The sequence below is a fragment of the Eucalyptus grandis genome, chromosome 7 (assembly GCF_016545825.1).
Source record: "Eucalyptus grandis isolate ANBG69807.140 chromosome 7, ASM1654582v1, whole genome shotgun sequence".
Taxonomy (NCBI): domain Eukaryota; kingdom Viridiplantae; phylum Streptophyta; class Magnoliopsida; order Myrtales; family Myrtaceae; genus Eucalyptus; species Eucalyptus grandis.
In genome coordinates, this window is record NC_052618.1 from 14,460,468 (window position 1) to 14,604,646 (window position 144,179).

The 144,179-nt window shown below is 38.3% G+C and overlaps 4 protein-coding genes, 1 long non-coding RNA gene and 1 pseudogene across 22 annotated transcripts in view; 5 read left to right on the forward strand and 1 right to left on the reverse strand.

Moving 5' to 3' along the window:
• The window catches only part of LOC120295880 (disease resistance protein At4g27190-like), a 2,938-nt gene extending 2,435 nt beyond the window's left edge, over positions 1-503 (forward strand). The window contains exons 2-3 of the mRNA XM_039317490.1: positions 1-342; positions 444-503. The exon at positions 1-342 is cut by the window's left edge and continues 1,311 nt beyond it. Of these exons, the coding sequence (XP_039173424.1) occupies positions 1-342; positions 444-503 (402 nt within the window). The remainder of the gene's footprint in view (positions 343-443) is intronic.
• A 3,646-nt stretch (positions 504-4,149) lies between these two features.
• On the forward strand, positions 4,150-19,034 carry LOC120296284. Of its 9 annotated transcripts, XM_039318068.1 has the most exons (12): positions 4,150-4,925; positions 5,593-6,290; positions 6,397-7,110; positions 12,205-12,690; positions 13,616-14,483; positions 14,608-14,864; positions 14,964-15,154; positions 15,948-16,063; positions 16,732-17,205; positions 17,663-17,896; positions 17,984-18,108; positions 18,320-19,034. In XM_039318068.1, the coding sequence occupies exons 2-5, from the start codon at positions 5,640-5,642 to the stop codon at positions 14,462-14,464; spliced, it is 2,700 nt and encodes an 899-aa protein (XP_039174002.1). In that variant the 5' UTR covers positions 4,150-4,925; positions 5,593-5,639; the 3' UTR covers positions 14,465-14,483; positions 14,608-14,864; positions 14,964-15,154; positions 15,948-16,063; positions 16,732-17,205; positions 17,663-17,896; positions 17,984-18,108; positions 18,320-19,034. The 9 variants fall into 9 exon arrangements, with proteins under 9 accessions (XP_039174002.1, XP_039174000.1, XP_039173999.1 ...); XM_039318066.1 differs by lacking the exon at positions 17,663-17,896 and having other exon boundaries at positions 14,601-14,864; positions 17,993-18,108; XM_039318065.1 differs by lacking the exon at positions 17,663-17,896 and having other exon boundaries at positions 17,993-18,108.
• A 15,152-nt stretch (positions 19,035-34,186) lies between these two features.
• LOC108960832 lies at positions 34,187-110,370 on the forward strand (annotated as a pseudogene).
• Positions 51,432-54,115, reverse strand: LOC120296289. The gene is made up of 2 exons (XR_005553206.1): positions 52,550-54,115; positions 51,432-51,889 (listed from the first exon to the last, which is right to left on the reverse strand). It is a non-coding gene; the product is annotated as an uncharacterized LOC120296289 (long non-coding RNA).
• LOC120296283 (probable disease resistance protein At4g27220) lies at positions 81,453-86,273 on the forward strand. The gene is made up of 2 exons (XM_039318064.1): positions 81,453-84,514; positions 85,862-86,273. Exons 1-2 carry the CDS (start codon positions 81,692-81,694, stop codon positions 86,156-86,158), a joined length of 3,120 nt encoding a protein of 1,039 aa, XP_039173998.1. The 5' UTR covers positions 81,453-81,691; the 3' UTR covers positions 86,159-86,273.
• On the forward strand, positions 88,313-102,805 carry LOC120296285. Of its 10 annotated transcripts, none has more exons than XM_039318079.1 (11): positions 88,313-88,734; positions 88,847-89,563; positions 93,884-94,369; positions 95,281-96,136; positions 96,238-96,537; positions 98,175-98,224; positions 99,916-100,039; positions 100,142-100,239; positions 100,733-101,207; positions 102,012-102,122; positions 102,253-102,805. In XM_039318079.1, the coding sequence occupies exons 1-4, from the start codon at positions 88,372-88,374 to the stop codon at positions 96,115-96,117; spliced, it is 2,403 nt and encodes an 800-aa protein (XP_039174013.1). In that variant the 5' UTR covers positions 88,313-88,371; the 3' UTR covers positions 96,118-96,136; positions 96,238-96,537; positions 98,175-98,224; positions 99,916-100,039; positions 100,142-100,239; positions 100,733-101,207; positions 102,012-102,122; positions 102,253-102,805. The 10 variants fall into 10 exon arrangements, 8 of the variants coding, with proteins under 8 accessions (XP_039174013.1, XP_039174015.1, XP_039174009.1 ...); XM_039318081.1 differs by having other exon boundaries at positions 100,142-100,211; XM_039318075.1 differs by having other exon boundaries at positions 99,916-100,239.
• Positions 110,371-144,179: the final 33,809 nt, after the last annotated feature.

Below are 144,179 nucleotides of genomic sequence, written 5' to 3' on the forward strand. Positions count from 1 at the left end.
ATCAACTTGGAGAAATTATGCAACAGCCATATCTCCTCCAAGTCCTTTAGTACATTGAAAGTGATACAAGTCAAAAGGTGTGACAAGATGGAAGTATTGTTTCCTCTTTCGATGGTGAGAGGACTTCCACAGCTTGAAGAGATTAAAGTTGTTGGTTGCAAGCGAATGCGGGGTATCGTAGATCCTGATGATGGTAGCAAAGTTGAGTTGCATAATTTGCGTGGATTGGAATTGTGTGACTTGCCAGATATTAAGAGCTTTTTCGCTATAGGGACGGCTCCTTTGAGTAGCACATTGCACGACCAAGTTGGCACTCAAATTGCATTCTTCAATGAGCAACAAGTAACTTTCCATCCAAATAATATAATACTTATTACTATTTCCTCCCTTTGCTTATTAGATGTAACACAAATTATGATGCTTATTTATTTTGTTATTTTCAGTTTATTATCTTCCTATTACCTTATCCGTTCATGTCTAAAGTAATCTTCCGTTTCACTTAACTGTGTAGAAATCCAACTAATCGTATGTAATCCATGTAAATTTAGTTTGTGATAGGTTTTGAATTATTTTCAACTAACATGTGCAAGTAATATCTATATTTGCAGGGTTTCATAAAGCAAAATTGAAGAGAATTTCAGCACTAAAGCATTCCATGAGTACACAATTTTTAGTCTTTGAAATGAATTCCACTGAATTTAGTTATCAAACTTTGTTATTATCCACGAAATGTATAAAATAGGTGACTTTCTTGAAAACCAGTATGAAGAATGGGAAGGAGGACTGGTTTTTTAAATAAAAGCAACTATACTAATCTAATTGATGCACGTCTTTTGTGTATCATGTTTAAATAAGCATTTAGTCATTGCATAGGCCTCGAAATTATAAGAGTACAGACTTTTGTTCTTAGTTTTTTTTAATAGTGAAAGTAGTCCTTGGCAATTGTATGGCTTTTTGTGCATAGTTTTTTTTTTTTTTTATTACTTTAACAGATTTTTGTGCATAGTTTTTTAATAAAGAAAGTAGGCCTTGGCAATTGTATGATTTTTATTATGCCACACGAAAGTCGTCATTGCAAATATGAAATTCTTGCTATTGGATTTCCAAAGTGATCTTTACATTTCTCTACTCCATACGGCGGAATCAAGGCGAAGTTGTTACAATATCAAATGATGGAACTTGATGACTTGATGGAAAATACATTGTCTGAAAGTCCAAGTAATTTTATAGAGACGTACTTCAACGGTTTTGACTGGCCAAGCATTTTAATTTGGCTACTTGGTATGTTTTAGTTTAATTTCCAAAGCTTCAAGTGCTCCATAATTTAATCTTCAAGAAATATGTGGCGAAATTTGAGTTTTCTTTTTGTTGAGTCCATCCAATTTAGATTGTGAATTTTATGTAGCTTTGATATCTTATCAAGAAAAACCGGTGGTTGCCCAGTCTGGTGGGACCATATGTGGTCATTGCAATTTCTTTCCATGGCAATTTACAAATCTAAATACCAAATGCTTTAACTAAATGTCTTCACATTTGGCCTTTAAAGTATGTATGGATACATTTGTACACAAATCCACAGTTTGCGTTTAATATCCTGTTAATTGGTTATTGATAGCAATTTATTAACATTAAAAGAAGTTAAGTGAACTAAGGATAAATAACTGTCCAATTAAGGAAAGCGCACGACTATTTTATATGGGAAGTAGTTACTGCCGGTGGAGCCTTTTGGCTCATTGTATAAGATTTCCCTTTAATTGTGGTGCGATTATAGCTGAAGTTGATGGTGGGGCCCAAGACTAATGCCATTTATTAGTTTCCCCGTCAATAAAGAGTTGTGGAGATTTAAGTTGATGGTGGGTCCCTTAAGGTAGCGTATCTAAGTATCTCCACTTCAACCTCGACTTTTCTACTTCGCATGCAAGAGAGGAATTAGATTGGGAGGGTTTGCAAAGAGGCTTTGGGGCATTTAACTTTCAAGGGTTCTAAATCTTTGTTAAAGAATTTTACTCTTGCCTTGATGCCTTCTCATTTTGGGTGTAGAAACTAGGGCTGCATAAATCTATGGGATTATAATGAAACATTTCTAATAACTGTAATAAATCTCTTCAAACGTTGTAAAGAGGTGGAGTTAACGAAAGTAGCAGTGGAAGGTTGGATTGTCGGGGATGACAATAGTCAAACAAAGAAACACACAGAAGTTAAACTTGTTGTAATAGGTGGGAGCAACGGGTGATGGCAAGGTAGATGGGAGATTTCGAGTAATGTTGTGGAAGAAAGGATTTTCTCAAGTTGAAGCGGTGAACTTTTGAAGAAGACTAGTTACTCTTTGCCAAAAATAAAAAAGAGAAAAGAAAATAAGGCTTTTCATTGTAAGTTATTCTTCAGAAGGAATAAAACTCGCTCACTAATCAAATTAATGTCCGCAATCATTTTCCAAGTAAAGATCGGGGAAAGATTCGTTATATTGTTTAGCAACGACACTAGTATGGAAATTTTCTTACTCCTTTTTATTTATTTATTCTTTTTTCCCCTTTTGTGCAACTTAATAATGCCCCTCTCTTCTTGGCACATGTATATATTAAGATTTTGGAAGTTCCTGAATTCGTGATTTAACTGAAGCACTAATTCCATGAGTGAACATTGCAGGTTGCGTTTTCGAAATTGGAGACATTAAAAGTCAATGACTTGGATAACGTCGAGTTTTTGTTTTCCCCATCCATGATTAAATCTCTCTCACAACTGAGAGATCTACGAGTATCTTATTGCAAGAAGATGGAGGCGATCATTATGGAGGAAGAAGGGTTGGGATTGGAAATATCAGAAACTCTGGCATTCCCAATGTTAACTAGCTTAAACTTAAAATATTTGGAAAGTTTGATGTGCTTCTCTCGCAAAAAGTGTAAGATTGATTTTTTGTTTTATCACTTTATTGTAGATATATTCATCCTTGCAATACAAATGATGATATTCTTTTCATCCATTGAAAAACTGATGACAGTTCACGAGAAGCTCGGAATCGGGACCACATCAAATCATATTGCACTACACTCTTCAGTCGAGAGGTACATGATTAATGTTATGTCAATATTATATATAACAAAAATATTAAATATGCAAAAGACAAAGCATAGCCAACATAAGAACTAACTAAATAAGTTACAAAGTGTACTTTGGTTAAAATATTTTAAAGAAAATGAGTCGCATACAAACATAAGTATTGAAAGTTGCCGACACGTATGAGTTGCAATTTTTTAATTTTAATTTCTCCGAAATAGTTTCCATAAAGATGGTTGAATATCTCTTATGTTACCTACACAAAGCATGAATGAGTAATACAACTGCCGAATAGGATCTCTAAGCTTGTTGATGTTCCTAGGAAACTTAAGGCTCTCAGCAACCTCGCATGTACGGCATTGACATTGCACGCATGCACATTGAAAGCAATTTAAAAAACAATGGAGAGGAAAGTGAGCAGTAAGTTCGAGAGGTTGTAGATGAAAGGCCTTTAAGATACTCACTTGACTTCAATTGCTTTTAAAAGATCTCTTCTTTTTTTGTCCCTAATCGAAGGAAGCTTTACTCTCCCTTAATTGCACCAACAAAAGGTATTTGAGCCCTCTCTGTTGCTAAACTGAGCAAGATCTCCAGGGTCTAGGGCTTCGGAAATCACCCCTTTAGTTTTAACATGAATTGCAAGACCAAAGTGATCGATTTAGTGACTTCTCTAAGTGCGCTGCAATTTCATTGAATAATTTCATCCATACTATAACTTAAATAACCATCTTTAAGTGATTTAACGAAAGCTACGTACACTAGCTATTTCATTCTTTGGCTAGCAAAAAAGCACAAAGTGTAATTTGATTATTCTTGGAAATTGACTAAATTCAAGAGAGGCAGTGATTTTATTTAATTTTGGGATTATAAGGAACTAATGTGACTATATGATAGTTAAGGAGCCTATCCAAATTGCCATTTTGCCAATTTCAACAGAATTCGGTCAGAATTTCTGTAATTCCAATAGCCTTCTAGTCCTAGAGTCATCAACATTAGTATGGGCATTTTTTACTTACTTTTTTTGCTTTATTCTTTTTTTTTCTTTTTCCTTTTGCGCAACTTAAGACAAGATCGCCAATTTCATGAATTCGAAATTTACATCTTGACACTCATCTATCTTGGAAGTTCATGATTAACTCAATCACCAATTCCGTGAGCGAATATCGCAGGTTGCATTTCCTAAATTGGAGGCATTAGATATCACTAGCTTGGATAATATTGAGATGATATGGGACAATAAAGTTGCTGCGGATTCTTTCCCCAAGCTAAAAACACTTTGTGTGGTTGACTGCAATAAGCTTGTGAGCATAGTTCATTCTTTCATTCTAAGACGTCTCTTGAGCCTGGAAAGCTTGGATGCAAGAGGATGTGGTATACTTGAGGTTGTTTTTGAACTTCACCCACTAAATCATCTAGATGGACATCCTATTGCTCTTCCATTAAAAGAACTAACGGTATCAAGTTTACCAAAGCTAAAGTGCATATGGGATAAGGAACTTCACCACCAAATTAAATTCCAATGTCTACGTTATATTAGCATTTCAAGATGTGAGAGCCTCACCTCTTTATTTCCAAGCTCAGTAGCCAGAGATCCAATCCAACTTGAAAAGTTGAAAATCGATGAATGTGGCATTGTAGAAATCATCGAGAATGAAGAAGGACTAGTTCCCAAGTTTTTATTCCCAATGTTAACCTCCCTTGAGCTTAAGTATCTAAGAGAGTTGAAGTGCCTCTACACCGGAACACATACTTCCCATTGGCCGGCATTGAAGACCTTGAAAGTGCGTGGCTGTGACAAAGTGGAGGTACTTGCATCACACTCTAAGAATGAGATGCCACTTGATAAACCACCTTTCTTCTTGATAGAAAAGGTACAACCGAAGATTACTTCTTTTGCTTTGATGGTGAATATTTGAAGTGATGATTAAGGTCACAATCAAGCATCTTATACAAGTAGCTCTACATAGAAAGATGTAAATTGTACGACTCACCTTCAATCCATATAAATATTTCTACATTGAAACATCACATGTTCATCAATTGTTGATTGAATATTCTTGTCAGATGTATCAAATGCATTCTCAATGATCCCCTTTTAATAACGGTTTAGGCTAATTCCAATGGTTTAGCTCTCTCCTAAGTGCCACAAAGATGAATACACATGGCGTGTGTTGTGATCTTAGCATGGAACCAGTGTCTTGTCTAATTTAAATCCTATAAAGATTACTGATGTTTTACTAAAAACGAAAAGATGTCCATGTGTGACTATAATTGATGCATAAATTATTTTCACAAGGAATTTATCTTTAGAACTGTGAATGTAAGGAGTTACTTAAGTTCAAATGTGGCTACAAGTCAGAATATAAAGATAAGTGATAATGTTTATTTGATGTAGGCACATTTCCTTTCGTTGAATCACATGAGACTCCACATTTTACAAATGTAGTTATTGTGCGCAATATGCAAGACTTATATCATAATACATTAATGCTCTTTTAACTAAGCTGGCTTTAAGTACTGATTTGACTATGTTCTCAGGACGCATTCCCTAATCTCCAAGAGTTAAAATTGGACTTATCGAACGGATGGAGATATGGCATGGGCATTTTCCTGATGGAGAATTCTTCAACAAGCTTAGATTTCTTAAGCTTCGTCATCTCTCCCAGGAGTCTTCAATATCAACATGTCGTTTCGTTGAGAGTTTAACTAGTTTGGATGAGCTAATTGTATGTGAATCTTACCTAGAAGACCTAAACAACAATGAGGAAGCCATAGAAGGCACAAGTCATGAGCTAAAAGTAATATTACCCTTTCCAAGATATATTCGACATCTACAAACTCTAGATGTGTCGCATTGTGATGGGTTATCAAAACTGTTCACACCAACAATTGCTGAAAATTTGGTGGCACTCACAAAATTGAGGATAAGTAATTGTAGAATATTGACAGAAGTCATTAATAATGAGAAAGGTGGGGAGGGGCATGTGGTGGCTTTCAATCAATTGAAGTATATGGAGCTTGATAGGTTGATAGGGTTGAGAAGTTTCAACTCAGGTGGATACACTTTGATATTCCCGCTCTTGGAAGATATCATTGTGACTAGGTGTCCCAACATGAAGTTTTTCTCTCAAGGACCGATAGAGGTATCAAAGTTAAAGAAAGTTCAAGTATCAAAAGAAGTGTGGTTTTGGGCAGGAAACCTCAACATCACCATCCAAAATATGTTTGAAGAAATGGTATGCACTAGTTACCAAATTCCATGTATTTGGATGGTTTTTGACCACTAATTGAATAATCACTTTTTGTTAGAAGTTTACGCTTAATGATGCATTTTTTTGATAGGGTACGTTTGTTGGAGTAAAGAAAATGTTGCTATCTGAGTTCCCTGGGCTGATTGGAAAATGGCATAACAAACTTCATCCCATCAAGTCACATTGGCAATTAGAATCATTGGTGGTAGATAAATGTCCATTTATTAATGCTATTCCATCCGGATTGATACTTGTCCTAGACAATTTGAGCTTTTTGCAAGTGCGCGATTGCAAGTTGCTTGAAGAAATATTTGATTTGGAAGGGTTGGAGGTTGTAGAAAGCACTCAGGTGCTACCTCAGCTGTGCGAATTGAACTTGGCCAATCTACCAAAATTGAGGCGACTGTGGAACAAAGATCTTCAAGAATCAATACACTTTGATTCTCTACGTTTTCTTATCCTTTATAATTGTAGCAACTTGGGACATGCTTTTGCTTCATCCATGGCTCAGTGCCTTGCCAATCTTGAAAAAATGGAAATAAAGGAGTGTGGTCAGATGGAAGGAGTGATCATAGAGGAAGAAGGGCAGGGAAGCGCAATGGAGAAGATTACATTCCCGAAGCTCCGGCAGATGAAACTAGAATGCTTGCCCAATTTGACTTGTCTCCTCTTGGGAAAGAATCATACATTGGAATGCCCCAAATTAACAGTGCTGAGCATTACCCATTGCCCCAAAATGAGAAGTTTGACTAGGCAATCTTGGATGGAGAATGTCCACAACAACCCTTCACTTTTCACTCCCCAGGTCAGCCTTTTAAACAAATGCATTTTTGGCATTTTATTTGGAGCATATTCTCGTAATATTGGATGATGCACGGTATAATACAAATTTTGTGCTTTGTGCGGGTTTATATACATAATCCTTTAGTATTTAATAGGAAGATTAAAAATATTCTAATAATAAATATAACTTCTCCGTATCCTTTTAGAAGTGTTAAGTTGGTGTCAGTTCATGAAATCATTTCATGCATATTACTTTGGAACTAATTAGCAAGGTTTTTAAAAAGGTTATCACAATAACCATATAAAAACATTTACTGTTTGCAATTTCAACAATAAAGAGCTAAACAGTAAACATAGAATAGCATCTAAAAATGGCAATAAAATGTAGTATCGCCACTTCATATTTTCTTGTAGACATCGTTCTATTAAACATGAAGAAAAGGGGAAAAGAAACTTCATAATGTAAAAGCCCAGTTCACAAATTGCTTAGCAATTACAGCTCAATTACAGCTCATTGTAACATATACTGTCTTCCCAATCAATGGCATTGGAGGAATTAGAGAGAGCGACTCTGTTAATTAGAGTGTTATAAACTTTGATAATGATCTATGCAATCAAGTCTTTTATTTCTTAATACTCACCAATGCTTGAGTTGGGTCTTCATGATAAAATAAATATAAATAAAAAGGTCAATCTGCATGAAGCGATTCATCTTCTTTGTTCGTAGATCATACTTGAATCATTATTATATTGAGTGATAATTAGTGTGATACTTCGCACGATCATGTTTGGTGGCAAGATAAAAGGCAGAGTGCTATTTCTAGACCAGAAATGGCGAAAAAAATAAAATAAATAAAAGAGAGAAGAGGACAGCTGGATGATTTTTTTTTTTTTTTTTTGAAGACAGCTGGATGATTAATAGTAGCGATTCCATGGGAATGTTCAGTCAATGCCTTTGCTAAATAAAAATTTAAAAAATCGAAATAAACTATCCAATCAGGTGCATTGAAAACACCACGTAGAATTCGCATGGAACCATCCCCAATTCGACACGAGGCAAATCCGGGCCTACTTGTTTGTGGAACCATCAAAATTTCTGCTCCCCTCTATCTTCATTAACGCCCCGTTAGTGGAAGCTCTGCCGTACTCTGCACCTTGTGGCTCTGCTCCTCTTTCCTCTGTGAACCGCACCGCTGCCTCGGCCTCCGTTGGTTGCGGTGCGCTCACTGGACAAAGGAAAAAGAAGAAGAAGAAGAAGTTAGACAAAGTCTATTTGGTGTTTTAGCTTTTATTTTTTAATATTTTTATTTTATTTTTTCTCCCCCTTAAAAACTCTCGCTTTCAGTCATTTCGTTTCCCCTTGATCCTCATCTTCGCGATGAGGTGAAAATAAAAAAATATTTCTAAGTTTTGTTTGAAATAAGAAACAACTTTTGTTGTTTCTTATTTCTTTTTTTTGAACAAAAGAACAAAAAAAAAAAGTTCCCGGAAAAAAAACAGAAAAAGTGTTTAAAAACAAAAAAGAAACACAACCAAATCTACAGAGAGTCAAGTAACAATAACTTTTCTTTCTCCCCCTCCCCCTCATCCTCTTACGTTCTGTTTTTTTGGGGGCGATTGATTGGGTGGTCTGTCCAATGGTTGAATCGAAAGCTTCAGAATCGCTTTTCTGAAGCTCGCCTCCTCTCTGTGCGCGTGCTTCCATGGGTTCCGAGTGATTACGCGAACCGGAGCTTGTTGGTTATGCTGGGTCGAAGTGGATCTCCGATGCGAAGCGATTTCGGCGTCGATTCGATCAGGGCATTGATTCCGGCGAAGAAAAATTAAAAAAAAAAAAAATCTCTTCAGCCCTTTCTTCCTCCTCCTTCGTCCACAGCCGCCCGATCTCCGCCCCTCCTCCACTGTCGCCAACGGCGGAGTCACCGACGCCTTGATTAGGCTGACCCCCGCTATGTCCAAGCCGAGCATGGCCAGCTTCCCTCTGTTTTGTCCGTCTCATAGTTCTACAGATCTCGAAATCTGGCCGTCCATAGCGACGGAGTTGCAGATCTGGAAATCAACCACCGTCGCTCGCAGCCATGGACGAGCCGCTGTTGCTAGAGGCATGGTTGCAGATCCGGAAGTTCCGTTGCGAGTAACAACGGCTTATGGACTGCCATTGTCCCCTCCGTCGTCTCCCGCGATTGGCTCGTGGTCGGCCCCGTCCATGGCCGAGCCACCCCTCCATCGTCACAGCTGCTCGTGGTCGTTGCCCGTCCAGATCTGGACTGGAGTCGCGCCTCCAGATCTGGAATCGTCCATGGATGCAAGCCTAGCTCGTCCATGGCTCGCGAGGAGGCTCCTCCACAGATCTGGCGACCGCTGCTTGTCCATGGCCATGAACCTTGACGGCGAGTTTGAGATCCCGACGGCCATGGACTGCGAGGTCAAACAGCGAAAGAAAAAACAAAGGAATCGATGTCGGGGAAGAGTGGCCATGGACGAGACGGCCGGAGCTGAACGCGGCCATGGACGAGACGTGTCATGAAGGGGTAAACCACAAAGACGACGGAGAGGGTTGGACGCTCGGCTATGGTCGCCTTGGACGCGACGCCGGCAAATCTGCCGGTGGCGACGGCGGAGGGAGGCGGGAAGGTTGGGCTCAATGTGGCTGGAGATGGAGGAGAAAGCGTAGATGGAGGAGGAAAGTGAGGTGGATTGAGATTTTTTATATTTAGACATCAGAAAAAAAAAAGAAAAAAAAAAGCCCAATGTTTAGTCAATTTCATAGCTACATAAAAAATTAAAAATAATATGAAATAATCATCCAGTCAACACTTCCATCACGTCTCATGAAATTCTCCTCACGTAAAGACTCAACGCAGTAAATGACGACCTCCTCCGGCGATTCTTTTTTTGGGTCGAAACTGAGGCACTTGAAAATGCGCGATATCATTTTTTATTACAAATTCTATACAACTTTTGTTTTTTTGTTTTTTTACTGACGGACGAAATGCTTTTTTTTTTTCCTTATTCTAATACTTTTACGCAATTCTTCCTATTGTTTTATGCAAGTAGAATGTTTAATTATAACAAGTATCTACACATTTTTTTACTTTTTAATTGTTAGAGTTATCACTAATTATTTATCTATAATGTCGTTTGCATGTATAAGTTGTTATATAATGCCGAGCCCTAAATTCTAAGAATATTTCAAAAAGTCATTATAACACTCAACAGCAATACTAATAAATTTGGGGAAGTATGAAAATAGTCATATGATCTTTTGATAGTGACAAGTTGTGATAGCGTTAATTTCATTTTAGTATCAAATATAAGCTGTCATATAATAATTGATTTCTCCCACATTATTAGATAATTTCAAAAACTCATCAAAATCCTCAATTAAGAATATTAATAGATTTAAGGAAGTGTGGAAAGTCATTATGTTTTTTTTTCCTTTATGTGACAAGTCGTAATTGCATTAATTATATTATAACCAAATGAAAAATATCAATACTTGCTTTTCAATGGACAATTCCTTGGAGGTCATGATGTAGTAAAAAAAAAAAAAACACTCTTGAATTTCTCCATACAAACAAAATGCGATTAGTGCCACACACACTTTTTGCCAAGGGGTGGATCACTTGTACACCGCAAGATTCTATTTTTATTTTTCCACAACAAATCTGAATAAATGTTTTTTCAAGGATGTTATTAATGATCCAATGTAAAACTAGTAAATTAACCTAACCTGCTTTTGCTAAGATCATAACATTATGTTATTTTTTCAAGTCGTTATGTTGCCCATGCCTATTAAGAAATTATTTTCTTTCAATGCAAAAATTCTCCATACATAAAAAAGAAAAAGGTTGTGAAAAATTGAAGTTGCTATATATTTTTTTATATCCAGTTTGCCATATAAATTTCATGACTCTTCTCTTTAGTGAACTGTATTAATTAGAAGATTCATAAGTACTGTTTGCAATTTAGTATGAATAAGTAGCAGTGCTCATAGTAAATAGAGGAAATAATGTTGAGCCAAGCATTAGTTTCATCCATTCCTTCTTCAATACATATATTGCTTAAGTTCTTCGGACTCGCTATTCATATCCTTAGTTGGCTGGCTCATCATCACCATGCCCTTACTTTTTCTCTAATTGTTATGCATGTTCACCTTGAAGCAAACAAATCTAAAACATAATCGATCTTTGCCGACAAAACTAACATAACAGAAATTTTCAGTCTGTATCAATGAATCTAAATGTTGCTCTTTTCAATAGTTCTATCGGACTACCTAGTAAGCTCCCTAAACTTTTTGCCAGTCTTCGTGCTTATTCATTACAAAAATACAACTTGTCACTCCTCCATGGCATCAACATTGTTTTGCGGGATTCATATTCTATTCTTCTTCATCTGTCCTCATTTAATTGCATAGAGAAACAGCTGAGTAACCTGTCATTGATGTCTAGTTAATGGCTCCATTCATGCATCAGCATAAACAGGAGGGCTCTCATTTCTCTCTATTTCACTTTTGCATTGTAGGTTTTCTTATACTTTAGATGCTCTTGCATCCAATTGGAAATAGCCCCTCTCTCTCTCTCTCTCTCTCTCTCTCTCTCTCATTGTGACGCAAGAGCTACTATCAAAAGAATGAGGACTCGAGGGGGGATTAGGATGAAGTTGAAAGGTATAGAATCGGAATTCGGGAGACCTGCTTAGCAACCATTTGAACGAGCCCAAGTTCCACGTGCATAGGGCCCATTTGCCTAATTCCTAGACTTCTAAGTTATCGCTATGATTTGCCGAGTAATCAAGAAAAGTCAACATTGTCTCGTCACTTCAAAATCTATGGACCCTTAATCGTCAATTAAGCCACTCAAAAAGTCAATGCTAAACGTACTATCGATTTATAAAAGCATTTATGATTTCATGCTTGTTGCAATGCAATACCCTTGGCCTTAGTCATCAATCAACTTGTATAAAAGCATCAATCAACCCCTCCCTATTTATGTCACTAACAAGATCTTGACTTCTCATGATTTGTGAGAACAAGGGAAGTCTGGAAATTCCTTCTTTAAGGTCATAATTCAATGCAATCACATCCATTGTGTTATTTTTTTTCTCAATATGTCAGGTACAATTTCCTCGACTTACGCAGATGCATCTCTCCCATATGGACAATTTAAGCAAAATATGGATTGATGGTCCTCAAGAAACTTTGACTTTTGATTGTTTAAGGGAAGTGGAGGTTCAGAACTGTAAGAGCCTTGAAAATTTGTTTCCGTATTGGGTGGCTACAAGTTTAAACCAACTTAAAAAAATTCAAGTGGACTCTTGTGAGATCGAGGAAATAGTTGCTAGCAGGGATGACACTCCACGCTCCAATACTACTCAAGATCTTTTCCCAAAACTAACCTCTTTGGTGTTACATGATATGCCACGACTCAAGAGCTTCTGTCCTAACTTGCCCACTTTGAATTGGCCATTACTAGAGGAATTACGAGTGACTCACTGTGACAAACTTAACATGTTATCCTTTGCGGCATCCATGAACAATTGGGCTCAAAGAGATGATCAACAAGACCTTTCAGATCAAGAAGCACATTCTTCATTTGAGAGGGTATGATATAGCTACTCTCCCTTAGTTTCTACTTTGTTCTTGAAAGCAGTCACTAATATCATATCCATTGCATATCATGTTGCGTTATAATGTTATAGAAAACATGATCTCCCTTTCCTATTAGTATGTCAACAACATTAAGATATTTCTAATATCTTACCTACACTTTCATTGTGGACATGCATAAAATATTCCATTACCTCGAGTTACAAAAATATTAACGGTATTCTATTGACAACAGAATAAATTCCTAATCTAACCTAATGGTGCTCCTTGGCGACATCAATAAGTATTTGACAAAAGGTCCTCTCAATTATTGACACGTGTCACACATTTGAACTTTTCTTCTATATTTCATCTTCTACAAACTCTAAAAAAAATCAATTCGAACTTTTTTTTTTAAAACAAAAATAACATTAGTACCTTAGTGCACTATTTTCTACTGTATTTTTTAATACACTGGTGCACTGCATAGTCGTCGTGTTGTCTTGTTATAATACTATAGAAAACTAGAACCCCTTTCCTATAAGTTTGTGGACAATGTAAGGTATTTTGATATCTTAAGCACACTTCTAAATTTGTGGACCCCATATGTTTTAGTAACATCATGAGTGCATCCCGCTACATAACATTCCAAAGATGATAAATTTTTGTTGACAAGATAAGAAATTCCTAATAAAAGATGAATTTAGTGAGTGCAAGGATCTTGAATTTAGATTCACTCTATGCACTTGACCAAACCAACCTCTACTTGAGACTTTTAAAAGCTTGAGTCTTGAAAAAAAAGGTTCTTGAGATATAATGAACTTTAAGAAGATGGCCACCTTCTGTGCAAATCATCTAAATAGGTTTACTTTTTACAACACATGATTTATTGCAAAACTTTGTAGAATTTACTTCTCTTATTGTATTGGTTGTTTGACAGGACTTTCCCAACTTTAAGAGACTTTTATTAGTCAATAACAATATTCAGATGATACAAGATGGAAATTTTCCCGATGACATCTTTAGCAAACCAAAAGCACTAACACTGGCATGCTTTCATGATGAAAATGCCATCTTTCCTTCTATATTTCTCTTAGAGAGATTTCACAATCTACAAAGCCTTGAGGTATTCTGTAGCTCCTTTGAAGATATATTCCTGGACGAAGGGCTCGTTGAAGAGGGGAAACATCCGGTGCTTGAAAATTTAAGAGAAATTAAGTTAAACAAGTTACACTACTTGAAGCGTGTGTGGAGAGAAGACTCTTTAGTGTCGAAAATTATTCAGAGCATCGAAACATTTGAGATTTGGGATTGTCCCTGTTTGATGACAATATTTCCAACTGTGGCATCCTTCCAAAATCTGACGAAGTTAGTGGTGAAGAATTCCTCTGGATTGGTACATCTAGTAACAGTTTCAACGGTCACAAATTTGATGCATCTCAATAACATGACTATAATAGGATGTGAAAAAATGAAAGAAATAGTGGCCAATGATGAAATTGGAGAAGGAAAAGTGATTTTTTTTGGAAATCTACACTATTTGACACTCCAAGATCTGCCAAGCCTAGAATGCTTCTCCTCCATCTCGAGTTGCACCTTCAGGTTCCCATGCTTATGGACTATTAAAGTGGAAGAGTGTCCGAAAATGAAGAGCTTTTCTAAGGGTACGCTAAGCACACCACAACTATGTTGGCCGCTTGGTTCGGTGAGCTTGTTCAGATACAAGTGGAAAAGGAATTGGGGGGAGGGTGATGATCTCAATACAACCATACAAAAGTTATCAGCATAAACAAATGCACATAGAATTGGTAAAGATTCAATTGATGTCATTCTCTCATCCATTCGTTTTTTCTTCTTATTTTTTGGTAGCACGGTAAGTTTTTAAATTTTTCTTTTTGTAACTTTTCTATTATTGATACCGTCAGATCAAAGCATCATCAACCCTTATCTATCGGTCGATCTCGCCTCCTCCTTCCCTGAACAGCAGGAAGCCAAACAGGGCTCTCCTCGTCCTTCCTGACGCCAGAGGCTCTCTCTGCTGCATTCACGGAGGAGGGAGCGAAAAGGGAGCGTCGGGAATTGCCAGGACTGAGAGAAGATGGCACTGCTGAGTCTGGACAGTTAGTCCTCCACTCACTTCATCCAAGAAGAAGATCATTCTCTCTCTCCGCATCTGTATCCGACGAATCGTAAGTTCACGCTTCTGCACACATCATTTCTCCTGTCTGCCAGAATTTCTTCTCAACTTTCGTGTCTTGTTGCTCGTAATTTTCTTCCGGTTTTCGTAGAGACCTTTCCTCAATCGTCGTCGTCTTCTTCAGCTAGGGCTCTGCTTTTTAAATTCGTTCCGTGTAAATTTCTCAGTCCGCTACTTCAGATCATGGACCAATAGAGGTCCTCCACTGACATCATCAAAGAAGAAGATCACTCTCTCTCTCTCGTTCTCTCGCTCTCTCTCGCACTTGAACCCGGCAAACTCGTAAGTTCACGTTTCTTCCGATTTTGGTGTCTTATTGCGCATTAATTAGGTTGAACTCGGAAGCTGGTTTCGTAGAGATCTTCCTCAATCCTCATCTTCTTCTTCAGCAAAGGGCTCTGTTCTTCAAAATTCGTTCAACATTAGAGTCTAAAAGCATAAGTTCCTCAAACTCACAATTTTATCTTAACAATGGAGTAATTGAAATAGGGAAAAGAATGAAAGGACTATTATTGGGACATGAGCTGGTGGTTGGATGTTCGGAAAGATAACAATCGTCTCCTTTTTTCGTGGATAGATAAGTTGCAAAAGCAATTCCTAAGGCGTCTTAGAATTAGAATCCAAGTCCTCTTATATGGAGAAATTTGATGATGTGATTCAATGTCGGAGAAGTAGAATATATATGTTAATTGCACAAAGAGACTATGTTCATGTGGACAAGCAAATTGCAAAGAATGTTGCTGCCTCCTTAACTAAAGAGAAAGGCCTAATTGATAAGGGGCTAGCTTTTTGTGATTATGAAATTTCACTGTAGATCTAATGACTGATAATTTTGTTTTCAAATAGGATATGCTGTTGTATTTTGTTATATTAATTAGATTTGGGGAAAAAAGAGATTTTACTTTGTCAACTTGAACCAATAGTTTGATAAAACCTTAGTTGAGCTGCGCTTAAAAGAATCAAACAGCTTAAGTTTAAATTTTCAATTCAATCAATGTTCCAGTCATCAACGTATTTGCTTTTTCCCTTGTGATTGTTTGTGTGGCTGAAATTGATATGTTTTAAATATATGCAGGACCTGGAAGGCTTCTTCTGACTGTGTGCCCTATTGCATTCTGGGAGCATAGATTGGACCTTGACTTTGGATTAATGGCTTTCGTCATTTGGTTTATTGTCTCCTGAAACTAACAAGTAATGCCTTAAACTCACTCTGTTTACAATTTAATTCTCTCATTAGGGTATGCTTATGTCTTGGTCTTTTCTTCACAATATGTTGGTTTTTCAACCATGTACATGCGCACTCGGCTCCTGTTCAATTCATCTTGCAACATATTTAGGAAATTTAGCAAATTGTGACTCTCAGGTATTCGAACAGGTCATGGATGGTGAAGCTAAGGAGTTGTGGATGAGATCTTTTTTTTTTTTTTTGGGGGTATGTTCTTTTCCACTGGTTGGCCCAAATTTGCAAGAGAAGGTCATCTGCATGTAGAAACTCATTGATAGGGATGATTTTCTGTTCAGAATCCACATATTCAGTAGTGCTGGTTAGGACTTGATTTACATTGATCTAGATGAACTCTGGAAGTGTCACTTTCACTGGTCCAGAATGAATTTAGTATTCCAAATAATAACTCCTTTATATAGTCTTGAGGAATCAATGAAGTGTACTTCTATGCCGATTGGGTTTTATGAGGTTGATCATAATCCAGATGCACACTCATTAATGCCACATTCCAAATCTGAATGAACTGAAAAGTATGTGCTTCAAGACGTCCTTTTTGGTTTATGCGTTCTTCATTTTGAATTTAAAAACAAGTCTCATAGGCTTATTAAGATTATGGGTTTTATTTTTCCTACAGGAATATTAAAAATGTTCAAAAGGATGCTTTTGAGAGCATGGTGCAATTATTTGGCGTGTAGAATTGGAAAAATGTGATGAGATGGTTTGTTTAGTAAAGGGTTTGAATGAATATGCAGAGCATTACTCTATCTGTGAGGTTCAATTTTTGGTCTTCTAATATGAAGGGGACTCCATTTCCCGTGTCACCATAATTGATGAGAGGATGTCCGAGATAGAATATCTGCCAATCAGTGTTGATATGAGGAACCAAGCCTCAGCAATTATGGAATTGTCTTGCTGAAAGTGGAAAATGCCTTTGATTGCCATGACCTTTCAGTCAAGCTTAAAGTCTGGGGGGATGAATTGCATTCAGCCAAGTGTCCTCGGTTTTGTATGGAAATCGAATTTGATCAGGTTTGCAAAGTCCATGGCAGTTCCTATGTAGAGTTTGGGAGGGACAGAAGTTCCAATTGCTCATCACAAGATTTTCCAGGTGTGAATCTTAATATTAGCTAATTCTGCCCTTGATTGTGTTGTTTCTCGTGTTTGATTCAAATACTGTACAAGAACTGTTCATGTCGTTAGGCTAAGAGAAACTGTGTTAGAGCTAACTCATTCTCTTAGTGTTTCTCCATCTCTAGATCTCCTATGTATGCATATATATGTGTTGAGACTGAATGCGCCGGCAATTGCTGTGGTGTTTCGGTTGAGCTTGAAGTCTTGGGGGATGAATTGCATCCAGTCAAGTGTCCTCAGCTTTGTATGGCAATGGAATATGATTAGGTTTGCAAAGTTCATTGCAGTTCCCATGCACATTCATTAGCAAAAAGTTTGGGTAGGGACAAAGTTCGAACTGCTCATCACGAGATTTTTTGAGTGTGAATCTTAATATATTAGCAAATTCTCCCTTTGACTGTGTTGTTCTCGTGTTTGATTCAAATATCATGCAGGAACTCTCCACGTCGTTAGGCTAAGAGAAACTGTGTTGGAGCTAATTCATTCTTGTAATGTTTCTTTGTCTATAGCTCTCCCCCGTGTACATATGTATGTGTTGGGGAGTCTCATAAATAATGGAAACGAACCGAGCCAGTCATATCAGATTTCATTGTGGTGAGAATGGATTGGTGTGTATATAGGCCTCAGGAAGCTAGACCATTAGCAAGACTCAGATCTATAGATTTAAGGTTGCTATGTCAGTAGAAATGAGTTTTACATAACAAAAAATAGAATACGCCTAAAACGCTAAAGCCTTTTTCATGTTCTGTTTGCAGGTGCTGTAGGTAAGCTGAGAGAGTCAAGCTTGTGAAGAGCTCTTGAACTGGCCAGCAAATTTATACTCGATTATCCTTTCTTCCAAATTGTGGTGAGGTGAATATATCTGAAGAAAAGCAATATGGTAAGATCCTCATGACAATGACAACTCTTGGATTTAAATCACATAGAGCTGCTAGACTGTGTTAGATCTAGATATTAATCACGTGGCAATAATTTTTTTTTTTTTTTTGTCCTTTACATGCTTTGAAAAGGATATTCATACTGTCTTCCTCAGAAACATTGGTTGTTTTTTCCTTTCTGATGACAAAATTGCAAAATGTCTCCTTGAGCAGGGAGTTCCTGGTTCATTCCTAAAGATGCACTTTAAGAAAAGCCCGCAGACCATGGCTCTCATATTTCAAGACAAAGCATGGCATTGAAGCTCACCAGCCCTGAACATCATGGAAAGCTATTAGCCCGCAGGGCTGCATTCATGAGAGAAACTTCTCTGAAGGCAGAAGAGGCGTGTGTTTGAGCTCTACTGAAAAGGACAATTCGTGTTCGGACTATCCAACTTCAGAACCACTGATAAGACTTGGCTGAATGATAATACTATGCAATACAATATAGCAGAGGAAGTTTCGACTTAGCTCACTTTTGGTGAGAATGTGACTTTCAGAATGGCTCGGCTGAATTCTTCTTCCAAGTCGGCAAAATGGACAAAAGCATGAGCTTTGTTCCAATGAATGAAATGGTCCTGAATGTGTACGATGCCTTTCCTTGATCCTAGACTCAATAATCACCATGAGGGCACGAGTTGTGAGTCGGAGGAAGCTGATTACTACTTTTGATTCTGTAACTTCCATTTCAGGAGACAATCTCTAGAATCTAGGGCTTCTTCAAGGTTTCCAGTGGCTCAACCTGACCTTTAGAATTGTAGAGGGTAGTAACATCGGATACACTTCCCCTAAGCCATGTACCAAGTCTAAATTTCAAGGTGTAACCATGATTTTACAAGCTCCGATGAACTTAATCAGATTCTGTTCATTCTCTTTTTGATTTCTTCAAGATTTTGTGTCTTTTCGCATGTGAGAAATTTGTTAGTTTCTTCTCATATAGAAAGCATTCAGAATTTATTCTGTCAAATTAACTGAATCGTGATATGCATGACAAAGCAATTTCCAATCTATGCTGCATCTTTTCATGGTTAGTCAATTGAGGAAATTTTCACATCAATGTCTACTAAAATTCCTCATTGTTCAACTGTGGAAAAAGGGATTTCTAGTCACGCACCTTTCTACCCTGGGCCATGGCGCCAAATGAAATGATATCATAGGATATAGATGTAGAAGTCCCCCAGCGTGGAAGGAATGGCTTTACTGGGAAGCAGTTTACACTTTACATGTAGATTGAGCCATTTTGAGTTGGTTTTTCATGGTCCTATACTTCGTAGACCTCCCATTACACTCTTAAATTAGCTCGCAAATTCAATTTATAACCATCCTTTTTCAAAATGGTGATCCTGCATTTTATATGAATAGTCTCATATGATCTTGAACTTAATTCGTCACCTATACCTAGAGCTCAATTATGATTGTCAGCGCCTACAATATCATGACCGCTTTAGCAATTGATGTCCACTTGTTGGAGTTTTTTCCATTTATACAGTGTTTATAATTGAAGCCAATAGACACTAGAACAATATTCACTAATAACATGTACTAAAAAAAAGGATGTTAGCTAGCAATTTCTTTTCATCCTTTAGCACTTTTGGAAGGATAAATTAATCCTTAAATTTCCTTGACCTCAAATTATTATCTTCTTGTTCTTTGCCCTCCAATTTTATCCTTTGATTTCTCATTCCACTCAAATAATTGCATAGCTTGGTTGTTCAAACATGTAGATGTGTAGAGTATTCTGAGTGGATTCATTAAGCAACATATTCAGAAAAAAGCAAAGAGCAACTCTTAGGTATTTCAATTGAGAAGCCTGTCGGGGCCTACAGACTCGTAAGAGGGGCTTGATCTCTATATTTTTCTTCTGGTTGACTTGCATTTCCGAGAGAAACTCATGCGTGTAGGAGACGTTTGCATGTTTGAGCTAATTGATAGGGATGATAGTATTTGAAGACTCCATTTTGAGTCTGCATGTTTCAGCTAGTCAATAGGAATGATGGTGTTTGAAGACTTCATTGTATGAAATGAGTATTCCCATATTTAGTCGCGCTACATCACTGACAAGCAAACTTCCTTTTCTTTGTTAATTGAAAATAAACTCCAAAAAGATTTTTGAAGACTTGATGCGTCAATTTGTAACGCAACGATTAAGGTAGGAATTCTAGGTAGCTATATTTTCATAAATTTCCACTTCTTCATTAATGTTCAGAAGAGTTACTAGTTAAATAGAAGACAATAGCACTATCAAAATGGATGAGTCATTTATCCAGGTTAGAGTCAGGACAACTAAATTAAACTCTATCGTCAGATCCCCCATGAATGAATGGACCAAGATGATCGCCTAAAGGCCTGCATTCTTTGTAGCAACGGCTTCTCATTACTACGTGCTTATCACTACTGGCGACTCGGATACCTCTATATGATGATGTGTTTTTTCTTCTCCCCACGTGGTGTCATAGAATCCACAAAGAAACTTTTTCAGATCTCCATGATTTGTATTTCTAGAGAGTCTTTATGTTGATCCGCTATTACAGGATATGTGTATAATCAATGATGATGTTGCCTAGGAGTGAGCTTCAAGAGCTTACTAATTCTACTAACAACCACGAAGCAAAGCAGACCTAAATAAAATTTCATTCAACCCCTAGAACACTCGAGCACATAATTAACGAATCAAATTGGAAAAGATGTAATCATCGATTAATTTAAAGAGTAGCGGTTAAGCTATACAACAGCAGGTCACCCACCAAAGTATATGAGGGTAAGGAGTGTCATTCAATAGCAAAAGCAAATTACTACTTCGTAAAGAGATGAGCATGCCCGGAATCTGCCAATGGTTGCTTACCCTTTCGAACAAAAGAAGGCAGGAAAAGAGGAGGCGGGAGACGTGAAGCTTTCTCGATCCTTCTTCTTCTTCTTCTTCCTTGGGAGCGAAACTGGGGGAACCTCTGCAGCACTTCACGGAGGACAGAGCGAAAACGAAGCGTCGGGAATTGCGAGGACCGAGAGAAGCGAAGCCGCACTTAACGGAGCGGAGCGAAGTAGAACTGTAGAAGTGGGGGGGAGAGAGAGAGAGAGAGAGATTCATCCAGATGGAGTGTTACTGTCTTCGCCGCCGCCGCCGCCGCCGGAGAGAAGACGAAAGTGCGACGCCGGAGATGGCATAACCGAGTCTGGATGGACAGTCCCCCACTCACTTCATCAAAGAGGAAGATCATTCTCTCTCTCTGACGAATCGTAAGTTCACGCTTCTGCACCCTTCATTTCTCCCGTCTGTCAGAATTTCTTCCGATTTTCGTTTCTTATTGCGCGTAATTTTCTTCCGATTTGCGGAAAACCTTTCCTCAATCGTCGTCGTGTTCTTCAGCAAGGTCTCTGCTTTTAAAATTCGTTCCACAGTCGAGTCTTGTCCATGTAAATTTCTTAACCCACTGCTTCAGATCGTGGACCATTAGAGGTCCTCAATCGTCGTCGTCTACATCTCATGCGCTTCTCTCGTGAGTATATGCACGGTCTTTCTTTATCACACTGGCTGCTCTGAAAATGTGCATGGAGCATTTAGTTAGCTCATGGCTGGCGAAGATAAGGAGCTAGTTCGTCTCTGCCGGTACGCAAGCATTTGTGATAGAATCATGTCTGTGTAGGAGATTTCTTACGTGTGTGAGCTCATTGATGGAGGTGATATAAGGTGTCGCTTATACGCCTTGTTCTTAATAAACTCAGGAGTGCTTATCGTTATGAGAATTTGGAAGTGTGACTTGCGGTTTAACATGTCGAGTTTCTGCTTGTGTAACTCTCTTTCCGCCGTTCTTTTCAAATTCTAGAAAAGTTTCTAGGAAGCTCTTGTTTTAATCTTGATTGATTATGTCATGATTTGTACATAAACTATCACTAAAGTTGTCGTTTTTGAAGTACGGGGAGGACCAAACAGTTAGAAGATTTGAGGCATTCGGAGCTGGTTTTTTATGGTCCCACACACCCAAGGCCTAAGACTGGTCTTAAATTAGCCAAGAAATTTCAACGGAGAATCCCTTTTTCAAGGTGGTGATGAGGTGCACGGTAAGATCCCAAGCTTATTTACTCAAAGTGGCATGACTGGAAATCGAATATATCAATGCTGTTTATATCTTTGCCCATGCTCTAATGTAATTCCAAGTTTACCTCATTATGTAGTAAACCACGACATGTTCTTTTCCTTGAAGTGTTCATGAGTATATGTTTAAAACCAGGTCTACATCTTAACAATGGAGTAATTAAAGCAGGGAAAAGAATGAAAGGATAGTTATTGGGACATAAGCTGGTGGTTAGAGGTTTGGAAAGATAACAATCGTCTTCTTCTTTTTGTGGATAGATGTGTTAGAAAAGCAAATGCTGAGGCAAGTCTTTAAGAATTAGAATTTGAGTTATATGTTAATCGCACAAGGAGACTATGACATGAACAGGCAAATTGCAAAGAATGTTGCTGTCTCCATAAACTCCGGACTGTTCATCATCATGAGAATTTGGAGGGGTGACTTGCGGTTTAACATGTCTTGTTTCTGCTTGCATAACTCTCTTTCTCTCATTCTTTTCAAATTCTAGAAGAGGTTTTTTAAGAAGTTCCTGTTTTAATCTTGATTGATTACGTAATGATGTGGGGATAACTTCTGAGCCATGCTATATTTTTTCATGGCAAGTCCAATTAATGAAGTGTAAACAAACTGTCGCTAAAGTTGTTGCTTTCCAAGCACAGGAAGGACCAAAAAGTTAGCTGATTGAGGCATTATGAGCTGGTTTTTTTATGGTCCCCCACACCCAACGCTTGTCACTGCTTGTAAATCAGCCAACAAAATTTCAAATGAAGCATCCCTTTTTCAAGGTGGTGATGAGGCCATCTTATGTTAAGTATGGCTTGGTAAGATCCCAAGCTTATTTACTGAGACTGGCATGTCTGAAAATCAAATATATCCATGCTGTTTATATCTTTGCCTATACTCTAATGTATTTCCACGTTTACTTAATTGTTTAGTAAACCACACGATATGTTATATTCATTGAAGTGTCCATGGGTATATGTTTAAAATCAGGTATATATCATAACAATGAAGTAATTGAAGCAGGGAAAGGAATGAAAGGACAATTATTGGGACATAAGCTGGTGGTTGGAGGTTCGGAAAGATAGCAATCGTCTTCTTTTCTTGTGGATAGATGTGATTTAAAATCAATTGTTGAGGTGTCTTTAAGAATTAGAATCCAAGTTCTCTTATATGGAGAAATCAGGTGTATGTAAATCGCCAACGGAGACAATGTGGATATGGACAAGCAAATTGCAAATAATGTTGCTGCTTCCATAGCTAAAGAGAAAGACCTAATAAATAAGGGGGTGGCTTTTTATGTTTCTGAAAATTCGTTGAAGATCTAATGACTGATAATTTTGTTGTCACATAGGATATATTGTTGTATTTGTTATATTAATCAGATTTGGGGAAAAAGAGAAGATGATTTTACTTTGTCAAATTGAACCAATAGTTTGATAAAACCTTATTTGAGCTGCGCTTGGAAGAATCGAACAACTTAAGTTTAAATTTTCAATTCCATCCATATTCCAGTCAATGATGTATTTGCCTTTGCCTTGTGATTGTGGTTTGTGTGGCTGAAATTCATATGTTTTAAATATATATAGGAAATGGAAGGCTTCTTCTGAATGTGTTCCCTATTGCACTGTAGGAGCATAGATTTACATTGATCGAGATGAACTCTGGAAAGGTCACTTTGGCCGGTACAAAATGAATTCAGTATTCCAAATAATAACTGCTTTATATAGTCTTGATGGATCAAGGAAATGTACTTCTATGTCGATTGTGTTTATGAGGTTGATAATAATCCAAATGCACACACATTAATGCCACATTGCAATTCTGAATGAACTGAAAAGGATGTGCTTCAAGATGTCCCTTTTGGTTTATGCATTCTTGTTTTATCGTTCTTCATTCTGCATATGAAATCAAGTCTCATAGGCTTATGAAGATTACACATTTTAATTTTTTTTCCCACAGGGAATACCAAAGAGGTTCATGAGAATATGGTGAGAATCTTTCAAAAGGATGATTTCTGAGAGATTGGTTTGGCCTGTGGAATTGGAAAAATGTGATGAGATGGTTTGGCTATCAAAGGGTTGGAATGAATTTGCAAAGCATTGCGATGCTATATCAGTGAGGGCCAATTTTTTGTCTCAAATCTGAAGAGGACTCCATTTACCATGTAATCATATTTGATAAAAGCATGTCCGAGATAGAATAACCACCAGTCAATGCCAATATGAGGAGCCGAGCCTCAGCAATTGTGGAATTATCTTGCTAAAAGTGGAAGATGCCTGCAATTGCCATGATGTTGCAGTTGAGCTCGAAGTCTTAGGGGATGAAGCCAAGTGTCCTTGGCTTTGTATGACGATGGAATTTGATCAGGTTTGCGAAATTCATGGCAGTTCCAATGCATATTCATCAGCACAGAGTTTGGGGAGGGACAGAAGTTTGAACGGCTCATCATGAGATTTTCCAAGTATGAATCTTAATATATTAGCTAATTCTCCCCTTGATTGTGTTGTTCTCTCATTTGATTCAAATTCCATACTGGAACTCTCTAGAGCTAAATTCATCTCGTAGTATTTCTCTCTCTGGTTCTCCCATGTGTGCATATGTATGTGTTGGGGGATCTCGTAAATTCAAGCCAATGGAAACAAGCTGAACTGGTCATATCGGATTTGATTATGCTGAGAATTGTATTGGCATGCAAATAGGCCTCAGGAAGCTACACCATTAGTAAGACTAAGAACTATTGATGCTATATCGGTAGATATGAGTTTCGCATAACTAAGATAGACTATGCCTAGAAAGCAAAAGCTTTCTTCATGTTCTTTTGCGACTGCTGCAGATGTAAGCTGAGAGAGCTGGGCTTGTGCAGCACTCTTGAACCGGCCAACAAATTTAAACCTGAGTATCCTTTGTACGAAATTGCAGTGAGGCGAATACATCTGAAGAAAGATGATGTGGCAAGATACTCATGACAATGACAACTCTTGGGTTTAAATCAGAGTCACTAGACTATGTTAGCTCTAGGTTAATCGCGCATCATGTCAATAGTTTCTGTTGTTATCCTTCACATGCTTTGAAAAGATCCTCCCACTGTCTTCCTCAGAAATCATTGGTTGTTTTCTTGTTTCCGATGATAAAATTGGGAAATGTCTGTACTTGAGCAGAGAGTTCCTGGTTAATTCCCAAAGACGCATATTAAGGAAAGCTCATAAACCATTGGTTTCATATTTCAAGACAAATCATGGTCATTGAAGCTTATCAGCCACGAACATTATGGAAGCTTATCTGCTTGTTGGGCCGCATTCAAGAGAGAAATTCCTTTGCAGGCAGAAGATGTTTGTGCATTTGAGCTTTATCGAAAGGGACGATATCGTGTTTAGAGTATCCATCTTCAGAACCACTGATAAGACTTGCGTGAATAACAATACTATGCAATACGATGCAGCAGAGGAAGCATCGGTTTTAGCTCACTTTTGGTGAGAACTAAACAGACAGAATTGCCAAAAAAAAACACAGACAGAATTGCCAGGCTGAATTCTGCTTCTAGTTCGGCAAAATAGATAAAAGCATGAGTTTTGTTCCAATGAATGGAATGGTCCTAAACGTGTACGATACCTTTCCTTGATCCTAGACTTAATGATCACCAAGTAGGCGCCGGGCGGGAGTCGTGAGTCGGAGGGAGCTGATAACTAATGTCAGTTCTGTAACGTTCATTTCTGGAGACAATCTTTCAAACTTGGTGCTTCTTTAAGGTTTCCGGTGGCTCAGCATGATCTTTAGAATTGTAAACGGTAGTAACGTCGAAAACACTTCCCTTGAGCCATATACCAGGTCTGAATTTCAAGGTGCGACCATGATTTTACAAGCTTCGGTGGACTTACATCAGATTCTTTTCATCGTCTCTTTCTGATTTCTTGAAGATTTCGTGATCAGTCTTTCAGCACGTGGGCGCAAATTGAAGTTTGTTGAAGGGCTTTCGGAATTTATTTATTTATTTTTATTTTTTATTTTCATATTAGCTGAATGTTGATATGCATGGCAAAGCAAATATGCTGGGGTCTTTGCGTCGCTGCGGCACGACTCTTCCGCATACTCTCTCGACAGATACAGCATCCGAGCCTCCAGCAGTGGCTTTTCGTCTTAGAATCGGCGCTCTCAGAACTCGCTCTCGCTGGATAAAGCTCGCCGATTCTCTCTCTCTCTCTCTTCCTTGCAAGAACTCAGATACCTCCTCCAAAGCACAACTGACGGCAATGGAAATTCGGGAGACAGCAAGAGGATGGGAGAAAAAAAAAAGCAAAACATCGTGGAGATGGAACGTCTCGGCATTTGTGATTGTTGATCAAGGAAACTCCGTGGTCAAGTTTCGCCGTCTTGCATGCAAGGCGACTGGCATCTTCGAACCGCTAGCGACGCTGTTTGTGCTTCGGTCGGTGCTGGAAGCAACAATCGTCAGAGAACTCAATCTCGATGAATTGCTGGTGGGTGCTCCGTTCACGGTTGGACTCTCTTTCCCCAGATTTTCTCCGACTAGATATTCTTTTGCATCTTCTCTCTCTCTGGATTCCCCTGATCCATCTCCACCAATTCAGATCATGCCCACGGTGAAGCACACCATAAGATTCCATATTCGAGTCGTGGCCACTCTGATTCAAGTCGTCGCTTTTCCTGTCTTTACCCATGTCTATCGCCGGCCATCTCAGGCTCACGCGGCCATCACCGCCGAACCATCATCAGGGCCGTTTCATGTCCGATTCAACTTCCAAGTCAAATTCCGATTCACTCCATAATACGTTCTGTTCCGCTCCCACTTCCTCGCCATCTTTCAAATTCCATCGTTTCTCCCGTCTACCCCGCGCACAAAGTGGATGCAGGGTGGAGCTTTATCCGATTGCCAAGGCTGAGGTTGGATGGATCATCATTGTCTGGATACGATCCATGGATATGAAGGATGAGATTCTTCGGGATTCGCTCTCAGCACTCTCACCGGTCCAGCGTCGCTTCATCAACCGCAGCGGCCAAGGCCAATCTGAGTCTTCATCATCCTCCGAGACGATACTCCGAGCGTGAAGATTGGCAGCGGTGAGCACGAAACGAAAACAACGAAGAATAAAAAGGCGCGAAGTGAAGCGAAGCAGCGGATGGAGATGATTCGGATTTTGCGTGGGGATTGTGGGGAAAACGGGACAAACGAGGTGAAGCCGATGGTGGTTCTTTGGACGAGAAGGAAGTAAAGTGTAGAAAAAAATAATAATAAATAAAGAGTAAAAAAGGAAAAAAGAAGAAAAAAATAGACGAAAGGAAAATATAAAGAACCCACGAGAAATCGGTCAAAAGGATGACTTGCACAAAAGATGTAATTCGTGAGAAGAAATCGAAGATAGAACAAGATCTATATATGAAAGAGGTTTAGATCTTGAACAATCAATGAAAAATACCTCAGCTCAGATGTATTTCTTCTTCAGAACTTTGAGTTCATTCTTTACAGGACTTCACCATTCTCGGAATACAAAAGTAGGAGAGAAAGCTCAAGATGAATCAAGGAAAAACAGAGATTGAAGAAGAAGGTAAACTTCGCACACTCTTCTCTCATTTTCTTATCCTTTTATACTCAACACTAGTTCAACTTTTTCTGTTACAGAATTGTTACAACAGACTAACCAATATAGAAACACACGCATTTTCTTCTGGCTGTGCAGCTCCTTTAATTTGCTTGATCAACTTCGTGTTTCAGGCTTTGATGTCATGGATCGCCAGCTCATCAATTCAACCGATCGCCAGCTCACGATCTTCCTCTCTCGCTCCAGCTTTCCTCTATTCCAGCCTCCTCTGCCTCAGTCACTTCATTAAGTTTGGCTTTTTTACTATCACCGACTTCTGTGTTCAACTATTCTTTTAATATCTGTTTAATTCCTCTAACATCCCCCCTCAAATTGGGAATGGATAGAGTACAGATTCCCAATTTGGTTCGTATATAAGAATGTGCTCTTCTTGTCAGTGGTTTTGTGAAAACATCAGCTAATTGGTAAGAACTTAGAATGTATCTGACATGCAATGATCCTGAGGATACTTTTTCCTGAACGAAGTGAAAATCTACTTCAATATGTTTGGTTCGAGTGTGTAAGACAGGATTCAGAGTGAGAGAGATTGCTGACTTATTATCACAGTACAACTGAATAGGAGGAGTAAGAGAACAACTTATATCACGTAATACAAAACTGACCCAAGTAAGATCGGCAATGGTTGATGCAAGAGCACGGTATTCAGCTTCAGTGGAGGATCTGCTCACTGTGGGCTGTTTCTTTGCTGCCCAGGATATAAGATTGGATCCAAGATATATACAAAAACCAGTTGTTGATCTTCTGGTTTCTGCACACCCTGCCCAATCTACATCTGAGTAACCATAGAGATGCATGGTACTGTGAGAGTGAAGAAATAAGCCAAGCTTTATAGTACCCTTTATATATCGCAAGACCCTTTTTAATCTGTTGAAGTCTGCAATTGTGGGTTGCTGCATTCTTTGGCAAAGTATATTTGTGGCATAAGCAATGTCTGGTCTGGTTAATGTGAGGTATTGCAGACCTCCAACTAGGCTTCTGTACTCAGTAGGATTGTTCAAAGGTATAGAATCATTGATTAAAACAGGTGGTTTTAATGAAAGAGGAGTTTAAATTGGTTTGGAGTCTAGCATATGAGCTCGGGTGAGGAGGTCTAGAGCATATTTGGTTTGACACAGGAATAGGTAATCCGAGGTTCGTGTAGCTTTAGTGCCAAGGAAATAGTGCAAGGAACCTAGATCCTTCATATGAAAATGAATACTCAGAGAAGTAATAAGACTAGAAATTATTTGAGGAGAGCTTCCAGTGAGAATGATATCATCTACATACAATAATAAGAGAATAGTTGTTGTTTCAGTATGCAGGATGAATAGGGAAGGATCAGGAGAGCTGCAGAAAAATCCATATTCGAGCAGGAAGTTGCTAAACCTATCAAACCAGGCTCGAGGAGCTTGTCGAAGTCCATAAAGTGATCTTCGAAGGAGACAAACATGGTGAGGCTTTTGTGATTCTTTAAATCCTGGAGGCTGCTCCATATACACTGTTTCACTTAAGGTTCCATGTAAGAAGGCATTTTTGACATCTAATTGATGAATTTTCCATTGTTTCATCATAGCTACTGATAGGATTATTCAAATTGTTGCATGCTTCACTACAGGGCTGAAGGTTTCTGTGAAATCAAGACCTTCTTCTTGATGGAAGCCTTTAGCTACAAACCTAGCTTTGAGTCTATCCAAGCTCCCATCAGGTGTGAGTTTTGCCTTGAACACCCATTTGCACCCGATTACATTCATGTGATCATCTCTAGGAACTAATTCCCAAGTTTGATTCTGATATAAGGCATCCATTTCTTCTTTCATTGCTTGATACCATCCTCGGTCCGCTAAAGGCGGACTTTACCGATTTTGGTTCAACAGAATCGATATTCAACTAGACATGCATATTTAGGATTTGCTTTAACAATTCCAGATCGAAGTCTGGTTTGCATAGGATGAGTTGAAGAAGTACCTTGTATATTTGCAGTTTCAGAACTGATTTGTATTTGTCATGTATTAGCATTTGATGTTGAGACAGGCTCTTGATTTGTAGGTATTAGTTCCTCTATGCTTGGAGATGACTGATGCGATTCAATACCACCAGAGACATTATTGACATCACTCTGCATCTTAGTATCAGGTACCATCTGTATTTGTGATTGACCTGCAGGATTATCTGTACTGAGCTCATTGTCCTGCATTTCTGGAGTTGTTTGAGTGAATCTGGTATGTTGCAAATATCCCCTCGATATATTGTCTTGTGATTGAGCCTACTTAGTAGAGCTGGAAATAGAAGATAGTACTCCTTTTATCCACTGTTTGTATAAGTCGATCCTCGCGATATTCGCATTTAGTGTATGAGTAAAGGGAAAGACTTTCTCATCAAATATGACATGTCTGTTGATGTAGACTCTTCCATTTGTAGGCAAGAGACATTTGTTCCCTTTATGCTTCTCACTATATCCAAGAAAGATACATGTAAGAGATCTTGGATCAAATTTATGCTTTGTGTAGTGCCTGAGACATGGATAACAAAGATCCAAAACTCGAAGATAAGAATAGTCTCGTGTCTTATTATAGAGCTTATAATGGGGTGAATGCATATGTAGTTTTGTTGTGGGAAGAAGATTGATAACATAAACTGCTGTTTTGAATGCATCTACCCAGTATTTCATTGGTACTTTAGCATGATACATCATTGCTAGACCCAATTCAATCACATGTCGATGTTTTCTCTCCGAGACACCATTTTGCTCTGGTGTGTGAGGACAAGAAATATTATGCTTAATTCCACACTTTTGTAGATGAATTTGGAATTTATTACTAGTGAATTCACCTCCTTCATCACTCTGGAAGATTTTGATCTTGTGGTTAAGCTGATTTTCTATAAATCTTTGAAACATAATGAATATCTCATAGACTTTTGACTTTTGTCTCATTGGATATATCCAGCTATACCGAGAAAAATCATCCACAAAAATGACATAGTAGGAGAATTTCTGAACAGATTGAATTGGTGAAGGTCCCCATACATCACAATGTATTCCTTCTAATGGAACATTAGAGATATGGTCTGAGAAATGAAAAGATAAGGCTGAGCTTTTAGCAACTTGACAGCTGCTACATATATTCCGAGCCTTAGAACTAAACCGAATGAGATGTTGTTTCGTAGGATCTTCACTGTTTTAAGATTGGTGTGAGCAAGTCTTTGATGCCAGATATCTTCTCCTACTTCCTATTGAGTCTGTGTGAAGAAGACTTCTGCAACTTTAGGTTCCACCTGGTATAGCCCCTTGACTTTCCTTCCTAGCTTCACTGTTGTATGATTGTGATTGTCCTTCATATATACCCCATGTTTATCAAAACTAAAAGAGCAGGGATAATCATCTGTTAGTTTTGATATAGATAGAAGGTTCTTTTTGATTTTAGGGACTATTAATACATCATTCAGAGGTAATTTGCTATTTTCTATATTCAATATTCCATTACCAATGCATGAGATTGACAAATGAGATCCATCTCCTATCATGACAGTGTCATTACCATTATATGTACTGTAGTTTCGAATCATACTAGGTTCTGAGGTAATGTGTGATGTAGCCCCTGTATCTGGATACCATTCTGAACCATAGGGTTCTTCAATGTGAACTGCTGCCAATGCAGTTGGTATTTCATCTGCCTGGTACGAGTTATCAAACCTATACCAACATCTGAGTGCTGTATGACCTGATTTCTTACAGATCTGACATTGCAGAGGTCCATTACTTATAGGCTTTGTGATATGTGTTTGTCTATCACCATTTGAACTTTGTGGTGGATAAGACCTAACACTTTGATACCTCTGTGCAGGATTGGAATATGGTCTAAAACCTTGTCCATAGTTAGACTAGTTATCCTTGTTAACCTGACCTTGCTGAGTTGAATTCAGGTTATTCATTTTAGTTTGTTGATTCATTCCTGCTTTTGTAAAATTATTTCCATATTCCCTTCTAATGAAAGACTGACCTCTGCCATAGCTAACTTCTCCTCGAAAGTTTTCTCTTTGATTTATGGGATTGACTCTCTGCTGACTTGTTCCAGTTCTTCTTTGCCCATAATAGGCCAGGTTAGTATTATACTCATTCACGTAATATGTTTGTAATCGGGTTTCAAACCTTTCAAGTTGTGAGATAACCTCATCATATTCGTCGGGGCTTAAGACAATACATGGTTGTCCCGAAAGTTTCATATTCGAACCTAGCCCTTCAAGTATGCCAAACATTCTTGTTATATCATCAATGTGCTTACCAATTGCATTTAACGATCACAGATGGTTTTGAACTCTCGAAGGTATTCGCTTAGTGATCTGTTTCTTTTCTTGCAAGCTTGAAGTTTTCCTCTTAACTCAAACTCCTTTGCAACAGATTTCTGTGTAAACCTATTTATGAGGGCCTGCCATACTTCGAGTGAGGTTTCTAAACCAATTATCAGACTTAGAATATTCTCTGATACTGCACCACTTATCCAAGATGATATAAGCTGATCGGTTTTTATCCAATCCAGGTGATCAGGATTCATCATTTCTCCTGTCACAGTCTGTCTCATTTGATTTGGAGGTAGTGTTTCACCATTAATAAAACCAATCAAATCTTGACTTTTCAGAAATCTGTTGAATTGAGCTTGCCATAACAGAAAATTTTCTTCATTCAACTTGATGGTAACGAAGTTAGCTATATTCACATGGATAGGGAAAGGATACTTCTGCACTCTAGTTGCCATTCTTATATGTCCAAAGACTTTGAAGATTCGAAGAAACAATCCAGTAAACTTTCAAGGTATGCTACCTAAGAAACACCAGGATCTTTATACTATCTTGCAATAAGAACATATCAGATCTATTATTCCCAGGCTATGTGCTCTGATACCATGAGAAGAAATCGAAGATAGAACAAGATCTATATATGAAAGAGGTTTAGATCTTGAACAATCAATGAAAAATACCTCAGCTCGGATGTATTTCTTCTTCAGAACTTTGAGTTCATTATTTACGGACTTTACCATTCTCGGAATACGTAAGTAGGAGAGAAAGCTCAAGATGAATCAAGGAAAAACAGAGATTGAAGAAGAAGGTAAACTTCGCACACTCTTCTCTCATTTTCTTATCCTTTTATACTCAACACTAGTTCAACTTTTCTGTTACAGAATTGTTACAACGAATAACCAATATAGAAACACACGTGCATTTCTTCTGGCTGTGCAGCTCCTTTAATTTGCTTGATCAACTTCTGTGTTTCAGGCTTTGATGTCATGGATCGCCAGCTCATCAATTCAACTGGATCGCCAGCTCACGATCTTCCTCTGCTCCAGCTTCCTCTGTTCCAGCCTCCTCTGCCTCAGTCACTTCATTAGGTTTGGCTTTTCTACTATCACCGACTTCTGTGTTCAACTGTTCTTTTAATATCTGTTTAATTCCTCTAACAATTCGTAATCCCATCGAACACCTTCCTTGCAGACTCGATCCCTCCTCCACAGTGCAATTGATGGCAATGGGAGTTCGGAAGATGGTGAGAGAATTGGAGAAAAGCAAAACGAAACAGCTATTATCGAAATTAATTTTGGGGTCGAATGGGAGATGCAACAACCTGGTGGCAAGTACTATTATTGATTTGATAGATATCATCATTGTCCGAATGTCAGCGAGGATCCGGCTGTCCGCAAATATTTCTTATGGTGCGATCTTCTTTCCTCCGCTTTTTGTTACGGAATCGTCACACTCTCTGTTTCTCTTTTGCGCAATTCACCGAACGCCTTCTGCTCAGAGGAACGCAGCACATTCAACGACTAGGAAACTCCGTGGGTCAAGTTCTTCGCCATGCATCGTTTTCTCTATGTCCATCTTCATTTTTCACCGAGTCTTCCTCCATCGGGGTCGTTTCCTATCCGATCGAACTTCCGAGTCCAATTTCGATTCATTCCAGGATACGTTTCGTCGATTCTTGCTTCGTTCTGTTCTCCCCCACTTCATCGCTGCCTTTCGGATTCCAAACGCCGTCGTTCATGTCCTTCGTTTCGCCCGTCTACGCCACGCACAAAGGGGATGCCAAGCTGGTGTGTAGGATCCGCCGATTTCAAGGATGAGATTCTTTGGCTTCATTCTCGGCCCTCCCGCCGGTCCGCGAAGCCCGTCAAAAGGAAGACTTGCACAAAAGATGGAATTTCTTGAGACGAAGATTCATCCCATAACTCCGCCATCATTTTCTCTTTCTTTTCCTTGGAAAAAGCATCAAATACTCCAAACGACGCCATTGCCGCGCCTCTTCGCTTCACGTAACTTTATCGGATCTCTCCCTCCATCTCGACGCACTTCCCCGCTCAGAGAGTTCCGAGTCGCTCCACCATTAACCTCGCTGTCTACTGCTGCCTTGAAACCGAACTGCACTCGCCTCGTGATTGATTCCGTCCCTCGCCGTCTTTAGAAAATTCGGTGATCTTCTCTTTTCTTCTTTTTTTCTCCTTCTTCCGGTTTGAATCGCGTTTTCGTTTTGTGGATTCTTACGTGTTTTGACAGAGGTTTGAATCTAGTGGCCTCGAGTGATGTTTAATGCTCTTGTCGTTTTGCTCATCAATGGAGTTCATGTCAGATTTTTCTTTCCCTTGTTTTCAATCGTGAGTCCAAGGCCACTTGGAAACGAGCGAAGATCGAAGTGAAAACGTCGTGAGAAATGGCCGCAGCAAAAGAGAGTTGTACAGAGTTAAGCTCGGTCGAAAAGTGGTTCGGTTTTCCTGTTTTTTGGCATCCTATAGTCGCTTCTGGATTCGTTTGTGATGCGAGGGTGACTCGCTAGCCATTCCTGATCGGTTCTTCGGTTAACACTTTTTCTCTGTATAGATTTCCAAGTAGCTTTGGACTTGGAGATGGGAGCGGCACTGATGAGTTATGACATGGAAGAGGGGACTCCGGAGATCAGCATGGGTAAGCTTTCGGCCCTCTCCGCTTTCTGAATTTTTTTTCTGAGCTACGGACAATAGAAATCTACCGAGATGCTTGAATCTCGTAATTAAGCTTTGTCTGTATTGTGGGGAGTAGCTTCGTCTCCTTGTTTGTGGCTTATCATGTCTTTCGCCATCTAAATTTCACAGTGCGTGGAATCATAACTTTAATCATGGGATAATGTTGTCTTCGAGGGTTTCCATGTAGCTTTCTCGTTTCTGAAAAGTTTATGCTGCCCCTATTATGACAACGGTTAATACACTTATTACTTAGATCCACAAAATCTCTATCATTTCATATATATTGGTTGAGAGGTGAGGAATTATTTAGCTCTTGTCCAAGTCAAATTTTTAGCACGCCTTAGTCGCTGGGTCTTGTTATCGGTTGTTCAGACAATTGCTTCGCTACTTGCAGAGTATAGGACTGTCTCTGGCATTGCTAGGCCGTTGGTTATACTCAACAAAGTCCAGGTAAATTTCACTGGTTATAATTTTACGAGGTTGAGTGAACTCCTATATGGACATGTTGGATTAATTTTATTGTATATCAGGGACCAAAGTATCAAGAGATAGTAAATATCCGCTTGGAAGATGGAACGGCTAGACGTGGGCAAGTCCTTGAAGTTGATAGAGAGAGTTGCTGTGCAGGTTCAGTCTAAGTTGCCAGCCTCTTCTTTTTTCCTTTAGCTCTCTTGATGCTGCTTTTTTGTTGGTTAGACTGTATTACTTGGGTCACTTTTGCGTGCAATACTTTTCAGCTAATGACCTAGTGAATTCTCTCTCGTTCATTGCAAGCATTAGAAAAAGCACAACATGTGATGAAATGTGAGAACATCATATGGGATAATAATTCAAAAAATTGTGATCTGAGTTTCTTGAGGAGAACATTGTCAAGAGTCTAATTAGCATTCTGCGTAGGCAATTATAGATCCTCTCCACTCTCGAGTGATGGAAGTCCAATCACAGTGTGGGTTATTTTGGCTCTGAAAAAGGCTAATAATCTTTCCTCTATGTCTCTAATTGTTCTCAAACTTATGTAGAATCTGTTATTCACTAGTTTCTCTATCAATAAAATTTAGATATGAGTATTCTACTCATGCTTGTGTGATCTGTGGCTGTTCATCTTAGACTTCCAATATGTAAATCTTTCTGGTCATTCATGTTTCACTCTCTTGTCGCTAGGTTTTTGAAGGGACTTCTGGGTTTGACAACAAATACATCATTGTGCCATTCACTGGTGAGGTAATTATGCATGTTGATTGTTTTTGTTTTCCTAATAAAACAATGTTTCATCATCCTATAGAAATAAATAGTTAGATTTCTTTTTTCTGTGTTTGGGAACTAAATACTCCCACATGTTCACTTGTAGCATGAGAAATAATTTGGGATATGTCATGGCCTTGGCCTCATAAAGGATCTCAAAAGTGCATTCTTTTTCTGCTTTCACAAAACTTTTCAGCTGTGTCAACATTTACTCTCTTTAATCTTGGATAAATAAAAGAACCTTTAGAAATTTATTGTGGAGTTATCACATTTTTCTTTTGATGCAAGTTCTGAAAACACCTGCATCCTTGGATATGCTTGGTGCACATATTTAATGGTTTTGGGAAGCCCATTGATAATGGCCCTCCAATTCTGCCAGAGGCTTATCTAGATATTTCTGGTGAGTTGTGTCATTGTGACATTAATTTTGATTGGCCATAAAGCCATTTATATTCCATGGCACCTGTGGCTATCCCAAGAACTTTCTTGTGGTGTCTTATAGAATGGATAAACTTTCTCTTTCTTAGGAAGTTCTATAAATCCTAGTGAAAGAACCTACCTGGAAGAAATGATATACAAACAAGAATATCCACCATTGATGTAATTCCATAGCTCGTGGACAGGAGATCCCACTTTTCTCCGCTATTGGTCTTCCTCATAACGAAATAGTTGCTCAGATTTGCCACCAGGCTGGTCTTGTGAAGCAATTGGAGAAGGTTGATGGTATTACCAAGGTATATGTAGCATTTTTGCTGTATATCAATGTTATAATACCCTACTCTACGAGTTTTATTGCCTCAATAATTTAATGAACTACCATTAGTTTCACAATTTTTCCTACGATTTTGGAGTGAAGGTTTAGAATTCACTTAAATTGTATTTGATCCTTCGACTAACTAGCTCCACTATTATCTGCTAGACTTCTCAAATGCTAAATACATTCTTTGTGAAGATTTTTGATCTTATTTTATTTGTTGCATTTCCTTGAGAATTCAATGCTCTAAGTCTTCATCTTGCTCTACTATTCCAAACACTCTTTTCAATATCATTTATGAAGACGTGCTGCAAATTTATGTAGGATGATGAAGAGGACAACTTTGCTATAGTATTTGCAGCTCCGTGAACATGGAAATTGCGCAATTTTTCAAACACGACTTTGAGGAAAAATGGTCAATGGAGAGAGTGACCCTTTTCCTTAATCTAGTAATTTCTAATGAGCTGATAGTTAATTGTTTTGCAGATTTTTTCTTTCTGGCAATTTTTGCAATTTTGTAGATTGAGTTTGTGATATAGATATCCTTGCTCATTAAAGGGTTGTGTAGGTGCCTGCATTTCATTTTACGAAGTTTGCTCTTTTGTTTAGGCCAATGATCCAACTATTGAATGCATCATCACTCTATGAATTGCCCTTACACTGCTGGGTATCTGGCTTATGAATGTGACACATCTGTAGTGAATTTTTTTTCTTTGTGATGTCAGAATCTCAAAGTTATATCCACTATGACATAAATTTTTCTTGTGATATTAAGAACCCCAAATTTGTTTCTATGCTACACATTTATCCTTCGTCAAAATTCCTTCAGATGATTTTTCGGCCCAAATTATATCATTTTTATTTCACTTAAGTCACGTGGGGCGCCATATCAACATTCTTTGTCTTTTCGATCAACTATCTAGGTAGATTTTTAATCAGAAATACAGTCCATCTGCTTGTCGTCTACAGCTGTCATTGAGCCACCACCATGCTCCTGCTGCCCTACCCCCCCCATATGTCCTTGGTGTGGAGCCAGGTTTGAGGTAGTATTCCTAGTCCTCATAGGAGTAGTATTACTTCTATCGATGCACATGATTGGATGAGATAATTGCATTGTTGTGCCTTCCAACGTCACAATTAGCCATTTTCATGCTACTATTACACGTTGAGGCTTTGTTTGTTGAGTATCCTTCTCAAATCCGACTCGATCTCAAATCATTCATCTCTTATTGTTTTCGTTGCTCATGTTGATTAGTGTCAATTATGTTGGTTGTTCCTGTCCCTGGTTACTGTTGGGAAGGCACTTTTGTGTTGCTCATATCTTGAATTCATGGCTTGAAATCCACTTTATCAAATCACATGCGTTAGCTATCCGTGGTCTACTCTCGCTTGAATGAATAGTGTTTGATGTCATTTGTGAAAGGATTTATTTTATTTCTCACAACTTCAATTCCATAGAAACATTCAATTTTTCCTAGGCCTTTCAATTTGAGATTTCTATTTGAATTTTCTCTGATTGGAAAATTTAACCTGATGTCATTCCCGATTATTGAGGTGTCATCGACATAAATTAATATCGCGATCAATGAAATTCCTCCCTTAAGGTCAACAGGAATCAATCCACAATCGATTGCTTGAATCCTAATTTAGACAATGTCTCAGATGAACTTGCTTTATACCTTTGAGTACTTCCATCACTCTTTTGACTTTTATAATGGGGGATATATGGACTATCTGCCCCAACTAATCCTACGAATTATATTATATGTCTGTTGACATATGACGTGAGTGCTCACTGCTCGTGTGGCCCTTCTATGCTTTTGTTCACAGGAAGCACCTCATCGTTCTGAAAATAAATATTTCTTGTACCTAATTCTGTGAAGGAGTCATGAGAATATAGATTTCATGTCTCTGTGTTTCTTTGATTTATCGCTTGGAAGCACATCCGGCAATGTACATTCCGTAGGCTTTGAGCTTCGTGGATTTCTTAGCCAATCTCACATATGATGACGTTTTCTTAAAAATTTAATTTTTGTTTTGATTCTATTGAACAATATTATTTGTTTATTATTTTATTTTTACTCAAGGACTCCAAGAGACAAAAATCTTGACTTGAGGAAACCTTGTAACATAAGTTTTTGCATTTACTCAAATAACTTTAGTAGGTTGTCTCAATATTTTCCATGCTAAGCTAGCTTCGCATCCTATATGGACTCCATCTAGAATGTAATAATATCTCCTCCAACATGTGGGAATATCTTAGAGTTGCATAGTACCCGATGGTCAACGTGGTTGATGGTACAAAAGTACTAGGTATAAATAATCGGTCTACCAAATTGGTGTGCAAATGAAATTTTTCTGTAAGTCAGGTAAATTTCATATGTAGTCATTATGTACAATCAAGTTACTAAACTTTGATTTCAATCGCTGGATGCACCAACGTTATTTTATTTTCCCTTTTGCAATCAATGCATTATGAAAACTTTTCTAACAATTTTTCTATGCAATATTGACGTGGTAGTCTTACATATTCGATTGGAGAGGCTATAATGACGACACGACACACCATGTGAGTCTCAATTAAGAAAAGCCAAAAAAAAAAAAAATAATAAGTAAAAGAGAGGCTAGCAATTCGTTTGCCACAAGTAAGGTCAAAAACCTTTGTCTCCTTCAGAAGAGGGTTCCCTGTTTATTGAATTTTCTAAAAACCTATATGATTGAGTCTATAATGAATATTTTCATTTCAATTTGCCCTCGCAAATTAATGATGCTCAATAAGCGATTTTAGAATCATGAAAAATCTAGTTGCCATAAACGAACCAAATTGACACAATGGTAATTTTATCACATATTTTTACGCTCAAGAGCATTGGTTTATTAACTGAAATAATCATTATTTACTGAAGTTTGCTCCCACTAAGGAAAATTACTAGATACATCCATGAAGTGGCCATGATTTGATTGGGTTTCGGTCAGTTACAAATTCTGAAGTTCATTCGACAATTGAAAGCAAAATTCAATAATCGGATTGAAAAAATGCGCTATGTAATTAAGTCATCACAGTTGATTTATCTTATAGGTCTTATATTTTGAAAGTCAATCTTAGTAAGTCTTATATAATTCTTTAAGTAAATAAAAGTAACATTTGTGTTCTTTTGGATATACATCGCAAGGATATAAGTCCGCCGTCTTCTACGATGTTCTCATCTGTTGTTCTCTTTAACAAATTTGAATGCGTAGCCTCACCTGATCAAACTTTTACAAAATTCTCATCAATCCCTGTCCTTTTCCCCTTCAACCGAGCGGCCACTCGTAGCCGCGATCACCACCTTATCCCTATCTTCGTCGAATGAAGACCTGCTGAATGGCCGTTATGCGATCTTTTGAGGCCATTTTGGTTCGGTCTTTGAAGGTTGAGCTGAAAACTTTTGGGGATAAATATCTGAAATCATTTGATATAGGACCGCGTAGTCTGCTTCTGCTTCGGAATCATAGGTAATTGTCATTTTTGAATTTGTTTGTCAGAGAAATGAACTACTCATGCATCCGTCTTTAATTATCGTAGTTTCTGCGACAGGCAAAAGGAAGAGATTAGATTCTTTTTCTATGAAATCAAGAGTTGATCATGTGCAAGTGTTCTGCATGAGTTCGTCGTGTGTAATCTAGGCAAGCCAAACAACCTCAGTGCAAGCTGTAATTTCTCCTATTATTTGGGATGCTCTTGGTACAGGAGAAAATAGAAAAAATGACAACATAAAATGGTTTTTTTTTTTTTTTTGGCTGTTTCAAAAAATTACTTGGAAGAACTCTATCTTTTAACTGGGGTTGAAAAGTCTGTTATTTTAACTTGTGTGCAATCCCATATTTTTCACTCGTACCTGTCACGACCTCTTTGAACCCTCCTAGGCGCAAAGGTTTTAATGGTTTACCAAGTTTAAGCTTAGTCTGGACTCTCTCATGGGCTCTCTCAAGGTCTGAGCTTTTAAATTGCAAGTCATTTTAATTTAGAAATCACCACTAATAGGTTTGTGATTGTGTCAATTATAAATCCAATTAGAAATCCAAGTAAAATATTGAGAAAAGTACTTATTCTAGATCGATGACTTGATTTCACTAGTTAATCAATTAATGTCATTTCAATACCTAATCTTATTTGAAATTTTTGATTTTTTTTTTTTGAAGGATTTTTCATGTATTTTTTCTAAGAAAACTACTCAAAAAAATATTTTTTAGTTTTTTCCTTTTTTTTTTAGGAAAAATGAAACTTTTTTTGGGATTTTTCTGATTTTTCTTTATTAGTCTTTTTTAAAATTATATTAAAATAATAATATTATATTATATTTAAAAGTGGGTACGGTTGGATATCCGGATCCGGCCCAGGTCCATTGACCGGGTCGTAGCGCCCTCAGCCGGACCAGGCCTGGTTCGCGGGCCCAGTCCGGCTTAAAGAGAAAAAAAAAGGGGTCACGCCCTTTAAGAACTAAATGAACTAAGCCTGACCCAATAAAGCGAAATAAGCCCAATATGCCTAAATCAGCCCAGCCCAAATACCAAACCCTAAAGACCCAGCCCTCACACCCGACCCGGCTCCAAGCACAGCCGGCCCGGTTCCCCCTCGCGTCCCTTCTCCTCGCGCCGACGAGTATGGCCGCGACGAGGGACGCCACTCGTCTTGGCTTGGTCACACCCCCCTCGGCTAAACCACCAAACGAACGACGGCGACGGTGGAAACGTGGCGGACAGCCAAACGGGCGATGTCCGGGGTCGCCAAACATCAGGGAACGTCACAGTAGAACGGGACACGCACGGTCGTCTCGGTTTCGGCCAAGGACGAAGACACGAAAACTAGATCTTGTTGAGGTGTTTCATCGAACAGGCGGCGCGCGATAACGAACCGGGGGCTCCCGGCCCAGACGAGACTCATACCCGAGTCGGTACTCTCGACGAATGAACCAGGATATCCATAGCAACCGTACGCAGGGCGGATGGGGGCCGGAATTCGCATCGACTGGACGGCCGCGAGCTCCAGCCCGGCATGCCCCAAAACAGGGCAAAAACAGGGCCGAGGCTCACCGGAACTTTGGCGCGGAAAGGGGGCACGGCGATGGGTCTTTGGCTGCACGTCGGGTGCGGTGGCCGGCGGTCTTTCCCTCCAACTCCCTTTCCTTGCCCGAACTCCCACTCTCTCTCTCTCTCTCTCTCTCTCCCTTTCTTGGGACTCTCTGTCCCTATCCAAACCTTTCGCTCAGGATTTCCTTTTCCCCTCTCTCCACCCCCCTTGAACCGAGCTAACTGCCCGGCTATTTATAGGCGGGGAGCCCGGTCGACGGAGGTGGTCCGGCTGCCGGTTCTGGGCATGCCGAACAGGCCTCCCTCTTGGCCAAACCGGCGTCAAGTCGCCGTCCCTTCTGCAGCAGGTTTGGCCGTGCTCTGCTCCTCAGTTTGGCCGCATTGAAGTCCTGCTCTGCCATCCCCTCCATCGCCGGCCTACCCTGCTCTGCTCTGGTAGGTCGTCCTCGCGCGTGAGGTGCAGAGAAGGAGGAAAGAGGAAGGAGGAAGGAGGAAGGAAAGGGGAAAGGGAAAAGGGACCGGGCCGAGGGAAAAGAGTCGGGGACTCTTTTTATTTTCTCTTCTATTCGGCTGGATCGAAATGCCGTCTTCTACCGTGTTGATACAGCTGCAGCATCGCATGCTCCAATATTTTTGGACTTGCTGAACGGGAGTTCTTAAATTTTTAGTGCCGCAGTACTTCTTGCATTGTATCAAATTAGGTGCTTTGATTTGGTTTTTCATCTTTGGTTCTTCCCATGTGATTCCACCGTTCTCTAGATGTTCTGTTCGGTATTCCAAAATTTGGTCCTCATGGTGGTTATCTATTATTCATGCCTATCAATTTAGTAAATGTTAATTTTGTCGCAACATGCACTAAATATGCTAGGACTTCATTATCTCTTTCTCTGGTTCTTGCATGTGTAGGTGGCTGCTAGTATTGGTGCTTTTTTCTTTGCATAAACAAAAGTGATGCACGCTTACTTATTTCAATTAGTTCCCACTAGAAGTATCCTTCCACCTCTGCACTCCCACCCCATTCTTTGCTTGAGTTTCTTCCTATTCACATCAGTTTCTCAATCAAGAGTATTTGAAATTTAGCAAGAATAGACTTGTGAGCACGAGGAAAACCATGGCCCTTGGGGACTCTTGATGATGATATTCTATCTAATTTGCATCATATTTACAATGTTAGTACACTCAAGTACTTTGGAATGAAGCAAATCAAAAACCGCATATAAAAGAGACATCCTTATTAAAGAAGGCACCATAGGGGCACTTCAAGGCTAGCATCGTGAGTGCCTGCAAAGTAGAAGGAAGAGAACTATAGAAGATATCTAGGAAATGCTGCAAAATATTCAATGAGGTAAAACCAACATGGCTAAGAAGCTCATTCAGATTGCAAACCTAGAACATTTGAAAAGCCATGAATGATATGCAACCAAGCCTCTATAAAATGTAGCGTTTGGTTTGAAAGCCATGGCTACAAATGAGAGACTTTGCTCCAAGGATTGGAAGCACGTAGAAAACTGCTTTTATGAACATGCTTTGGATGGACAGCAAAGCTGAATGATTAGCTTAGCTGAGCAGAACATACCTCGCCTCCGTGATTTAGTTCCTATCAAACTGGTCAAAACACATTAATAACTTCCACAATGCCAAGTTAGGAGGGTAAAGAACCCATGCATGCACATGAGCTATATGCCCAATGCATACACTCAAGACATTTGGTGGACCGGTGAACCTCCCTGTTTGTCATGATTCCGATCTGACTACATCAGCAGTCAAATGCACATCAATAGATTAGTAAACAACATTATATGATACAACCTCTTGGTTGAAGTGATTCATGTAGGAACCAAAACATACCCTCCAAGTTCTCGGTTTGTTCCTATTTGTAATGCCTAGCATGGCAATCATGAAAATGTTGACTACATTCCCACCAAACGCCACAACTGTGGACACCGTTAAGGAGAAACCAATCCAAGAATAGTGAAACTGCCATACTATTCCACTTGAACCAGAAAAGACACATACCAAATTTGAAGGATATATATTACTAAAGCACTTGGACGATCTATTACCATCTTGCACTTGAAAAACCACAACCAGAGATGTTCAATCAAATCCACTAAAACAACAGATGCTCCATTAACTAACTAACATATGAAACTAATCACACATTAAGCATCAGATTACTTACTTCCACAGAGAATGGGGCATAGGGACGAGAGAGAAATGTGTAGAAGCTTGTTTAAGAGGAGTTCTCTAATCATTATTTTTCTCTACAGTTGTAGTGGAACTTAGCACTTGGGGACATATATTAAAACCAGTCAACGTGAAAGATAACTCAATGATCGCCAAGATGAACTAGAAATGGCTTAACCAAAATTTGAAAGGCAAAAGCATCACATGATTCATTCTAAATCTAGCTTCAAAAGTGATTGCATCGCTTAACATTTCTAAATATACTGAATTTATATATCAAGAATGATGATGAATATATGTAGTAGAAGCCTAGATCAAGACAATGAGACCCAACTTGGTCAAAAGCCAAAAGTGAAATTCCTATGAGATTTCATTTCCACTATGGATACGATACTTTCCTTGGTGGGTAGCAGAATAATTCAAAAGTTACGGATTCAGCATTGAATCGAATAAAATAATCCATCCCTAGACATAAGATCAGGAACCACTATGGTTCGTGTGTGAAGCCACTGGAATGAGCTACAAAACATTTCTCATTCAATTGCTCCGATTTGATACTTCAGTTTTGCAACAACCTTGATGTCAAATCCCATGGCAACATCATCACCATTTATGAAGATTTTTGTGCGTAATTTTCAAAGCCGGATAACATAAATTTCCCTTCAAAAAATTTAGGGCTTCTTCATTGTAATGTAACAATTTAGGCAAGAATTCTAGGGAGTTATGTATTTTCATAAATTTCCGCTTCTTCATCGATGTTCATAAGAGTTACTGCTCCAATAGAAAAAAATAACAATATACAAGCAGAATAACATCAAAATGGATGAGCCATTTATCCAAACTCTACCAAGATCCCCCATGAATGAATGGACAAAGATGCTCACCTAAAGGCTTGCATCCTTTGCAGCAACAGCTTGTGCTTATCACTACTCACGACTCGGATACCTCTACATAATTACGTGCTTTTTCTTCTCCCCATGTGGTGTCGAAGAATCCACAAAGAAACTTCCTCAAATCTTCATGATTTGTATTTCCAAGGAGTCTTTATGTTGATCTGCTGTCACAAGATACGTGTATAATCAATGACAACGTTGCCCAGGAGTGAGCTCACCAATTCTTTACATCGCATTGTAACAGAACAAAACAACACATAATATTGATACTAATGACCATGAAGCAAAGCAGACCCAAGTAAAATTTCATTCAACCCCTAGAACACCAGAGCACATAAATTAACAAATCAAATTCAACACGACTGAATCATCGACTAATTACCCTTGTTACCAAATGGAATAACAATTTAGAGAACAGCGGTTAAGCTTATGCACCAATAGGTCACTAATCAAAGTTTATGAGGGCAAAGAGAGTCATTGAATAGCAAAAGCAAATTACTACTTCAAAACAAGACGAGCATGTCCAGAATCTGCAAATGGTTGCTTACCCTTTCGAACAAAAGAAGGCAGGAAATGAGACGAAGGAGACGTGAAGCTTTCGAGACTAATACCAAACATTACAAGCTGATGAAATCAGCGTAATAACAATGGTCCCATCTTGCGCCTACCATATTATGTTGAGCATATGTGTCAATGCATTATCTCATTTTTTATGCGCTTATGTCTGAAAAGGAGACTTCGAGTAAACGCCAACGAAATTTGCGACCACGCAAACCATCCAGTCCTTGACAACAATCAATTTAAGAAATTAGCGACTGCAAATCTAAAAACTCGCTTCCCCCTCCACAGTGTAATAGATGGCAATGGGAATTTGGAAGACAGCGAGAGAGAATTGGAGAAGAAAATTGAAATGAAACACATATCAATAGACGAAGTCGGAACATATTGAAATCAATTCTAGAGTCTAATCGGAGATGGAAACGACTTGATAAGTAATCGACAGATATCTTCATCGCCCGAATGTCACGAGGAACTGTCTGTGTGTGGAGATTTCTTATGGCGCCGTCTTCCTTCCCCCGTCTGTTGTTTTGGAATCGTCTCACCAAGCACCTTCTGCTTAGAGGAACGTAGCATGTTCTATCTTTGGCCAAGCATCGTTTTCTCTCTGTTCATCTTCCATTTTTCACCAAGTCTTCCTCCATCGGGGTCATTTCGTATCTGATTCAACTTTCGAGTCCAATTTTGATTTGTTCCAAATACATTCTATCGATTGTTGCTTCGTTCTGTTCTCTCCCACTTCATCGACACCCTTCGGATTCCAATGCCGTCGCTCGCGTCCTTCGTTTCACCCTCCTATGCCGGCAAGAGGGGATGTTGGGGTGGTTGTTTGACAAGAGCTTTATCCGATTGCCGAGCTAAGGTCGACGGATCATCATCATCTGGATAGGATCCGCCTGATTCGAAGGATGAAATTTTTCGGTTCCACTCTCGGATTTCCCGTCAGTCCGTAAAGCCAGTCCAAAGGAAGACTCACCCAAATGATGGAATTTGTTGAGAGGAAGCTTCATCCAATACCTCGCCATCATTTACTTTTAATTTTTCCTTTTCTTTTGCTTAAAAAAACCATCAAAAACTCCATATTAGATTTATTGTGGCAAATTTATAGTAATTTTTTTTTTTTTTTTTGTGATGTGAAAATCTCATAATTAGATTTTTCTAAATTTGGATCCATACAACATATTTTATTCTTTGTCAGATGATTTTCTAGCAAAAAATTAGGCCGTTTTGATTTCACTTAAGCCACAAGAAGCGCTATAAAAGTCCATCTGCTTGCCGTCTATTGGTCGCCATCGAGCCACCATTGGGTTCCCATCTTCTTTTCCTTCCTTGATGTCCTAGGCATGTAGCCTGGCTTGAGGCAGCATTTTTAGTCCTTATAGGAGTAGGGTTACTTTTAATCGAAGCACATGATTGGATGAGATAATTCGTGCCTTCTAATGTCATGCTTAGCCATTCCCGAACACCTTCATGAAATTCTCTCACACTGAGCTCGTTCCAGTCACTGCGCTCTTCACTCGCCGAATCTCGCGATTCCGCCTCGGCTTACACGCGCGCCTCCAGTCTTCAGAAGAGGGCGGGGAAAAGAAGAAGCGAACAGCCTACTTGGTGGATAAAATGGGCTGGAGCCGATTTATATAATTAGTTCATTATTTATTTATTTTTTTTCGCCCTTCTTTTTTTTTTTTTTTTTTTTTTTTTTTGCTATTTTTTTTTTTGGGTACTTTTACAACCACATACGCTTGAATTGTTGACAAAAGTTCTGGTGTCGACAACATACATGATAACACTAAAGTTTGTGTTGTTGGAAGCTCAATACTTACGTAAATTGGTTGTTTGACAAGTGCATTTTGTATTGATTTACACATACCATGAAAATATTTTCCAAAAAAACAAAAAATGATGATGGGGGCGGAAAGAAAAAGCTCTTCCCCTTCTTAAATTAATCAAATTTTAGAGTCTAAAATTCCAATTTACATTCTATGTTGGCATTCAATCAAGTCCAAATGAAAGATTGGTAGAGCGGGGAAGACACTTTGACCTGTCAAAGTTTGGGACTTGGGGTTTTTTCCGTTGACAAAGCCCTAAATTCGAAATGTTCGAGCACTGCATTATTAATTTGGGTGGGAAATTTGAAGAGATTTGGCTTCCTGACTATTTTATGCATGTTGTTTCGATTGATTAAGTACAAATAGATTCTCCGTCTTTTTCTTTGAATAAAGAATTTTATCAATCTTCTCTTTGTGGTGGCAACCATTGAAGGTGTCAGTGACATTGGTTATCATCGGCTTTGTTTTATATGCATATTGTAAATCCTGCTATGAGATTGAGTAATTTGCTTTTGATGCCTGATTGTGTATTGCTTTGCTTCCAGCAAAGACCTACTGTGGAGATACTTAATGTTTTATAGGAAGATGATTGTTGATTTATTCGAACCCTATGATCTTGAAAGTCCGATTCATTGCAAAGAAGTTAGATTGATGTTGATGGCTCAAAAGGTGAAGTTGAAGGAGAAGGTTCGACTGATAGGTGATATTATGATGATGCACAATTGTACAAAAATGCAATCAAGCGCCGTATTCAGAGCTTATCTCACGCTCATCTCTTTCGCCGCAGTACCATAGATTTGTAACCGTGTCTCCGCAGCACGACTCTTCCGCAACCCCTCTCGACAGCACAGCATCCGAGCCTCCGGTAGTGGCTTTTCGTCTTAGAATCGACGACACCTTGCACTCTCGAACTCGAACTTGCTCTCGCCGCCAAATAAAGCTCACTGATTCTCTCTCTCTCGAACAGGGTATTCTTCGAAACAGAGCCCAGCTTCGTCATTCGACAGAACGCCTTCCTTGCTCGATCCCCTCCTCCACAGTGAAATCGACGTTTTTTAAATCTAGATAAATAGCTGGTGGGCGCTCCATTCGCGGTTGCAGCGAAGCATCAGCTACAGCGAAGCATCGCTGGAGTAAAGATTACATCAAGGAGAGAGAGAGAATCGAGAGTAGCGACCGGGAGAGGGAGAGGGAGACCGACGAAGGAGCTGAGAATTTTTATAATTTTCTTTTCTCTTCTCTCTTTTCTTTCATCTATATTTTTTGTTATTTATTTATTTATTGCCAGTGAAAATCCATGTGTCAACGACAATAAAACTCTAAAGCCCCTCCTTTACTTGCATAACGATAAATCCTTTGTGCTGTCTCATTCATTCATTAATTGTCAGCTTTTGTGAACTTAATGCATCGCGGCCTTTTCCCTTCTTTATTGAGCCAACGAAAGGGAGAAAAAACGCTTAAAGATCCTTATTATTAAAAATGGACTTGCAATCTTGTTTGAAATTTAAAGAATTCATTCATTATTTAGTGAATCCACATTGCTCTTATTTGATGCTACGGTCAAAAGGTTGAAGTCATGCTTCGACATTGGACGGGCATAACTCTTGAATTTGATCATAAGTGAAAATTCATGCCCATAATACATTTCGACTGCGCGAGCCCAACATCAAACTTTTAGCAACTAAAGCATTAAGTATTATCGTAAGAGCCATTAGCATAGTAGTCTTAACCCATAAGTCGTGTGTTGGACCTTATATTAGTCATTCCTAATCTTCCAATTCATGATACTAATCACCATTGCACACTTTATATATAAACATCGCATGTAGGTGTCGATAGCTAAATTTTGAGGCTCGTAAAAAATTAGAAATCGACTTAGCCCTACCCATTTTCATCAAGTAACGCGACACACGAGTATAAATATTATTTGCATCAATTAAGTTTTATTTCATTTTTATTTTCCTTTATTTTACTTCATTTCGGATAAATAGAAATTTTTTAAAAAAGAATTCTAAAAAATATTAAAATGAACGGAAGGGGCCCGGGGGCTGGGTTTTCGCCCCAGTCACTTTTCTTCTCTTCCCCCCCTCCGCGAGGGCCAGGGCCCATCTAACCAGCTCGCCCCGGCCCGGCCCGGCCCGGCCTCCTTTCCCCTCTTCTTCCTCCTCCCCATCCCGCAACCGAGGACGCCGCAGCAGAGGAGCGGAGCAGGTGGGCGACATGACCGGAGCTGCTGGCCGGACGTCCGGCCGGCGGCAGGCCCTCCTGCCCCGGGTATCGACGGACGGGTAAAGCGCGGTGAGAGTGAGCCGCGAGGGGGGGAGAATCGTGAGGGAGAGGGAGATCGAGGGAGAGAGAACTGAGAACGACTCCGGTGACAGCCGTGCCTGCGTCGCGGCCGAAATTCCAGGGTGTCGCCCCTCTCTCCGCGCCAAGCTTCGGTGGGGTTCCGGTTCGCCGGTTTTCATTTTTGTCCGATTTGGGGTCGGTTTCCCGAGGATCCCGGCGCGGAGACGCGCGAGGCGCACGGAAGTAGCCCGATCTATCAAGCTTGTCCGCCGTCCAACGCGGCCGAGCCGGGTAGGGAGCACCTCGACTCCTCTTTTTCCTTGCCTTCTTTGTCCCGTTCTGGGCTTGCCGAACTGAGATTGGTCGTGGTCCGGCTCACGCGATTTCGGTCCGGCCGGGTTTGTTCCCAAACACTTCAGCTCGACCATTTTTGGTTTTGGCTGATTGATTGTTGCAAACCCGAGTGCAAATTCAAGTCCCGAATGAGCAAGCCTTTCCCCCCTCCCCCATACGTTCGACGAAATGTCGAAGCTAAACGCACGTTCGTATTCTTCATTGATGACCGAAACTTGCTGGCGTTCGTGTTTATATTGAACATAAGATGAGTCTTGCCTATGCTGAAGTCGGGTTTTGCTGGTCCGTTGTTTGTTGATTTTGGCCCGAGTTCGCGTCAGGCAAGTCTAAAACCTCCTGTCAACCGGCGCCTTCCGCGTGTTTAAGCATTTTGCTTAGACATAACCGTGTTGGCATCCGAATTTCACACGTCCAGCGTGTGGAACCGTGATGAACATCACATCAGGTCCGATTTCACGTCCTCGCTCTTTCGCCCCTTGCCCGCCATTTGTATCCAGCAAACTCAGTAAGTTCACGGCTCCTCCGCCCATCGATTCTCCTCTCTGCCAGAATTTCTTCCGATTTTCATGTCTTGTTGCGCGCGAATAAGTTGAAGTAGGAAGCTGGTTTCGTAAAAACCTTCCTCCTCAATCGTCGTCGTCTTCTCTTTCAGCTAGGGCTCTGTTTTCAAATTCTTTCCACGTTAGAGTTATCTATGTTACATCTTTTCATTGGTTAGTAAATTAAGGAAATTTTTACATCAATGTCTACAAAATTGCTCATTGTTCAACTGTGGAAAGAAGCATTTCTAGTCACCCACGTTATTATCCTCAGCCATGCCGCCAAATGATATGATATCATAGGATATAGATAAAGAAAGTCCCCTAGCTTGGAAGGAGTAGCCTTATTATTTCTATTTATATAGAAATGGCAAGTAGTCCATATGCAGATTGAGCCATTATGAGTTGGTTTTTCATGGTCCTACACTTCCCAGACCTCTCATTACTCCTAAATTAGCCCGCAAATTTGATTTATAACTATCCTTTTTCAAAATGGTGATTTTGCGTCTTATATGAGTAGTCTGATAAGATCTTGAGCTTAATTCGTCACCGGTATACCTAGAGCTTAGTTATAATTGCTAGCACCAGTGATACCGCCACTGTTTTAGTAGTCGATGTCTACTTGTTGGAGATTTTTTTTTCCATTTATACAGTGTCTATAGTTGAAGCCAATAGAATCCTAGAACAATACTCATTAATAACATGTATTAAAAAAATGATGTTAGCTATTAATTTCTTTCATCTTCAAGCACTTTTAAACAGATAAATTTATCCTTTGATTTATTCGACTTCAAATCATTACCCGCTCTTTGCTCTCCGATTTATCTTTGGATTTCTCATTTCACTTATATAATTTCATAGCTCAGTCGTTCGAACATGTAAATGTGCAGAGTATTCTAGATGAATTCATTAAGCAACATATTCAAGAGAAGCAAAGAGCAACTCTTAGGTATTCCAACAATGAAGTTCATTGGGAGCCATAGACTCGTAAGAGGGGCTCTGTCTGTGTCCTTTTCTTCTGGTTGATGTGCATTTCAAAGAGAAACTCATTTGCGTGTAGTAAATGTTTGCATGAATGGATGAACAAAGATAATCACCCGAAGGCGTGCATTCTTTGCAGCAATAGCTTCTCGATACTATGTGCTTATCACTACCTGTGACTCGGTACCTCCACATAACTATGTGTTTTTTCTTCCCCACATTTTGTATCGAAAATCCACGAAGACACTACCTCAGATCTCCATGATTTGTATTTCCGAGTCTTTATGCTAATCTGCCGTCATAAGATACATGTATACAAAAACAAATGCAGCAAATGGCCTATCATCAATGCAGAAGTTGCCTAGGAGTGAGCTTTCGGGGCTCACCAATTTCATACCCTGCATTGTAACAGAATGAAACAACACATAATATTGACACTAATAACCATGAAGCAAAGCAGACCCAAAATAAATTAATTCAACCCCTAGAACAGCAAAGCAGGTAATTAACAAATAGAAATCGACGAGACCGAATCATCGACTACTTACCCTCGTTACCGGATGGAACAACAATTTAGAGAATATCAGTTAAGCCATGTAACAACAGGTCACCCATCAGAGGTTATGAGGGCAAAGAGACATCGAATGGCAAAAGCAATTATTGCTTGGGAACAGGACAAGCATGTCCAGAATTTGTGAATGATTGCTTACCCTTTCAAACAAAAGAAGGAGACATGAAACTTTCTGGCGCTAAAACCAAAAATTGCAAGCTGAGTTAAGTAGAGTAATTACAATGGTCCCATCTTGCGTCAACAATCTTATGATGGGCACGTGTGCCGTGTATTATCTCATTTTTCTGTGCTTATGTTGATCCCATCATAATATTAATATCAAGGAGACTTTGAGTAAACACTGATTAAATTTGCGACCACGCAAAATATTCACTCCTTGACAACAACGCATTCAAATAATGCAACTAAACACACTGCATTAATAAATTAGTGAGTGCCAATCTGAAAAAACCAGAGGATGAGGAAGCACTTTGTTGGAGGGACATACCGGAGATGCTACACCATTTATGAGCAACTCTCATTTCGCACACCATGAGCCATTCTCGGGTTTGATAGATCCTGAGGGTGACAAGTGATCTAATGAGGCCGGATCCAGCAAAGCTTCCTCCAGGTGGGATGGCGACGCCTTCACGAGGCTTGGGAGTGATGGGCACTGACTCCTGCTGCAGCTCCTCTTGAAACTATAGGGACTGATGTATTGCCAGCCGACATGAAGTTCATTCAGCAGAATTTAGAACGTAAGTCAATCGCCTGCATAGTGAAATTGAATTTCATAAACTCCACAACAGGCCCGAGACCCTAGAAAGCAGCACCGACTTCAACTCCAGCGAAACCAGCCTCTGTGATTGCAGTATCAACAACCCTCTCAGGTCCATGCTTCTGCCCAAAAAAAAAAAAAAAAAAAAACCTCGTTATTCTCCGACCACCTCACCCATTAGAAAGACTCTAGGATCTGCAGATATTTCGTCGTCAAATGCAGTATTCAAAGCCTCTCTCACAGTCATCTCTTTCGCCGTGGTGGCATAACTATGTAATGGCGTTTCTGCATCACAACTTTTCCGCAGCCTTTCTCTCAACATCACAGCATCCAAGCCTCTGGCAGTGGCTTTTCCTATTAGAATCAACAACATCATGCGCTCCCAAACTCGAACTTGCTCTCACCGCCAGATAAAGCTCGCTAATTCTCTCTCTCTCTCTCTCTCTCTCTCTCTCGAATGGGTATACTTGGAAACAGAGTCCAGCTTCGTCATTCCATCAAACACCTTCCTTGCAAACTAGACAAATTTTTCTCCGACCAGATTTTTTTCACATCTCTCTCTTCCTGTGGCTCTGGATTCCCCTGATTCATCTCCAGCAATTCAGATCATCCCCACAGTGAACAGCACCACCAGATTCCACACTCGAGTCACAGCCACTCTGATTCAAGTCATCGCTTTCCTGTCCTTATCCATGTCTGGATCAGATTTATCTGTGGCCGGGCCATCTCGGGCCCATGCCGCCATCGTTGCTGAACCATCGTCAGGCCCGTTTCATTTCCAAGACAAATTTCGATTCATTCCAGGATATGTGCTGTCGATTTTTGCTTCGTTCCGTTCGCTCCCACCTCACCGTCGTCTTTCGGATTCCATTATTTCGCCCATCCACGCCGCGCGCAAATGGGGATGCCCGGTGGTGTAACTGTTTACAAGAGCTTTATCCGATTGCCAAGGCTAAGATTGGATGGATCATCATCATCATCATCTGGACAGGATCCGCCGATTCGAAGGATGAGATTCTTCGGTTCCGCTCTCGGCACTCCCGCTGGTCCGGCGTCGCTTTGTCAACCGCGGCAGCGGAGGCCAATCTGAGTCTGTCATCATCATCCGAGACGATATGCCGAGTGTGAAGATTGGCGGCGGCGAGCATGAAGAGAAAAAACAAACGAGAATGAAAAAGGCGCGAAGCGGGGGATGGAGATGATTCGGATGTTGTGTGGGAAAACGGCGCAAACGGGAGAAGCCTGGGGTTGTTCTGGATGAGAAAGGAATTGAGTTTGAAAATAAAATATATATAAAAAAAAGGTAAAAAAAAGAACCCACCGTCGTTTTCGAAAAAAGCTGGTAAAAAACTCCAAATTATATTCATTTTTGTCGCACTTATTTTTCTTTCTGTTAAAATTATGTCCATGGCATATTTATCTTCAATATTTTCTTATGACATAAAAAATCCTAATTTTGTATCAATATGACATTCACCTTTTATTAAGATTTCGTTTGAACATTTTATATTTTATTCGATTGAAGTTGTTCTTATTTCATTTGACGTCAACATCGTTCATTTTCCGTCATCCATCTAAGTATATTTTTTCCAAATACTTATTGACACAGGGTGAATATGTTAAAAAAATTAAGGTAAATGTATCATAATAGACAAAATTTGGATTTTTTTTTATGATTTTTTCCCATTTTTTCTTAGCTTCATCAATAATCAGTCATAACTTATAATTGAGAACATGTTGATCTCTCTCATGGGAGCAAGTCCATTTGCTTGTCGCCTATTGGCCACCACCAAGCTCCCATCACCCTTTCCCTCCTAGATGCCCTTGGTGGTGATTATGTTAGTTGTTCTTGTCCCTTTTAGTAGTAGGATAGCACTTTCGTCTCTAGATTGCTCGAACATTGAATTCCCTGCTTGAAATTCACGTGCTTAAATCATGCAAATCTGTCACCCGTGACTCGTTCTTACCTAAATAAACAGTGTTTTGATGTCATTTGTGAAAGGAAAATTTCACTTTTATCTCTCCCAACTTCAATTCCGTAGCTCTGATACCATGAATGGACCTAGACCTAGAACCAGGGAAGGAGAGTAAATTTCTTGCAGGTATGCATCCCACAGTAGGTGAACAGCTCCTGTTCGAACCCTTCAAGGACTACCTTTTAGCAGAAAACCACTCAGCCATTTAATTTAGAGCCTAGAGACACCCAAAAATTCCAGGATGGAAACGTTTCTAACCTACCCAAGCTGCACTTCTTGGAGGATCCTACCAGGTTGGAGAAGAAGAGGAGTTTAGAAAGCCATAGAAAGAGTTTTCATAAAACACTCACTTTACTTCAAGGGACTCTGCCTAACACATTACACCCTCCATGCCTTATATAGACAATATGAGGACACAAAGCAACAAACAAGGACCAATCTCATGGGTCCAGAAACAAACAGAGGCACCGGAAATTTTCAGGAGGGAATTATTCACACACTATGAACAGTAACTGTACTGTGAACAATACTTTCCCTAGTCTAGTGCTACGGTAAAAGTGAACAATGCTTTTGCTATAGTGAAATTGTACGGACTCAGCGGTCTCGTCCGTCACGAGCATTGTAACTACAAACTGAGTCATCTGAGCTATCTTGTAGTAGATGTGCTTCATATTTCTGTTCAAGAGCTTCAAGATCTTCAGGTGAGAGGATTTGGTTCAACTGTCTTGATGAGGATGCTTCTACATGAGCCCAGTGGGATGCTTCTTCTCAAGCCCAGTCTGTATTGTCACGTACTGTAGTGTCGGGAGGAATGCTTGGCTGGGGCTAGTTGGATGGCTCTACATAGAAAGATGTGTCCATATTATGGGATAAGGACGAAGGTCCTAGATCATAGGGGTCTTGAGAAAGAGTACCTCCCCATTGTGCATAAAGGTCCTGTGTGGATTGGACAATGTCATATGTATTTGTCATTTCATTGTCTTGGGATGACGCGGCTTGTCTGTTTTGCCTGAGTGCTTCCCTAGCTTCTGGTGCTAGGTCATAATGATCCCATGCAGTGGGTTCATTATAATTCCATGCTTCTTGAGGAATAGTTTTATTTTCTTGGCACAAAATTCTCTGGAGTTCTCGGTACTAGTGTTCACAAGATCTAACAGATCTTGGATAAGATTTGTGAATTCGAGCTTCTCTATCTAGGTGGGGTTTGTAGGATGTGGTTCCTATTTCCTGAGGGGCATTAATGATGTGGCCACTGTTTGTGAAAAAATACCATGGTCACCGGAAGAACAGAATGGTATGAACTTCAGGATTTGGTGTTGTGGTTCTCAATTCTTTTTCCATGAGGTATTTTCAATGAGTAGGGGGATAGAACCAATTGAGAAAGTCTAAAAGATTTTGATCACTTTCTCTTCCAACATTTCTTCCAAGTAAGAATATCCTAGTGAGTTTGGCAATGAATCTTCTGGTTGGAATCTCAATGGCTATTAAGTACTTATTGGTTAAGTACCATAATAACGTTTTGAGCTGATTAGGGAAATCATCTTCCTTCCATAACGTTTTGGCTATTAAGTACTTATTCGTTTTTAAGATTATCCATTCCATGCGCTTGATAGGTGAATCCAGTGCTGAGAAGATCTCTTCACATCATGTCTACAGAACAAGAAATCCTCGAAGCACCTGTTTCTCTTGCTCTTTCTCCTTCATCCTCAAACCCCCTAGAGTTTCGTGTTTCCAATGCCTCTAAGATAGATTATCTTTATGAAGTCTCTCTTAGCAATGAAACCAAGATTTCTAAAATCCAACTTCCCCTCATGAACCCTTATTCTGCTTTTGCTAAACCCAACTCATCATTTTCACCTATCCGCTCCATCCGCCACTTATTCACCAAACCCCAAAGCAAGTAAAGGAGTACGTCCGGTCCTCCAAATTCGACCAGCATCCTATTCCTCTCTTGAAAAGAGTACTTTGTTACTCTCCATCCCTCCTGAATTTTCCAGACAATGGGCTCAACAAGGATACACTCATGTCCATTATGGACCTGTTCGTCTTGCTCTTACCTATCATGGTTGTAAATGTTTGCCAGTTGTGGCAAGAATTGCTTTGTTGGATACCGGGTTTTTACAATACCAGCATGCTTGCATTGGTACTTGTTCAAACTACTCTAAACACCGGACCAGTCTTTGTGACTTTGTATCCAAACTTCAACATTGCTCTTTCAAACCCCCAGCTACTTTCCTTCTTAAAGGTCAAAGTATAGCTCACTGGAGCTCCTCAAACTGCTGACTCTGTAGCTGCAACCTTACATTACAAAATGGTTTATCAAGTGCAGAATCATGCTCTTGATCTCAACTTCAACAATGGTAATGAAGATGCTTTGTTTATCTCTATGCAGAATGATCAGGCATCATGCATTCATGTTCCTAGACAGATCCCGAAGGATACGTTGGCCAAGCTCCTCCCAGAGACTTGGATTACCAACTACGAAAAGCTACATCAGCATAACAAGCCTTTTCGGTTTACGGACTGAAGTTCGTCCGAGAAAAAGATGGAATCATTTCCATCAAATTTGGCAAGGAAAGGAAGAAAGTCATTCTATCTTCCCGGACCTTCTTTATGATCGAACCATGTGTTCCTCAATCAATTTCCGAGCCGAGATCCAAAAGCTTGTTCGACACTTCAACGGTGATGGACATCATGTCCATTATTACAAAGACAACTATGGTCATTGTTTTTGGGATCCTTTTTACCAATGTTCTTATTATACAAATTCCCCTGACAAGGTAGATCCTTTTGCAAAGCCTCCACCCCGAAGGAAAAAGCCAAAGGATAAGGTGTACCAAAGGTACTTAAATGGAGATCCCTCCGTTGATACTCTTGGTGAGTGTGATAAATACCAGTTCATGGTTTCCTATGCACCACCTCCTTCACCAGAACTCAGTACTATGACCCAAGTTTTACCAGATCCACCAAAATCTCCTCCACCATCTCCTCTACAGAAAAAACAAGTTCTTTCCTCGTTCTACAAGCCAATCCTAAAATGGGCTAAGAAACATTCTTACCCACTTGAGGCTCCAGTAGAAACACCACCCACCTCTTCTATCCCCATACTCCAAGAAACTAACTTTCCCCCTCTTGTTAGAGAAAGCTCTAAACTCTCGTTTCCTGCCTTAGAAGAATTCATTGATCCATAAGGTAGATATCGCCATGTTCCTAAGATATCTACCCCCACTGATGTGGATGAACATGAGAGACAAAGAAAGACTCCTGCTACTGAAGCTGTTTTAAATTGGCAATCAGAGACTCTGTTAGCACAAAACAATGCCTTCAAGGCAATTGATTCCAAGATTGGAAATGTGCAACAAGATCTCTGAAGATATGATGAAACTACCAAAAAAATGCTTTCTGAGTTCCAGAAAAGGCTTCATGCCTTGGAATCAGGTCAACATCTTGGGTATCATTATCTTGAAAGCCCAAAACCAGAGATAGAAAAACTCAGAAGGCAAATCCAACTCCTTGAAGAAGGAAGGTTTAGACCTTTCGATCCACTAGCATCTCCTGTCAGAACTAGGTATATACCCCCATCACCTCAGCCGTCTATTTTTGCCACAATTCCAGAAGATCCTTTTAGAAAGGAACCAGATATGGCAGAAATATGAAATCACCTCAAAGCCCTACAAAAGGAAAAATGAAAGGAGAAAATGCCACCCACTTCTTCAAGTTCGATTGTTATAAGGGAAAGACCGGATCGATGATGTTATCCAATCCATTAGAATTTTTTTAAAAGATTTGGGTACTCAAGAACCTAACCCTGTAATCCAACAATCTAATCCTACCATTTCAGAGAAACAGATTCTGTTCCCAGCTGAACAAACTTCTAATGATACTGAATCAGATTCGGTAGCTCTTTCCTCCTCTTCATCCTTCTCAATTCCTATAGTTGATTCCCCCCTATTGTGCAGTAACTTCATCAATATTCATGGTTGATCCTCTAGATGATGAAATGGAATCAAACTATTATGAACCATAAAATATTCAGACAAGCAATCCTGGACAACATGTGTCCATAGCATCAAACAGTTTTTCACCATTGGTGATATTCCTTATCACAAATGGCCAGAAAGACTTGAAGATTTTCATACTTGGTTGAATACTCAGTCTATCACCAACCATGATATGAATGATGTCCTTTACAATTTTGTCACAAGGTTCACAGGCAGCCTCAAACTCTGGTGGAAATCAATTTCTGAACAAGACCAGATTCATTTCTTGATGTCACCAAATTTTGGCCATGCTATCACCATCTTATATCATGTCTTTGTGGGAAAACCCACTGACCTCATAGAGATGAAAAGACGAGAATTTTTTGAAAGAAGATGCTGCTCCCTAGAAAAAAAAAACATCTTGATAAGCATTACCGACTAATGCTTCAACTCTTTTATCAAGTCGGAGCAGATCCAAATTTGAAGCATGTTTTCCTTATTTCCATCCCTAAAGAACTATCCTAGATGGTTGAAAGATCGTTCTTTGGAAAACAAAGGAGAGTACAAGATATTCCCTTGGGAGAAATCCAGCAAGAAGTCCATCTATGCCTTGAAGAATTATGCTTAAAACGCCAGATGACCCGTACCTACATCATAGATGTCAAGCGCCTCGAATCAACTTGTTCTCGCCAGAAGTTAAAAATCAAATGCTCCAAGCAAGACTGTGATGGTACTTGTGGTAAGTTTTTTTGGAAAAAGAAACATTTCAAGAAGTTCTGGATGAAGAAATCCAAACATGGCTTCAAGCATTTTCGGAAAAAGAAGAAATGACGATACCTACGCAAAAGGAAAGATCGCACAGGCCATAAGAAATCAACCCGTTGCTTCATCTGCAATCAGAAGAGACATTTTGTCAAAAATTGTCCTCAAGCGAGAAAAGGTTAGAATCATCTAACTCATCACATTGGGAGTAAAACAGGTGTTTCTCTTGAAAATGACGATATTGAATCCTTATTCTCTGCCGATGAAGAACCATCTGAACAAACTCTTTGTGCTATTCCCTCTTACCAAACTTCCCGGTGAGGCGAGTCGGACTCGGAGTCGAAGACATTTTTCACATATCCCCCACATCATCGGAACCAAACCTTGACATCTTCTCAAGTCAAACTCACTATCCCCATTTCCTAGTGAAAATTCTCACCTCAAAGTTTGCCAAGCCAATCACTGTTATTGCTCTCATTGACACTGGAGCAAGTTGCTCCATTTTAGATACTAAAATACTACCTGAAGAATATTGGACTCCCTATATCCTATATTTCAATTCCGCCTCTAGAGATACTTTCTCCACAAATGTCAGAACCACTCTCGTAGCTTCGTCAGTTCTTCCCTCGGTGTTCCATAACAGCAAAAATCTTTGGATCAAATCTCCCTAATAAAGATCTGATAATTGGGTGGGATATCATGACTCAAACCTTTCAGCTTTGTATCATTCTCGGAAAAGGTCTTAGGTACAAAGACCAATTCTCTGAGTTTGTCAATATTCAGAGACTCTTTTCCATTCAGATGAGTCTACTAGATCCAATCATGCAAAAATTGTTAGAATCTTGTTCGGAATCCCATTCGGAATTCACTCAAAAGTGTTCCCATTCTTTATGGGAAAATCCAAAGTTCTTTGTTCGCCTTCCTTTTAAGAAGAATGAGGATATAAATCCAACCAAGGCGAGTCACATGGGAATGAAGCCAGAACATCTAACTTTAGCTCAAAGGGAATGCTCAGAACTATTGCAGCAAGGTCTTATTGAAATCTCCAATTCTCAATGGGCTTGTGAAGCCTTTTATGTCAATAAGCGTGCTGAGCAAAATAGGGGAAAAATGAGACTGGTAATCAACTATCAACCTCTCAACCTTTTTCTCCAAGATGATAAATTCCCTCTACCATCCAGAGATTCTCTCTTTACTGGTCTAACCAAGGCCCACATCTATTCCCAATTCGACCTCAAAGCCGGATTTTGGCAATTGGGCATCCATCCTGAAGACATATCCAAAACAGGATTCGGTATCCCGAACCAGCACTTCCAGTGGAAAGTTCTTCCTTTTGGCCTAAAGGTAGCATCATCCCTTTTCCAAAAGGCCATGTGTCATATTTTCCAACCAATCTTGTCAAGCGTAGCAGTATACATTGATGACATTACGATATACATCTGACGACACACTATCAACTCCTTGAGCAATTCACAGAAATCGTAAAGAAGCATGGCATTATGCTTTCTTAAAGGAAAATGAATATTGCCTAGACAGAAATTGAATTTCTTGGTATGCACCTTAACAAAGGTACATATTATCCAGGACCACATATTGCTCAAGAATTATTGAAGTTTCCTGAAGATAACTTCACAACAAAACAAGTTTAGCAATTTCTGGGGATAATCAATTATCTCAAGGATTTCGTCCCAAATATTGCAAAGCTCTTGATTCATTTGCAAGCGATGCCAAAAAAGAATCCCCTCCCTTGGGAAAAACTCAGACTAAAGCAGTCGCTAAACTAAAGGAGATTATACAGAATCTCCCACCATTGCAAATACCATCAACAGGCTAAAGGATTTTTCAAACTGACGCCAGTGATGAATACTGGGCAGCCATCCTCTTTGAAGAAATTGATGGTAAGAAACACCACAAAGTGGAAAGTTTTCTCAAGCTGAAATGCATTACCATTCCACTTTTAAAGAAATCCTAGCAGTAAAAAATAGAATAAAAAAGTTTGAGTTTCATCTCATCGGCCATCACTTCCTAGTAGAATTAGACATGACATCTTTCCCTCAGATGACCAAGTTTAAGCAAAAGCAGATTCCAAATTCTCAACTCCGCTTCGATGGGCTGAATGGTTCTCAAAATACTCTTTTGAAACCAAGCATATTCTTGGAAAAAAGAATGTACTTGTTGACTTCCTATCAAGGCCAAAAGCACCAGCCGAAATCAACATGTACATCAAAAGACCTACTTTCCATATGCTCAATCATGGCGTGAAATACAAGATTGAGAAGATCAAAGACTTGTCAAGCTGGAAATTCCCCCAGGAGATTATTCAACACATCCAGAATGACAATCTCGCCGAAAACCTGGGAAACCTCATGTGGCAATGCCACACAGATCTGTTCAAATTCAATGGAGGTTCGATTCTTTATCCTTTTGGATTAACTTCAAATTATCCATTCATTCATCCTCTTTTTCGGAAGGAAGATGATTTCCACGATCAGCTCAAAACGTTATTTTCCACATGTCTTTTGACTTCATATTTCTATTTAAATTTCCTCTTATTGGAAAATTGATCGAATATCATTTCCGGCTAATGGCGTACGACGACGAATGGCGTTAGAAACGAGGGATTCCAAGATTTCAAGCAATCTTTAGCTGGGAATGGGTCGTGGCTTTATTAGCATGTAGGGTTGGGCTATAGTGGGGCTGCAGCCGATTAGGCTTGATGGACTTAAGATGAAATTTCATCTTGTCAGAGCTATGTGAATTGGGCCACGAACCAGAAAAGCCCCCTTTTGAACACCCATCTTTTTCTAAACGTTTTTATTTTTTAATTAGTTTTGTATTTGTTTGTTTATCTATTCTTTTTCGCTCTCTTTCGTTGTTTTTGCTATATTCTATTTTTTACTTTCATAGAGACGGACACTTGAATTGTTAATAAAAATTCAGGTGTTGACGACATACATGACAACACTAAAGTTAGTGATTTAGGAAGTTTGATACTTTTGTGAATTGGTTGGTTAACAAGTGTATTCTGCATTAACTAACACATTCCTCGAAAATATTTTCCTTAAAACCAAAAATCATAATGAATACACTAGCCAATTCTTTTGGTGACATGCAAAGAAGGTTTCCTGATGATTATAAACTTTGTAACTTATCCTGCGTCGCTTGCTCATTTGCATTCCCTTTGTTTATCAGAGTATTTAAGGGATGGGAACCTCTTTGGAATCCCTATTTATTTCATGGTGAAAATCTCTATTGCAAGGACAGGAATGTCTTAATATATGGGATTTGGGATCCCCTTATACCCAATTGGTTTTTAGAAGTTGTCTTGCCTGCTATGAGAATATCAAGCATTAACACTTTTTGTGAGCGTTTGGACTAATGACCCACTGGAAATTCGGAAGACAACAAGAGAATTGGAGAAAAACAAAATGAAATAGATATCAATGGACAAAGTCGGAATGTATCGAAATTAATTTTAGAGTCAAATCGGAGATGAAAATGACCCAGTGATAAGTACGATCATTCGATGGACATCATCATCATTTGAATGTCACGAGGAACCGGTTGTCTATGGAAATTTCTTATGGCATGATCTTCCTTCCTCCACCTATTGTTTCATAATCGTCTCGCTCAGAGGAATGCAGCATGTTCTATCTTTGGCCAAGGATCATTTTCTCTCTGTTCATCTTCCATTTTTTTACCAAGTCTTCCCCCATAAGGTCGTTTCATATATGATTCAACTTCCAAGTCAAATTTCGATTCGTTCCAAATACGTTCCGTCTATTCTTACCTCGTTATGTTCTCTCCCACTTCATCGCCGCCTTTTGGATTCCAATGCCGTTGCTTGCGTCCTTCGTTTCGAGGATGTCAGGGTGGTTGTTTGACAAGAGATTTATCCAATCACTGAACTGAGGTCGGACAGATCATTATCATTTGTATATGATCCGCCTATTCGAAGGATGAGATTTTTTTGGTTCCACTCATGGATTTCCCACCAGTCCAAGAAGCCCCTCCAAAGGAAGACTTGCTCAAAAGATGGAATTGTTGGAAAGATTCATCCAATATCTTGCGATCATTTCTTTTACTTTTTCTTATTCTTGAAAGAGCCATAAAAAACTTAAAGTAGATTTATTGGGATATATTTATAGTAAATTTTTATTTGTGATGTTGAAATCTCAGAGCTAAATTTTTCTAAATGTATATATATTGTTTTTCATCAGATAATTTTCCAGCAAAAAATTAAGTCACTTTCTAGCAAAAAATAAAGTCGTTTTGATTTAGTTAAACCACGTGCAATGTTTATCTACTTGCCGTCTATCAGCCGCTATTGAGCCACCACTAGGATCCCATTGCCCTATCCCTCCAAGATATCCTTGGTGTGGAGCCTGGCCTAGAGTAGCATTCCTAGTCCTTGTAGAAGTGGGATTATTTTTAATTGATACAAATGATTGGATGAGATAAACCGCGCAATCTATTGTCATGCTTAGCTATTCCCGAGCACCTTCATGAAATTCTCTCGTGCTGAACTCGTTCCCCTTGCTGCGCTCTCCGCTCAGCAAATCTCGCGGTTCCCCCACGGCTTCCACGCGCGCCTCCAGTCTTCGGAGAGGGCAGGGAAAAGAAGGGGAACGCCTACTTTGGTGGATGAAATGGGCTGGAGCCGATTTATATAATTAGTTCATCATTTATTTATCTATTCTTTTTTCACCCTTCTTTTTTTTTGTGTTTTTTTTTTTGCTATTTTTTTTTTTTTGGTACTTTTACAACTACATATGCTTGAGTTGTTGACAAAGCTCAGGTGTCGACAACGTACATGATAACACTAAATTTAGTGCCATCGAAAGCTCAACACATTTGTAATTTGGTTGTTGGACAAGTGCATTCTTCATTGATTATTGCATTCTTTGGAAATATTTTCCAAAATAGCAAAAAATGATGACAAGGGCGGAAAGAAAATGCTCTACCATTTCTGAAATTAATCAAATTTTAGAGTCTAAAATTCCAATTTAAATTCTATGTTGGCATTACTGACAAAAATTTGTTAAATGGGCACTCCCCCTTCTCCGTGCAAATTCTAATATACGTGAAGTAGTTTGAATATAATAATTCTCATTTTGGAACTTAAGGTCTACCATTCTTTCAAAAGGATGAATATAATGGAAAGCTTGTCTTGCGAGCACAAGAGCGTAAGCAAAAACATGAGATAGGGTTTCACTCTTGAGCCAAAAGCAAGTAAGTCCAAATGGCAGATTGGTAGCTCAAGGAAGACACTTTAACCCATTAGAGTTTGGGATTTGGAGCTTTTTCAGTCAACAAAGCCCAAAATTCGAAGCGGGCACTACACTGTCAATTTGTGTGGAAAATTCAAAGAGATTTGGCTTCCTGACTATTCTATGCATGTTGTTTCTATTGATTAAGTATAAATGGATTCCCTATTTTTTCTTCAAACAAAGGATTTTATCAATCTTCTCTTTCTAGTGGAAATGATTGAAGGTGTTAAGTGATGTTGGTTTTCACTTTGTTTGTTTTATATGCATATTGTAAATCCTACTATGAGAATGAGTAATTTGCTTTTGACGACCTGATTGTGTGTTGCTTCGCATCTAGCAATGACCTACTGCAAAAATACTTAACGTTGCGTAGGGAGATGATTATTGATTTATTTGAACGGTATGATCTTGAAAGTCCCATTATGATGATGTACAATTGTACAAAATTGCAATCAAGCACCGTATTCAGAGCCTCTTTCACACTCATCTCTTTCGCCATAGCACCACAATTCTGCAACCCGCATCTCCGCAGCACGATTCTTCTGCAACCTCTCTCTCAACAATAGAGCATTCAAGCCTTCAGCAGTGGCTTTTCGCCTTACAATCGACCACATCTTGTACTCTTGAACTCGAACTTGCTCTGGCTACCAGATAAAGCTCACTAATTCTCCCTCCTGAAAGAGGTATTCTTCAAAACGAAGCCCAGTTTCGTCATACCACAGAACACCTTCCTTGCAGACTCGGTTCCCTCCTCCACATTGCAACCGATGTTTTTCAATCTCGATGAATAGCTGGTGGGAGCTCCATTCGTGGATGCAGGGAAGCGTCAGCTGTAGAGAGATTCCAATTGAGAGCTTCACTCCCTTTTGGTTTCGTAGAGAGAGAAGGATATTCTTCTCTGCTCAATGTGCGTCGCTGGATTGAGATTAGATCAAGGAGAGAGAGAGAGAGAGAATCGAGACGGAGCAATCGGGAGAGAGAGACCGACCAAGGAGCTGAGTATTTTTATTATTTTCTCCTCTCTTTTCTTTTCTTTCATCTGTATTTTTTGTTACTTAAATATTTATTGCCAGTAAAAATCCACGTGTCGACGACGATGAAACTCTAAAGCCCCTCCTTTACTTACATATCAGTGAACCTTATGTGCCCTCATTTAATCATTAATTGTCAGCTTTTGTAAACTTAATGCTTCGTGGCCTCTTTCCTCCTTATTGAACCAACGAAAGGGAGGAAAAATGCATGGAGACCCTTTATCCTTAAAAATGGACTCGTAATCTCGTCTGAAATTTAAATGAATTGATTGATCGTTTAGTGAATTCGTATTGCATTGAAGCCGTGATCTAACACTAGGATAGGCTTAGCTCTTTAATTTGAGCATAAGCAAAAAATCATATCTGTAACACATTTTGATTGTACCAGCTCAACAATACATGCTCTATAATCAAAGCATTGAGCATCGTCATAAGAAGCACTGGCATAGTAGTCTCGGGTCGTGTTGTTAGACCTTAGATCAACTAGTAATTGACTTGAAGCTCTTGCCTAATCTTCCAATTCACGATATTGATCACCAATTGCACACCTTGTACATAAGCATCGCGTTTAGGTCACTTCTCATGAGAATTGGAGCCTATAGAATTCTCATGAAAATAAGTGTGATTCTATGTGATGCATACTTATGTCACCCTATGGTCCTTTGGTCCTCCCTTTTGGTTCTTATTTGTTTTTTTTTTATATAAAAAAAACACCCAATTGAGTTTGGCTTATAAATAGGGTCCTTTCTACGGTGCACTTCGTCATTCACTTTCTGTTTTTAGGCTAAGTAAATCTCGCTCTTCGTCCTGTATCATGTCATATAGATGTTTTTTAAATCAGTTTTTGTATGAAATCTCTCTCTCTCTCTCTATGTATGTATGTATGTATGTATGTATGTATGTATGCATCAGAAATTTAGTCGAAAAGTGGCATCCTCTAATTTTAGGAAATAAATTCACATTATGATAAGTGATCCACTGCAAATTTTTTGCCTCTTTCCCCTCCTATTTTAAACATACGTGATGTCGTTCGATAAATGATCCACTGCAAATTCACATCAAATATGTCTCTGTACAAATCTGGAAGTGGGTGCTGCTCCAAATCTGTCTAACGACTCTTTATATGATTATGTGAGACTAGCAAGCGATGTCGATGCTTGTCCATGGCCATCGTTGATGTCGTTCGTCCAGATCCAGAATTCTGGGCGCTCGCAAAAACATGAAAATCCAAGGTCCATGGTCGCCGGAGGAAACTTGGAAATCCAAGGTCCATGGCCACCGGCGGGAGTCATCAGAGCTCACGCTGGAAACACGAGGTCTCTGGCCACCGGTGGAGTTGCCGACGCTCGAAGAGATTTGGAAATCAGAGGACCATGGCTGCGAATGGCTGGGGACAACGTAGAATGAAGAGGAGAGAGAGAGAAAGATTTTTAATTTTTTATTTATTCCACGTCATCAACATGTGGCATTTTATGATTGGACCTCCAAAATGCATGCCGCATCAGCATAAGATGTGGTACATTCTAACTACTCAATACTTTCTCCACATCCATTTTTATAATGTAATATTGTAAACTTGAGTTATATAATCGTCATAACACTATACCACTACTATTAATATTATTACAACTAGGGTGTGCCCAAAAACAGAAAAAAAAAAAACATGGGCCAGAAAATCGAGACCAAACTGCTAGGCCAGACCGATTTTTTTGGGCTAAAATTGTCCCGAGCCAGGTCACCATGCCTCGAAAAAATCTTTTAATTTGGCCCGATTTAAGCAATTTGGATTTTAATTAAAGCTCCCATATCCGCCCTGTTCATAAACTAGAAATAATGTCTCATTTTCCTTCTCCCCAAGGCTACGCCATCTTACTTTTTCATGAATACTTCGGTCTCAACCTCTCTCATTCTCTCTTCTCTCATGCTCATTGAGTCATCCAGTCCCCACTAAGCAGCCACCGTGGCACCATCGAGCCCCTACTGTAACCGCCGAGCCCCATTACTCACCATATGCTCGCTCGAGTCATGGCCTCCCTCACGTTCCCCCACTCTCCAGCAAGTAGCAAAACAGGTTCTTACTAGCCTGTTCTAATGTCTTCAAGGTTTTTAGTTTTAGGACGTGCTATTTGAATTTCTGATGGAAAGTTAAAAATAAAAATAAAAATACACGCATTTTTCAGATTTCGGGCCATGCCCAATCGTATTGGCTTTGGGCCTCATGGCATGGTTTCAGTTTGGGCCAGGTCCTCGGGCTAGAATATCCCAAGCCACGTATTTTTTTACGGGCTAAAGAATTGGCAAGAGCTCGCTGGGATCACATTTTAACCCATTCATGAAATGTATGCTAACTCAATATAAATTTAGATACTTTACACTTGGGAATCTAAATAATTGATACAACGCAAAAAAGACGCGATAACGTGGATGCACTAAATTACTTCATTTGGGAGCACATGAGATTGGCCATACTTACACTAGATGTTTCATAAAATTCATGCAATTTCGAAATTTAATACTACATACAATTTTGTTTTTTGTCTTTAGCTCATCCAAGGGAAATCAACATAGCAAATTGTCCTTTGAAGCAACTTCTGCCGGTCGCTTCATTCGGCCAAACTAGTCACGGGTCGATCTGTCAATATAGAGCATCCATCATGTGACATTGCTGGTGTCTTACTGTTCCTCGAACACCTCGTTACTCCTTTTCTCACTTCGCTTTCATGTCTTACTGTCAAGCATTTTGGCCTTGGTCACCGAGTAATTAATTTGTCCTTCTTTAGACTGTAATGAATGTAAATATCTCCATAGAATTTCCAATCGAATGTCATGAACCAATCGCAATAAAATGTACTATACATAATCCAGATTGCCACAGCATCCTTACAACAATTATTTACTATTTGGAAAAGAAGAGCACGTGCACGGATTCACGGATTTTCTGTAGTCCCCTGCTTCTTTAAACCCAAAGTTATGTGCACGATCTCAGCCGTGGAATAAAAGAAAATTGATGTCAACCTTGGATTTGGCAAGACCTTTTTATCCTGCCGAACCCCACTGTCCCATACGTCGCGCCAAAAATAAATAAGCTGAGCCATATCATCATTGCACTGATCAAAGGATTCTCTAGCTTTACACTTTTAACATGAAGCAATTATCACTAAAATTCAATGCGCACCCATACTGAAGCACGCTGTTTATGGAAACTGATCTTGCATCCAATTTTTGCAGAATTTGAAACTTACTAGTTTTCTTCCTTTCCTTTTTGCACTTCGTTTTGACTATGATAACTTATTGTCATGGACATGTTGCTTTAATTTTTTTTTATAATAGATAATTAATTCCAAGAATTTCCTCAAGAAGATGTGGAAAGGATCTCTAGAGCTCGGTGCTTCTCAAGGCTCTGGCTGGTTCAGCCCAAACTATAGAACTAGAAATGTGAAATGATGACATGTTTTCACCACAGAAAGGGTAGCAAGAAATCATAGAGCTTTAGTCCATTGGTCATGTTCATATCATAGTTTTCAAATATCAAGGGAAATCCTCTTTTTGCCTAATATTATTCAACAAGAGTGTGTGGGAGATATTATGATGACGTATAGTCATTACAAAAATGCAACCAATAAAATAAACTTAGCTTGCAATTCACTAGATCTATTAAAATGGACTCATATTTGATGAATGAATTATTATATGAGTTAATTATATTCAGAAAATGGGTTATAAATAGGTTTAGAATATCAAAATCCAAAAATATATGGGTGTTAAATGAATTTATAGTTTATCTTAACCTAATCCACCTTTGTAACTCTTTTCACACCTTCTATGAGAAAATAATAAACTCCTTGGACTATTTCAAATTTTTATTGTCTAATAAAAAATATAATCCCAAAAAAATTCTTGAAAAGCTGTGAGAAGGACCTCTCAAACTCGATGCTTCTCGAGGCTTTTTGCAGTTGAACCTAGAATATAGAATTAGAAAAGCAAAGCAATAATATCTTCTCGTATGTGGAAAGGGTATTGGGGATTCAAGGAGCATGACTCCATTGTTCATGTACACATCATAGTCTTAAAATATTAAGGAAACTCCTCTTTTCAAAAATGTTATGATGACGTACAATTGTGCAACAATGAAATCACTAATTTAAACTAAGCAAGCAATTCATTTGGGCCTCGTCAGAGAGCCGTCAGTTTTCGCTTAATAATTGGCTAACCTTTTGCTTAATTGATCATCGCCTCGAGAGGGGAGGGTTAAAGTGGGAAAGCAATATTTCTCGACAGTAAAAGGAAAGAGGCCAAACAAGTGAGGGCACCCAGCCAGTTGTCATACATTTATGAGGATTTAGGGAAAGGAGGTTGTCGCATTAAACACCGTCTCAGCTTCCCCCAACTATTCTCATTTAATCTCTATGTCTCTCTAACTACCCTAATTAAACCAATCTTATGTATACTTATATGTTTGTGCTCTAGCAGTAGATGAAAGGACAAGGAGATAGACATCATTGATGGTGAATGGTCAAGTAAACGAACCGTAAAATGCAGAAAACCATTCATTTCTAGAAGAGGGACTCATCACATTAAAGGCCATCTCAACTCCCACAACTGCCCTCAATTACTCTTGTCCCTCCCTCTATCACAACGACCCTAATTAATGCAATCTTTCGTATATCTAGAGGGTTGTCCATGAGCAGTGAAAGAAAGGCCGTAGAGACTTGGATTTTTCATGATGGTGATCGATCAAGGAACAATAAATTGTAAAAAAAAAAAATCATCCATTTCCATGTATGTACTTTTCATGGGTGATCTATTTCTATCACTGGATTGTCTATAAAACTATTATCGTTCTTTTCTTGATGGAGGCAACCGAAGTTTAGCAGCCCGTTATTATTTTTATTTTTGGCCAGTGACGACGTGGGGCAATCTGCTCACCATTCAACTTCCCAAGTGTAGCTCCATCCATACCCAACTCCTCTTTCTTCCCTGAGGTTTTTGAGTCATTCTTAAATTTTAAAATAGCTGGATAGCTAGTATTAAAACTCAACCGTTTATTGTAAACTTTTCCAGCAAAATGTTGCTGTTTTACGACGCTCCCCATCCTTCAAAAAAATTAAAAGTGTAAGAAAGATTAGGTTTTATAAATTATGAAAACCAATAAGAAAGATTAGGTTTTATAAATTATGAAAACCCACATAACTTCACTAGGTAGTAATTGTATGCTTTTGAAAATTTTTAAAATGGATTTGTGATAACTTAAATATTTGAAAAGTAAATGTTAAAAGTAAAGACTAGCAATAGACCCAAGCATTTAAGAGGAGGGGGGAAACTCCAATTGGAATGAAAGACTACCAAACAATGGTAGTGGGGACTCGGATTGTTTCCCATATCAGTTGTGTTGCGTAAAGAGTAGCATTATTCATAGAAGTAAACTCATATAAAATGTTTAATTTATTTAGAAGTTTTGATCTAACAATTCTGTATGAAGTTCCATCTAATGTAACAATTACAATTGACATTCTAATGTAACAATTTGCTAAATTATACTGTTACTTCTATATTTTAAATGGGGTTAATGCCAAGAAAAACCCCAAATTGATAACCTTATAACAAATTTAACCCAAATTGATTTTTTGACTATCAAAACTCCAAAATAATACCCCTATGATAAATATATCCATCCATTATTTCCATAAATTTTACCAAATTTAATGATGCGTGGCAGTTAATGAACATACCAGTTTTTGGTTTTACCTTCCATTTGTCACAAGTGTACCAATTTGTTGTTTTTGTGATAGTAATCTAATTTAAGTGAGGGAAATTTGTCATAAATGTACAAATTTGGGATTTTTATAGTAAAAAAGTTAATTGGGATTAAATTTTTCACATGTATATTAATTTTGGATTTTTTATGATAAATAAAATAGTTTGAGATAAATATTTTATAGATATACAATTTAGGATTTTTCTTAATATTGAACCTTTTATATATGATTTCATCGATTCACACAAGGAGCAAATTTAGGACTAGTACCTAATCAATGTTTGTCCATTAACAGTGGAGGGAAGGATGAAAGGATGGATTAGGACTAATTAATACATTAGCGGTGCATCAACGTCTGCCCATTAGCAAAGGAAAGGGTGGAATTGGTGATGGTGACTGGTCCACTAAAGGAACAATAATGTAGAAAATCATCCATTTCTATGCCCAAGGAATTGATTGACGTTTAATTAAGGCCTAGACTAAGGTTAGATTCACACCCCAAAAAAAAAAAAAACTAAAGTTAGGTTAACGAGCTTTTACCCATCTCCTCTTTTTTTTTTTTTCTCGTGGTTTGGGTCTTTGCTAAAAAAATATCCATTTTCATGTTCTTTGATTAGTGTTTATGTTTAAAAGATATTCACTTGAGTGTTATAACTTTCAATCGATCACTTGCTTGTGGGGATGTTGGGGCTTGCTCCTATTTGTTGCCTTATACCATCAACCTTTTTGTTTAAGTCGAACATTAGAGCTCAATATTTGGTGATTTACTTTAGCCTCTCGACCAAGCACCAACATTGTTTATCTAAGAAGGAACAACGTCATTTCAAGTAGGACAATTGGCCGTGATTGGACTAATGCATTTGTTAAGGCTAGGATCATAAAATTTCTACTTCTCTATTTTTCTATTTCTCTTTTCCACAGAATAGGTTTGAAATAGAAATCTGTTTAGTAACACAATTTGATTTTTCTATTTCTGGAACCTAGAAATTGATTTGAAAAGAAATCATAAGCTAGAATTTTTAATTTCTCAATTTCTGGCCATAAATTAATTTCTGTTTCAGAAATTTTATCATGCGCACTCTAAATCAGGTGAAACTTTACAAAGAGCACTTAATTGTACTTTGCCTCGAAATATTAATTTTGTGCAATATGTTGTTTTCTGATTGTGTAATTTTGCAACAATATTACTGAACTTTAATGAGAATGGAAGATTCTTTTAATATCTCCATATTGATCATGACAAAATCCTAACCTCCTATATTTCATAATTTTTCGAGTGAATTGATATTTTACACTTGTCAATTTTGTTTATCTAATTGTATCTTCTCCCTTCATCGTGAAATTCTATTTCCATGTGTTAAAAACTCCACGCTATTAAAGTAATTATATAAAGTAATATATGAGAGATATTTGGTTTCAACGTGTATCATTTGGGTCTCAAGTGAAAATCACATTACACAAAGAGTAAGATCATTTGGGCTCATGAGGACTAGGTTCATGCAATTAAAAAGACCATTTTTTCCCTTCAAAATTGGCTCCAATGGCAACAAGGAATGTCCTTCCTTCATGTGTGATAGATTTTCCTAAACAATGGTTATGGTCAAGGTCAATCTGATCTTTTCTATTCTTCTTATTTTTACAATCGTTTGAGTCGAAATAGCTCGTTTTTTTTTCCAATTACTCATATTTTTTAAGTTGTAATGTCTTCTCGGTCTAGTGTGTCTAGTGAAGCACAAATCAAGAAAAAAGTTTTTTATTCTTTTACACATAAATCGTTTGAATATTATCAAGAAAGAGTAATGATACAACTATAAGAATTAACTTATAAAACCGATTTATAAATGTGATGTGAATAAGTTGGTCAGACTACCACAATGTTTGATCAATCATTTCCAAACGCATTATTCTTAATAGGATTCAATTAGCCAACAAATTTGAATCATATCATCCGTTTTTCAAAATGGTGATATGGCTATCTTATATGAGTATATCCATGGAAAGATCCCAAGCTTGATTCATTCATGGCATGTCTTCAAATTTGAACGCTTGCCTTGTATTATAGTTTGTTCTTAGCTTGAGTTTTCACTTTGTTTGCTTTATCCCTTATACCTGCATCTTCAAATTTCTTGAGAAGCTATGAGAAGGACCTCTCGAACTCGATGCTTCTCGAGGCTCCAGGCGCTTGAACCTTGACTATAGAATTAGAAAAGTGAAGCAATAATATCTTCGGATCCGTTCGTTTCGCGCAAAATTGACAATTTTCGGAAAATATTTTCCCAGAAGTCATTTTTTAGGAAAATGACAATATTTTCTGGTGTTTAACTAAAACCTAAAAATGTTTCAAAAAATATTTTATGGTGTTCGGTAAGGAAAATATTTTCTAAGACTTCACCACGTAGGCATACATCACTTACTGACCTATAAATCCATCAAATATAAACTTGCCTTTAAATCCAAGCAAACTTATTTCATATCTTTGTTTCCTCATTGTCATCAAACGTTCATCTACTCTAAAAAATGTTCGTATGAATTTTAAAAATAAGCAAAATAGAAAATAAGCAAAGTATGTATAGCCCTCATGAGAATCTTCTAGTTTTTTTTTTTTTTTTGGTCAGTCCTACTCTATTCCTACTCTACACTCACCGCAGACTTGTGCCTTGCCTCTTGCAGGGCGTGGGAGTTGCAACCCACTCTCGAAACTTACACGTCCCTACCCCCCATCCCCTCCTGAGAAGGTGGGGATTCGAACCCCTCACCTCCCCCTTCCATGATGGAAGGGTGGCCACTGGGGCGAACCCCCGGTTAAATGGTCTATTCTTCCCTTGCGTCTTTTGTGTTCTAATAAACAAAAGAAAAAAGAAGCAAATCATGTAGAGCTCTTTGCTTGTGCAATGTACAACTACAGGGTAGAATAAATAAAGAAAAAATAAGTAAGAGCGCAGAGCGTGAGCTTGAGATCAACGAACTCGAGGTTCGCCTAGCAATGACCAACGACTAGCCAAGAAAGAAGAAGACGGGAAACAAAGAAAAAAAAAAAAAAAAAAAATAAAAAAAAAAAAAAAAAAAAAAGGAAAGAAAAAGGAAATTAAAAATATTTCGAATTAAAAAAGAAAAATAAAATTAAAAAATAATTCAAACAAAAAAAAAAGAAAAGAAAAAAAGAAATGAGAGGAGGAAGTGAGGATTTATAGAGGTGTGAGATAAGAGAGATCAAGTGAGGAAAATGTTTTCCAATTTTCAAAAATGGAAAACATTTTCCCTTAATTTAGAAGACTTTTTCCTTTCAAAAAAAACATTTTCCCCAAAAATTCATTTTCCGTGAAATGAATGCCGGAAAATCCGGATAATATTTTCCCGAAAATTATTTTCTACGAAACAAACGGAGCCTTCTTGTATGTGGAAAGGGTATTGGGGATTCACGGAGCATAACTCCATTGTTCATGTCCGCATCATAGTTTTAAAATATTGAGGAAACTCCTCTTTTTAAAAATGTTATGATGACGTACAATTGTGCAACAATGAAATCACTATTTTAAACTACGCAAGCAATTCATTTGGGCCTAGTCGAGAGAGCCCTCAATTTTTACTTCATAATTGGCTGAGCTTTTGCTTAATTGGTCATTGCCTTGGGAGGGTTGAAGTGGGAAAGCAATGTTCCTCAATGGTAAAATGAAAGAGGCCAAACGAGTGAGGGCACCCGATCAGTTGTCATACGTTTATGAGGATGCAGGAAAAAGAAGGTGTCACATTAAACACCGTCTCAGCTTCCCCCAATTATTCTCATTTAATCTTTGTGTCTCTCTCAACTACCTTGATTAAAGCAATCTTTTGTATACTTATATGTTTGTGCAGTAGCAGCGGACGAAAGGACAAGGAGATATACATCATTGATGGTGAATGGTCAAGTAAACGAACAGTAAAATGCACAAAACCATTCATTTCTAGAAGAGGGACTCATCGCATTCAAGGCCATCTCAACTCCCACAACTATCTTCAATTACTCTTATATCCCTCTATCTCTTATATCCCTCTATCACAACTACCCTAATTAATGCAATCTATCGTATATTTAGAGGGTTGTCCATCAGCAGCGAAAGAAAGGCCGTGGAGACTTGGATATTAGTGATGGTGACTGATCAAGGAACAGTAAATTGTTAAAAAAAAAAAGATCATCCATTTCCATTTGTGTACTTTTTGTAGGTGATCTATTTCTGTCGCTGGATTGTTTGTAAGATTATTATTGTTCTTTTCTGGATGGAGGCAACCGAAGTTTAGCAGCCCTTTATTATTTTTTATTTTTGGCTAGTGACGACGTGGGGCAATCTGCTGGCCGTTCAACTCCATCGATACCGGACTCCTCTCTCTTCCCTGGGGTTTTTGAGTCATTCTTAAATTTTAAAATAGCTGGATAGCTAGTATTAAAACTCAACCGTTTATCGTAAAATTTTCCAGCAAAATGTTTCTGTTTTTCGATGCTCCCCATCCTTCAAAAAAAATTAAGAGCGTAAGAAAGATTAGGTTTATGAATTATGCAAACTCACATAGCTTCACTAGGTAGTAATTTTATGTTTTTGAAAAATTTTAAAACCAATTTGTGATAACTTAATTATTTGAAAAATAAATGTTAAAAGTAAAGACTCGCAATAGACCCAAGCATTTAAGAGAGAGGCAAAATTCCAAATAAGGATCCAAAACGTCCTCATTTTCTCAAATAAGAGTCCAAAGTGGACTTTATTAAAAATAAAGGTTTGAAGTAGCCAAATTATTTCAAAAAGGGGCCTAGAGTGGAACTTATTTCAAATAAAAGTCCGAAGTAACCATATTAGTTTTAAAATGGGCATCTTCTATCATATCGAAGGGCATTTTTGTTTTTTAATATAATTTTTTTGTTTATTTCTTTTTCTTTCCCCCCTTCCCTTTGCTGGCCAATGTGAAGGTTGCCTAAATCAGGCAAGGGCCATCCTCACTGACATCGAGTGAGGGTGTTCCTCGCCAGATTTGGCGAGGGCAACCTTTGCCAACATCAAGCAAGGGCGTTCCTTGCAAGATCTGATGAGGGCAGCCCTTGCCTAAGGTAGGCGGCCTCCGTCGAGCATTGACGGTGATGGCCAAGGGAGGGAAGAGGAAGAAAAGAAAAAAAAAGAAAAGAAAAATCAAAAAGGAAAAAAATCAAAATTTTTTAAAAATAGTTACTATTTTTTTGACCAAAATATCGTTTATCTGATGACTAGGATAGTCACCAGCTAGCCAAAGGCTCTTGTTTAGGATGATTTGGCCACTTCGGGCCTTTATTTGAGATGATTTAGCCACTTTAGGTCTTTATTTGAAATAATGTTAACTTCTGGTCCTTATTTGAGAAAACGAAGGCATTTCAAACCTTTATTTGAAATTTTCCCTAAGAGAAATGGGGTAACTCCAATTGGAATGAGAGACTAACTAACAATGGTAGTGGGGACTCGAATTGTTTCCCATATTGATTGTGTCATGTAAAAAGTAGCATTATTCAAAAAAGTAAACTCATATAAAATGTTTAATTTATTTAGAAGTTTTGATCTAACAATTCTATATGAAGTTCCATCTAATGTAACAATTACAATTGGCATTCTAATCTAACAATTTGCTAAATTATACTATTATTTCTATATTTTAAATAGGGTTAATGTAATGAAAAACCCCAAACTAATAAATTTATAACAAATTTAACCCAAACTAATTTTTTGACTATCAAAACTCCAAAACAAATTTACCCATTTGTTAGTTCTGTAAATTTTATCCATCAAATCGATAAATTAGATTATGCGTAGTAGTTGATGAGCATACCAGTTTTGGGTTTTACCCTTCATTTAGTAATCTAATTTAAATTAAATTGATAGAGGGTAAATTTGTAATAAATGTATCAATTTAGGCATTTCTATAGTAAAAAGAATCAATTTGGGTTGAATTTGCCACAGATATATCAGTTTGAGGTTTTTTATGATAAAAAAATTATTTTGAGATAAATATTTTGTAGATATACCAATTTAGGATTTTTCTTAGTATTGACCCTTTTAAATATGGTTTCATCGACTCATATAGGGAGCGAGTTTAGGACTAGTACCTACGATGGAGGGAAGGATGGATTAGGACTCATTAATACATTAGTGGTGTATCAAATCTGACCATTAGCAGAGGAAAGGATGGCATTTGTGATGGTGACTAGTCCACTAAAGGAACAATAATGTAGAAAATCATCCATTTCTATGCCCAAGGAATTGATTGGCGTTTAATTAAGGCCTAGACTAGAGTTAGCTTCAGACCCAAAAAAAAAAAATTAAAGTTAAGGAGCTCCATAGTTTGTACCCATCTCCTCTTCTCTCCTCATAGTTTGGGTCTTTGCTAAAAAATACATTCGTTTAGATCTTTACTTAAGTATTATAACTTTCAATCGATCACTTGCTAATGGGAATGTTAGGGCTTACTCATATTTGTTGCTTTATACCGTTAACCCTTTTGTTTAAGTCAAACATTAGGGCTCGAGATTTGGTGATTTGGAACTTTAGCCTCTTGACCAAGCACCAACGCTGTTCATCTAAGAACAAACAATGTCATTTCATGTAGTTTTAGTCTATGTTGCTCCATCTTCCTTACATGTAGGACAATTGGCCATGATTGGACAAACGCGTTAGTTAAATCAGGTGAAACTTTACAAAGAGTACTTAATTACACTTTTCCTCAAAGTGTCAATTCTGTTGAATATGTTATTTATTGGTTGTGTAATTTTCCAGCGATACTAACGAACTTTGATGAGAGTGGAAGATTCTTTTATATATCTCCATATTGATCATGACAAAATCCTAACCTCATATGTTTCATAATTTGTCGAGTGAATCAATTTTGCACTTGTTAATTTTGTTTGTCTAATTGTATCTTCTCCCTTCATCGTGCAACTCTATTTCCACATATTAAAAAAACTCCCCACCATTAAAGTAATTAGACAAAGTAGTACATGGGGGATATTTGGTTTCAACGCGTATCATTTGGGTGTCAAGTGAAAATCACATTACAGAGAGTAAGATAATTTGGGCTCATGAGGACCGGGTTCATGCAAACCATTTTTTTCTCTTTAAAATTGGGTTCAATGGCAACAAGGAACATCCTTCCCTCATGCGTGCGGATTTTTCTAAGCAATGGTTATGGTCAAGGTCAATCTGATCCTTTCTATTCTTCTTATTTTTACAATTGTTTGAGTCGAAAAAGCTCGTCTTTTTCAATTACTCATATTTTTAATTTGTAATGTCGTCTCGGTCTAGTGCGTCTAGTGAGGCACCAATCAAGACAAATTTTTTTGATTCTTTTACACACAAATCATTTGAATTTTATCAAGAAAGAATCATGATACAACTATAAGAATTAATTTATAAATCTGGTTTATAAAAGTGATGTGAGTAGGTTGGTTAGACTACCATAACATTTGATCAATCATTTCCAAAAGCATTATTCTTACTAGGATTCAATTAGCCAACAAATTTGAATTGGAGCATTTGTTTTTCAAAGTGGTGATACAGCTATCTTATATACAAATATCCATGGAAAAATCCCAAGCTTGATCCATTCATGGCATGTCTTCAAATTTGAAAGCTTGCCTTGTATTATAGTTTGCTTTTTAGCTCCAGTTTTCACTTTGTTTGCTTTATCCCTATACCCGTGTCTTCAATTTTTTGAGAAGCTGTGAGAAGGATCTCTCGAACTCGATGCTTCTCGAGGCTCTAGGCGGTTGAACCTAGATGATAGAATTAGAACAGCAAAGCAATACTATCTTCTCAGATATGGAAAGGGTGTTGGGGATTCATGGAGCATTACTCCGTTGCCCATATCCACATAATAGTTTTAAAATATTGAGGAAACTCCTCTTTTCAAAAATGTTATGTTGATGTACAATTGTGCAACGATAAAATCACTAATTTAAACTAAGTATGCAATTCACTTGGACCTCGTCAAGAGAGCCGTCAGTTTTCGCTTCATAATTGCCTGACCCTTTGCTGATCATTGCCTCGGGAGGGTTGAAGTGGGAAAGTAATGTTTCTCGACGGTAAAATGAAAGAGGGCACCCAGTCGGTTGTCATACATTTGTAAGGATGCAGGAAAAGGAAGTTGTCGCATTAAACACCGTCTTAGCTTCCCCCAACTATTCTCATTTAATCTCTATGTCTCTCTCAATGACCCTAATTAAAGAAATCTTATGTATACTTATATGTCTGTGTAGTAGCAGCGGACGAAAGGACAAGGAGATAGACATCATCGATGGTGAATGGTCAAGTAAACGAACAGTAAAATGCAAAAAAGCCATTCATTTCTAGGAGAGGGACTCATCGCATTAAGGGCCATCTCAGCTCCCACAACTACCCTCAATTACTCGTCTCTCCCTCTCTCACGACGACCCTAATTAATGCAATCTTTTGTATATCTAGAGGGCTGTCCATGAGCAGCGAAAAAAAGGGCCGTGGAGACTTAGATATTAGTGATGGTGACTTATCAAAGAACAATAAATTGTTTTAAAAAAAAATCGCCCATTTCCATGTATGTACTTTTCATGAGTCATCTATTTCTATCACTAGATTGTTTATAAGACTATTATCGTTCTTTTCTTGATGGAGGCAACCGAAGTTTATCCTTTCTTTCTGCACTTCGGTTTGACTATGTTGAGTTATTGTATAATGAAGAATTAATTCTAAAAAGTTTCTTGCGAAGCTGTGGAAAGAATCTCTCAAGTTCAATGCTTCTCAAGTCTCCGGTCAGTTCAACCTAGAATATAGAACTAGAAAAGCGAAATAGTAACATCTTCTCCTTGTGGAAAGGGTGTCAGGGACTCCTAGAGCATTACTCCATTGGTCAATTCACCTCATTGTTTTCAAATATAAAGGAAACTCCACTTTTCGCTTAATATTATCTAAAGAAATTGCTTTAGAGATATTATTATTACGTACAATTGTATAACAACGCAATCACTAAGTAATCAAGTCTTAAATTAATTCTAATTGAACCAATTTAGTCGTAAACCTTTTAGGGAAAATGTAATCCAGTCATTTTGACCAAGTCATACTTGATTTATTCGACATGATAGTGCAGTCATCATAGACAATCTTACATATAATGCCGAGGTGTGACGTGGATTATTTCCAAAAAGAATGATGTCATTTTTATCGATTTTCATGATTTTTTTTTATCATGTAATTACAGGTTGCATACGAGTTTGTTGCAAACCTACAAAAATCCACGTAGAGCTGAGCTTTGATATTTTAAATCTATCTTAATTGGGTTTTAAAATTTTAATTGACTCATATACAACCTGACGCACTAAAATTGAGTTGAAAAATGGATTTATAACCCATATTGCTGCTTCTTTAAGAAGTACGTAGTGAGTGTGACCTATCCTTGTCCGTTTGTTCTCTTTATTAATTACATTTTGTTATATTGACGCTAACACTGTATAAAGCACTCATTCCACGGGCGATGATATAAGTCGAGTCATTTTTGTTATTTTGACAGCTGGTAATTATATTTTTATTATATTTTTATTTTGAAGCCCCACGATGCGCGGGCAATTTAAATTTTAGAAAAAAAATCAAGCGAACAGACTGTATCCAATATTGTGACTACGTGGGCTTAGCTTTCGTTACTTCTATAATTTTCTCGCACCTAATCAATGTTCGTGCATTAGCGGTAACCGGTCAAGTGAAGGAAAAATAAAATGAAGAAAATAACCCATTTCTGTTAGTCATCGTCTACAAGTCCCCCATTCCATTCTTGTCTGTATTGGATGCTACCCAACTTATAAAGGAACTGACTGGTGTTTAGTTAAGGCTACCGAGCTCTTCCCTGCTTATATACATCGCTCTTGGACATTCCCTTCCACCATCCTTCTCTGCGCTCAAATCTCTTTGCCTTCTTCGTCTCTCATCGTTCTTGCTCTGTCTCGCCCTTTCTTCTCCTCGGCACAACCTTTCTTCCTTCTCCTCTTCTTTCCTCCTCCTTCATTATCTGCTTCTCGTTTTCATCGTTCTCTTTATCTGCCTCTCTGTTTTCTCGCTCTTTATTTCTCGGAGAAAAAGTCAAAGAAAAATGTCGACCGAATGTGCCATTCCAATTGGATGGGATGTTTTGAAGTGCTTAGTCGCTCCCCTCAAGCGTGGATTCAGCTACGTCATGTCCTCCAAGAGCTACGCCGACAATCTTCGGAAGGAAGTCGGGAATCTGGAGTACGAGGCTGAGAGGGTCCACAATGCCGCGGAAGTGGCCCAAAACAATCTACAGAGTATTTACAGATGGGTACCGGATTTTCTGTTAAGTGCTGAGACGGCCTTAGTAGAGGCGGGAGACCTGTTGGGCGAGCCCGAAAAAGCGAGCAAGACTTGCTGCCACGGGACTCTTCCCGACCCCAATTGTCGCTATCAGTTCAGCAGGAAGGCCAAGCACAAGACCGATGACATTAAGAATCTCATTCTAGAAAACAGTAACAAGGAGATCTCCTGCACCGGTCCCGCTCCTGGAAATGTCGCTGCTCTAATTCCAGCTGGGACAAAAGACAAAGATGTCGTCCAGTCGACCACCACAACAGCCTCCACTTCTTCTGTCGACTTCGAATCCAGAGCTTTGATGATACGTAACATCATGGACGCTCTTGTGGATAACCGCTATAGCGTGGTCGGGGTTCACGGGATGGGCGGGGTTGGCAAGTCCACCCTTTTGGTGGATGTTGAGAAGAGAATAAGGGAAGAAAATTCGTTCGATTGGGTTGCTAAGGCTGACGTGTCGCAAAATCCAGACGTCAAGAAGATTCAAGAAGATATTGCACACTGGTTGGGCCTTAGTGACATAAAGAAGGAAGACAATGTCAGTTTGCGAGCGAAGCTTCTGCGCGAGAGGTTGGAAGATCTGGAGAGGAAGAAAAACAAGGTCCTCATAATATTGGACAATCTGTGGGAGCGGCTCGACTTGAAGGACGTCGGCATTCCTTGTGGACTTGACAACAAAGTTATAGGATGTAAGCTGTTGTTGACGGCGAGAGATGAACGTGTTTTGCGAAGGGAAATGCGCTGTGACAATGCCTTTTTCCTTGGTAGGCTGGAAAACGAAGAGGCAAAAAGATTGTTTGAGACAATGGTGGGAGGCAAAGTTCAAGTTGAGTTAGAACCCTTGGTGGAGGAAGCACTCCACGTATGTGCAGGTTTGCCTTTCCTAATTCTCGCAATATCGAAACTCTTTATAGACACTAGTTACTCTGAATGTAAGTATGCTTTGAAACAAATTTGGAATGAAGAAACGGGTGAGGTGATAAATAAGACATTGCGAGTGAGTTATGATCGTATAAAATGCAAGGAGGCAAAGACATTATTACAACTCTGTGCTGTTTATGGTGTCTCTAAGCCCTCTTTCGAAAGCTTGGTGAGATACAGCATGGGTTTGGGGTTATTTGGAGAAAATAGCAGCATGGAAGACGCTAGACAGAGGTTGAGCTTACTTATCCACACTCTTCAAGCCTCCTCCTTCTTGTTAAAAAATGGAGAAAATGATGGTTTCAAGATACATGACTTGGTTCGTGGGTTTGTTACCTCAATTATTTCAAGAGATCACCCTCTTCTCATTTTGAAAGATAAAGATAAGGCAGTAACAGAGTTGACGAAGGATAAGCTCAAAAGTTGTAAGGCAATATGCTTTTCCTACATTGATTTGGAGGAGCTTCCCAAAGGATTAGATTGCCCCGAATTGCAAATCTTTATGTTGTTCACAAATAATAGATCTCTTGAGGTCCCAGATTCATATTTCAACTCTATGAAAAATCTCATGGTCTTAAATCTTAGCGGGATACATCTCAGTCGTTCACCTTCGCTGTTTCAATTCTTGGAGAACTTACACACTCTATGTCTTGATCATTCTTCGTTAGAGGATGTGGCCATTCTTGGCGAGCTAAAAGGGTTACAAATTCTCAGCCTTAAGAACTCCAAAATTCAGCAATTGTCAAAAGAAATTGGACAATTGGTAGAGCTGAGGTTATTGGACTTGAATTATTGTTCAAATCTTCAAATAATTGAACCAGGTGTGCTTGGAAGCTTAATCAAATTGGAGGAGTTGTACATGAATAACTTTAAACAATGGAATGCTGTGGACCAAACTCTACAGACTAATGCTAGTCTTATTGAGCTGAATAACATGAAGAATCTCTACACTTTGCATGTGTCCATTCTCGATTCAAGTGTGATCCCAGAGGATCTGAATATCAAGAAATTAACCAAGTATGAAATTCATATAGGGGAAGTATGGCACCGGTCTAGTCACAAAGGATCAAAAACATTGATGCTCAAGTGGGATCCAATAAGTGATATTTTTCAGAAAGAATGCATACAAAGTATCTTAGGCAAAACTGACAATATGGTTTTGGATAGGTTGGACGGAATTGAGCAAAGTATTTGCGCATTATCCCAAAAAGGTTTTCTAGAATTAAAGCATCTATGCATCAAGAATAGTCCCTCTGTCCATTACATCCTCCAATCGCTATCCCATACAAATTTTAAGATGTTGGAGTCATTACTTCTTGAGAATCTCATCAACTTGGAGAAAATATGCACCAACAATATCTCCTCCAAGTCCTTCAGTGCATTAAAAGTAGTACGAGTTGAATGTTGTCACAAGATGGAAGTTCTATTTCCTCTTTCATCGGTGAGAGAACTTCCACAACTGGAAAAGATAAAAATTGTCAATTGCATGTCAATGCGGGGGATTTTAGAAGTTGATGAGAATGGCAAATTTGAGTTGCGTAATTTGCATGCATTGAAATTGCGTTACTTGCCAAAAATCAAGAACTTTTTTACCATTGGGTCAGCTCCATCAAGTAGTACATCAGATGACCCAGTAGCCACTCAAATTGCATTCTTCAATGGACAACAGGTAACTTTCTATCAAAAGATGTTAATTATTTATCAATGTTTCTTCCTTTGCTTATTAGATCTAATGCAGATTATGGTGCTTATTTAATTCATTATTTTTAGTTTGTTTTCTTCCTAATTGCCTTCTCTGTAATTAGATAAAGCAATCTTCCATTTCTCTTCATTGTCAGGAAATCCAACTAATTATATGAAATCCATGTAAATCTAATTCATGATAGATTTTGAGTTATTTTCAAAAACATGCTACAAGTACATCCATATTCATAGGCTTTCATAAGCAAATCAAAGGGAATTTTGGCACTAAAGTAATTTCATTAGTAAAGTAATTTTTAACTTTTTATAAGCGATTCCATTGAATTTAGTTATCAAAACTTTGTTATAACCCATGAAATGTATACTATAGGCAACTCTCTTAAAAACCTAACATGAAGAATGGAAAGGAGGACATGGTTTTTAAATAAAAGCAACTATGCTAATCTAATTGGTGCACGTCTTTTTTGTATTGCGTTTAAACAAGCACTTAGTCATTGCATAAGCCCCATAATTGTAAGGGTAGAGAATTTTGGGCATGTTCCATGCACACATGATTATTTATGGATATATTTGCACGTATTTTTGGCATCACAAACACAAATCCACAATGGCTGTTGGATATCCTGTTAAATTGGTTATTTGATAGTGATTTGCTGACATTAAAGAGAAGTTAGTAAACTATGGACAAACAATTGCCTAGTTAAGAAAAGTGCACAACTATTTTGTCCAACAAAAGTTGAGGTGGCTTTCTCGTTGACTAGTGGCGATAAGCATTGAAGCTGATGGTGGGTACTAAGACTTCTGCAATATGTTAATCTCCCCGTCAGTAGAGGGTCCTAGACATGTTTATTGTGGGTCCCACAAGGTAGTGTTTGAGCCTTTACGTCTCTGCTTTTTGTTAATTGTCGCAGTCGTTAGGGGCTTTTAACTTTCACCGTAGTTCTCATTCCATGGATATCAGTTGAACTTTTTCTAGGTCGAAATTTGAGGTTGAAAGTGTTGTCAAGTTTGCTTTATTATACAAAGATGGATAAGTAATGCTCCACTCGCTAATACATTTCTGATGGAGAAATTCTTCGGACAGAATAAAACTAGCTCACTCATCAAATTAAGCTTAGCATTGCAAGTTTTTTTAGTGAAGGAAAGACTTGAAATTGGAAACGATGCTAGTATGGAGATTTTTCACTCCGTTTTTATGTTTATTCTTTTTTTCCTTTTATGCAACTTAATTAATCCCCCTCTCCCTCTGGCACTCATGTATATTTACGGATTCGAGATTTAAATTAATCACTAATTCCATGAGCAAATTCCGCAGGTTGCCTTTCAGAGATTGGAGACATTGGAAATCAGTGGCTTTGATAACCTCGGGTTTATATTTTTCCTATCCATGTTTAAATCTCTCACACAACTGAAAAAACTAACCGTATCAGATTGTGAAAAGACAGAGACAATCATTATGGAGGAAGAAGGGTTGGGAACAGAAACATCAGAAATTTTGGCATTCCCGACACTAACCCATTTACACTTAGAACGGTTGAAAAGTTTGACATGCTTCTCTTGTGGAAAGTGTAAGATTGATATTTTGTTTTTATCACAGAAGATTGTCTTGTAGACATATTTTTCCCTGCAATACAAAAGGTGATATTATTTTCATCCAATGAATTACCAATGATAGGTGCACAAGAAAGTCAAAATCAAGATCACATTAGATCACTTGCCACTGCACTCTTCAATCAGGAGGTACGTGATTAACACTATGTTAAAATATTAAATATAATGGAGACAAGAATAACCAAGATAAAAACTAAGTTACTTATAATGTATATTTTGGTTAAAATGTTTTAATAGAAAATGAGTGTCGTACAAGCATAAGTGTTCAGAGTTGTTGATATGTATGAGTTGTAATTTCTTAATTTCAATTTTGCTACAAATAGTTTCCATAAATACAGTTGAACATGTCTTATCATACCTACACAAAGCATTAATGGGTAATACGACTGCCGAATAGGATCTCTAAAAGCTTTCCAATGTTCCGAAAAAAACTTAAAACTCTCATCAGCCTCACATGTACGGCATAGACATTGCACGCAAGTCCATTGAAAGAAATTGAAAAAACAATTGAGAGGAAAGTGAGCAGCAAAGTTCGAGTGGCCGGAGATGAAGGGCCTTTAATATGCTCACTTGACATCTTTTGCACTTGCAAGATCTCATTTATTTTCCTGATCGAAGGAAGCTTTGTTCTCTCTCTTAATTGCACCAGTAAAAGGAATTTAAGCGCTCTCCATCCCCTAACTGAGCAAGATATCTGGGGTCTAGGGCTTAGGAAATCACCCTACTTAGTTTTTATATGAACTGCAAGACCATTCTTGTGAAACTCTTGTTAGAGAAATAAAATACAATTCGCAGATGAGATATTTTAGTTGAGTCATATGTCTTGTTGAGTGCATAGTGAAAGAATGTTTCAAAGGAAAATGAAATAGAGTGATTTACAGGCGAGTCCACTTTGACTAAACTAAATGCAATATAGGCTGTTTACCTAAAATGTTGTTTATGCACCCAAAGAGGCTGTGAAAACAAGCCCTCCCACAAAATTAATACATCGACTTTCTTAAATAATTTTAATTTTCTATAATGGGATATTCAGGAAAACCTTCAATTATTTGAATTGAGTATAAGTATGATCTATCTTTGATATCTAACTATTGGGTCCTCCAACATGAATAAAAATCAATGAATTGTAAAGTGAATATTCAATCGATTAAGTATATTTAGTTCTTTCAAGTGGGGAATGATGAAAGTAAGATTTGTTCGTTTGACCAAAGCAATTCTTTTTTTAATTGCTTTCTCTTAGCCTTCCTCTTTAATTGCTTTAGAGTGATATAATATTGATTTGAGGCATTCGGTATTAGGAAAAATCACACCTTCTACTGCATTGCACCTTTTGATGGATGATTGGTTGGCTTTTTTTATCTCAATCTCCCCATCATTTTCTTCTTAATTGCTAATATTCTTCCTCGAATGATCCACCACAATTTTCTTTTACTACATCAATTCCGTAACTTCTAACGTTGATCACCCTTTTGACATGGTTCTTGTTTCTTTAAATCAGTTCTTCCTTGTCTGTAAGTGATTTAGAGGTACGATCCAATATTATTTGTTTTGCTTTGATGGTGAATATCTGAAGTGATGGTTAAACCAAGCATCTCACACAAGTTGCTTTTGCAAGCGAAGATATAAACTGTACAACTCTCCTTGAATCCATAGACATATTGCAACATTGAAACATAATATGTTCTTCGAGTATTGATTGAACATTCCTATCAATGTTTGATGTAACAAATGCATACTCATTGATCCCCTTTAAAAAGAGGCTAATTCCAATTATTTAGCACTCTTTTAAGTACCACAAAGATGAAAAACACGTGGTATGTGGTGTGATCTTACCATGGCACAAGTGTGTTGTCTAATTTGAACCCTAAAAAAGTGCTGATCTTATGCTAACAAAGAAAAGATGGGACATTATTGTTGACATTAATGATTGAAATTAATGCAATTGTGACTATAATTGATGCAGAAGTTATTTTCACAAGGGATATACCTTTAGAAATGTGAATTTAAGGAGTTAATGAAGTTCAAATATGGATACAAGTCAAATATAAAAGATCAACGATAATGTTTATTTCATGAAGGCACATTTTTTTTTTCCATTGAATCACATGAGACTCGACATTTTAAAATGCAGTTATTGTGCCTGATATGCAGGATTCAAGATATATTCAACATCTACAAACTCTAGATGTGTCACATTGTGATGTGTTATCAAATATGTTCACACTGACAATGGCTAAAAATTTGGTGGCACTCACAAAATTGAGGATAAGTAATTGTAGAATATTGACAGAAGTCATCAGTGATGAAAAAGGTGGGAATGAATGTGTGGTGGCTTTCAATCAACTAAAGTATATGGAGCTTGATGGGTTGATAGGGTTGAGAAGTTTCAGCTTAGGTGGATACACTTTGATGTTCCCGCTCTTGGAAGATATCATTGTGACTAGATGTCCCAACATGAAGTTTTTCTCTCAAGGACCAATAGAGGCGTCAAAGTTGGAGAGAGTTCAAGTATCAAAAGCATTGTGGTTTTGGGTGGGAAGCCTCAACATCACCATCCAGAATATGTTTGAAGATATGGTATGCATTGGTTACCAAATTTCGTGCAATTGGATGGTTTTGACCACTAACTGAATAATCGCTTTTTGCTAGCTAGAAGTTTATGTTTAATGATGCATTTTTTTTTTGATAGGGTACATTTGCTGGAGAAAAGAAAATGATGCTATCTGAGTTCCCCAAGCTAATTGGAAAATGGCATAACGAACTTAATCCCATCAAGTCGAATTGGCAATTAGAATCATTGGTGGTAGATAAATGTCCATCATTTGTTAACGCTATTCCATCTAGATTGATGCTTGTTTTAAAAAATCTATGGTTTTTGCAAGTGCGTGATTGCGAGGTGCTTGAAGAAATATTTGATCTAGAAGGACTGGAGGCTGTGGAAAGCACTCGAGTGCTGCCTCGGCTATGGGGATTGAACTTGGTCAATCTACCACAATTGAGGCGATTATGGAACAAAGATCTTCAAGAATCACTATGCTTCAATTCTCTAAAAAATCTCATCATTTATAATTGCAGCAGCTTAGGACATGCTTTCTCTCCATTGATGGCTCGATGCCTTGCCAATCTTGAACTAATGGAAATAAAGGAGTGTGGTCAGATGGAAGGAGTGATCATAGAGGAAGAAGGAGAGGGAAGCACAATGGAGAAGATTACATTCCCAAAGCTCAAGCGGATGACACTGGAATACTTGCCCAATTTGACTTGTTTCCTCTTGGGAAAAAATCATATGCTAGAATGCCCCACATTACGAGTGTTGAACATTGCCCACTGCCCCAAGATGAGAAGTTTGATTAGGCAATCTTGGATGAAGAATGACCATAGCACCCCCTCACTTTTCACTCCTAAGGTTAGTCTTTCAAACAAATGCATTTTTGGCATTTCATTTCGAACATATTTCGTAGTATTAGATGATGCACGATACGATACAAATTTTGTGCTTTGTGCAGGTTTATATACATAATCTTCTAATAGTTAATACAAAGATTAAAAATATTCTAATCCTCAAGAAATATAACTATGAATTGTACATCTCCGTATCCTTTTGGAAGTGTTAAGTTGGTGTCAATTCATGGAATCGTATCATGCATGGTACTTTAGAATTAATTAGCGAGGTTCTTAAGAAAGTTATCACAATAACCATGTAAAAACATTCAATTTTTGCAATTTTAACTATAAATAGCTAACAGTAAACATAGAGTAGCATCTAAAAATGGCAAAAAGAAATGTAGTATCGCCACTTCATATTTTCTTGCTCAGAAGCAAACTAGCATCGTTCTATTAAACATGAAGAAAAGGGGAAAATAAAACTTCATAATGTAAAATTCCAATTCACAAATTGCTTAGAAATTACAACTCATTGTACCATAATCATCTTCCCAATCAATGAATTGGGAGGAATTGAGAGAGCAACTCTTTTAACTGGAGTGCTCTAAACTTTGATAATGATCAATGCAGTCAACCCTTTTATTTCCTAATAATCACCAATGCTTAAGCTGGGTTTGGATAATAAAATAAATAAAAATAAAAAGGTACATATGCATGACGCAATTCATCTTATTTGTTTGTAAATCATACTTGAATCGCTATACTCCAACAACCTATTAAATTACGTGCTTGTATTATACACTAAATATTAACTCTAAATTATCATATTGAGTGATAATTAGTGTGATACTGCATGCAATCTGTGTTTGGCAAGAGAAAATGTAGATAACTTTTTCCAGAAAAAGAAATGGCGAAAAAAAGGAAAAAATGAAAGAGAGAAAAGGACAGCTACATAATAATCAGTAGCAATTCCGTGGGCGGTTGCTGACATTGCAAGTCTAATTTCATAGCTAGATCACAATATTAAATCAATGTCCTAGCTAAAATAAAAATTGGAATAAATTATCCAATCAACAGCACTACTGGAGAGAAAATATTATGTGCATTAAATACACCATGTAGGATCCGTATTAAATCATCTGCAAATAGACATGTGGTAAAGCCTGGCCCACCTATCAATTGAATGATCAAAATATTTGCTCCCCCTCCCTTCAATAATGCCCCGTTACTGGAAAGCTCTCTTTCCTCTTTTCTGGTGTGGCTTTGCTCCCTCCCTCCCTCTCTCTCTCTCTTTCCTTCCTTGGTGGCCTTGGCCTCCATCTGTTGCAGTGCTGTTGCGGTGCACTCACTAGACAAAGGGAAAAAAAGAAAAAAGAAAACAAACAAAGGAAGAAATTAGACAAAGTCTATTTGATAATTTAGCTTCTTCCCCTCTAAGAAATGTTCGCTTTGAGTCATTTCGTTTCACCTTGATCCTCCTCTTCGCGACGATGGGAAAAAAAGAAAGTGAACCAAATCCAAATCTACATAGTCAAAGTAACAATAACTCTTCTTCCTCCCCCTCCCCCTCCCCCTCCTCCTCTTACCTTCTGTTTTTTGGGGTGATTGATTGGGTGGTCTCTCCAATGGTTGAATCGGAAGCTTCGGAATCGCTTCTCTGAAGCTCGCCTCCTCTCTGTGCGCGTGCTTCCATGGGTTCCAAGTGATTACGTGAACCGGAGCTTGTTGGTTATGGTGGGTCGAAGTGGATCTCCGATGCGGAAGCGATTTCGGCATCGATTCAGTCGAGGCGTTGATTCCAATGAAGAAAAATTAAAAAAATCTTCTCTTCAGCCCTCTCTTCCTCCTCTTTCATCCATAGCCGCCCGACCTTCGCCCCTCCTCCGCTGTCGCCAACGGCGGAGTTATCGGCGCCTTGATTAGGCTGATCCTTGCTATGTCCAAGCCGAGCATGGCCAACTTCCTCTGATTTGTCCGTCTCATTGTTCTACAGATCTCGAAATCCGGTCGTCCATAGTGACGGAGTTACAGATTTGGAAGTCGATAACCGTCGCTTGCAGCGATGGACGAGCCACTGTCGCTAGAGCCATGGCTGCAGATCTGGAAGTCCCGTCGCGAGCAACGACAGCTTATGGACTGCCATTGTCCCCTCCATCGTTGCCCGCGGTTGGCTCGCGGTCGGCCCCGTCCATGGTCGAGCCACCCCTTCATCGCCACAGCTGCTCGTGGTCGTTGCCCGTCCAGATCTGGACTGGAGTCGTGCCTCCAGATCTGGTATCGTCCATGGACGCAAGCCTAGCTCGTCCATGGTTCGCGAGGAGGCTCCTCCACAGATCTGGCGACCGCCGCTTGTCCATGGCCATGAGCCTTGACAGCGAGTTTGAAATCCCAATGGCCATGGACTGCGAGATCAAACAGCGAAAGAAAAATCAGAGGAATAGATGTCAGGGAAGAGCGGCCATGGATGAGACGGTTGGAGCTTGAATGTGGCCACGGACGAGATGGCGTCATGAACGGGTAGACCACAGAGGCGATGGAGAGGGTTGGACGCCCAGCAATGGTCGCCTTGGACACAGTGCCGGCAACTCCGCCGGTGGCGACGACGGAGGGAGGCGAGAAGGTTGGGCTCAATGTGGGTGGAGATGGAGGAGGAAGCGTAGATGGAGGAGGAAAGTGAGGTGGACCGAGATTTTTTATATTTAGTCATCTAACAAAAAACAAAAAAAAAAAAAAGCCCAATATTTAGTCAATGTCCTATCTACATAAAAATTTAAAAATAATAGGAATCAATCGTGCGGTCAATACTTCCATTCCGTCTCATGAAGTTCTCCTAATGTGAACAGTGAAGGCAACAAAAAACGACCTCCTCCGACACTTCTTTTTCTGGGTCGAATCCTAATGCACTTGAAAATGCGCGATACCGACCCAAATATGATTTTTTGGTCTTTTCTACTACAGATTCCATGCGAGTTTTAGTTATTGCTTCTTCTTTTTTTCGTTGACGGAGGAAATGTTTGTGTTTTTTCTTATTCTAATACTTTTGCGTAATTCTTTCTATTGTTGCTATTGTTGCTTGTGAGGAGTTTGTTTAATCATGAGGAGTATCTATACATTTGTTTACTTTTTTTATCGTAAGAGTTATTGCTAATTATTTATTTACTTCTAATGTCATTTGCATGTATAAGTTGTCATGTAATAATAGGTATCCCCACATTTTGAGGATATTTCAAAAAGTCATTATAACACTAAAGCAAGAATACTAATAAATTTGGGGAAGCATAAAAATATTCATATGATTTCTTGGTAGTGACAAGTTGTGATGACGTTAATTTCATTTTTATGTCAAATATGGGCTATCTGTAATAATAGGTTTCTCCCACATTGTTAGATAATTTCAAATACTCATTAAAATCCTCAATTAAGAGTATTAATAGATTAAGGGAAGTGTGGAAAGTCATTTTGGTTTTTTTTGGCTATGACAAGTCATAGTTGCATTAATTTTATTGTAACCAAATGAAAAATATCAATACTTTATTTCTTGGACAATCCGTCAGAGGTCATAACATAGTAAAAAAAAAAACATAGTTGATTTTCTCACCTCTATACAAATAAATATCAATGTACGTGCTACCTATTTACTTTTGTTAATAATTTTTGGATTTTTCTAAATCTACTAGAGATGAAAATGGGAAGTCAATTTCTTTTAATTGATAAGAAATATATGTAGAACCAGCTTATACCTATCGCTGGAGCATCATAATCTTGCACCCATCAGCGCAACGTTGGAGCCAAAGTAAGGAAGAGAGAAGGATGATATGTATGTGTATCCCAATTGGATTGCAGTATGAAGCACGTGCATCAAAGCTTCTTTGAACTGTGCTTCAGCTACATTCATTCCTTGAACCAAATAAATTTAAGAAATTTTTACCTTATCTAATGTTGCATTATCGAAAGATCAATGCAAGCAACTTTGATAATGATTAGTGTGAACAAATTTGAAAGTTCGAGAATCCAAGTATTCATCATTGAACTTTCCAAAAATTAAAGGGATAATGCATTGCTAGCATAAAATGTCAATTGAGGCACTTAAAAGTCGATGCTCAATGTACTATTGATTATAAATGCATTTATAATTTCATGCTTGTTTCAATGCAATATACTTTGCCTTAGTCGTTAGTCAACTTAAATGAAAGCATCAATTAGCCGCTCCTTTTTTTTTTCCCTGCTAACAAGCTCTTGCGTTCTCATGATTTGTGAGAGTAAGGGAAGTTTAGAAATTCTTTCTTTGAGGTCATAACTCAATGTAATCACATTCATTACGTCATTTTTCTCAATATGCCAGGTACAATGTCCCCGGCTTTGGCGAATGGTTCTCTCCCATATGGACAATTTAAGCAAAATATGGAGTGACCATCCTCAAGAAACTCTCACTTTTGACCATTTATGGAAAGTGCAAGTTCAAAATTGTGGGAGCCTTGACAATGTGTTTCCGCATTGGGTGGCTACAAGTCTAACCCAACTTAAGGAACTTCAAGTGGAGTCCTGTGGGATTAAGGAAATAGTCGCTAGTGGGAATGAGACTCCACATTCTAATACTACTCAAGATCTTTTCCCAAAACTAACCTCTTTGGTGTTACATGATATGCCACAACTCAAGAACTTTTGTGCCAACTTGCCCACTTTGAATTGGCCATTCTTGAAGGAATTGCGAGTGACTCACTGTGATAAAGCGAACGTGCTATCTTTTGTAGCATTTATGAGCAATTGGACTAAAATAGATTATCAACAGGGCCTTTCAGACCAAGAAGCTCACTCTTTATTTGAGAGGGTATGATTTCAGCTGCTCTCCCTCAATTTCTATTTTTTTCTTTAAAGCACTCACCGATCTCATATCCACTACATAATCAAGCCACGTTATATTGCTATAGAAAACATGATCTCTCTCACTTACTAGTTTGTTGACAACATTAAAATATTTATAATATCTTAAGTATACTTTTAATTTGTGGACACCTATAAGATATTTCATTACCTATAATTACAAAAAAAAAAATTACAGATTTTGTTCAAAGCGTAATATATTCCTATTCTAGTCTAGTGGTGCTCCTTGGGAAAATCAATGAAAATTTGACATGAGGTCCTCTTCATTGTTGATACGTGTTGCACATTTGAACTTTTCTTCTCTATTTCATCTTCTAAAAACTCTTTAAAAAAATCAATACAAACAATTTTAACAAAAATAAGATTAGTACCTTAATGCACGATTTTCTACTGTGTTCCTAAATTGATCTCGTCTTATACATAGTCATCCTATTGTATTAAATATAGACAACCCGAAACTCCTTACCTATGAATTTCAAGACAACATAAGATATCTTGAGCACACTTTTAAGTTTGTGGACCCATGCGTTTTAGTAATATCATCCATGCATCCCATTACATAAGTTTCCAAAGATGACTTATTTTAGTTGACAAGATAAGATATTTCTAATTAAAGATGAATTTGGTGAGTTTGGAGGGATCTTGATAGATTCACTCTACAAACTTAACCATACCAACCTCTATTCAAGACTTTTAAAAGCTTGAGACTTGAATGTAGGGTTCTTGAGATATAATGAACTTTAAGAAGATGACCACCTTCCATGCGAATCATCTTAATAGGTTTACTTTTTACATTACATGATTTATTGCTGAAACTTTGTGGAATTTACTTCTCTTGTTGTATTGGCAATTCGACAGTACTTTCCCAACTTGAAGAGACTTTTATTAGTCGATAACAATATTCAGATGATAAAAGACGGAAATTTTCCAGAGAACATCTTTGGCAAGCCAAAAGCACTAACTTTGGCATGCTTTCATGATGAAAAGGCCGCTTTTCCTCTCAAATTCCTCCTAGAGAGATTTCAACATCTACAAAGCCTTGAGGTCTTCTGTAGCTCCTTTGATGATATATTCCTGGACGAAGGACTTGTTGACAATGGTAAACATCCGATGCTTGAAAGTTTAAGAGAACTTAAGTTACACAAGCTACACAACCTAAAGAGTGTATGGAGAGAAGGCTCTTTAGGGTTGAAAATTCTTCAAAGCATCGAAACATTTGAGGTTTGGGATTGTCCTTGTTTGACAACAATATTTCCGACGGTGACATCCTTCAAGAATCTATCGACATTAGTGGTGAAGAATTCCTCTAGATTGGTACATCTAGTAACAGCTTCAATGGTCACAAATTTGGTGTATCTCAATTGCGTGACTATAATAGGATGTGAAAGAATGAAAGAAATAGTGGCAGACGATGGATACGGAGAAGGAAAAGTGATTTCTTTTGGGAATCTTGATGAGTTGACACTCCAAAATCTGCCAAACCTAGAATGCTTCTCTTCCATTCCGAGTTGCAACTTCAAGTTCCCATCCTTTTATAATATTGAAGTAGAAGAGTGCCCGAAAATGAAGACATTTTCTAAGGGTACGCTAAGCACACCAAAATTAGAATATGTGTCACTATTTAGATACAAGTGGGAAGTGAATTACAGGGAGAGTGACGATCTCAATACGACCATACAAAAGTTATCGGCATAAATGAACGCACATGGAATTGGTAAAGATTCAATTGATGTTCTTTTCTCATCCATTCTTTTTTCTTTTCCCTTTTTTGGGTAGCACCGTAAATTTTTTTCTTTTTTTCGTAACTTTTTCTAGTATTGATTACGTCCGATCAGCGCATCATCAACTCTGTCTATCAATCGATCTCGCCTCCTCCTTCGCTGAACAGCAGGAAGCAAAGCAGGGCTCTCCTCCTTCTTGACGCCATAGGCGTCAAACGAAGCGTCGGGAATTCCAAGACTAAGAGAAGTGAAGCTGCTGCACTTAGCGGAGCGGAGCCAAGTAGGAGAGAGAGAGAGAGAGAGGGAGATTCAACCAGATGGAGTGTTATCGTCGTCGCCGTTGCTGAAGAGAAGATTGTACTCTCTCTCCTCCGCCCTTGAACCCAGTAAACTCGTAAGTTCTTCAGATTTTGGTGTCTTATTACGCGTGAATTAGTTTGAAGCCGGAAGTTGGTTTCGTAGAGACCTTCCTCAATCCTCCCCTTCTTCTTCTTCGGCTAGGGCTCTGTTCTGCTTGCGTAACTCTGTCCCCTTGTTCTTCTTCAAACTAGCAATATATTGTCCCTAAATCCACATCTTCCATGCTTTCCTCGCGAGCATTGGCGAGAGAAACGCATCTGCATCGGACATTTCTGCGTGTTTGAGTTCTCATCGATGGAGATGATATAGGGAGAGATATCTCTCGAGCATCATGAAACTTGAAAATATTCAGAGAGAATTCCATGCCTTGTCAAAAATATGAGGGGGTCACTTTTTACGCCTTGTTCTCAATATAGTCTGGACTACTTTACCTTATGAGAATTTCTTGCGGTTTAACGTGTCTTTGTTTCTGCTTGCAGAACTCTCTTTCTCGTCGTTCTTTTAAATTCTAGAATAATTTTTAAGAAGCCCTTTTTCTTTTTCTTGATTGGTTAGGGTCTGTTTGGCAACATGCCAAACGGTGCCAGATTCTGATTTTTGTTCCCAGTTCAGTTTTGGACGAGAATCGCGTTTGGTAAATTTTTGTTGCCGGGAACAAATTTGTTCTCGGGAACGATTTTGGACAAGATTTGAGAATAAAAAATTTTGATTCTACGTCCGAGAATCGAAAAAGAATCAAAACGTAAAACCCTCATTCTTCTCTTTCATCATCTCGGTTGCCGTCCGCCATTGCTGCCGCCGTCCGCCACCGCCCGCCGCCGCTGCCGGTCGCCGGTCCTCCGCCTACCGGTCGCCGGTCCGCCGCCGGTCCGCCGCCGTCGCCGGAGGCTCGCCAAGCTAGGGGCGAGCTCGCGGGAGGCAAGCCCGGCCACCGGCGAGCTCGCGGAGCAAGCCCGGCCACCGGCGAGGCCGGGCCTCGCCGATGGCCAGGTCGGCCTCGCCTAGCCCCGCGAGGCCGGCCCGGCCACCGGCGGGGCCGGGCGAGCCTCGCCGGGGCGAGGCTCGGCCTCGCCCGGGCGGGTCGAGCCTCGCGAGGTCGAGCCTTGCCTAGGCTGTCGGTGAGGCTCGCCTAGCCACCGGCGAGGCTCGCCCGGCCCCGCCTAGCCATCGGCGAGGCTCACCCGGCCTCGTCGGTGGCCAAGGCCGGGCGAGCCTCGCTCGCTGCCCGGCGAGGCTCGGCCCGACGAAGGTCGACCTCGCCGAGGGCCGGAACCGGCCAAATGAAGAAGAAGAAGAAGAATAGGAAAAAAGGGAAAAAAAAAAAAAAAAAAGGAAAAAGAAAAGAAAAAAGTAAAAAGTAAAGAAATTATTTAAAATTTATTTAAAAATCAAAAAGAAATTAATTTGGAACAAAATCAATTAATACGGTACCAAACACAATTCTATTCCGAATCAAAAATTTTGAACATTTACCAAACGCGCTTTTTTACTCGGAATCGGTTCCCGGGAACGAATCAAAAATAATCATTTCTAGTCGAATCGCTCCTAACAGAATTGTTGCCAAACGCGCCCTTACGTGATGCTGTAATAATAAAATATGTTTCCAATTTATGCTAAATCTTTTCATAGCAAGTCAAACTAATGAAGTGTGCTTAAATTGCTTCTTCACAGAACTGTCCCTCTCGCTGCTTTGCTCGCTATCCTCTTGTGGTCCAATCCAGGTACAGTTGAGGTGCCATCGTTGTCTCACGTTTCTTTTATGTAGAGCAATAACATGGATTTAGCTTCAGTTTTTGTTCGGTTCCTTTTGAAGAGTAGTTTCTGCTGAGCATATTTGAATTTGATTCGTACCTATTCCGCTTCTGCATTCCGCATGTCTGGTCAATGGGAGGGAACTCCCGGTGTTCGTCTTTTTTGTTGGGGGAATGGTTATTGGAAAAAGCGAACCCTTTGAGCTTCTACCGTTGAGAAGGATAAGGTTGTGTTTTTAGATGTGCATCCATTACATAAGGCTTTTGCGGCCTGCGGCACTTGTTATGATAAGCTTTTGGATAGTGGATGCATCTAGAGTTAGGTGGTCCTATTGGTCAATCGTTCGCCCTTTTTGAAGTCGATGCAACTAGGATGGTCATGTAAGGTGTGTGCTTCGTTTCATTGGCTACGGAAGATGTCAATGTGAGTAGAACAATGTTGACAGTCTTTTTGATGCCTTGTTCTCTATAAACTCCGGACTACTCATCATCATGAGAATTTGGAGGGGTGACTTGCGGTTTAACATGTCTTGTTTCTACATGCCTAACTCTTTCTGTCGTTCTCTTCAAATTCCAGAACAGTTTCTAAGAAGCTCTTGTTTTAATCCTGATTGATTACGTAATGATGTGGGGGATACTTTTGACTTCTGATCTATGCTGAATTTTTTCATGGCAAGTCAAATTTAAGTTGCCGTTTTTCAAGTACTTGGAGGACCAAACAGTTAGCAGATTAAGGCATCCTGAGTTGGTTATTTATGGTCCCATACACCCAAGGCCTCTCACTGTTTTTAAATTGGATGATAAATTTCCCAACGGAGTATCCCTTTTTCGAGGTGGTGATGAGGCCCTCTTATGTTAAGTATGGCTTGGTATGATCCCACGCTTATTGACTCAGACCGGCAATGTCTGAAAATCAGATATATCATTGCTTTTTAGATCTTTGCTTATAATCCAGTGTACTTCCGACTTTACTTCATTGTGTAGTATACCACATGATACGTTATTTCCTTGAAGTGTCCGCGGGTGTATGTTTAAAACCAGGTATAAATATCTTAACACTGGAGTAATTGGACGTCAGCTGGTGGTTGGAGGTTCGAAAAGATAACAATTGTCTTCTTCTTCTTCTTGTTTTTTTTTTTTTTTTTTTTTTTTGGATAGACGTTGTTCGAAAAGCAATTGCTGAGGCGTCTTAAGAATAGAATCCAAGTTCTCTAATATGGAGCAATTGGACAATGTTATTCAATGCTGTAAATTTAGAATATATATGTAAATCACACCAGGAGACTAGTTGATATGGACAAGCAAATTGCAAAGAATGTTGCTGCCTCCATAACTAAAGAGAAAGACCTAATAGATAAGGGGGTGGCTTGTTATGATACTGAAATTTCATTGTAGATCTAACAACCGATAATTTTGTTTTCAAATGGGAGATACTGTTGTACTTCGTTATATTAATCAAATTTGGGGGGAAAAGATGATTTTACTTTGTCAAATTGAACCAACAGTTTGATAAAAACCTTATTTGAGCTGCGCTTGAAAGAATCAAATAACTTAGGTCTAAATTTTCAATTCTATCGATGATCCAGTTATCAATGTATTTGCTTTTTCCCCTGTGATTGTGATTTGTGTGGCCGAAATTGATATATTTTAAATATATATAGGATCCGGAAGGCTTCTTCTGAATGTATACCCTATTGCATTCTCGGAGCATAGATTTGACCTTGACTTTGGATTGATGGCTTTCGTTATATGGTTTACTGTCTATTAAACTCCTGAAACTAGCAAGTAATGCCTTAAACTCACGACATGTACGATTTGATTCTCTCATTAGGGTATGCTTATGTCTTGGTCTGTTCTTCACTATATGTTGGTTTTTCAACCATGTAGATGGGCAGTGTGCTCCTGTTCAATCCATCGTGCGACATATTCAGGACATTAAGCAAATTGCGACTCTCAGGTATTCAGACAGGTCATGGATGGTGAAGGTAAGGAGTTGTAGACGAGAATTTTTTCTTTTTTTTTATTTGGGGGGGGGGGGGGTGTTTCTTTTCCCTTGGTTGGCCCACATTTGCAAGAGAAAATCATCTACATGTAGAAACTCATTGATAGGGATGATTTTGTGTTTAGAGTCTACATATTCACTAGTGCAGGTTAGGACTTGATTTACATTGATCGAGATGAATTCTGGAGTTGTCACTTTCGCTGGTTCAAAATGAATTCAGTATTCCAAATAATAACTCCTTTATATAGTCTTGAGGAATCAAGGAAGTGTACTTCTATGCTGATTGGCTTTTATGAGGTTGATCATAATCCAGATGCACACTCATTAATCCACATTCCAAATCTGAATGAACAGAAAAATATGTGCTTCAAGATGTCCTTTTTGGTTTATGCATTCTTGTTATGTTGTTCTTCGTTTTGAATTTGAAATCAGGACTTATCGGTTTATTAAGATTATGGGTTTTATTTTTCCCACAGGGAATACCAAAAAGGTTCGAGAGGATGCTTTTGAGAGAATGGTGCAATTATTTGGCCTGTGGAATTGGAAAAATGTGATGAGATGGTTTGGCTAGCAACAGGTTTGAATGAATTTGCAGAGCATTACTCTATCTATGAGGGCCAATTTGTGGTCTTCTAATCTGAAGGGGACTCCATTTTCCATGTCACCATAATTGATGAAAGGATGTCCGAGATAGAATATCTGTCAATCAATGTCAATGTGAGGAACCAAGCCTTAGCAATTGTGGAATTGTCTTTCTGAAAGTGGAAGATGCCTTTGCTTGCTGTGATGTTTTAGTCGAGCTTGAAGTCTGGGGGGATGAATTACATTCAGCCAAGTGTCCTTAGCTTGGTATGGAAATGGAATTTGATCAAGTTTGCAAAGTTCATGGCGATTCATCAGCAGAGTTTGGGAGGGACAAAAGTTCGAACTGCTCATCACAAGATTTTCCAGGTGTGAATCTTAATTTATTAGTTAATTCTCCCTTGACTGTGTTGTTCTCGTGTCTGATTCAAATACTGTACAGGAACTGTCCATGTCGCTAGGCTAAGAGAAGCTGCGTTAGAGTTAATGCTAAGAGAAACTGTGTTGGAGCTAATTCATTCTCTTAGTGTTTCTGTCTCTAGATCTCCCGTGTGTGCATATGTATGTGTTGGGACTAAATGTGGTGGCAATTGCCGTGATGTTTTGGTTGAGTTTGAAGTCTTGGGGGATGAACTGCATTCAGCCAAGTGCCCTCAGCTTTGTATGCCAATGGAATTTGATCAGGTTTGCAAAGTTCATTGCAATTCCCATGCACATCCGTTACCAAAAAGTTTGGGGAGGGACAGAAGTTCAAACTGCTCATCATGAGATTTTCTAGGTGTGAATCTGAATATATTAGCAAATTCTCCCCTTGACTGAATTGTTCTTGTGTTTGAGTCGAATTCCATCAGGAAGTACATCGTTAGGCTAAGAGAAATTGTGTTAGAGCTAATTCACTCTCGTAGTGTTTCTCTGTCTATAGTTCTTCTGTGTGTGAATATGCATGTGTTGGGGGATCTCATAAGTAATGGAAACAAGCCAAGCCGGTCATATCAGATTTGATTGTGCTGAGAATCGTACTGGTGTGCATATAGGCCTTGGGAAGCTAGGCCATTAGTAAGACTCAGATCGATTTAAGTTTGCTGTGTCGGCAGATATGGGTTTTACAAAACAAGAATAGAATACTCCTAAAAAGCAAAAGCTTTCTTCATGTTCTGTTTGTGACTGTTGTAGGTAAGCTGAAGGCGCCTATGCAGAGCTCTTGAACCGGCCAACAAATTTATACTCGATCGTCCTTTCTCTGAAATTGCGGTGAGGTTAATACATCTGAAGAAAAACAATGTGGTTAGATCCTTGTAATAATGACAACTCTTGGATTTAAATCACATAAAGCAACCTCATACTATCTTCCTCAGATATCATTGGTTGTTTTCTTCTTTGTAATGACAAAATTGCGCAATGTCTACTTGAGCAGAGAGTTCCTGGTTCATCCCCAAAGACACACGTTAAGAAAAGCCCGCAGACCATGGCTCTCATATTTCAAGATGAATCGTGGCCGTTGAAGCTCATCGGCCACGAGCATTATGGAAAGTCATCTGCCCGTTGGGCTGCATTCACGAGAGAAACTTCTCTGAAGGTGGAAGATGTGTGTGTGTTCGAGCTTTATTGAAGGGGACAAATGAACCACTGATAAGACTTGGGTGTATAATAATACTATGCAATACGATAAAGCAGAGGAAGCATCCGGTTTGGCAAAATGGATGAAAGCATGAGATTTGTTCCAATGGATGGAATGGTCCTGAACGTGTACGATACCTTTCCTTGATCCTGGACTTAGTGATCACCATGTGGGCAAGAGTCGTGAGTTGGAGGGAGCTGATAACTAATGTCGGTTCTGTAACTTCCATTTCTAGAGATGATCTTTTAAATTTGGTGCTTCTTTAATGCTTTCGGTGGCTCAACTTGACCTTTAAAATTGTAAATGGTAGTAACAATGATTTTACAAGCACCAGTGAACTTACATCAAATTCTTTTCACCGTCTCTTTTCGATTTTTACAAGATTTTGTGATCAGTCTTTTCGCATGTGGGTGCAAATTGAAGTTTGTCAGTTTCTTCTCATGTGAAGGACTTTCGGACTTTTTTTCATTTTTTTTTCATATTAACTGGATGTTGATATGCATGACAAAGCAAATATGCTGGCGTCTTTGCATCACTGCGGCACGACTCTTCCGGAGGCTCTCTCTTGACACAGCATCCGAGCCTCCAGCAGTGGCTTTTCATCTTAGAATCAGCAACGGCTCGGCGCTCTCGAACTCGCTCTCGCGCCGGATAGAGCTCGCCAATTCTCTCTCTCTCTCTCTCTTCCTTGCTACCTACGGCAATGGAAATTCGGGAGACGACAAGAGGATGGGAGAAAACAAAAGCGCAACGTCTTGGAGATGGAACGTCCCGGCAATTGTGACTGTTGATCAAGGAAACTCCGTGGTCAAGTTTCGCTGTCGTGGCTGCAAGGTGACTGGTATCTTCGAATCGGTAGCGACACTGTTTGTGCTGGAAGCAACAATCGGTAGAGAACTCAATCTCGGTGAATCGCTAGGGGGGGCTCCGTTGGCGGTTGGACTCTCTCTCTCTCTCTCTCTCTCTAGATTTTCTCCGACTAGATATTTTTTTGCATCTTCTCTCTCCCTCTCTCTCTCTCGCTGGCTCGGATTCCCTGATTCATCTCTACTAGTTCAGATCATGCCCACGGTGAAGCACACCATCAGATTCCATATTCGAGTCGTGGCCACTCTGATTCGAGTCGTTGCTTTTTCTGTGCTTGCCCATGTCTGTCATCGAGTCATCTCGGGCTCAAGTGGCTATCCCCGCTGAACCATCATCAGGGCCGTTTCATGTCCGATTGAACTTCCGAGTCAAATTTCCGATTCACTCTAGAATACGTTCTGTTGACTCTTGCTTCGTTCTGTTCCGCTCCCACTTCATCGCCATCTTTCAAATTCCATCGTTTTGCCCATCCACGCCGCGCAAAGGGGATGTGGGGTGGTGTGTTCACTGTTTACAAGAGCTTTATCCGATTGCCAAGGCTGAGGTCGGATGGATCATCATCATCTGGATACAATCCGCTGATTCGAAGGATGAGATTCTTCGAGTTTCGCTCTCGGCACTCTCGCCTGTCCAGCGTCGCTTCAGCAACAGCGGCAGCCAAGGCCAATCTGAGTCGTTGTCATCATCTGAGACGATATGCCAAGCGTGACGATTGGCAGCGGCCAGCATGAAGAGAAAACAACGAAGAATGAAAAGGCACGAAGCGAAGGTGAAGCCGGTGGTGGCTGCTGGATGAGAAGGAAGTAAAGTGTTAAAAATAAAAATAAAAAAAAAATAAAAAAAGAAAGGAAAAAAAGAGACAAAAGGAAAATATAGAGAGCCCACGAGAAGTCGGTCAAAAGGAAGACTTGTCCAAAAGATGTAATTCATCGTTCCATCGAACATAGTGCAATTGGCGGCAATGGGAATTCGGAAGACGGTGAGAGAATTGGAGAAACAAGAGACGAAACAGATATCAAACAGACGAAGTCGGAACGTATGGAAATCAATTTTAGAGTCGAATCGGAGATGGAAATGACCTGGTGGTAAATACGACTGTCGATTTGATAGAGATCATCATCCCCCGAATGTCAGCGAGGAACCGGCTGTCCGTGGATATTTCTTATGGCACGAACTTCCTTCCTCTGCTTTTTGTTAAAGAATCGTCTCACTCTCTGTTTCTCTATTGCGCAATTCAACAAACAGGTTCTGCTCAGAGGATGCAGCACATTCAACGACCAGGGTCAAGTTCTTCACCATGCATCGTTTTCTCTATGTCCATCTTCATTTTTCACCAAGTCTTCCTCCATCGGGATCCTTTCCTATCCGATTGAACTTCCGAGTCCAATTCCGATTCATTCCAGTATACGTTCTGTCGATTCTTGCTTCCTTCTGTTCTCTTCCACTTCATCGCCGCCTTTCGGATTCCAAATGTAGTCGCTCCCATCCTTCGTTTCACCCTCCTACGCCGCGCACGAAGGGGATGTCGGGCTAGTGTATAGGATCCGCCAATTCGAAGGATGAAATCTTCGAGTTCACTCTCGGGCCTCCCACCAGTCCGAGAAGCCCGTCAAAAGGAAGACTTGCACAAAAGATGGAATTCCTTGAGAAGAAGATTCATCCCATAACTCAGCCATCATTTTCCTTTTCTTTTCCTTGAAAAAGGCATCAAAAACTCCAAACGACGCCATCAACGACGCCATTGCAGCGTTTCTTGGCTTCAGGTACCTTTGTCGGATCTCTCCCTCCATCTCGATGCGCTCCCCCTCTCAGTGAGTTCCGAGTCGCTCCACCATCACCCTCACTGTCTACTACTCCATTGAAACCGAGCTGCACTCGCCTCGTGATTGATTCCATCGCTCGCCGTCTAGAAACTTCGGTGATCTTCTCTGTTTTTTTTTTTTTTTCCTTCTTCCAGTTTGAATCGCGTTTTCGTTTTGTGGATTCTTACTTGTTTTGACAGAGGTTTGAATCTAGTGGCCTCGAGCGATGTTTAATGCTCGTGTCGTTTTGCTCAGCAAAGGAGTTCATGTCGGATTTTTTTCTTTTTTCCCTGTTTATCATGAATCCGAGACCACTTGGAAACAAGCGAAAATTGAACTGAAAACGTCGTGAGAAATCGCTGCAGCGAGCGAGACTTGTGCGGAGTTAAGCTCGGTCTAACAGTGGTTCGGTTTTCCTCTATTTTTTGGCATTCTCTAGTCGCTTCTGGATTCAGTTGTGGTGCGAGGGTGACTCGCCAGCCATTCTTGATCGGTCGCTTCGGTTAACACTTTCTCTCTGTATAGATTTCCGAGCGGCTTGGGACTTGGAGATGGGAGTGGCACCGATGAGTTATGACATGGAAGAGGGGACTCTGGAGGTCGGCATGGGTAAGCTTTTCTCTGCTTTCTGATTTTTTTTTTTTTTTTTGAGCTACGGACAATAGAAATCTGCTGGGATGCTTGAATCTCGTAATTAAGCTTTGATTATAGTGTGGGGAGTAGCTTTATCTCCTTGTTTGTGGCTTATTGTGTCTTTCGCCATCTAAATTTCAGTGTGCTTGGAATCAGAACTTTAATCATGGGGTATTGTTGTTTTCGAGGCTTTCCATGTAGCTTTCTCGTCTCTGAAAAGTTTATGTTGCCCCTGTTATGACCACGGTTAAGACACTTATTACTTAGATCTACACAATCTCTATCATTTCACATGTATTGGTCGAGAGGTGAGGAATTAGTCAGCTCTTGTCCAAGTCATATCTAGGACCGTCTCTGGTGGAGCTGTGCCGTTGGTTATACCCGACAAAGTCGAGGAAAATTTCACTAGTTATGATTTTACAAGGTTCAACTGACATGTTCGATTAATTTTATTGCATATCGGGACCAAAGTATCAAGAGATAGTAAATATCCGCTTGGGAGATGGAACAACTAGATTTGGGCAAGTCCTTGAAGTTGATGGAGAGAAAGCTATTGTGTAGGTTCAGTATAAGCTGCCAGCCTCTTCTTTGTTCCTTTAGTTCTCTTGATACTCTGTATTTTTTGGTTGGACTGCATTAGTTGGGTCACTTTTGTGTGCAATACTTTTCAGCTAATGACATAGTGAAATCTCTATCGTTCATTGCAAGCATAAGAAAAAGCAGAACATGAAGAATATTTTCTTGGGTATATGTGATGAAATGTGAGAAAATCATATGGGATAATAATTCAAAAAATTGTAATTCTTGAGAAGAACAATGTTAAGAATCTAATCGCATTCGTGTAGGTAATTATAGATCCCCTTCGCTCTTGAGTGATGGAAATCTAGTCACAGTGTGGGTTATTTTGGCTCTGAAAAAGGCTAATAATCTTTCCTATGTCTCTTATTGTTCTCAAACTTTCATCGGTTCTTTTATTCACTAGTTTTTGTGTCAATAAAATTTAGATATGAGTATTCTACTCATGCTTGTGTGGCTGGGGGTCATTCATCTTAGATTTCCAGTATGTAAAGCTTTCTGGTCATCCATGTTTCACTTCCTTGTCGCTAGGTTTTTGAAGGGACTTTTGGGATTGATAATAAATACACCACTGTGCAATTCACTGGCGATGAAAGCTGTTGTGCAAGTTCAGTCTAAGCTACTAGCCTCTTCTTTGTTCCTTTAGCTCTCTTGATATTGCATTTTTTTTTCCGGTTGGACTACATTAGTTAGGTCACTTTTGTGTGCAATACTTTTTAGCTAATGACCTAATGAAATCTCTATCGTTCATTGCAAGCATCAGAAAAAACAGAACATAAAGAATATTTTCTTGGGTATATGTGATGAAATGTGAGAAAAGCATATGGGATAATAATTCAAAAAATTGTGATTCTTGAGGAGAACAATGTTAAGAGTCTAATCGACATTCCATTTAGCAAATTATAGATCCTCTTCACTCTCGAGTGATGGAAGTCCAATTACAGTGTGGGTTATTTTGGCTCTAAAAAAGGCTAATAATCTTTCCTATATGTCTCTTATTGTTCTCAAACTTTTGTTGGTTATGTTATTCACTATTTTTTCTATCAATAAAATTTAGATATGAGTATTCTAGTCATGCTTGTTTGACTGGGGGTCATTCATCTTAGATTTCCAATATGTAAAGCTTTTTGGTCATCCATGTTTCACTCCATTGTCACTAGGTTTCTAAAGGGACTTTTGGGATTGAGAACAAATACACCACTGTGCAATTCATTGGCGATGTAATTATGCATGTTGTTTGTTTTTGTTTTCCTAATAAAACAATGTTTCATCATCCTGTAGAAAGAAAGAGTTAGATTTCTTTTTCCGTATAATACTCCTACATGTTGGCAGCAAGATTTCGCTTGTAGCATGATAAATAATTTGGGATATGTCATGGCCTTGGCCTCATAAAAGGCTTTCAAAAGTGCATTGTTTTTTTGCCTTCACAAAACTCTCTTTGATCTTGGATAAATAAAATAACCTTTAGAAATTTATTGTGGAGTTATCACATTTTTCTTTTGATGCAGGTTCTAAAAATACCTGTATCCCTAAATATGCTTGGGCGCATATTTGATGGTTCTAGGAAGCCCATTGATAATGGCCCTCCAATTCTGCCGGAGTCTTACCTAGATATTTCTGGTTTTTGGTGAGTTGTGTCATTGTGACAGTAATTTTGATTGGCCATGAAGCCATTTATATTCCATGGCACCTGTGGCAATCCCAAGAACTTTCTTGTGGTGTCTTATAGAATGGATAAACTCTCTCTTTCTTATTAAATTCTATAAATCCCAATGACAGAACCTAACTAAAAGAGATGATACAAATAGGAATTTCCACCATTGATGTAATAAATTTCATAGCTCGTGGACAAAAGATCCCACCTTTCTCTGCTGCCGGTCTTCCTTATAACAAAATAGCTGCTCAAATTTGCCGCCAAGTTGGTCTTGTGAAGCAATTGGAGAAGGCTAACGGTATTATCAAGGTATTTGTGGCATTTTTGCTATTACCAATGTTGTAATACCCTACTCTACAAGTTTTATTGTCTCGATAATTTGATGAACTACCGTTAGTTTCACAGAATTTTCCTACGGTTTTGGAGTGAAGGTTCATAATTCACCTAAAATGTATTTTATCCTTTGACTGACTAGCTTTGCTACTATATGCTAGACTTCTCAATTGCTAAATGCATTCTTTGTGAAGACTTCCGATTTTATTTTATTTGTTGCTTTTCTTTGAGAATTCGATGCTCTAAGTCTTCATCTTGCTCTACTATTCCAAACACTCTCTTTCAATATCATTTCCAAAGATGTGCTGCGAATTTATGTAGAATGACGAAGAGGACAATTTTGCCAAAGTATTTGCAGCTATGGGAGTGAACATGGAAACTGCACAACTTTTCAAATGTGACTTTGAGGAAAATGGGTCAATGGAGAGAGTGATCCTTTTCCTTAATCCGGTAATTTCTAATGAGCTGATAGTTAATTGTCTCGCAGATTTTTTCTTTTCGGTAATTTTTGCAAGTTTGTAGATTGAGTTGTGATATAGATATCCTTGCTAATTAAAGGGTTGTACGGGTGCCTCTATTTCATTTTACGAAGTTTGCTCTTTTCTTTAGGCCAATGATCCAACTATTGAACACATCATCACTCCACGAATTGCCCTTACAACTGCTAAGTATTTGGCTTTTGAATGTGACACAGCTATAGTGAATTTTTTTTTTTTTTTTTGTGATGTCAGAATCTCAAAATTATGTCCACTATGACTTGAATTTTTCTTGTGATATCAAGAACGCCAAATTTATATCCATTCGTAACATTTATCCTTTGTCAAAATTCCATCGGATGATTTTCCGACCCAAAATTAGGTCATTTTGGTTTCACTTAAGTCACATGGGGTCGCCATATCAACACCATTTGTCCTTTCCATTGACTATGTAGGTAGATTTAATCAAAAGTACAGTCTATCCACTTGCTATCTATGGCTGCCGTCAAGCCAACACCATGCTCCTGTGGCCCTATCCCTCATAGATGTCCTTGGCATGGAGCCCCATTTGAGGTAGTATTCCTAATCCTTGTAGGAATAGTATTACTTTTATTGATACACGTGATTGGATGAGATAATCACGTTGCCATGCCTTCTAATGTCACGATGAGCCATTTTCATGCTATTATTTCACATTGAGGCTTTGCTTGTTGAGTATCCTTCTCGAATTCGACTCAATCTCGAATCATTCGTCTCTTATTGTTTTCGTTGCTCATATTGATTAGTTACAAATTCTATTTATATCTAGATGTCTAGTCTAAAAAAAAGAAAGATTAACCTACTTAAAGACAGTGCCTCGTGACCTGGTCGGTCGGCCATTGTTGGAGTGTCGGCGTTGATATAGGCGGTCATTCATTGGTAAGTTGCCAGCAAAAGAATCTTTACCGTCCCGGCTTCTCTGGTGGTCTTTGCCGCGAAAGATGGGCCTGCCACTAACAATTTTGTTTGGGCCTAGGCCTCCCATTAACATCTTCAGTGAGCATGTTACAATTCTCAAGCGAAGCGAAGTTTGTCAAACTGACCCATCAAGAAAGAAAGAAAGTGGTCAAGGTTGGGTTGGTTCAGAGGAACCCTAACTCGAAACCGATCGCCATTATACAAGTCTTGTCACGCACCATGAACTACTTCTCTGAACTCCATCTTCTTTGCGAGAATGAGCCGAAACATGTTTACTTCTCTCAATCCCAATTGTCGATTACCTATGCTAATGCAACTATTCCGTCATTAAATTAATAATAAGGCTCGAGGACCCTGTTTCTGAAGAAGGACCAATCAAATACGCCAAGACAAAAATATGTTTTTCATCGCCAAAAGCCTCTTCCGGCTTTGTGCTGTGATCTAGAGGCCGTGTTGCGTGGATCAGTCTGGTGAAATCGTGGAGGTCGCCTTCGCGATGCATGCTCATGCTCCCTTTCTGCTGCCTTGCGAACTTGGTCCGCGCAGAGTTTGGTTTGAAGTAGACAAGCTCCTCGAGGCGCATGCCTGTGAGCATGATTGGCTTATTCCAAACTGAGATGCGTGCGTGACTCAGAGTCCAAGCCTTCTCGTGGATGATCCAGATTCTACGCAGACCGAGTAGTTGTCTAACTAACGTACGACATCTGCCGTCTTCGGACTTAACGTTGGGAAGCCCATCCAGCATGTGCATTCTATAGAGTTTGAGCTTCGTGGATTTCTTCGCCAATCTCACGTATGATGACGTTTGCTTAAAGACTTAATTTTTTTTTTTTTGACTCTATTGAACAATATTATTTGTTTATTATTTTATTTTCACTCAAGGACTCCAAGAGACAAAAATCTACACTTCAGGAATCCTCGGAACATGAGGTTTTGCATTTCATCAAGTAACTTCAGTAGTTTGTCTCGACATTTTCCGTGCTAAGCTAGTTTCACATTCAATATGGAATCCATCTAGAATTTAATAATCCCTCCTACTATATATGGGAATATCTTAGAGTTGCATTGTACTAGATGGTCAATGTGGTGGATGATACGAAAAGTGATAGGTATAAACAACTAGTCTACCAAATTAGTGTGCAAATGAGATTTTTCTATAAGTCGGGTAAATATCATATGGAGTTATTTTGTATAATCAAGTCACTAAAATTTAATTTAATTTCAATCGCTCGATGCACTAATGCTATTTTCTTTTCCCATATGCAATCAATGCATTATGAAGACTTTTTCGAATATTTTTTTTAGGCAATATTGACATGGTAGTCTTATATGTTTGATTGGAGATGTCATAACGATCATAGGATGCCACGCTAGTCTAAATTAAGAAAAAGCCAAAAAAAAAAAGGTTAAAAAAAAGAAGAAGAAGAGAGAGTTACGTGGCCCTTGTGTAACGAGGAGAGGTTCTCAAGACATAACTGAATTGGCAAGAAGCTAAAGTGATCATGAGTATCTAAATCCTTTTTTATCCCCGTTGGATTTTTTCTAAAAATCTATATAATCGAGTATGTAATGACTTTTCAATTCAAATTTTCCTCACAAATTGATAAGACTCAATAAGCAATTGTAGAATCATGAAAAATCCAGTTGCCATAAATGAACCAAACTGACCCAATGGTAATTTCATTACATATTTTTACTCTCAAAAGCGTTGTTTTACTTGCTGAAATAATCATTATTTACCGAAGCTTGCCCCCACTAAGAAAAATTTCTAGATACATTCATGGATTGGCCATAATTTGGTCGGATTTCGATTAGTTACAAATTCTGGAGCCCATTCACCAATTGAAATAAAAAAAAAAATCAATGATCCAATTGCAAAAATGTGCCATATAATTAAGTCATCACTACTGATTTCTCATCTATCGTTCCCTTTAACAAATTTGAATGCCTAGCCTCACCCGATCAAACATCCACAAAATTCCCATCAATCCATCTCCTTTTTCCCTTCAACCGAGCGGCCACTCGTAGCCGCAATCTCCGCAATGAAAACCTACTGAATGGCGTTATGCGATCTTTTGAGGCCATTTTGGCTCGGTCTTTGAAGGTTGAGCTGAAAACTTTCGGAAATAAATATCTGAAATAATTTGATATAGGACTAACGGTCTGTTCTACTTTTCGTCGGTAACTGTTAGTTTTGGAATTTGTTCGCCGGAGAGATTCGCTCCTCATGTATCCATCTTTAACTATTGTAGTTTCTGCTACAGGCGAAGGGAAGAGACTAGATTATTATTATGATTATGATGATTATTTTTTTAAGTGGAATCAAGAGTTAATCATGTGCAAGTGTTATGCATGAGCATGTCATGTGAAATCCAGGCAGGCCAAACAACCTCAGTGTTAGCCGTAATTTCTCCTATTATTTGGGATGCTCTTGTAATAAGAGAAAATAGAACAAACGACAGTGTAAAATGGCTTTTTTTTTTTTTTGGGTGTTTCGAGAAATTACTCAAAAAAGCTCTATCTTTAAACTGGGGTTGAAAGTGTGTTTTTTCAACTTGTGTGCAATCACAAATTTTCTACTAGTACCAAGATATAGGATGCGGTTGCTTCTCAAAGGGGCTTCTCAAAGGAGTTGTAGCACTTCTTGGTGCCCTCATTTTGACATCTATCAAGCTAAAGAAGAACGTGAGGAATGGAGATTCGCTAATTTGATACAACGCAAGACGTGAGGCAACACTAAAAATTGAAGAGCCACCGTTCAGAAAGTCCAAAAATATTTAAGCACGCAACATTGCAGCTGTATCAACACAGCAGAAGACGGCATTCTGATCCAGCCAAAATAGGATGAGAAAACAAAATGAGTCCATCCACAGCAGTTCATGCAACATAAAAGAGACATTGATCAGAAACAGGGATACAAACATAATCACAGAAAACAATCACAATGAAGGAGTTTAAAATGATATGGAAAGAAACGAAAACTGTAGGTACAGGTATCTACTGTTCATGCCTATCGATTTAGTAAATTTTACTTTTGTTGCAACACAAGGATCATATATGCTAGTACTTCATTCTCTCTTTCTTTGGTTCTTGTGTGTGTGGATGGTTGCTAGTATTGGTGCCTTTTTCTTTGCATAGACGAAAGTGATACACACTTACTTCCATTAGCTCCCACTTGAAGTATCCTTCCCCCTCCGCACTCCCACCCCATTCTTTGCTTCATGTTTCTTTCAATTTATATCAGTTTCTCAATTAAGAGTATTTGAAACTGAGCAAGAACAAACCTGGGAGGATGAAGGAAATGATAGCGCTTGGGGTGGGCTCTCTTGATGATGATATTTTGTCTAATCCATGTCATACCCACATTGTTAGTACACTCAGTACTTCCTTATGAAGCAATCAAAAACTGCATATAAAAGAGACATCCTCATTAAAGAAGGAACCACAAAGGCACTTCAAGGCCAGGATCGTCAGTGCCTGCAAAGCAGAAGGAAGAGAACAATAGAAGATATATCTAGGAAATGCTGCAATATTCAATGAGGTAAAACCAACATGGCTAAGAAGCTCACCCAGACTGCAAACCTAGAACATCTGAAATGCCATGAATGATATGTAACCAAGCCTTCATAAAATGTAGTGTTCAGCACAAAAGCCATGTCTAGAAATGAGAGACTTTGCTCCAAGGATTGGAATCACATAGAAAACTGCTTTTTTGAATATTCCTTGCATGGACAGCAAAGCTGAATGATTACGTTAGCTTAGCAGACCATGCTTCTATGATTTGATCCCGATCAAAGTGATCAAAACACATTTTATAACTTCCACAATGCCATGTTAGCAGGGTAAAAAACTCATGCATGCACAGGATTTAGATGCCCAACACATACAATTAAAATCTTTAGTGGACCGGTGAACCTCCCTCTCTATCATGATTCCAATCCGACTACATCAGCAGTTGAACACACATCAATGTATAAGTAAACAACATTGTATGAAACAAACTCTTGGTTGAAGTGATTCATGTAGAACCAAAACATGCTCTCCAAGTTCTCTATCTGTTCCTGTTTGTAATGCCTAACATTGCAATCATTAAAATGGTGATTACATTCTCACCAATGTGGACATCATTATGGAGAAGCAAATCCAAGAAAAGTGAAACTGCCATACTATTCCATTTATACCAGAAAAGACAATGTATCAAATTTAAAGGATATATTACTAAGGAACTCAGACAATTATTTCCATCCTGCACTTGAAAAACCACAAACAGAGATGCTCAATCAAAATCCCCTAAAACAACGAACGAATGAAACTATGTAAACATTAATCATCAGATTACTTATTTCCACAAAGATTGGGCCCAAAATGGGGCATAGGGACGAGAGAGAAGTGTGCAGTGAAACCTTGTTTAATTGGAGTCCTTGGATCATTAATTTTCTCTATAGTTGTAGTGGAACTTAGGCACTTGTCGAGATATGTCGAAACCATTCAGTGGGAAAGACAACTCAATGGTCCCCAAGTTGAACTAGAAAGGGCTTAACCAGAAACTCGAAAGGCAAAACCATCACATGATTCGTTCTAAAGCTAGCTCCAAAAAAAGCGATTGCATCACTGAACATTTCTAAATATACAAAATTTAGATATCGGGAACTGACGATGAATATGTGTAGCTAGAAGCCCAGATCAAGACAATGAGACACAAGCTGGTTAAAGGCCAGAAAGTGAAAATCCTACGAGATTTCATTTCCACTATGGACACGATTCGTTCCTTGGTGGGTAGCAGAAAAATTCAAGAGTTACAGATTCCGCGTCGAATAGAATTAAATAATCCAGCCCTAGACATAAGATCAGGAACCACTATGGTTCGCGTGTGAAGCCACTGGAATTAGCTACAGAACGATTCTCATCCAACTGATCTGATCTGATACTTCGGTTTCGCAGCAAACCCGATGTCGAATCCTGCGACAACAACATCATCACCATTGAATCTAGCATTGATCGAAAGCGAATCAACAAGTGTCAAATTCCAAGACCTCAACTTCGCATCGGAAGCGGCTTAAGAAAACTTACGGGAAGAGGAGGAGGGGGGAGGAGCCGTGTGGTGAAAAGAGGAGGAACGATCTACTGTTGGGACTACGGTGGCATTGCCAAGGTGGCTCCCGATCCTTCGGCACGTCGGAGATCTGACTTCTCGACGGCGGTGACGGTGGCGTCGAGGGCGGAGGCCATTGGTTGGCGCGAGAGGAAGGAGATGAAGCGATGGAGGCGTTTCCACGAATTGCAATGGAAGGGACTAGAAAACCGTGAAATTGAAAAGGGAAACCTAATCCCGATTCGTTTGGGAATTTTCTTTATTTTTAGCCAATCACAAATTTTGGAAAAAATTACCTCAATTTAAATCGCTGAAAAATGTGGTGTAAATATTTGGCTGGCCAGTGAGATCAAATTTTTATTTAATACTGATTAGGCAATTTCATATTCTTGTTTGGCTGGCCAGTGAGAATGTGACAGGAGAGAGGAGAGAAAGAAATGAAGGAGTTTCCAAGTAGGATGATGGGAGGGAACAAAAAACGTGAAATTGGAAAAACAAAAAACGAAAACCTAATCCCAATTCCTTTGGGAAATTTATTCTTATTTTTTGCCAAATTACAAATTTCGGACAAAATTATCCTTGTTTAAGTCGCCGGCTTAGACCTTTATTTGAGCCCATTTTGGCCATTTTATGCTCTAATCTATAGCAAAATCCATACTTTTCTTTTTCTACATGGAAGAACTTACTATATGAAAATGAAGGAGCTGGACTTGAACGATTTGCATGAAGAATTATGGACTTTGACTTAGAAAAACTTTTGGAGTATTATCATAGGAAAATTTGTTAGATGGTGATTGTTGATCTTTCGTCATTTCAATTTTGAAGAGCTTCGATGCTTTAGGATCTTTTTCTCTTGAATTCTTTCTTCTTTACGACCACAATTATCCTGCAAAGAGCATTCATGATATGCATGGCAAAGCAATTACCCATCTATGCTACATCTCTTCATGGTTAGTCAATTAAACAAATTTTTACATCAATGTCTACTAAGGCTCTATTCGTTTCATGGAAAATATTATGTTTTTAGGAAAAAAATTTCAATAAGCCTACAATATTTTTCATATATACTTGAAATGTGAAAATAAACCAAAAGTATTTTTTTGTTATTCTGTTTGGAAAATTCGATTCGATTTCCCTTCGTGCACTCCTTTTAACAATTTTCTTTTTTTTTTAAATGTATAATTTTAAATTTTAAATTATTTATTTTTCTTTCTACTTTTTTATTTCACTTCTTCTTTCTATTTTTCTTTTCCTCCTCCTTCTTCTTCACTCAGTCGCGGTGGCCAATGGAATACTAGAACAATACTCATTTAATGACATGTATTAAAAACAAGATTTTAGCTATAGCAAGTTTTTTCATCCTTGAACACTTTCAAAAGGATAAATTTATCATTGGATTTCTACGACTTCAAATCATTACCTCCTTGCTCTTTGCCCTCCAAATTTATCCTTGGATTTCTCATTCCACTTCAACAATTTCATAGCCTGCTCGTTCAAACATGTACCCGTGCAGATTATTCCGAGCAAATTCATCAAGCACCATGTTTAGGAAAAGCAAAGAGCAACTCTTAGATATTCCGTTGATTGTGCTTTTTCTTCCCCCTCATGTCGCGTCGACAAATGCACAATGATACTTCCTTGGATCTCCATGATCTGTATTTCCAAAGAGTTTTTATGCTAATCTGCTGTCGCTAGATACATGTATACAAGAGACACAAATGCTGCAAATGGCCTATAATCAACTAGGACGTTTGCTGGGTGGGAGCTTGAGGAGTTCACCGATTTCCTACACCGCATTATAACATAATGAAACAACATTTAATATTGATGCTAGCAACCACGAAGCAAAGTTTTTTGAACAGGTCTTCTCTGAACTTTAGACACTTATTTTCTCCTCTCTCTCTTTTCTTTTATTTGTACTTTTGTTATTTCTTTTTATTTTTATTTTATGTCTATGATTTGTATTTTATAAATAACAGAGTACAAATAAAATTCAGCTTCTTCAATGAAGGAACTGAATTTTAATATTTTATCCCCCTCTCTTTTCTTTTATTTGTATTTTTGTTATTTATTTTTTATTTTATACATCTTTAATTTGTCGAGAAAATAATGCTATAATCAAAAAGTTGAGCTATGCTCCGATACTGGATGGGCATCACTCTTTAATTTGATCATAAACGAAATTCATGTAAGTAGCACGTCCCGATTGCACCGGTCCAACAACACACGCTCTGTGATTGAAGCATTGGGCATCACAAAAGAACTACCGGCGTAATGGTCTAATCTTCAAGTACCGGTGTCGGAGTTTCAAAATATCTTTTAGTTTGGCCCAATCTAGGCCATTTAGATTTTAGTTGAAGCTGGGATGATCTATATCTGCTCAATTTGTAAGTTTGAAATAATGTCTCATTTTCCGTCTCTGCGGGCCTCTTTCGTTTTCCCCATCGCCAATATTGAGGTCCCGACCTCTCTCATTCTCTCTTATCTCATCATTATCAAGTAGTCCAATCCCCACCAAGCCGCCACCGTGCAACCATCGAGCCCCGTCAGTCACCGTATGCTCTCTCTCTCTCTCTCTCTCTCTCTCTCTCTCTCTCTCTCTACCCTTGCTCTTGCAATCTTTCTTCTCGTGTCTCACACTCACGCCAACGAGTTACAAAGCGAGTGATGGGATGGACTCATTCTTTTGCTCGTGTCATGGTCTCCCTCCTGCTCCCTCTCTCTCTAGCAAGTAGCAAAACAGGTTTTTACTAGCCTGTTCTGATGTCTTCAAGGTTTTTGGTTTTAGGATGTGCTATTTGAATTTCTCATGGAGAGTAAAAAAATAAACCAATTTTTTTAAAAATTTCGGGCCGTGCCAGATCCTATTGGGTCTGGGCCAAATGGCATAGCTTCAGTTTGGGCCAGGCCCTCAGTCACGTATTCCCCCCCCCCCCCTTCCAAAAAAAAAAAAAAAGTTTCACTCCAGTCCTTGGCCACGACGCCTTCATCGGCTTCCACAGCTAATAGAAGGTCCAGCGAATGACCGCATAGCCGTTGGAGATGAATAGGGGATGCTATTCTTCCATACCAGCCAACCTCACAAGTTTTCGGAGACCAGTTTGGTTTTGCCTCTTCTCTTCACGTTTTTCCCTTTTCTGGAGTTCGTTTTTTCTCTCCCCTCTCTCTCAGCATTGTGGGATATCAGCTCATGTGAGCGAGCAAATTGTGGGAATTGCTTGTAATTTTCTTGTTTTTTTTTTTCTTGGCAAATGGAGCAACACCAATCCATCGCAACCCATCTAAAGTTCCAATCGCATTTCATTAAAACGGGTATCATTCATCTGGCCAAACCTACAACTTGAGGTGAGTTGTTTTCTCTCGTGAGAAAAGCAAGAATGCTAGCATCTTACTAGTCAAAAGTTAAAAAGACTTATATCAAGACACGATAGCTGGAGCTATATAATTCGTGATAAGATATCGTGCTCTTCTAATTCCTATCGATCGAGCGACATGAAAAGACTAATATAATTTCTAAAATAAAGGGTTTGTTGTCATTACCCCGGAAATGGGCGAAACAAGAATAGAAAACATGTTGAAGAGGACAAAGGAAGAAAATATTCTTATCTGGATGCGGGGAATCATGAGCAAAGGGTTCTCATCATCGTCGTTAAGCGTTGGAGCCCCGCACATGATTAATGGCTCAATCGAGTTGGGCGCACAAATCCGGATCCAAGGCGAAAACAGGGAAAGGGCCTCGTCCTAAAGATGATTGAGGGAGGGAGGAGGGAGGGAACACGGTAAGAACGGTGGGGTGGTGGTGTGGGAGAATACACGAGCATACGGCTCCTATTCAATTTCGATTGGGGTTGTGAAGCTCATAATAATCTAGACACATGCTCATTAATACCACATTCCAAACCTAAATGAACTGAAAAGGACGTGCTTCAGGATGTTCTTATGCATTCTTGTTATGTCGTTCTTTATTTTGAATTTGAAATTAAGTGTCATGGCCTAGTTAAAATTATGGGTTTTATTTTTCCCATGGGGAACACCAAAGAGGTTCATGAGAAAATATGGTGAGGATCTTTCAATGGCCTGTGGAATTGAAAAATTGTGATGAGCTGGTTTGGTCTTCAAACGCTTGGAGTGAATTCATGGAGCATTACACTATATGTGGACTTCATTTTCCACATAATCAAAATAGAATGCCCGCCAATGAATGCCGATATAAGGAACCGAGCCTCAGCAATTGGGGATTTGTTTCACTGAAAGTGGAAGCTGCCTGCGATTTCCGTGACGTTTCAGTCAAGCTTGAAGTCTAGGGGATTGAATGGCATTCACCCAAATGTCCTTGACTTTGTAAGGCAACAGAATCTGATCGGGTTTGCGAAGTTCACGACGGTTCTTATGCACATTCATCAGCACAGAGTTTGGGAAGAGACAAAAGTTCGAACGGCCAGTCACGAGATTTTGGAGGTATGAGTCTTAATCTACTAGCTAATTCCTCACTTGACTCTATTCCCATGTTTCATTCTAATTCCATATTATGTCTCTAGCTTTCCTGTGTGTACATATGTATTTGTCGGGGGATCTCATAAATGTCAAGCCAATGGAAACAAGCTGAATGAGTCATATCAGATTTGATTGTGCTAAAAATGACATTGGTGCTCACATCGGCCTTGAAAGCTAGACCATTAGAAAGACCCAAATCCATCGAATTATGGTCGATGTCTCGGTAGATATGGATTTTGCATAATAAGAATAGCGTATGCCTAAACTTTCTTCATATTCTAATATGTTACTTCTATTAGGGAAATCTCTTATGATGTTTTGAAGATGACAAAATAAATCAAAGGCTACTAATATGTTTAATGGTTAAGTAATAGACCATGCAGATGATAGAACATGTAGAGGATATTATCAAAGTCGAAGACGGCCGGAAGACCGAACGTAACATATGTCAGTATATTTTGAAGATTTCCAGACCGTGTCAAAGTCGAAGACTTGCTAGACTCAAGACTCAAAGTCTGAAGATTGCTAGACTCAAGACTCAAAGTCTGAAGATTGCTAGACTCAAGACTCAAAGTCTGAAGATTGCTAGACTCAAGACTCAAAGTCTGAAGACTGCCAGACTTTAGTGTCAAAGTCTGTTCTACATCAGAAGTTTGCTCACTCTGACTAATTCCAAACTGAACGTGAATGCTGAGTACATACCTTAAAGCTAAATCTGTTCAGAAGCAGATATGTTCAGACCCAGATTGTAAAGTCTATAGACTCAGATTGTAAAGTCTATTGCTCTCAGACTTTACATTCAGATTCGATGAAACGTAACTCAAGCCCAATCATATAACGGCTAGTGATCTGGTTTGGATTCCACATCAAGATTGATTTGATTGATTCAATCTAATTGATTGACGATTGGATCTTGAAGATAAGAACTTTCTATACGAAGAAGCTTTACTAATGGAAACCAAGATTCTATTTGTATGAGCGATCAGAATCAATTTGGGATTCTACCTTTGTTACTCAACGGCTACCAAATCTTCTAGATACAGAGCTGTCCAATGGGTATATTGGAAGACGATTCTCCGGGATGCTGTCCAACGGCTAGTTTGGAAGTGGAGGAGTATTTAAGGAGATCATGGACCGATGAGCAAGTAAAAAAGAGATATAGTGTAGAATTTATAATTCCAAAGTCCGAGCGGTCTTTGTTCATACACTTGTCTTTGGAGAGTTTAAACGTTTGTAATCGTGAGAGAAATACCAAAAGAGTGACTTAGTGAGATAGTGTGATCTACTAAATGTTTGCACTCAAAGTTGTAATCTCTTGTTGATTGCATAGTGGAATCCAGCCAAGAAGGCTGTTAGCATGGGAGAGTGGACGTAGGCTTGGATTAAGCCGAACCACTATAAATCTTGTGTTCTTATTCTCTTCCTTAACTCCTTTGTTTGAAGTTTATTTTATTCTGCATATATTTGCAAGATTTATCTTAAACACCTATTCACCCCCCTCTAGGTGTTCATACTAGCACTCTCAATTGGTATCAGAGCCACGTGCTCGGTTTATAAAAGTGTTTTTACTTTTGAGCTAAAGATTCTTTATGGCTAGTATCTTGGCACCAGGACTTATAGAGGGACAAAGCAACACAAGGCCACCATATTTTGATGGAAAGAAATACGACGTATGGAAGAACAAAATGAAAGCATTCCTAAGATCCAGAGATCTCTTACAATGGGATGTTGTGGAAAGAGGAATCAACCCCATTCTTGCGTCTACATCAAATAAGAATGGCAAAGACAAAGAAAGCAAACCCCCCGCTCCTATGTCTTGGACGGAGATGTCCAAAAGAGAAGCGCTTGATGCGAAAGCAATTTATTCTTTATATTGCGCCTTGTCTCCTGCTGAATATAACAGAATCTCTTCATGTGAAACAGCAAAAGAAGTTTGGGATAAACTTCATGTTACATATGAAGGGACCGATCGTGTAAAAGAGACAAAAGTAAACTTCTTGCTTGGCCAATATGAATCCTTCAAGATGAAGCAAGGAGAGTCAATTGGAGATATGTTCAGCCGTTTTACAGAAATTGTAAATGGTTTAGCATATCAAGGTCAGCAAATTTCTACCCCGATGAAGGTCAACAAACTCTTGCGAGGTCTTTCAAAAGATTGGAACCATGTCAAGACTTCAATCCGGGAGACTCAGAGGATTATGCCACTTTCCGTTGATGAATTGATCGGCACTCTTCAATCCTATGAAGTGGAACAACTCAACGTCGAAGATCCTGAAGGCAAAAAGTCCATTGCTTTAATATCTAATGTTGTTTTTGATGAAACAGACTCAGAAAATGACATGGACGATGAAGAACTTGCCTTTATGGTCAAGAAATTTAAAAAGCTGAGTAGAAAAGGAAGGAACTTCGATGGAAGAAGTCAATACAAGCATAATGGCCATAAAGAATAATAAAAGAAGATGATGAGCAAGGAAATCTATGCTTGATGGCACATTCGAATGCGAGTCGACTCGGACACGGACTCGGGAATCGAGTCGACTTAGACACAAACTCAGAATCCGATCTGGAAATCATGGTAAGCCATTCAAAAATTCCTCTCAAAGTTTCAAAGTATATAAATGAGCTTTGTTCAAATCTCAAATCTTCTCTTAAAAGGATTTTCGAACTTAAAAGGAGAATTCTCGGCTTAGGCAAAAGATCTTTCTCAAAAAGAAATTTTTGAAATTTTGCAAAAATATTTTCTACAAATAAAAGAAAATCGAGATTTGCTTGTTAAAGAAAATGATTCTTTGAAGAAAGAATTTTCAAATATTTCGACAAGATTTTCAAATGGATCAAAAACATTAGAGCATATTCTTTCTAAACAAGTTCCTTACTATAATAAGTCGGGACTTGGTTTCAATAAGGAAAATAATTCTTTAATTGATTTTCCTAAAGTAAAAGAGAGACTTAGACAAAGACCTTCAAAGACATTTTACAAAAATCATTTTCAAAAAGTGTTTGTAAAACCTGTTGGTCGAAATGCCCTCAAGTGTTCAAATTGTGGAGAATCGAATCACTTTGAGAAAGAATGTCTTAAAGTCTGGAGACCTATTAAGAAAAATTGGGTAAAAACAACATTTTCTACTAACTCTCATGGACCCAAGAAAAATGGGTACCAAAGAAAAGATGAGTTATTTTTGCAGGATATAAAGAAGAAAGAAGAAAGAGGATTTGGTAAGGAATTTTTTTTTCTCAATTTGATTTGGGCAATAATTCTCATTATACTTGATATTCAATATATCCTTGGTATTGAGATTTTATAATGATCATATTTTGCTTTATTGAAGAAAGAATCGTATGATTTGTTTTTGTGATTTGTGAGTTGATATTTGATTTAGTACGTGTGATTATTTGAGATAATTCAGATTATTTTGTCTAATTTTATACTTCAGATTTAATCATATTTTGCAAAGTGAAAATCTGTTTTACGTGATGATGCAAGATATTTTTAGATACTCAAGGAATTTTATTCTCTCTGTTTTTATTGTGCTTTGACTAAGTAAGAATTTATTTTTCAAAATATCATTGTGCATAATATTCTTTCTTTGAATACTTTGTTACGATGAATTAAGAAAGAATATTTGATTATGGAGATTTTCTATTTTACTCTAATGAAATGGAATGATCCAAATTGATGGATACCAAAAGGGAAATGAGTTGATTGCAAGAAATTCTTTAAGGGAAGGATGATTGCGAATCTACGCAAATTATGGTGCAATCAGAAAATATCTCCTGTGACAATTGGTAATGATTTTTTTTAATCAATGGTATATTGCAAACATATACCATGGGTAAGAGAATATTTTTATCATCCCGCCTTGCAAATCTCTACGTGCATTTATTATGATTTTGGATGATTGTTTATATCTTTTGTCATAAATATAAGATATTGCAATTTTAGCACGTGACAGAAATATCTATTTTCCTTTTGCAAAATGCATATCTGAAATTTATGCTCAAGGAAATCTCTTTGATCTTGAAAGATATGATTGCATATTTATGGATATTCTTGCTATATTCTTAGAAGATATATTCTATCTAGCAAGTTTGATCCGCAAATCAAAGGAAGATATTACGTGACATTTTTGCAAAGATTATTATCTGTTATATAAGAATTTGCAGGTCACAATAGAATCTTCCATATGAATTTTGGAAAACTCAATCAGAAAATCATGGAGATTCTATATTATCTTTTGGAAGGTCAAAAATTCTATTCATTGTGCAAAATTTTTGCTTATTGAGGAAATCCCTTATGCATCGTACAAAAGGTTGAATAGTTCTGAATTTTAATATTTGATAATTTTATATATGCTATTCAATTTATCTATTTGAAGAAAATGGTATTATATATCACGTGAATATTATTACAACTTATTTGTGCAAAAGTTTGTTAAGTTGATGCAGGTTGAATTCGAAAAAAGCTTAATTGAAGAAAATAAATTTTGCCTCGAATTTCAAAATGCAAGTGATCGTTGCAGATGTTGTTGCTACAAAGGAAATACTGAAAAAAAAATTATGTTCAACAAGCAACAATTGTTTCTATTCGCAAATGTTGTCATGATCACAGGGGGAGAAAGCAAATCCAAAAGAAAATGAAAAGAATCGTGATCATCTCAAAAAGGCAACAAATTGAGGGGGAGCTTTGATCAATTATGAAAAAATCTTTTTGGATTGATCGTGATCTTATTATGGATGGAAGGAAAGGTAAATGTGTCAGAATTTGTTCTAAAAATCTGGTTAGTGCATATTTTATTACCTTTTGTCATTAACAAATCTTTTATTGATTTTATTATGACAAAAAGGGTACGTGCAAGTTATGATGCATCCGTGATTTTTATTGAATATTTGCTGATATATATAATCGAAGTGAGCTATATTGCATATCTTTAATATTCGATAAAAGCTGATTTTTGGAAATTGTGATTCATGCAAGATATTTGCTATCATTCTCTACGTGAATCCATTATTATCGCTTTTTGATTATGACAAAAAGGGGGAGAAGATATGAATATGCATATGTGCTAATTGGTTGATATTATTGAGCTGCGATTATTTTCTATATATTATTATGCTCAATCTATTTGTTATCTTCTGATATCCTTTGATTTAAATTAATAAAAGCGTGTTTACAAATCTGCATATTCAGAGATTGTTTTGTTATCATCAAAAATGGGGAGATTGTTAGGGAAATCCCTTATGATGTTTTGAAGATGACAAAATAAATCAAAGGCTACTAATATGTTTAATGGTTAAGTAATAGACCATGCAGATGATAGAACATGTAGATGATATTATCAAAATCAGAAGACGGCCAGAAGACTGAACGTAACATATGTCCAGAGTATATTTTGAACGTGAATGCTGAACCAGAAGACAAACCCTATGCTGAAGCTGAACCAAGTGAGACCTTAAAGCTAAATGTTCGAAGCGAGATATGTTCAGACCAGATTGTAAAGTTTACTGACTCAGATTATAAAGTCTATTGCTCTCAGACTTTACATTCAGATTCGATGAAACGTAACTCAAGCCCAATCATATAACGGCTAGTGATCTGGTTTGGATTCCACATCAAGATTGATTTGATTGATTCAATCTAATTGATTGACGATTGTATCTTGAAGACAAGAACTTTCTATAGGAATAAGCTTTACTTATGGAAATCAAGATTCTGTTTGTATGGGCGATCGGAATCAATTTGGGATTCTACCTTTGTCACTCAACGGCTACCAAATCTTCTAGATACAGAGCTGTCCAATGGATATATTGGAAGACAATTCTCCGGGATGCTGTCCAACGGCTAGTTTGGAAGTGGAGGAGTATTTAAGGAGATCATGGACCGATGAGCAAGTAAAAAAGAGATATAGCGTAGAATTTATAATTCCAAAGTCCGAGCGATCTTTGTTCATACACTTGTCTTTGGAGAGCTTAAACGTTTGTGATCGTGAGAGAAATACCAAAAGAGTGACTTAGTGAAATAGTGTGATCTACTAAGTGTTTACACTCAAAGTTGTAATCTCTTGTTGATTGCATAGTGGAATCCAGCCAAGAAGGCTGTTAGCGTGGGAGAGTGGACGTAGGCTTGGATTAAGCCGAACCACTATAAATCTTGTGTTCTTATTCTCTTCCTTAACTCCTTTGTTTGAAGTTTATTTTATTCCGCATATATTTGCCAAGATTTATCTTAAACACCTATTCACCCCCCTCTAGGTGTTCATACTAGCACTCTCAACTTCTACAGATAAATCGGAACTGTTGGGCTTGTGCAGAGTTGTTGAACCGGCCAGCAAAATTAAACCCAACCAAATTGCAGTGAGGTGAATATAGCTAAAGAAGAGCAACCTCATGACAATAACAACACTAGGATTTAAATCACAGAGTCGCTAGACCATGTTAGCTCTATTTTTTTTTTACTTTTTTTTTTTGGTAAGGACAATCAAAAGGGGAAACAAGAAGAGGACATGTTAGCTCTAGGTTAATTGTGCATCGGGTCATTAATTTCTTTTTTTTTCTTTTTTTTACATGCTTTGAAAAGGATCTTCGTACTATCTTGGTCAGAAATCATTGGTTGTTTTCTTCTTTCTGATGACAAAACGGCGAAATGTGCAGTTGAGCAGAGAGCTCTCGGTCCATTCCCAAAGACGCACTTCAAGAAAAGCCTGCAGATCGTGGCTCTCATATATCAGGACAAATCATGGCCGGTGAAGAGCATCAGCCACGAACATTACGGAAAGTTATTTGTTGGTTGGGCTGCACTCACGAGAGAAACTTCTCTGAAGGAGGGAGGCTTGTGCATGTTTGAGCCCTATTGGAAAGGGCAACGTCGTGTTCACTGTTCAGAGTATACATCTTCAAGACCACTGGCCAGACGTAGGTGAAAAATCCTATGCAATAGGACACAGCAGAGGAAGCATCGCTTTAGCTCAGAGTTGCTTGGTTAAAATCTGCTTCAAATTCGACAAATCGGATAAAAGCGTGAGTTTTATTCTAATGAATGGAAAGATACCTTTAATCAATCCTAGTGTTACAATCACCATGTGGGGATGAGTGATGAGTCATGAGTTCCGGTACAAGTCACACAGCCTCATTTCCTCACTCCTTCCATAGTAGATTTCCATCGAGGTCAAATTGCTCTCTACATTTCAAAACACAAAAGGAAATTTATATTCATTTAAGCGAAGAGAGAAAATAAAAAGATGTAAAAGCCGTCATTCGAGTCTATATTAATCAAATTTATAATCGAACATCTACTGAGCATAACTAAAGAAGGATTGTATAAGCCAGCAATGACCTAGACAATACTTCCACAAGAGGGCTCAACCTTCTGGACTTACGAAATGAATCACAAGGCAAGGAGAAAAGAACTTCGGTGATTAATGGCATTAAACGCAATTAATGCAAATCATATAGAAATTATCAGAATTATATTGGGTTGGGGCTTAGATGGTGTTCCCTATCATGTCAAGTGACGGGGATAAAGAAAAATAACTAACTTGTGTGAAAGTTACCAAATATTTTAAAAATTTAGCGTCACTTTAAAACTTACAAAAATTTATTAATCAGATAAATTTTTTTTTACAAATTACATATGGATACAGATTACTTTTAATCTACAGAATATTACTCACAAATTTGAAAAACTCCTTTATGCATGTGACACTCCAAATTTCACATGGATTGGTAGAGGGATAATTGACCAATAGATAATTGTGAACGAGAACTACCACCAAATATTCAGCTCCCAAAAAAAGCTTATTTAGGGGCTTAAATCATAACAAACCGGATTGCTAATACTAGAAAATTCCAGCCTAACTTATAGCTCAAATTTGCACATTAACTAAAGATATTTAACTTTTTTTAGCCGAGTGAGTGGACAAATTTAGGCAAGCAATTCTCCACTTGGTATTTGGCTCAAATAAAAGTTGTGCTCTACATTGCTAACCTAACAAAAGTATATAGTTCTCTCAAATTAAAACAGGTAATTTTGCTCGAAAATTGTTAAGCGCGATGTGTTGGTAAATTGTGGTTGGTGGAGAAGAAACACCTATTTGGATAAATCAAGAAAGCGAATCTTCATAATAGGAAAATCAGTTATGCTAGCCATTTGGCTTAATTCTAAAAAAAAAGCATAAACTTTAACTGGAGTACCAATTCAGGCCTAGCCATCTTTTTTTGGTAATAAAAAATCATCAACTTCCATGGCCAAGTCTGACCTCGGTTAACTTTCCATTAACTAATAGTGTTTAATGTTGGATGCGTCAATTCCACGTCATCATCTTTTTCCAAGTCAGAATTTATATATATGCAGTCTTTCTTTTTTATTTTTTCTCTTCTTCTTCCTTTCGCTGGACAACAACCAGACCACCGTGAGTCAGCCGCACGATCCAATCAACGGCCCAGCCCTCCGTCCACCGCTACCTCGCCACCTTCCACAACCCCAGCCGTCCATCCTCGCTTCCGCCCTCGACCGCCGCTGAGATTCTTGTTTTCCCCAACCTCTCGCCACATATCTCCACCACCACCGCCTCTACTCTTGGCCGATGACCCCTGGCTTCCAATGTCCAGTAGCCCGGCCGCGGCTTGTCCTCGCCGTCGTCGAGCTCGAGCTCGGCCGGCGCTCTCGAGCCTCAAATTTTGGGTCTAAGCTCAAGCAAGCCTTAGATTCGAGATATGGGGATCAGCTTGACTTCAGATTTGTGTTGAATAAGGTCGAGCAGGGTCGACGGCAGCCACAGCTAGATTTTTGGAGGCCAATATCCGTCCGTCCATGGCTTTTCAATCCGAGTCTGTGCATGTTTCTTGATTCAAAATGGGTGAATCAGCAGAAAGTTCAGATTTTTTTTTTTTTTGTTCAGAATAAGATCACGACCAGTTTTATTTAAAATATAGGCAAAAAAAAAAAAAAAAAAAGAAATGCAATGACAGCATAGAAGCATGGTGTAGGTAGTCACTTTGTCTTCAAGAAACTGAAAAAAAAAAAAAAAATTGGAAATGGGCTCTGGAATACAGATTTAGCTCATTCTACTGGAGTATAAAGAAATGTGTGCATAGAGAGTACAAGGTCGCCGAGGTAGAAGGTCTGGATGCCGGGGTTCCATCCATGGTTGCAGCTGACAATGTGGGCGGCGGCGGCCGTGGAGGACGGAGACAGAACGGCGGCCACAAGAACGAAGTGGAGGATGACAGGGTGGGATGATGGTGGGCATGGACGGACAACCTTTAGATAGTGAACGGAAGAGGAAAGATTAAAAAAAAGAATAAAATATAAGGAAAAGCTATGTATAATTCTGATTTGGGAAAAAAAGAATGAGTGAAATTGACAAATGAGATGTTTAACGATGCTCTTTGGACGGACAAAAAGTTAACAGAGGTCAGATTGGGATATGAAGCAAACTTGGTGATTGTTTATGACATTAAAAAAAAAAAAAATTCGGGGCAAGCGTCGAGATTTGAACCTAGATTGGTGCTATTTTAAGGATCAAGCCCTCGCTATTTAGAATCATTGTTTTCGACTATGTTTTAAAGATGGCAGTGTCTATAACATGATAACATGAACGATAATAAGCAAGAGAATGAATCAGGGCATGGCTATTTCCGCAGCAGAAAATGCTGCAGGCAGAGCCTTTCTATCGAAGAAGACGATCTTGTCCCCTCGGACGAGGACGCTGACACCGGTAAAACACAAAAAGGGTGAGGGGGTTTCTGTTGGCGGGTTTTATCATCATTATATTTTATCTACGTGAGATAGATATTCCTGTAATGGGTTCTCCATTCTTTTATTTTTCTTGAGTTTAAGCTTCCATTACTTATATGAAAATGGACTGGGCTCAGAAAAACTTTTGAACTACCATCAAAGAAAAAATTGTTGGATGACGATTAATGATGTTTCATTATTTCAATTTCAAAGAGTTTCGATGGTTTAAAATTTTATTTATCTCAAATTCTATTTCTTTACAATCAGAATTGTGTTCAAAGAACAACAGATTCATGAGTTTCGTGATTATAAAAGGTATTTGCCTACAAAATTTCTTTCCTTAAACTAACAGGAGGGTTTATGTGAACCCCTCGTGCATAGAGAAAGGTAGATTTGTGCCCTCAAATCCAGGGGTGGCTCATTTTTGCTTATCACTTTTTTCAATTAAATGAGATTTTGTTATATACGTCAGGTTATAGAGGAAGTGATTGAATATATGAATAATCAAGTGGCACAGATCATTGTTTACTTACTCATCGGTAAAATCTCACACGCAGACAAATCATTTATTAACCAAATCTGTCCCTTACAAAAGATGCATGGCGGACTAGGTCAGGCTTTCCGTTGCAAAATCATTTCCTGATTCTCTCCGCTTTAACTTCAGACCTAGCAGGAGAGCTTGAGGGAATGTGAGTGAGCAGTCATGCTTATAATCAAGTTTAGTTAACTCGAATCCGTTGGCTTGGTGTGATTATTTGTATAAGTTTAGTTACTGTATGGAGATGCTCGAGTCATACATTACAGAAGTATCTGCATCGTCTACATGAAAAAATTTTGAGGCTCATTTCGTCATAGCACTAAATATCTAAACTCCATATGAAAACAGAAATCTACTGCAGAAAAAGATATCCGCCTCTTTCTACTAGGCTTAAACTCGTAACCGGTTTCATACATCGGTCCAAAGTCCAAGCACCAAATTGATCAGTAAGGTCTGGCCCTCAACATAAGCTAAGGTGAGCTCGTTCCTAAAACATCCAATCTTCTGGACATTATTTGACGATGTAAAGCCCAAAGGAGCAACTGATCCAAAAGGAAGACTTTCCCTGCTTGAGGAGCAAAGCTTCATACATCTCGTGCTCTATGAATTTGATTATGCTTATCATTGTTTGTTGGGTGTAAAATTTCCTTTTGAGAAATTATACTTCCCCACATAGAATTATGCACCAACTTCACATACAAAATCAATTGAAGAATACATATCAACAAAATTATACAATGTCAGCTTGTTTCTAAGATTGATACACAACACTCTAAATAGCTAGAAAGGACTTCTCCTTGTTTCAAGAATTAGATTTGCAATGTTATCCAGGAAAAAAGAAATAAAAGAAAAATAACGTGGCTACCTTGGCTCCACCTGAGCTAATATTATGCACTATTGATTAATAGATTACTCGTATGAGAATATTCTTACATGAAAAATCACTACCCATGATGAGTATTATAGGATCAATGGCTTTGATTCATCTTTTGAGTCCATGTAAGTATTTGTCATTCCAAGCGGGGAGCAAAACACTCCCGCAATCTTACATGGGGATCCTGGAAAAGGAAAAAGCGACGTGAGTGCATTTTCAAAAAGCAAGAGAGGCTAAGGATAACTAATGATGAAAATGAAAGCAGTACAGGCTGTAACAACTATTTGGCATTACCTCAAAAAAGTCGAGAGATCCATCGATTAGATTGGGTTTTCAGCTTGAGTATATAAGAGTTGTAGCTGACATTGACATCCGTAACGACACACATACATATATGGAGTGCCGAACATTGCCAGTGCCCAAACTTGGAACAGGTGGATATTTGAGTGCAAAAACTTTCAAAAGGTATACTTAAAAGTCAAAATTGGAGAAGAAAAGAACATTTAAGTGCCAACGGCGAGAATTTTCGACCGAATTGCTCACATGATTTTTTTTTATGACATTTTTTATTGACGTGGCAATTCTTTAAGAAAAATTATCCACATGGCGCTATAAGCCTAAAATGACGTCATTTTGCTCTAGAATTTCATTTTTAATATAAATATTAGTTACATTAAGTTTAAAAAATTTAGAGAAAAAAAAAAGGAGAAAGAGGAGAAGGCAACATTTGATGAGGGCCTCCACAACCCTCGCCGCTGCCACCTCACCGTCGCTGGCCCTTTCTAGCAATGGTGGGGTGACGGCGGTGACAAGGGTTATGGAGGCCCTCATCGAATGTTACCTCATTCTTTTATTTTTAAAATTAAATTAAATTAATAAATTTAGGGGCAAAATGACGTCATTTTGTACATTGATTGTTGAGTAGACATTTTGACAAGCCACGTAAACCACTTTTATTAATAAAATAATGCCACATGGGATTTCCCGCTAGCTTCACTAGAGTTGACACTTAAATATCCAATTTTTTTTTTTAAGAAAAACACTTAAGTGTACATTTTGAAAGTTTTAGCACTTAAGTGCTCACCTGTGCCAAGCTTTGACACTTACAATATACTTTTGCCAAGATATATGCATAGAACACAATAGTACCCTGACTTTTCATTTGAGTCAATCTCCATAATTGAGCTCAAATCGAGTTCCAAACACTGAGTATGGGAGTTTTAGTCTATCTTGACTTGGGCGACCAGTTTAGACACTTAAATCCCAGCCTCGTTGACACTCGATTCGGGTAACTGGAGCCAACATGTTCATCAAAGCAGTTGAGGATTCTCCCATGCAGAACTCAAGTGCGAGGTTCTTGTGATGTTCTTGTTGAGAAATTTCATTATCACGAGTTGGTTGTGAACTTCATTGTGCAACTTTTAAGTTCCTAGAATTTTTTAATCCCCTATATTAAGCAACTAGCAAGATATCAAATTGCAATACTTATTGAAATATAATGTACATTCAGGCTATGAATCGAGAAGAAACATGAAAGCACAAGCAATGTCAATTTCTTTCTGTTGATAGATTTTCTACATTCGTCGGAATCTTCAAATTTGTGCCATCCCGATGTGGAAAAGGTAGGCAAGTCATTTATGCAGAATCTTCTTGAAAGCAAAATTAATATTTTCTTCCATCCTCCATTTGCTACTTTCAAAGATTAGGATCTTCGGAGTTTCTTTGTAAAGAATGGTAGCTTATAACTTTTTCTCGGTGTCAGCTTTCAATAATGGAATTTTGATGCTTTTGCCTGACGGGCGACTTTCCGGTGAGCCGGTCCCAAACGCGTTGTTTTGCACGGCGACGTCGGAGAAAATCCCAACGACGCCGTTTAATTCTCTACGTGTAAATAATAGTATATAAATTAATTAAATTAGATTTAAAATATTCAAAAAATTTAAAAAATAAGAAAAATTTTTAAAAAATTTTAAAAAATTAAGAAAAATTTTAAAAATTAAGAAAAATTTTAAAAATTAAGAAAAATTTAAAAATTAAGAAAATTTAAAAAATTTAAAAAATTAAGAAAAATCAATTAAACATTGATTTTTATTACTGTCTTGTTTTGCTGATCATCCCTCAACACCGCGTTCTTAAAGCACTGACAGGCAAAGTGTAACCAAACCCTTATCTAGATCTAGGCGATGGTGAGGGTTGACGACAGCTGCCGCTCGTCCTCGCGTAGTGGTAGCGCACTAGTGACGAGAATCAGACATGTAGGGGTTGGCTGGTCTTAGGTCCGTGTGTTTCTTGGTGCGCCACTGGCACATGAAGGCGGGAGCAAGTAACCCTCGGAGTTCAGAGCCAAAAAAAAAAAAAAAAAAAAACCCTTGTCGGAGCCCGGTAAGGCGTGTTTGTGCTCAACGCCGAAGTAACGGTGGTGATGGCACCACCAATTTTTTTTTTTTTAGCTATTTAGGGCACCACATTAGCAATTACTTGGTGCCTTATCAATCTCGATTGACAAAATTTTTGGAAATATCACGTTATATTTTGTTCACTGAAAATGGAGGAGATAATGGGAAGTAATTGATAATTTTTTAAAACAAAATTTAGGAATTGGTTGTGCCACTTGAAAGTATGAATTAGTTAGTACTTACGCATTGCTTAATTGCACTTTTTTTTAAATGGATTTTACATCAGTGATATTACTATATCTAGTATCATTTTTGTTTGTTTTATTTTCATAGTTAAACTAATAAATGAAAATATTAATAGATGGAATACAAGACTAGTGGTGTATTGAATCTATTTGATAAGCAAATTAATTGCTAGCTCTCCCGGATGGAAACCGGCCTAAAATTCTCCCATGAAGCAACTTCCGTGTGTCGCTTCATCGCAGCATTTGTTGTTGAGCAACAACCAACAGATTCGACCAAAGAAGTCACTGGTCAGTCTATCAATTCAAAGCATACATCATGTAACCTCACTGAGCGCTCCAAGTCACGTGCACGATCTCAGCTATCGAATTAAAGAAAATTGATGTCAACTGTTGGAGGACAAAACATCTTGACCGTATGATCAAGATAAATTGATGTCAACTGTTGCACTAATCAGTGGGTAAACTATAGATTGGATTCTCTAGCTTTACACTCGTGAAATGAAGCAACTATCAATTACATTCAATGCGCAGGACACTACCTATGGAAACTGATGTTGCATCCATGTTGCAGAATTTACTTCTTAGTTTTCTTTCTTTTCTTTACGCACTTCCGTTTACCATGATGAGTTGTTGTCATGGACTTTTAGCCTTAATCTTTTTCTTATAATAGATAATTAATTCCAATTAGTTCCTTGAGAAGCTGTAGAAAGGATCTCTCGAACTCAGTGCTTCTCAAGGTTCCGGCTCGTTCAACCTGGACTATAGATCTATAAAAGTGAAACAATGACATCTTCTTGTTGTGAAAATGGGTGTTGGGGATTCACGGAGCAAAGGCGACTCTATATATGCATGAATTCAATCAAATATTGGCATGGCGTCGGTGATTTATTAAGTGAAATTAGCCTAGACTGACATGTAGCTCCAAAATGATGGCACCCCATCATTCAGTTTCACTTCCCCGAAAGGTCATATTAGTATATCAAAAAATAGCAATATGGACTAGGCGGATAGGGATATGAAAAAAATTAATCAAGATACGAAGAAGACAAAAGTGTCATAACAATTACCAATAGAGGAGTGGCGAGTAAGAAATTTATAGATACGGATCAAGTTAGGCCCAGTAGCAAACCAGGGCGCATGTCGGCAACGAACTAGGGCAAGTCCCGATCATGGGCTAGGCCCAGTTCTGCTCACCAATCAGGCTTTGTCTAGTTTTGGTTCTATTCAGTTATGGTCCTGATCTGAAGGAAGTTCTTCGACTTTATGCGCGAAAAGTTCATCAACAAGAGACAAGTGGTCGATCTACCAAGAATGCAAGGACACTGGATAGTTTTTAAATTAACGATTTAAAGGAATTTCTCAATCTCACTCTGTTGTCTTTCCTCTAGATCCCTCCCGAAATACCAGAATCTCTGCCTTATATTCCTCAAAATGGAGGATTCTCCATGAATATCCCTTGGACACGAAACTGAACGGTGCTTCTTAGAATCGCCAAAGAAATCGTCCCAGGTATCAAGAACGATTGATGGAAAATCAGGATTGGATGAAGGCCCCACCTTCCGCGAATGCCTTTTGATTCTTACTTTGCTAAAGGTTGTCCTTGGTGGCAAGGAATCATGCCCAAGCATGGTATGATTTCATGCTATTAAGAGAGAGAGAGAGAGGCCGGGCTTCAATAGGGCTTACCGACCTAACTTCAGAACCGAAATGGACCAAGGCTTTGCATGCATGCAGGGGCCTTACTAAAAATCACATCAATCTGCACCCCGATGGCTTAAACTTCTTCCATGAAACTTTGAGTTGGGTCATGTATCGATCTTGTTCACAAAATTCTGTGGTCCTATCTAAAAAATATCCCTAATTCCTAAATGTGCAAGAGTGCGTTTAAAGAATGGGAATGCGAGACTATTCAGGTTGATATTTTTTTTTTCATACCATTTTTTTTTTGTTGGAAATTAGTCATAAAATTTTTAAGTAGTCATAATGTATATATACAGATTTACGAGTAATTGGACATTATAATCTTACAATTATGGTTAGTGGAAAAATTAAACAATTTCAAATTCTCTTTATTAACTGAGTTTTTTTTTTTTTTTTTTTTTGCACTTAAAGGGATGATTTGAAGGGCTTTTTGTCAACAAATGTGTGGAAATTTGAAAGATAATACATGAAAATGCAAGACTTAACTTCAACGATAGGTCAACATTAATTATATATAAAGGTTTAAGTTAGCGCAAGTCTAAATGTCAATAGGTAGCACATTATCGAAATTTGCTACTCAATATACATATATTACATGGCCGTTTTACATTTAATTGAGTGTTCTCCTTATTGCTAATTTAGAAATTTATGTTAATGTGAAATTTAAAGTGAATAAAAATAGAATTTTCCAATTGATTATGTCATTAGAAGAAAGATATCAAATAATATCTAATTTATGTCATGAACGAAGTCTCTATATGGCAATTGCTAGCAAATTAGTGAATCAAAAGGCAGGGGTATGCAAAAAAGCACAAAAGTAAATACTAAGATTTGGATTTGGATTTGATAGTACTTGTTACTTAGGCAACTCAAAGCAAAAAGCAGTAAAAAGAAAAAGGGAAAAGATAAAGCGCCTTAACATTAAGAGATCTTAGTCTATACTTTTGCTTTCCATGATGTCCTTATCGACATTATTATTTCTAAGAGAGCAGCCATGCACTATCACAAGAAATTCCATGGTTAAAGATTCAATCATTTGAATGGACATTAGTGGAGTGTCCTATCTTCCTCTCAAGTCCACTTTTAATAAAGACGCTTTATAGAAAAGTTAAAAAGACTAAAGCCTTGATTATCTTGATCTTGTTTCTCAAGTCCTTCTTTAATAAAGATGCTTTATTAAAAAAGGTAAAAAGATAAAAGCATTGATTATTTTGATCATACTTCTTCGCTACGCAATTCAAAGCGAAGAAAGTAGCCATGCACTAATCACTAGAAATCCTATGATTATAGATGCAATAATTTGAGTGGATATTAGATAGTGAGGTGTCCCATCGTCCTCTAAAGATGAAAGCATTGATTATCTCGATCCCATTTCTCTCTCGAGTACTTCTTTAATAAAGATGCTTTATTAAAAAAGGTAAAATGATAAAAGCGTTATTGTTTTGATCATACTTCAGATATGCTAGTCTATACTTTCGTCATCCATGAGATCCTTACTAAAATTTCTTCCAAGAAAGTAGCCATAAATTATCACTAGAATCTCATAATTAAAGATGCAATAATTTGAAAAGACATTAGTTAGTTTGGTGTCCTGTCTTCCTCTCAAGTCTACCTTTAATAAAGCTGCTTTATTAAAAAGCTGAAAAGACCAAGTGTTGATTATTCATAAATGGCTTAGCACAAGCAACACAACACGCAAGAGATGTTTGCTAAAATGTGGAAATAAAGCAAAAGATTAATGATAAGCCGAGTTGGTTACTGTTGAAAAAAGGGCATCCGTTGGCAACTTTTGTTTTTGTCATTGAAATTGCTTCTATTTTGTCTCATGCCTCTTTCGTGGTGAGTTTGTTTTGGCGTACTTGTGTAATAGTCTTGTTTAAGACAGGTCGTGTTGCTTGCTAGTGGGGGTGCTGGGGCTTGCTTCTATTCGCTGCTATATACTGTTGACCCTTTTGTTTAAGTCGAACAATAGAGCTACAGATTTGGTGATTTTGGGCTTTAGCTACTTGACCAAGCACCGAAGCCGTTTATCTAAGAACAAATAGCATCGTTTCATGTAATTTTAATCCACATTACACAATCTTCTTTACATTTAGGACAATCAAACATGATTGGACTAATACGTAAGATAAATTAGGCAAAACTTGACCATGAGCACTTGATTGCACTTTTCCTCAAAGATTTAATTGTGTACATTATGTTTAATAATGATTGTGTGACGATTTTCTAGCAATATTATAACTCTAGTATCCCGAACTTTGATGAGAATAGAAGATTCTTGTGAATGTCTCATATTGATCATGACACGATTCATCGAGTAAGTTGATGATTTGCAGTTGTCAATTTTGATCGGCCTTCATCGTGAAATTCTATTTACACATTAAAAGCTACATGTTATTAAATTAATTAGATAGAGTCATATTTGGGACATATTTGGGTTTAACGCATATCATGTTGGTCTTAAGTGAAAATCATGTTATAAAAAGAGTGATATTATTTGGGTTCATGAGGACTGGGTTCAGCGATTAAAAAATCATTTTGTTTCTTCAAAATTTGGCTCTATGGCAACGAGGAACATCATTCCCGGACACGTGATGATTCTCCTAAAGCCATGGTTATGATCAAGGTCAAGCCAATCTTTTCTATACTTCTTAGTTTTACAATTGTTAAGAGTAAGCTTGTGTCTAGTTAGGCACTAATCACGATAAAATTTCTAAAATTGTTTTACACATATAGTTTGAATATTATCAAGAAAGAGTAGTTCCGCAACAATAATAATTAATTCATAAAATTGATCTATAAAAATGATGTGAATAAGCTGGTTAGACTATCGCATCGTTTCATCAATCATTTCCAAACATATTACTTTTAGTAGGATTCAATTAGCGAACAAATTTGAATCGGAGCATCGGCTTTTCCAAAGTGGTGATGCGGCCATATGATATGAAAAGATTCGTGGAAAGGTTCCAAGTTTAACTCATTCGTGGCATGTCTTCAAATAGGATAGCTTGCCTTGAATATTTTAGTTTGTTTTTGAGTTTTAACTTTGTTTGCTTTATCCTTAATACCTCTAGCTATGACTTGAGATTATATTATGTACTTATGTATAGTTTTTTTTTTTTGGGGTCAAATACTTATGTATAACTTAAGAGCACAATTTTTGATAGGTTAAGATTGATTTCTTTCAGATTTTGCACCATATTATATAGCAAACTAGCAAATACTACCAAGCCTCGATATACTTCTTGTGTGTTCTCTCATTTTATTTGCTCATATTGTGGTCTTTCATATTCATACATTCCTTATTTAAATACGTATACAAGCAGATAATTCCCCTTGAAATCTTCAAGGAATATGAGGGAAATAATCAAATTGCAACTCTTAAGCATTCGGACGGATTGTGCACAATGTAGCTGAGGATCCATGACATCATATCAAAAAAGATAAGGACTAAATTACATTTACTTATTCCCTGCAAAGTCCGAACTGCAATTGCAAAGCTTAGAAGTTAGTTTTGCAAGCCATGTTTTGCTCACATCATGATTTTTTCACTGGTATTTAATTAGATCACATGTTTTACAAATGGGAGGTTCTTGAAAATATGAGTTCCTATTAATGATTAGCATTTCCTAGTGAATGATCTGATGATGGCATTCAAAACTCTTAGCGCGTGTTTGGTAACCATTCTATTCCTGGGAACAATTTCTAATCAGAAATGATTATTTTATATTTTATTTCTAGGAACAATTTTTAAGCATTTTAAGCTGTTTGGTAACTATCAAAAAAATTTATTCCTAACCACTACCCTTAGCAGGGCAGCTAGCTTGGGCTTTCTCCCTCTCACGAATGGGAGAAGTTCAAATCCCAGATGTAGCGTTAGGGATTTTTACCTGGAGTACTGTGGTGGTGGGTCTTGCAGTCACTCCTCCCGGGGTTTGCTCATTGGCTTTGTCGACTTACGGAGTTCCTTGAGTCACCAAAAAAAAAAAAATTATTCCTAAAATAGAATTGCATTTGGTACCATTATCAAAATTTCTCATCTAAATCATTTTCTTTTAATTTTTAAATAATTTTATTACTTTTTTTTTCCTTCTTTCCTATTTTTCCTTTCTTTCTCTTTTTCTTCTTCTTCAAGGTTGCCGACCTTGGGATGACAAACAACCGGCTAGACGAGGGCCGGCAACCTCACCGGAGCATCATCGGCCCTCGATGAGGTTGTGCCTTATTGGCTGAGCCTTGCTGGCAATTGGGCGAGGCTCGGCCGAGCCATGGTTGGGTGAGCGGCCTCACCTAGATCCAGGCGATGCCGACCTTCGGTGGCTCGGCGAGGTCGAGCCCTACTAGTGGCTAGGCGAGCTTGGCCTTGCCAGATATGGGTGAGGCTCGCTAGTGGCCAAGGGCAGCCTAAGCAAGGCTCGCTTGGCCTCCGGCAAGCTCGCTAGACCTCGCCCTGGCCTGGCGAGCCTTCGACAAGCTCACCGGATCTCATTGGACCGATCGTTGACAACCGGTGGCTATGAGCAACGACGGCGGATGACGCAAACGGTGGAGGGGTGGCAACAATGACGATGATTGAAGAAGAAGAGAGAGAGGGAAGAAGAACAAGAAGAAAGAAGAGAAAAGAGAAAAAAAAAAAAAATAGGTTGGCTTGATTCTAAAATTGTTCCCGACAACAAAGAATCAACTTTTTTTAACTTCTCGATTTTATTCCAAATTTATTCCCGGGAATAAAAAATTTACTAAACGGATTTTTGTTCCAAATCTACTCTTGGGAACAAAAAAACCGAAATTTTCACTATTTGGTAGGTTGCCAAACAGACCCTTAGTCTATACTTTCATTTTTTATGACATCCTTATTAAAAAGTAATTATCTCCAAAAAAAAGCAGTTTTGCATTATTACCACAATCCCATGGTTGAACCATGCATGCAAAAGTTGGGAAAATATGTACTCTTTTTGTTTGATAGAGCTCTGTCATTGGTAACAAATGCTATGACGATGCTCGGGCTTGCCTGAGGTCATCTGCTCTCAAAAGGGTTAATAATAAGAGAGTGACGTAATCAAGCCCAAGAAATGCAATAATTTAACTAGACATTAGATAGTGAGAAGTCCTATCTCCATCTTGAGTTTACTTTTAATAAAGATGCTTTTGGAAAACACTAAAATAAAAAAACCTTGATTATTCAAAAAAGGCTTAGCATATAACAAAGAATCAAACACGAGAGATTTTGGCCACAACGTGGAAGTAAATCCATAGATAGATGATAAACCAAGTTGGTCATAATGGAATCTTGATAATTTTTGTTGCTTAAGCAGGGGAATGATTTGACAATATCACTCAGAACTCTTAGTCCATACTTTCGTTTTCTATGACATCCTTATTAAAGTTATTAATTTCCCAAAAAAAGCAGCCATGCATTATTACCTCAATCCCATAATTGAACCATTTGTGCAAAAGAGGGGCTATGTGGGGTGTATTCTTTTGTCGATCATTGGAAAAAAACTATGCATGTGACTCAGATCCAGAAGATGCAATAATTTGACTAGACATTAATAATTGGGGTGTCCCCACTTCCTGTCAAGTCCACTTTTGATAAAGACGTGACTGGAGCTTTTACTACATATCCATTGATAATTTGGGGCTTTAGCCGCTCAACCAAAAAGTATAATGTTTATCTAAGATCAAAGAGCATCGTTTCATGTAATTTTATTTCACATTACAGCATCATCCTTACATATAGGACAATCAGATATAATTAGACTAACACGTCAAATAAATGAGGCAGAACTTGGCTAAGATTATTCGATTACACTATTCCTCGACGAGTTAAGACTAAATTTTATTTCATGTAATTTTATTTCACATTACAGCATCATCCTTACATATAAGATAATCATATATAATTAGACTAACACGTCAAATAAATGAGGTAGAACTTGGCTGAGATGATTTGATTACACTATTCCTTAACGAGTTAAGACTAAATTGATTTAATTGAAAGGTTTCGAACTCGATTACATCATGTACAATATGTTTAATACCAATTGTGCAATTTTTCCAACAATACTAAAACACCAATACCTCGAACTTTGGTGAAAATAGAAGATTCTTTTCCATATTGATCATGACACAACCTTAACCTTGTAGATTTTATAATTTCTCAAGTAAATTGATAATTTTCTTTTGTCAATTTTGATAGTCTAATTTGATCTCCTTCTTTCATTATGAAACTCTATTTCCACTTGTTAAAAACTCTCCGCTATTAAAGTAATTAGATAGAGTGATTGTTGGAAGATATTTGGGTTTCAACGATTATCTTTTAGATCTCAAGTCAAAATCAGGTGATACAAAGAGTGAGATCATTTGGACTCACAAGGATTGGGTTCATGCAATTAAAAAAACCATTTCGTTTATTCAAATTTGGCTCCGATGGCAACAAGGAACATCCTTCACTCGTCCATGATGGATTTTCCTAAGCCATGTTTATAGTCAAGGTCAAGTTGATCTTTTCTATTTTTCTTATCTTTACAATTGTTTTAGTCGAAATATCTTGTCTTTTCTATCTTTTCTTATTTTTCTCATTCTATGAGTTTATATGATGGTCTTTCATATTCAAACATTCCTTCTTCAAATATGCAAGCTGGGAAACAATTCTTTTTGCATTCTTCAATGGATATATCGAGAGAAATAATCTAATTACAACTCTTAGGCATTTGGACAGTTTGTGCATGGTGAAGCCAAAGATCCATCACATTTTTTCAAAAAGATGAGAACTAAATTACATTTACCTTGTTCTCTGTCTAGTTCAAAGTACAATCACAAGAGTTAGGTGGTGGCACTTGTAGTTTTATAAGTCATGTTTTTTCTTGCATTGCAATATTTTAACTAGTGCTCAATTAAATCACATCTTTTATAAATGACAAGTGCTTATAATTATGAGTTTATATTAACAATAAGTGTTACTTGGCAAATGATTTGATGATAGTATTCAGAACTCTAAGTTTATACTTTCATTTTCCCTCACATCATTATTAAAGTTATTATTTCGAAGGCGGCAATCCATTATTATCGCAATTCCTACTACGCATTAAAAAAGAGGGTCTATATGTACCGTTTTGTGTGATAGAGCTCTCTCTGTGTAAAAAAGCTATGCAAGTCAGGCTCACAACATGCAATCATTTTACTGAACATTAGATAGTGGAATATGCCATCTCCCTCTCTCAAGTCCACCTTTAATAACGATGCTTTTTGATAAAGCTAAATAGACAAAAGAAGAGCATCAAAGCCCAAGAGATTCTGGCTCCAAATGTGGAAATAAATCAATGGACTAATGATAAGCAGAGGAATCTCGATTGTTATCAGCTTTTTCCCTAAAAAAAGTCTGACTACCGCTCATTCCCAAGTGGAGCTCCATCCATGCCTATCTCCTCTTTCTTCCTTGGGTTTTTTGAGTCATTCTTAAATTTCTAAATCTTTGGATAGCTACTATCAAAACTCAGCCGTTTATTGTAAACTTTTCCTGCAAAGTGTTGCTGTTTTTCGACGCTTCCCGTCCTTCAAAAAAATTAAAGGTGAAAAAAAATTAGGATTGTAAATTATTAAAAGCCACATAAATTTACTTGTCAATAATTGTATATTTAAAAAAAAAATTAAAACCAATTTGTGATAACTGCAATGCTTAAAATAAATCTTAAAAGTAAAATAAGTAAAATACTCCAAATAGACCCAAGCACTTGAAGGAAAAGGGGAAAACTCTAATCGGAATGAGAGATCACGAAACAAAGTTAGTGGTGACTCAGAATTATTTCCCATGCTAATTTGTCTTATAAAGAGTAGTAGTATTCAAGAAAGTAAACTGGATTAAAATGTTAATAAAGGATGGTGAAAGTTTAATTTACTTAGAAGTTTTGATTTAACAATTCCAATAGAAGTTACGTCCAATGTAATAATTATAATTGACATTATAATCTAATAATTACCTAGTTATAATGTTACTTCTATATTTTAAATATGATTTTATTGACTCGCGCAAGGGGTGGATTTAAGACTAGTACTAATCAATGTTTATCCATTATCGATGGCAGAAAAGATGAAAGCATGGATTTATGACTAGTACATTAGCGGCCGGAAAGGATAAAAGGACCATTTGAGGAGGCAAAGGATGAATACCTCATCAATGTCTATCTATTAGTGATGAAGGAAAGAACGAAGGCATGGACATTGGTGATGATGACTGGTCAATAAAGGTATAATATTGCAGAAAAGCATACATTTCTATGCTCAAGGAATTGACTAGTGTGTAGTTAAGGCCTAACTAAAGTTAGGTTCACAAGCTGCATAGTCTGTACCCATCTCCACTCTTTTCCTCGCGGTTTGGGTCTTTACTGGAAAATCATCCATTTCTATGTCCATAGACTAGTGTTTAAATCTTAAAATATTTACTTGGCGGTCATAATTTTTAATTGATTGCTTAAACATTGTAAATTTTTCAAAAATGTTTATTCCAAGTACCCGAAATCCAACATGGTGATGAACACTTTTTAAAAGTTATTACACTCAAGTGATCTAAAAAAAAATTATGGCACTTAAGTTAGTGTCGTATAAAAGTTGTGACACTTGTGATGTCCCTTTTCCAACATCTTTAGGAGCAAAATATGCAAGGAATCATGGGAGTTTGATTGTTAGGTGTAATGCGTATCATGTAGCATGCAACCACTCAGACGTACACTAGAATCTTCAAAAGATTCCCAATCGATAGAGCTTAGTCATTGGGAAAAAGCTATGCACGTGGCTTAGGCCCACAAGATGCAATAATTTGACTAGACATTAGATAAGTGGGGGTGTCTCCACTCCCTCTTGAGTCCTCATTTAATAAGGCCATGGTTGGATCTACTACTACCTCATTCATTGGTAATTTGAGGCTTTAACCACTCGACCAAGCAACGACGCCATTTATCTGAAGACAAACAGCATCATTTTATGCAATTTTAGTTCACATCACACCATCGCCGTTACACGTAGGACAATCATCCATGATTAGGCTGACACATCATATAAATAAGACAAAACTTGACCAAGTGGACTTGATTACACTTTCCTCAAAAAGTTCAGACTTAATTGATTAAATTAAAAGGTTTATAATTCAATTACATTCTATACATATTGTTTAATATTGATTGTGCAATTTTTCAAACAATACTAAAACACCAGTACCTGGAACTTTGATGAAAATAGAAAATTCATGTGTATGTCTCCATATTGATCATGACACAATCTTAACCTCGTGTATTTCAAAATTTCTTGAGTAAATTGATAATTTGCTCTTGTCAATTTTGATCGTCTAATTTTTTGT

Coding starts and splice junctions, on each gene's coding strand:
- LOC120296284 (XM_039318066.1), top strand. CDS start 5,640: ATGGAGATATGGCATGGGCATTTTCCTGATGGAGAATTCTTCAACAAG. Junction 6,291..6,396: donor AAAATATGTTTGAAGAAATG/GTATGCACTAGT, acceptor TTTTTTTGATAG/GGTACGTTTGTTGGAGTAAA. Junction 12,691..13,615: donor CACATTCTTCATTTGAGAGG/GTATGATATAGC, acceptor GTTGTTTGACAG/GACTTTCCCAACTTTAAGAG.
- LOC120296283 (XM_039318064.1), top strand. CDS start 81,692: ATGTCGACCGAATGTGCCATTCCAATTGGATGGGATGTTTTGAAGTGC. Junction 84,515..85,861: donor CATTCTTCAATGGACAACAG/GTAACTTTCTAT, acceptor CAAATTCCGCAG/GTTGCCTTTCAGAGATTGGA.
- LOC120296285 (XM_039318075.1), top strand. CDS start 88,372: ATGTTCACACTGACAATGGCTAAAAATTTGGTGGCACTCACAAAATTG. Junction 88,735..88,846: donor AGAATATGTTTGAAGATATG/GTATGCATTGGT, acceptor TTTTTTTGATAG/GGTACATTTGCTGGAGAAAA. Junction 89,564..93,883: donor CCTCACTTTTCACTCCTAAG/GTTAGTCTTTCA, acceptor TCAATATGCCAG/GTACAATGTCCCCGGCTTTG.